Source organism: Tiliqua scincoides, chromosome 3, assembly GCF_035046505.1.
Source record: "Tiliqua scincoides isolate rTilSci1 chromosome 3, rTilSci1.hap2, whole genome shotgun sequence".
In the NCBI taxonomy this organism is placed as follows: Eukaryota; Metazoa; Chordata; class Lepidosauria; order Squamata; family Scincidae; genus Tiliqua; species Tiliqua scincoides.
Genome location: NC_089823.1, coordinates 177484239 through 177628417, shown reverse-complemented (window position 1 = coordinate 177628417; position 144179 = coordinate 177484239). Strand labels below are relative to the sequence as shown.

Genomic DNA, 144179 nt, shown 5'->3' with positions numbered 1-144179 from the left:
GGTAACATTCAAACATCATATCTCTCATCTGCGTTCTGAAATAACAATGGCCATGATGATATAAGACTGGCCAGCAGCCAGTAGGCTGCCCTTTCACAGATCAGTGCCACCCTGTATGGCTGTCTCAGTAAATCCCCTTGGCTTTGCCATCACTGAATACCATCATCCACCTCATTCTTACTTCCCAGGCACAGGCTACATAAAAACAAATGATGTTTCCTCATACTGAGTCAAACCATTGGTTCACTTCAGAATTGTCTAGTTCAGCATTGTCTCTACCAGTGGTTCCCAAACTGGTGGATCATGACCCACAGGGGAACCACAAAAGGATCATTCTCCTCAAAGGATTCCCTTAAGCAATTCCCTTTTAGGTGAATGGCTGAGAAATCAGTAGCCACGTGACTGGAACAATTGTGCTGCTGCTGGGGAAGGGAGGGTTTTTCCAATTTACCTGGGGGTTGCTAGACCTCTCCAGAGGGTCCGGGGAACCTGCAACCTCCCCTGAAGCCCTCTCTGAGGCTTCAAAGTCCTATAAAGAAGGGGGGAAAAAACACTTCCAGTTTTGCAATGAAAACAGTAAGTTTTTGTTCTTTTTTACAAGACTTTCAAGCTTCAGGGAGGGCTGCAGAGGGGGTTCCAGGCTGCCCTGACCCTCTGGAGAGCCATAGTGACCCCCAGGTAAGTTGGAAAAACCTTCCCCTCCCCAGCAGCAGCACAATCATCTAGATCGCTTTGCTACCTTCTGCGCCTCCCCCTTCCCTCCCCAGCAAATACCGAGTAGGACTTTGGGAACCACTGGTCTACACTGACTGGTGGCAGATTTCAAAGGTTGCAGACAGGGGTCGTTCTCTGCCCTACTTGGAAGTGCCAATGATTGGAACTGGTACCTTCTGTGTGCAAAGCAGAGTATCTGCCAATGGGGCCCCACTCTTACTGTCATAAAGCCAATTCAGAAGATTTCAGCTGAAAGTTCATTCAGGGGCAGAGACCTGTTTTATTTATTTACAGAACACTGAAATGTGTTTATGGCACATTTAAGGCAACAGTTGTCAGACTTTGATACATGGCTCCATGGGGATCACAGTGAACACAGTGAACATCTTACAGGTGGGATACTTGCCACCTGAGCCACTTGGCAGAGAGACCATGACGCAACATTGAAGATGGTGGAGCAAAGGCTGGGCTTGGTGGACAGAGCCTCATGAACAAGTTTTTCACTGCATGAAAACCCTAGCCACCTGCCCTGTGCCTCTTCCCACTGTTTTCAGGGTTGCTTCATGATCTCACAGCCCTGAAGTAGGTGGCAGTGATGTCATCATGTCCTTGTGTCCTGAGTCATCACCAATAACTTTCAGGTGACTGCAGGTGCCTCTGTCTGCAACACGGAGGCTGTCATGATGGCGGTAAGCGTGGGAACCACTGCTTCATGGTGTTTCAATACTAGTACTACTACTGATTATGATAATGTTGCATTATGGTATAAACACAAGACCTTATACATCAATCAGATGAAAGAGAATGGACAAATAACTTGCAATGTGGCCAGATTGAGTCAGTAAGGCTACAATACAAGAGTATGTATTTGGTAGCAAATGAAAGATTCTTGGTGTCTAATTTATTGGAAGCTAAAAGGATTCTTCCCTACAATACTTGAAGATTACTCATGTAATCCTGTTTGTACAGCTGAGTGAAACTGCAGCACATTTTCCTCATATTATGCTTTTGAATCTCCAAATGAAATTTGCTTTGACTGACATATCTTTGGGGCTTGCTTTGCTTCAGAATAGCAAAAAAAAAAAAAAAAAAAAAAGCGTTTTTCACTTATGCAAAATTATGGCTATCCCTATTTGTCTACACAGGTCAACCCATATCAAAGTCCAAATATTGTAGGTTTTGAATGTGCCCTGGACTATTTGAGTAAATGAGGGTGCGAGTTTCTCAGACTTTATTCTAGCAAGAATGTTTGCAGAGAAGAATATTTTTCATCCTCCTGTGTGACACAAATTCACTACAGACGGGTGCTCACATCAGGCCTAATTTGGGAGGCTCCTGGGACAGAACCAATGCACATGAATAACTGCCCAATCCTAATCCGTGCTGGAACAGGGAGGCTGGCTGGCCTTCCCCATATCCAACGTGGGGTTCGGGCTGCCTGTGGCTCAACTGGGGGCAAGGGGAATTCATTCCCCTTACCCCGGGTAACGCCGTAGCAACCTCAGTGAGACTGCTTGAATCTGCATCACCTAAAGAGGTGGCACAGATCTAAGAAGTCTGGGGCTGCTCTGAATTGCCCAGGATCGGGGTGAGGATCCGGCCTAAGTGCCAGCTCTTGGCCCCACCCCTGCTTGGCCATGGCCCACCCACAGGCCTGCCCATCACCCACCCTTCCCCTGCCCTTGAATGCCTCCTTCCCACTCTTCCCCCGCCCCCCCAAACCCCCGCACCGATCTGCCTTGGCTTGGTTCGGCCTTACCCTTCTGCTGGCTTGCGGCAACCTGCTGAGGCCAGTGCACATCTATGCGTCAGCCTCACTTGGTGGCGCAAACATGCCTTATAGCACATTTGTGACATCTTGGGGCCAGCGCAGGGGACATGCACAGACCTAACCCATGGTTAGAATTGTGCCGTAACTGATTCTGTGGAAGCCACATTCAACTGCTGTTCACCAAACTGCCTCCGTCCAGCTAGCTGTGTGCAGGTGAACATTGTGCAGATCTGAACATTGTGCAGATGTGAACATTGTGCAGATCCGAGGATGTCCTTTGTGTCACCACAAAGCAGTGGCTGTGGCATAAAGAATATTACTGGATTTGCTCAGTGAAGAGCTGAGTATGAACTGCTTGTTGCATAGAGGCAGCTGCCACAAGAAGTGACTTCAAGTCGTTTCCATGTGGTGGCTTGCGCAAACATCTCTTGGGCCTAAGGCTAGTGTTTATACTATCTGCTTTGCTTAATAGCAGGAAAAAATAAATATGTGTCTGCATCCATTTAAAGCAAGTGCATAGTGTGCTATTTTCCCCCACAAAAGGAAATTATGAAATGACTGAATCTGAGGCCCACCCTAATAAAACAAGATCCCCCAGGATGGTACATCTGGATGGGTCTAATTTCAAAAAATCAGGTGAGTTGTTTTAGCACCTCTCATCCCTGCAGCCCAGATGTCTGGAGTGTTTCCATCTACACTGCCCCTCCCCTTGACCGTCCACACAGAATTAGCTCTTGAGGGTATTTGATCACTCTACACCAGCACTGGCAACAGTTCAGAGTGGCAGCCATATTTGGTCTGATCTCAATTGCAGGAACTCCAGCCCAGTTCTCTCGGGCAGACCTGGGCAGTGAACCTTATTTTCTCTCCTTGAATTTCCTATGCTTGATGGGAGGAGATGGCAATAGGAAGGAGAGGTCAGGAGGAGGATACATGTGAAGAAATAAAAGATGTACTCCAGATTTGCCAGAGAGAAGATTTCCTTCTATCAACTGTTATGAAACATTTGGTTCTTGTGTGTGTCTATCAAAGGACTCAATAATTTGACGGCAGAAGTAAAGCAGCACATGGAACTTCAGAAATTAAACACTAGTGAGAAGGATCGTTCTTTTGATCAGTCTTATGGAAAAAATTTGGTTGGGGAAATCAGTTATCTAGGTTTGATCCCTGGTTTCTTCGCTGGGATTTAAACCTCAAGATTACCAGGAACATGACTCCCCTCTTGGACTTTGTTCCATAAAATCATTTTGGCAGTTGACATGCAAAATTCTTCTTCCATATGTTTCATTTTCCTTCATAGAAGCCCCACCCATGAGAATTCCGTGGACTCAAAACCAATCTGAAGCATGAATAAACAAACAAAAGCCAATATATATGACCATAATTGTATACAAAATCCTTTGAAGTTTCCTATGTCTTAGGCATGCAACATGTGTTTTTTTTCCCCAGCTCTTGTCTCCTTTTTTTTATACTCTTTATTCTGCAAAAAAAATTAATTCAAAGAGGGTAGCCAGGAGTAGAAAGCGTGAAAGCCTGTCTACAGAACTGACTTTTAATTGCAGTTTATTGTATGCAATGCCATGCCTAGCTTCTAGTTACAATGGATATCCATGCAGTCCTGACTGCATCATAGACCCACTGAAAGACCTCTGTGCTCCCTTTTGTATGGACCACTGAAACTTGAGAACCTGGAAAGAGTTCTAGTAGATCAAGTGTCCATCTGGTTCAGCAACTTGGGTCTAACAGTGGCCAGTCAGGGGCTTCTATGAAGTCCAAATGTAGTACATGGAGATAATTACCCTTTTCCATTGTTTTCCTTCCAGCAACGAAGAAATACTGCCCCAGATTTTTCAATTTTGCTGTCCTGGCTAACAGTCATCGAAAGACCTATGTTCCACGCATCTGTCTAACTAGCTATTAAACTAATCTAAACTAGTGGCTAGCAGCATATCTTGAGGCAGTGAATTCCACAAGTTAATTACATAGGAAAAAGTTGTTGGTCTCCAGAATGTAGCAACACGTCCTGTGTATTTAATCCTGGAACAAGTTGAACAATGACATGAAATTAATTATGTGTGGCCTCAAGCAAACAAAGCAAATAGTGTGTGTTAGCCTTGGAAACAAAGGGGGGGGGAAGGATCTTCGAAAGGAATATTGAGTTACACACATTTCATTGCAGATGTTCTTCATGTTCCAAAATCTAGGGGTTGTATCCAAAAGTGACCTTCTGTGTCTGGTGCTTGCCAGGATGCATTTCAGAGTTACCACAAGATGCTTGTGTGAGAAAGAAAGAAATGAAGAGCACGTTTATCAGTACATGGAATACCTTGCCCAAGACTTTGGCTGCACTCTTGGCTACACCCTTGAATACAAATGGTCCCTACATAATATTGTTACATAATCTCATTATCTCACAGGGGATTGCACAGTGGGAGGTACTGCAAATGCCACTCTGTTCTGTACTCTCTTCCTTCCACCAGCTCTTGTACTCTGCTAGTACTAGAACCCCAACCAGGAGTATAACTCTGCATACAGTTCATAGTAATCAATATGAACAGTGGTACCTTTGATATCCACAAGAGATCAATTCTCAGACACACGGACACACCCCAAGAATACTGAAAAGTGGTTAACCAAATCTGCCATTTCAGCACCTTTAAACCCTCCAAAGGCAACCAGAGCTATGCTCTGGTCACCTCCAGAGAGCTTTCTGAAGCCCCCAGATGCCACACTCATCCGCCTGCACAAACTGCAGGTTTCAGAATGAAACCTAGAGGAAAAAATGTGACTTCCAGTTTCCCTCAGGAAACCAAGTGACATTTTAATGTCTTTTAAGGCATTCTGAGAACCAGCGAGGGCTTCCTCAGGTCTTTCAGTTTACCCAGGGAAACCAGAAGTCACTTTTTTTTGCCTCTGGGCTTCATTCTGAAGCCCACAGTGGCTGCAGGAAGATGTGTGAGGCCTCTGTGGTCTTCGGAAAGCCCTCTGGAGGCAACTGGAGCACAGCTCGTCACCTTTGGAGGATTCCGATTGAGCCAGATCCACACATATATAAAATTTGTGGATAAATAGGCTCAACCTGTATTCAGAAATAGAAAGAGCTAGATAATAGCACTGCTGCAATGCCACTGTTATAACTGCAAATATAGCCTCTTCCAAGAGGTTTCTGGATGGAAATCTAAACATATTTTTTTCTGGCACAGACAATGCACTGTTAAATATTTTGCATTTACCAACAGGATCAAAACAAAACCCTTTCTATTGCCCTGGGTGCCTTTGGATTGCTATAGTAAAACCTTCCTGAGAAACCATTCAGTATCACCAAAACTTACCATTTGAACCGCTGCAAATACAAATTATAATGATTTATCCTTTGGAGCCTCAAATTCAAGCAGAACTAATTAGAATATGCCTGCTTTTAGAATGCAGTTTTGAAGCATGTTTTTGATAAATAGATCACACAGGATTATGTGGCTACAGATTTCTTTCATATGTTTCAGGCACAAAAATCACATATGTGGCTTCATATAAATCAATGAGGAAAGTCCCTTTACACACATGCTTAAGGCTTGATTCGTTTCTTGAAGAAGAAGAAGAAGAAGAAGAAGAAGAAGAAGAAAGCAGACACCTGGAGTTCGCATAGGGAAATGTAGTGTGAAAATTCATTAAAAAAACAATGACTTTAAATGAATGCTGTGGGTGTGATAGCTGGCTAGCTAGACTGTCCCTAATTTAGAGAGATGATAAAGAGTCAGTCCCATATGTGCAAATGAGAACTGCATGTGCAGTTCCTCTGCACAATAGTGGTACTGGAGCTGTGTAAACAGAACCTTTTTTGCAAATCAGGAGAAGAGTCGCGAGCAGGATTTAATTCCCCCTGCTCTCCCCACTCTGCTGAACCGGAGATGGCTGTAGCCGTCACTGTGTTTCTGACTATGGGTCTGTGTGCTTGGAACCTGCTGAATGTGCATGCCTAGATCAGGGATAGTGCATGAAGACATGTACATTCGCTGGAAACCCAGTGCAAATTCTCACCATATTGCAAAGGGAATATGCAGTACCCTGGCAAGCCAGGAGAATTGAACATAAGCTTGTGTTCTTATACCAACTGATGGCTCCTTTCTGTTAAGGAGATTAAGAGCCAGCTGGGACACAAACTGGGCTCATGAGATTGAAAATCTTGCTTGATGACTCTACACCACTTGTGCCCAGATGGTGAAATTACAGGTAAAGGATGAACTGAGATGCACCCAAGAAATACAAATACAAATAGATCATTGAGATATATGCCTAATAATAGTTGGCAACCTTCAGTCTCGAAAGACTATGGTATAAGTCTACAGCACCTGGTATTCCCAGGCAGTCTCCCATCCAAGTACTAACCAGGCCTGACCCTGCTTAGCTTCCAAGATAAGATGAGATCAGGCATATGCAGGGTAACAGGTTTGTTGTATGTATGTAGATTATTGAGAAATGGCAGCAACCTCGCCAAGAACTCAGATGTTTCTGTTACATGGTGAATAAGTACCAGATGAGTTGAAAGACACTCCCTTTCATTCATGTGAAACAAATTCAAAAATCAAATTACTTGATTGATGGAGACAGAATGTATAATATGCAATTCTTACAATCCTAAAAGGTGGAATTTAAAATTCAGTCATGATCAAGATGCATATTGGTATACTTTGACTTTTCACTTGCTATGGATGGCTATCATTGCCCTCTACTTTCAAACTCTGCCTACAGCATACTTGGAAAGGAGATTTGCATAAATTCCAATTAATAATTATCTTTGTGAGTGTGGCCAATAGCTGGTCAAATATGTTGTCCACTATGTTTTAGATTTCTCCCCTGTATATATCCCGAGGGATTTCCATTCAATTCTGAAATCCTGCCTAGAATTTCAAATGGGACTATATATGCAAAAGTCTATTTTCCTCTATTAGACAGGAAGTTGCTTTATTTGCTAATGCTGCTTAAAAAAATGATTAAAAATATGCAGCATTCCAGGATTTTCAGCTCTAGGTTGACTCATTTTATTATGTGGTATGAGATATATTTCTGCTGCATATATATAATTTGGTTTGGTATATTTTGGATTTTGCTTTGGTTGATTAGCAATAGATTGAACTGAGTTGAACCAAAGGAGCTGAGTTCTAGGCTAGAGGTAGCCTGTGCCCCCATGTCAACTGAAACCCCTCCTCATTTTGCCACCCCTGCTCTCACTTCCACATGCACACTCAATCGTTAGGAAGGAGGTCAGGTGGAGGAGTAAGCAGGCAGAGCGCCACTGTAACCCTAACCCCTATAGATAATGAGAGGGAGCAATGTATCCCCATTCCACTTTCCTTTACTTACTTGAGCTCAGCCTACCTCCCCCATACATGAGCAGCATGCACTGGGTTCCCATTTCAAGCCGAAATGGTCCAGAGGAGGAGGTGCTATGCGCCATTGCTATGTGTAATGTGCACATTGCTATGTGCAGCGGCAATGAAGAAGGCCAAATCTATGCTTGGGATCATTAGAAAAGGTATTGGGAACAAAATGGCTAATATTATAATGCTGTTGTACAAATCAATGGTAAGGCCACACTTGGAGTAATGTGTCCAGTTCTGGTCGCCATATCTCAAAAAGGACATAGTGGAAATGGGAAAGGTACAAAAGAGAGCAACTAAGATGATTACTGGGCTGGGGCACCTTCCTTATGAGGAAAGGCTATGGGGTTTGGGCCTCTTCAGCCTGGAAAAGAGGCACCTGAGGGGGGACATGATTGAGACATACAAAATTATGCATGGGAAGGATAGAATGGACAGAGTGATGCTCTTTAGACTCTCACATAACACCAGAACCAGGGGACATCCGGTAAAATTGAGTGTTGGGAGAGTTAGGACGACAAAAGAAAGTATGTCTTTACTCAGCATGTGGTTGGTCTGTGGAACTCTTTGTCACAGGATGTGGTTGGTCTGTGGAACTCTTTGCCAAAGGATGTGGCCTTTAAAAAGGGATTGGACAAATTTCTGGAGGAAAAATCCATTACCGGTTACAAGCCATGATGTGTATATGCAACCTCCTGGTTTTAGAAATGGGCTATGTCAGAATGCCAGATGCAAGGGAGGGCACCAGGATGCAGATCTCTTGTTATCTGGTGTGCTCCCTGGGGCATTTGGTGGGCTGCTGTGAGATACAGGAAGCTGGACTAGATGGGCCTATGGCCTGATCCAGCGGGGCTGTTCCTATGTTCCTAAGCACATGTTGGTGTCCTGTTCCTTTCAAACAGAAGCAGAATGGGAAGTACACTGCACATTCCTGGTAAATAATGGGCACAGAAGGAGGGAGGGCTCCAGAGTTCTTCTCCTTGCCTACCAGGTGCTTTGTAAACAACATATGGATAGGGATAAGCATTTGGAGCCACAGAAGATTCTCCTTTCCCCCACTCTCTCAGAAGGAGAAGGGGGCTACGGGTGCCATCATCCTCTTCTGACTTGCACTCAGAAAGTTGGAATTGGATCGGAGTCCCCAGTGAACCAGAAGCCTAGAGAGGGTGGCGGGGAGAGAGGAAGGGAACTCACCATTCGCTGCCCCTCCAAGGGTGCCACTCCATGTGACCATGACAGATCACTTTACAGGCCGGCCCTGTATAGGGGCTGACTAGATATTACAAAGAGCTTGTGGCTGCTCAATTAGCATCCCCCTAATAACATCTAGCAAACATACTATGTTAGATAATAAATATCATTCAATTTAGTGATTACCCATTGCCATTCCAGTTCATTTTCACCTGCTTGTAGGGGTAGGGAAATGCTGAAATATCATAATACTGCACAGTCCTTTCACTAGATCTCAGGGAAACAAGGGTGGGAGGACAGTCGTCAGCAACCATGCACTCCCGTAATGCCTATTTGGCTTTCAAACTCACTGAGACCCTGCTGCCTTAACACATGACACAACCAGCCCACCCCATGCACATAGGGAATCTCTCATCTGGTGCCACCCAGTTATAATTAATCTATTGGGGAAAGAAAAACAAATCTGCCTATTTAGAATATTCAAGTAGAATTATATTTCTTCTACAAAGGTCATGATGAGCCACCACTTTGATGGTTTGTGGAGCTGTAGCTCCTCGACTCACCCACACACCCTGTCACCTCAGTTGTACTGAGAATGTACAAAATCCCCATGACTGAATCAAATACATCTCCTTCATCAAGTGCTAAAAAAACTAGGAGTATGCTACCTCAATCTTGTGGAAATAACACCATTAAGGAATACAAATGGGATTCTCTACTTCAGTGTATTTTCTCTGTGAGTAAAAGGGATCGCTCATCCATCACACAATGGTGTGAGAAACTTATTAGATTCATGTAGGCAAGTAGCAGCATGTGATTAGCATTTGAGTGGAGATGCAGTTACGTACCAGGGGAGAATTTTTGTGCATGTTTGTGTATATGTGTGTTTCCTCTTTATTTTCATTACATAATATGTGTTGCACTTGATGAGGATATTTTAATGTCTCTTTCTGTTGCGGCTGTTCTTAAGATTAATATCTGTTTTCCACCACAGAAAACTGACAAGGATGGCTGAGTAGAATCTATTGGCAAAATGAATGAATGGATATGCCTTTGGCCATAACAAAAGAGCTAGTCCTATATTCCAGATATGTCTCGGTATCAGTACCTATGCCCTATATCACTCCGATGATGAGCTGATGTAACAGTGATGCCGGGCTGATGCCATGCCAATGTCAGGACACCACTCCATGGATAATGGTATTTCCATGGCCACTGGGGATGTTACTGGAATGGGCTGCATCAGTGTTGCTTTGCCAGAATAGTCCTGGCATATGGCCCTTGTTGCGTCGGTGTCAGTGTGGCATTGCCAGGACAGGCTTAGAATATAATGGGCATCGCATCAGTGTCCATGCATTGTTGGCATGGCTTCCAAACAGGATCGGGCCTTCTTCCCACTATGCGCATCCAGTAGCTGCAGGCATGGTTATGATATAAAGGACACACACCCATGCTGCTTCTATGTTTCTGGCTACAGCAATGTGTTTATTTAATTTATATCCTGCTCATAGTGATATACATAGAGTTCCCATCCGGAGCTAGACCTGCTTAGCTTCAGAAAGACAACTGCATTTATTTAGTTTGTACCCTGCTTTTCTCCCACATGGGCACCAAAAACAATGTATCAACTGTCCTCAGACTATGCCTTCCCTTAATGATGGTGCAGGGGTGCTCAATAGGTGGATTGCGATCTACCGGTAGATCGCGAGGCAAAATGAGTAGATCGCAGAGTGCCGACCCCCCCCCCCTTCAGGTGCCTCTGGGAGGAAACGCCGGGAGTAAGGCCCATTGTACTCAATGGGGCTTACTCCCAGGTAAGTGTGGCTAGGATTGCAGCCTCACAGCCGAATCCTAGGCATGTCTACTCAGGAGTAAGTCCTGTTATACTCAGTGGGGCTCAAGGTACACCAACATACATTGTACACATAAATGTTATATGTTATGATGGCGCGAACATTGTAAAAAAAACTCTGGTAGATCTCCGGGCCTTGCTGGGTTTCAAAGTAGCTCTCGAGCCAAAAAAGTGTGAGCACCCCTGTGATGGTGGTTTACGCCAGAAGTGCACACGCCTTGCATGTATAAACGTCCTCAAGACACACACTCTGTAGTCACTAACAGTCTGTAGCACAGTGCTTTTGGCACATTTGGCCCAATTGTGTAAACCGAGTTGTGTGTGGTGATGGGGGTGGTCCAACATTCAATTCCATAATTAAACAACCAGCTCTGTGATGTCATTATTTTAAGCACAACATCCACTCCAGTATATGCACACTCTTTGCCTAACATGGAGATAGCTCTGTAGTGATCCAATCAAATTAGCCAGCTATGTCTATGGGGTCTGGTAATATTTTTTTAAAAAACAACAAACCTTTAAAGTATAGCAGCAAGCCAAGGGGGAAAAGGCCCTTTTGTAAATCTTCTTGTTTGCTGTTCTTCACATATTCCTGTTGATTCTCAAATAGTGCAGAAAATGTCTCTAGTCATGGAGTCTGGAATAGGTGGAGCTGAGGGATACTTTCTTGACAGTCTTCCTTTCTGCCACCATCTGCAACCAGGATAAAAGTTCTGACTGTTGATGTTAGTTTGAAAGAAATACGTATCCTAAACATACGTGATATGACAGAAGGTATTTTCTCAAAGCCGGGAAACAGTTTCAGTTGCTGTTTTGGCTTCGTAGGTAGATACAACGACCACTCTGCCAAGAAGCAAGGGCTGTTGAGACTGAATCCAGCAATGTGTGAATGCCCGGGGTATTGGAAGCAGAATGCCAAAGAGTTCAAGCCCCACTGGAACAATATTTATGATACAGCAGAGAAGATGGAATAACATCAGAGAAGCGGTTGCACAACCTAAGGAGATCAATCCCATCGTTTGTCTTCACTCCAAGGACCTTGGCATAGTCAATGCCTTTTGCTGCTCTAATCGCTCATGTTATTGCAGTGAGTGTAAATACTTCCGGTAGCAGACCGGTGCCACGAGACCCTGAGCAAATAGGTATGTTCAAGAACTGCTTCAGGAGCCCATCTGCTGCTAGCTGATGGCTGTAGGTCGCTTCATTCCTTATTAGGCATTCTGGATATTCAGACAGGTGGTTTGGAAACTGAACTAATTACTAACTGTTATGAGATTTGAATGCTGGTGGAATGTGCATTCCACCAGAGCCAGCTGCTGAAAAGCAGCCCTAAAGTGCCTTCAGGCAGCGTGCTGAGTAACGGCTGCCAGGGCAATGGTGGGAAGGTTCAAGCCTTCTTGCACATGTTGTTGGAGTGCCAGCCACCCACTGAGGATGGTAAGGTGGCGGGGGAGGTGGGTGGAAGAGGCAGAATGGGGCAGAGAGGGGGCAAAACTGTGAGGGGGAGGAATGGGGGTAGGGAGGCTGTGAGAGGGGGTAGATCCCACAGCAATGGTGCACATCGGATCTTATCCTCTCCAGCAACAGTCTCCTCACCCCCTTTCTTTTGCACTAGCGAAATCACTAGTACAAGTCTGAGGAGGCCCATTGCAGGGTGGGAGGCTTACAGAGGGAAAAGGGTATTTAAATCCTTTCACATCTGAAGCCTCCCAATCTGCCCCACTCAGCTGGATACAGCCCACCTGTTTTTGTTGTGGCTACACCAGTGAGGGGGGGCAGGGCAGGGAAGGACAGCACTGGGCTGTAGGAACTCCAATGTACCCAACTACACTTATGAATTATGGCCCCCCTCCTGCCCAGTAAACACTTCTCCTACTTCTCCTTCCAAAATCATGGCCACTTGTCTGTATCCTTGTTTATTATTACTACACATGCACGCATAGTTAAATATTCACCCTATTCAGATAATTATATGAGTAAATACAGGTTGAGCCTCATTATTCTCATGGGTTCCGTTCCAAGCACTCAAAAAATGTGGCAAAAAACGCACTATAGCAAATCAATTTAAAAAACAAAGTTTCTTTGCTCCAGTGACTTAAAAACAGCCTTGCTGACCTTTGTGATGGTCATTAAGAGTCATTAAGAAGACAATTCATCAATCAGCCATCCTCCAAGAGCTTACAAAGGCGCTTCACTCAGCCCCCCCCCTTCACCAATGCAAAATGATCACCTTTCTTTCACGTGTTCAGGGGGAAAGAGGAGTCAGCTGGAGAGAGAAGGATTGATGGATTGTCAGCCAGCTGCCCCCACCTCTCTCATTAAGGAGGCTATTGTTAAAGGACTGTTCAGGTTTTTAAACTGATTTTAAAGGGGTGCATTTTCCCCTTCTCCAGGGATCAGCACATTCCTTCTCATTTGCAGGGGCCATTCGTGCTGAGTCAAATCCTTGTAAAAAAATCCGTGTATAAATAGGCTGAACCTGTATGCTATTTCCAGGTTCAGAGACATGTGCCTCTGAACACCAGTTGCTCTAAAGAAATGGGGGAGAGACATCTCGTTAGCAGATGCAGGAAGTAGAATGCTGGACTAAACGTATTCTTTCTCTGCTTCTTATTTTTTTTAAGTATGGAAACAGCCATGGAATAAAACAGTAGTTAGGCAATAATAACTGCGGTCAGTGCTGGGAACATCAAGCCAACAGAGCAATGGTGGATAGGAGCAGGGACAACAGGTATGGCACAGAACAGGGGGCAAGAGTGGTCTTGAGCTTTCCTGAGCCAGTTTCCAAAGATCCTGAGAAACTGAATACTGCTTACTTGTCCCATCCCAGTTAATCCACAGCTACTTCCCACCACCCCTTCAGTATGGCCTATAATGCTTGCAGAACCCTGTGATGGACAAGGCAATGTCCCTCTTGTCTGGATTGGTTAAACCAATCATCTTTCCACTCAGGGATAGAAGGTACAGGGCTGGCCAATCAGAGATGTGCAATAAATATTCAATATTTGCGTGTTGGAACAAGGGCAGACTAGAGATTGCTACCTTCTGTGCAGTTTTTTGGGCAGTGGCATTTCCTCCCCTCCAACCAATCCAAGCAGAGCTTGGATTTGGCCTGGGCCTGGGCCTGTTCAGGACAGTACAGGGTTGTTGGATTTCCTTCCTAGTTTGTTTCTGAGATGTTTGACCCTAGAGGACCCCGGAAGGGGCAGAGAAGCAATAGAGAAACAGAATGGAAGAAAGAGAGAAATGAAACAAACAGTGGTAACAACATCTGAAAATAAACAATTTGTTGATGCTCAAGTGTGACCTGCTGCATTCTTCTTATCACAAACAAGATATAATAAGAATTGATTAATTATTTCATGAGAAAATTCTCAATATTGTCAATATTTGTCAAAAACCGTTCATTAATTGCCCCTTTTGTCTCTGAGTATGTGTTACTCTCAGCTGTAAAACCATTCTTCACATTCTAGATTTTTAGCACTAAGCTTGTCTGCATCTTTTTAATATCTTGCCTCCCGCGAGCATTCAAAATTCTCATAGGAACTTTATCTACTACAAACACCTTATTGTCTCCAGTTTCATGCAATTCCTTGGGTAATAAATATTATTTTAGGTACTGATTTACCTGTGCGAATTCTGTGGTGTATGTTGTGTATATATGCTGCTAAGGTTATTTTCCTAACCAGCAATGAATTACTTGCCTTTTTACAAGATAAAGGATGATTCTTGGTGAAAGAGAAGATTGAATAGCCCAACCTTGTGCAAGGAACATCCAAAAAGATATACTCAGTATCAAGATTTTCCCTTCCATCATGTTCAGTAAAACCCCATACCCTGGTGTTATGAGACTGTGCATTTCTTTCTATTCACTCTACAGCAGGCCTCTCCAAACCCCAGCCCACAGGGCCGGATCTAACATTTGGAGATAGACCTCCCCTGTGTGAGCAGCACTTACCATTCTGCTTTGCTGCTGTTGCTCCTGGCACCCAATTTCATCACAAGGATGTTCTGAGCAGTAGTGTCTGCCCAGACATTCTATCATAAAGCCTGCTGGGGTTATGGTAATAGCCGTGATTGCCTAGAGCAGTGATGGCTAACCTATGGCACGCGTGCCAGACAGGGCACGCAGAGCCCTTTCTGTGGGCACGCACGCCGTTGCCCCAGCTGCCAGGTGCACTCGCAGCCCCTGGGAGGCACCAGCAGCTGTGTGTCTGCCCTGGAAGGCTGAGGAACCCAGGTACAGCCACAAAGCCAGCCTCCTCCTGCTTCAGCCAGGGCAAAGGAGAGAGGGGCAAGGCCAAGGGGGGGGGAAGGAACGGACAGTGGGGGAAGAGTGAGATCAGGTGGGGGGGCCCGATGCCAAAGACTCAGGCATGCTCCCAAGGCACCCCAGGCCACTCGGGGAGGAGGAAGGCTCTGTGAGGGGACTTTCTCACATCACCCACCCCTCTGCCCAGCAGCCCAATGGGAGCGCTTCCTCCCTTCCTTGTATGGGGTAAGGCAGGCGGCACACAGGAAGCTGCTGCTGCAGGCTTTGGGGCACCAGCCCTGCACGTGGTGCTGGTCCTGAAGTAAGTCTCATTAAAGTCATTGGGGCTTGCTCCCAGGAAAGTGAGGGTAGGACTGCAGCCTGAGGGCGCGGCGCGGACATTCCTGTGGCAGAGTTGGAGAGGAGCTAGGTTAGAGGGGAGCATAGCTCACAGCGTGGCATAGCTGGAGGGGAGTGGAGCTGGCGGGGAGCAGAGCGCTCGGGCCACAGCACGGGCTTTGCGGCACCAGCCTTGCACATGTTGCCCCCTGGAGGCTTATCTGTAAGAACCTCACACAAAACTATTTTTTATATGATCTTAAAGGTAAAGCACAGAATTGCTTCTCCAATCCTATTGGAAAAGAAGTGCATGCAGAATTTCACATAGCTGTGAGTGTTCATGAAATACAGCATGATGCAGCCATCCAACTAGGATACTGCTGGCTTAATTAAAAAAATAAATGCAATCTTGCACAGTATTACTATTACTGACAGCATTTATATGCTCCCTGTCCCTAAGGGGCTCACAATGTAAAAAGAAACAAAAGAACACCAGCAGACAGCCACCAGAAAAGACACTGCTGGGGTGCAGAGGACCAGTTACTCTCCCCCGATCAATAAAAGAGGAACACCCACTTACCCAGCATGTAATTGCCCAGTGTGTACACAGTGAGCACAATTACCCAGCATGTAATTAATCTTTGGAACTCCTTGCCACAGGAGTGGTGATATCTAACCTAGATGCCTTTAAGAGAGGATTGGACAAATTTCTGGAGGAAAAGTCCATCATGGGTTACTAGCCCTGATGGGTATGTGCTACCTCCTTATTATAGATGTGGGCCACTGTGAGAAACAGGAGCTGGACTAGATGGGCCATTGACCTGATCCAGCGGGCTCTTCTTATGTTCTTATGTTCCTATGTTCCAGCCGCTCATACAGCCAACCAGCCAGCACTCTACACTGCACAGCACAGGCTGAGGGAAGCAGCACAAAGATGTTAATGTCTGAGTTATTTTTTCTAAACAAAAACCTCAGTATTCAGGTTAAATGGCCGTGTTGGCACTTTGCAATAAATAAGTGGGTTTTGGGTTGTAGTTTGGGCACTCGGTCTCTAAGAGGTTTGCCATCACTGGCCTAGAGCATCCTTGTGATGAGATAGGGTGCCAGGAGCAGCAGCAGCACAGTGAAACTGTCAGCACTGGCTGTGACAGGGAGGGCTTTTCAGCTGCGCAGCGGTCTCCAGTTTGGAAACTAATCATGATTGGCTGTTGCTTACAGGATCAGGGACACACACAATGTGGTGACATCAGGATGATGAACAGCACAGTATGAAAGGGAGAGATGTTGACCTAGGGCATCCCATGTTTCTTAAAATGTGTAGTTCCAATATTATTTATTATTTTTGATGCATCATTAGATGCAATATGGGCCAACTCACATAATTGAAAATTGACCCTGCTCACATGGAACATCAATACATTATAGTGGAACGCAGTTACATGACTACTCTGTTATATGGTCATATTGATTTTTCAGTCCATAAAACACTGTGTGGACAAATTTACTTAACGCTTTGCAGGCTGGAAATCTATTTCCTAGCCACTATCAGGAAGAGAGTGTATTACTGCAACTAGGGATGCCACCAAAAGTTTATATCATTTGCTTCCAATGTAGGCCAAACACTGCACTCCAAAAATTATCTTTCCACTTTGGATTTTAATTTGATCTGGAGAAGAACATAAGAACATAAGAACAGCCCCACTGGATCAGGCCATAGGCCCCTCGTCCAGCTTCCTGTATCTCACAGCGGCCCACCAAATGCCCCAGGGAGCACACCAGATAACAAGAGACCTGACATAACCCATTCTGACATAACCCATTTCTAAAATCAGGAGGTTGCACATACACATCATGGTTTGTAACCCATAATGGATTTTTCTTCCAGAAACTTGTCCAATCCCCTTTAAAAGGCATCCAGGTCAGATGCTGTCACTACATCGTGCGGCAAGGAGTTCCACAGACCAACCACATGCTGAGTAAAGAAATATTTTCTTTTGTCTGTCCTAACCCTCCCAACACTCAATTTTAGTGGATGTCCCCTGGTTCTGGTGTTATGTGAGAGTGTAAAGAGCATCTCTCTATCCACTCTTTCCTTCCCATGCAAAATTTTGTATATCTCAATCATGTCCCCCCTCAGGCGCCTCCTTTGCAGGCTGAAGAGGCCCAAATGTCATAGCCTTTCCTCATAAGGAAGGTGCCCTAGCCCAGTAATCATCTTAGTCGCTCTCTTTTGTACCTTCTGCTCTCTTTTGTACCTTCTGATGCCTGCGTTTCAGCAATGACTGTGCCCTACAAGCAAGGAGAACTGTGATTTGTAGTTTTCCCAGCACTGCTGGCACACATATAATTGGACTTCCTCCAAAGTACAGTACATGCATAGGACTGCCACAATCAGTTCCATAAAAGCAAAAAGAGTTTAGTCACGGATTTTTAATCAACAGTGGATTGCAGAAAAAGCTGAATGAAAATGGGTCTTATAGAGTCTGAAATGACCCCAAAAGCCTTTTTACCACAAATGTACACGTTTTCTACATTCAAGCTCTAAATTTAAGTTTTTGAACACAGGATAGGTTTATTTTATTTTAATGCCCGTAATTTTGTCTTTACTGTATATCTATCTTGAACATGAATACAGTTTGCAAACCAAAAATATAAATTTAAGTTTCCTTCTGTCTCCAGAAGGACAATAACCTTAAGTTATAACCTCTCCAAGTTTCCCCTTTCAATTTCTGCCCAATTTTTCTTAAGTTGTTTTTTGTCCTATAATCTCTGCCTAGACCTATTAAAGAAGTCTTTAGAACTAAATTGTTAAAGCAACTTTTAAAAAACTTATCTAAATGAATTCCATTTTGGTGGCTAATTTAATTTTAGGGAAATGCCTATGTAGCGTATGTTACAAGAATTTCTATAAGATATGTTTTATCCCAACAGTGAGGATTATCTGACTTTTCGAAGCTAATCCTCTTGAGTGGTATGTCTCAGTCCTGTGAGAAGACATGTAAGATTTTTAACATTACAAGTGTTTTAATTTTATCTTTATTAATTCACATGGTGGCACTTTTAAAACGCACACCCCCTTTTTAGCACAAAGATGGACAATATTTCTAATGCCACATTTGGAGACTTTGACAATCATGTGGTAATATCTTATGGTAGCATTTTACACTTAGCAGTTTTTTTTCCATTACTTTCCACCACACTCTACCCAGTTAGCTTTTCATACTTTACCAAGCATAAGCGACTCACCTTTTGTTTGATTCTTTTGTTGACACAAGTAAAAATCAGGAGAGACATGGACACCTTTATATTTATATTGGATATATACATGTGTTTATATTGGATATGCACTTACATGTATTCTCGTAGGGTTGGCGCCAAGTTATGGGAGTACGCAATGGCCAATGAAGTCCTTGGCCATCACTCTACTATCCTACTGATTGGCAGGGCCTTGTTTCCTGTCCACTAGCTTGCCAGGTCCACAAATGGTAAGAAATTAACAGTTCAATCCTAACCTGCCCTGGAACAGGCATTCCAACTGGCCTGCGCTGTATCCAGAGCAGGGTTGGTGTTGGCTATGGCACAACTCGGGGCAATGGAAGTAATTCCCCTACCCCGAGTAATGCGACAGTGGGCCAAATGGGGCTACTTGGATCTGTGCTACCTAATAAGTGGCACATATCCAAGCAGCCCAGGGTTAGGCCAGGATGCCCAGGAGGGAGGTTAGGATCTAACCTAAGTGCCAGATCCTGACACCATCCCCCTTCTAGGCCAGTCTGCCCACTGTCCCACTGCCCACCCTCCCCCTGCCCTAGAACATTCCTGTTCCACCTTCCCCCTGCCCTTCCCAAACCCCCATACTGGCCTGAATTGGCCAGCACGTACTTACCTGCTGCCAGTGCAGCAGAGACCAAATTTGGCCTCCGGAGGTTGGCACCAGAATGTAGCACATTCTGGTGCCAGCCTCCCAATTGGTACAAAAGTGCCTTACAACACTTTTGCAACACACCCAGGTCAGCTTAAGATTTGTGGCAGCCCAAAAGTGCTTCTGAATTGCACACTAAGTGATATACGTGCACGACTTTTTAGTTTGATTCCCTTTCCCCCCTGCTTTATTAGAAGCCATTTTGGGGAGCTATTCACGCCAAAAATATTCAGGCAGGAGATGGGGTCTGGAGGTTGAGCCTGAAAAAGCCAAGCCTGAAAAAGCTAAGCAGGATCAGTTACTTGGATCGGAGACCAAGAGGCTGCTGGCATATCTGTGCAGAGGAGCCAAGTGTGGAAGACTAAGAGCCCAATCCTATGCATGTCTACTCAGAAGTAAGTTCCATTAGAGTCAATGGGGCTTACTCCCAGGGAAATTTGAATAGGATTGGGCTGTAAGCTGCCCCCCCCCCCAAAAGGATAACGTCTTTGAGGAACCAGTCTGAAGCTGCCTAGGAGACCTAGAAAAATACAAGCGCCAGCAGCTGGTTGGTGACAACTGCACGATGAATGGAAGCACCTGGAGAAATGGAGGTTCTATGAAATTGTCTCATGGAATAATTGTTGTAAATATCCTATTGAAAAATGGATTTACGTTCAGCCTGCTGATGTAAACTGCCTTCAGTCTATTGAGAAAGGTGGTATATAAATATTGAAATAAATGAATAAATAATAGCTATATAAAAATAAATTTGTTGATTCTTTTGAGATAATGCTGGTTGATATGAAAGTTGTGTTTGTGATGTTAGGTCTCTGACGGCTCATTCACACATGCAAGTCATCATGACACTGCAAAATTATCAAGTGATAGACATGAACACATGGGCAGGGCTACAGCCTCTACCTACTTACCTACGTATCACCGCACAGGATGGTAGTCAACTCCTGATCACAAAACCTATTGATTCATCTGCAGTTCACAAATGTTGATAGTGACTTTCAAACCATTGATTTGACTTCGGCCTGAAAATCAATGGTATGCATCAGCCATTGGGTTTGTACTTTGGGTTAGTTTTATCATAGAAGCTCACAATTCTAAAGAACATAAGGAACTTCTTATTTTTAACACCTCCAGCTCCAAGTAATTTAACTGTGCAGACACAGAGACTCCCTAGGACTCTTTCCTTTGGAAATGTGGAACTGGCAACTTGAGAGCTGCTTGTCTAAGTCTTGCTGATTCTGAACTTTTGAAAACAGTCACTCCATCAAAACATGCTGCCACATTCTGTGCAAATACATTGAAAAAATGTGTTGCATCTTATCTGGCTATGCAAAACGACAGTATGTCAGAGTACCACATGACATGTAAACCTATGTAATGCAACACGCATTGGAGATAAATTCCTTTTTTCATCGTGGCTAGGACTAAATTACAGATAGGAGCTTACCAAAATGAACCACAAACTGGCGGGACAATTGGATTTCTGTCTGACCAAATTATTATCAACTATTCCCAAGTTCAACAGTTTAAAAAAAAGTTAAAAAGACAACTGTGGTGGTTTATGGTCTTAAGTTTCAAATCCTATGCAGACTAAATAGTAGATCCACCATGGAAGAAAGGCAGAACATAAATGTAATAAATACATTTGAGAGCTGTTGTCCAAAGAGCTGAACCATTCCAAATGGTCCTTTCCCAGCATCTCCTCTTGCTCATATTTCCCTTGTGATGAATTGGTTTGGGATCAATCACAGTTTCTCTGTGGAAGAGAAGCTAGAAGATTGAGACCAAGTGAAACTTTTCCTTAACTGTTTTAAGCCAAAGTTTTTAGTGGTCAGGATATTTGTGCATTTTCAGGATTTAAGTTTAAATTATGGTTAAAAAAATAGTGACACATTATTATTATTTATTGTTATTGTTGTTATTTATTACAGATTGGGCATCCCTTATCCGGAATTCTGACATATGGAGTATTCCAAACTTTTTTGAGCACCATCATGACTTTTTTTTTTTTACTTTTTTGCCTAAAGAAATAAAATCACAAACTGTATTTCATGCACAGACCTTGTTCCATGCACACAATTACCAAAAATATTGTATAAAATAACCTTCAGGCTATATGCATAAGGGGTATATGACACATAAATTAATTTTGGGCACAATCCTAACCCCTTGTGTCAGTGCTTTTCAGCACTGACATAGCGGTGCCAGTGGGACATGTGCTGCACCTTGCCGTTGGGTGTCACTCACGGAGGCCTCCTCAAAGTAAGGGAATGCTTGTTCCCTTCCCTCAGAGCTGCATTGCCCTTATGCCAGTGCTGAAAAGTGCTGACGTAAGGGGTTAGGATTGCACCCTTTGTGTTTAGACTTGGGCCCCATCCCCAAGATCTCTCATTATGTATATGCAAGTATTCCAAAATACAGAAAAATTCTATATTCAAAATGTTTCTGTCCCCAAGCACTTCAGATAAGGGATGCCCAACCTATATTACATTATTTATTACATTTTTGGTGATCCATGGGGGTGATACCATGCACTACCATGCCAGGTAACACTATCCCTAGTGACACCTCTGGCAAATGGGCAGCTTCATTTTGCACTAGCTGGAGCTTCCAAACTTCAAGAGCAGTCCCCACACACAGCACATTACATCTTTCAAGGCAAGAGGCAATTAAAGTGTAGGTGATAGTGTATATTTCTCTATCTTGCAGGTAGGGGTGCAGCAACATAATCACAGGTATATAATCACAGCAAATAGCAAATAGCAAATTAGCATGTCTGACAAATGCAGTGGACCAAGCTACAGTTTCTTTGAAAAGAATGAAACATATTCCTCCTCGTCCTTCAATCTCGGGGTTTTTTTTTCCTCAGTAAAAAGTTGGGATTATTGCTGTCTCTTAACAAGAAAATGTCCATGAATTATGAGCAGCAGCTGCCTACAATGTGTGCCTCCTACCAATGAAGTCACTTGCCCATTTATTATCTCAGGAGTTTAAAGAGGGGCACAAATCTGAAATGTTGTTGCCATTTAACAAGATCAGAAGTATCAATCAGTTCTTTTTTGCTTTAGATCTCCAGTTATTTAGGAACTAGGATTTCACAATGGTTTGTGTGTGGCTTATTTGAAGATATTCCACATATAATGTTACTGCCCGGATCACCTATCTGCTTTATGGCAGGCCACATGCTTAAGTGCATTGCAACATTTGTGGGTCTTTCATTAGAGAGTTTGACTGAGGCTGTGGTTTGTTGGGGAGAGCCAAGGAAACTGTCCTTACAGACTTCCCTCTCTGTGAGTTTGTTTTTTGTGTGTGTGTTTTTTTTAATGAAGAGTTGCACCTCAGGTCCCAGAAGAAAAGCAGGACTTCAGCAACTTTTGCACAATGTTACTGATAACTTCTGATACTGATAACTGGTTCCCTTACCCCATGTTACCCCTATGGGTCTAATTGGATCTGTGCCAGCTATTGAGACCCTTGTAGGGCTCTGAGGCCCAGGAAGGGGGATAGAATGTGCTATCCCACCTCTATCCTAGGCATGAACCACCATTTCTGGTCCATCCTCCCCCACATAGAAATGCCCCCTCCCCACTTTCCCACCAGCTTCCCCATGCCCCAAAGGCCTCCCACCACTTGGCAGGGAACGTACTGTCACAGGGGCCTGGCAGTCATCTGACTGACATGGAGGCCCAGCACTAACATGTGTCGTCCTCCTTGCCAGTGCCTTTCCTGTCCCAGTCACCACACCATGCCCTACAGCACTTTTTTGATGGCCATTGCCAGGACAGCATGTGGGAGACTGGTGCTGCCAGGTAATAGGACTGGGCTGTTAGGCTGCAACCCTAAATTCTCTTACTAGGAAGAAGGTCTGCAATCCCATACACACTTATGTAGGAATAAGTCCCACTGAGTTGTATAGAGTGTACTTCCAGGAACATACTATCCAAGTAGACATGCATAGGATTGTTCTGCATGGCTAGCATAGAGATGCCAGCATTTGAAGCCAGTCACCAGTGAAATTGTGTTCCATGAGAATCAGCTCAATACTGGCCAAGATTAGGCAGCAGCTCGCCTATCTAAGGCAGGATTGACCACGGATCCCAAACCTCTGTAGGTATGAGAAGTCCACTGGTTTTTACAGGTCATGTAGGGCCCCCAGTTATCCATATGCAAGTCACAACCATAGAGAGCTACACTAGATATATTGCAGCATATTCTTAGAAATGTGTTCTTCCCTATTCCCACAAGAGAGTTACCTTGGAGAGTTCTTTAAATAAAGATTAATGTACATTGTCCCCACTGTTCCTTCATTCTGTTGTGAGAGGTAATTTAATTATTGTGTAAATAATTAAATAGCATAATTAATTATATAGCTTGAGGAAGCTTTTAAGCATGCTTATTCTTGTGATGGCTTGTCAGACCGGCATTACTTTAGTTGACTGATGGAACCTTCTAATATACACTTCTCACCTACATTAGCTGAATCTTGTGGAAGCTCACCTCAATGTCATTCATCAGGAACCTTTTCTTTTTTGGGGAGGGGGGTAAAACTATCCTGAGTTTTCAGATACTTGATCACCACAATGCAGGGCAGCCCACTTGAACCAGTTTTTCTGATGCACATAGACACAGCAATCGGAAATGAAGAGTAGGAGAGTACTTGAATATGGAAGAGATGGAAGAGAAGTGACTGTTGTTATATTGCACTTCAGCATAATCGTTTTCCAGGCTCCAGTGGTAATTGCTTAAGGACATAATAGTGAAAACATAGGCACATTCCCTACTTGTTGTATTTGACAATGATTCCTGAAAGCATAACAGTTGTGATTAGGAGTCACTATGGCGATTGGTTAACCAAGTAACCCTACAACCTCAAGCCTATAATATTTATATGATTCTACTACATTCTGGAAATACAGTCTCTATAGTATAGATGCCCTATAGCAGTTTACAGCTATCAGCTTTGCACTGAATCCTGCTTGCCCACCTACATGTATTTTAAATGGCATATTTGCAAGCTCTTATTGGTCGACTAAACCAGCAGAGGATGAAATGATGAAACTGTATCTGGACTGTACCATTTCAGATCTCAGTGGGTGATAGTGATGATGGATGCTTAAACGCTTGCCTACACACATAAACTGGCAAATCTGAAGACTAGGTTTGAATCCTTCTCCCTGGCATTCAATTTTCCATGTGCAGCAAGGTTTTCATATGGGTGGTATCAGTCGTGCCTGCCGCACACATACACCTGTCATCTTTATGCCAATAAAGGTCTTACTGAACCCCAAAAGAACCCACCTGTCATCAAAGTGTGGGAGCCCAGGTACATTTAGCACATTGTCTACCATTTGTTTAGACCTGACCACAGTTAGATGTTGAGCCTTCAGTTTCCCTCCTCTTTTGCTACACCCAGATTTGCAACTCTATAGAGTCCTTGGGACTTACTCCCAAGTAAGTGTGGATAGGTTAGCAGCTCAAGGCTACAATCCTATCCACACTTTCCTGGGAGTAAGCCCCATTGACTATAATGGGACTTACTTCTGAGTAGAAATGCATAGATTGGGCTGTAAGCCATTTCTACCCAATGTTGCATATATGAAATAGGGATCAAATGTGTACACCTGTGGGCTGGGGAAAAATGGGTTAAGAAACAAAAAGAAAAACAATTTGTAACTTACTCTTTTAGTGTACTTACTCAGTGTTTTAACAATTGCTATGAACATTCCACCACTGTTTATCACCTTTGCCACCAAAATAAGTATGTGGAGAGCAAAGACTTATTGCATTAAAAGATCATTTGAATTGACTGTTTAGTTTTTGTAATATAATTTGACATCTAAACATAAGCTGAGCAGGATCTCACACAGAAAACATTGATAATATGATTCACTGTCAAGTGTTTGTTTTGTCTATCTGGTACTCATTAATTAATTCTTTTTAATATAGCTTGGATTTACTGATTTGGAAAAAGAGAATTATTCTTATTGACGTTGCTCAAATATCCAGGTGGTTTGAATTCCATCAACGAGATGCTCTAATCTAGCACATTTGTGTAGCCCTAATCAAATCTCTGCTAACAGATGTGAGGCACCCAGAAGTGGAGCAAATGTTTGTGTCTCTATAATAATGAAATTACATCCATAAAAGGGAGAAATAAGCAGTGATGGCTATAGTTTTTTTAAACCCAGGTTATCATGGTTAAGCAGATCCTTTATTAAATCCCCTTCCTTTTTTCCCCTAATAAGCAGGCAATCTTCACATTTCAAAAGCAAATACTTATGCCAAGGTACTTTTTTAGTACCTATGAGGTTTTGTGTTTGTTAGCCTTTGAAGATACTAATATGCACCTGCCTGTAAATATCACCAATTTGCTCCATAATCATATTTTTTTTAAAAAAAACTGGTTTTGCATTCAATAATCTTATTCCTAAGTGAACCCCGCCCCCCTTCAAGTAGTTATGAGTAGACAGTCTGGACTATCCTCACCTTGGTTTAGCTGCTGGTATGTGCAACTACTCACCAGTGATTAGAGCTGAATTGGACCAGAGACTCTCAGTAATTTTGCTCTGCATTTTTGAATTTCCTTCACCCCTCACTCACCCATCATTGTTATGAGATGGCATTTCCCTTTGCAGTGTAATATCTATAACTCTTGAATCCAAAATTGTAAGGAAAAGGTGAAGCTTTCAGCTAGTATTGGCCATTGAATTGAGGAAAAAATAGGCCAGAGACCCACACTGAAATCCAAAAGCCCCACTTCGGACTCAACTGTTCTGAGTAGTAGTAAGAAAGGAGAAAGAAAAGGGAAAGAGGAGCACTAACCGCAAAATCCTATGCAAGTCCACTCAGAGTTAAGTCTCATTGAATTCAACAGGAAGTATAACCAGGTAAGTGTGAATATGATTGCGGTCGGGCAGCCCAATCCTATCTCCCACTATTCTGCAGCACTGCCAGTAGAGCATGGGGGGAAGCAACAACAAGACTGTCTGGGAGAGGTTGGCAAAAATCTTTTATTCTTACCTTTCCATAGACCACCTGGCCATCAATGAATCTCCTCAGTCCCACACATGGACAAGTAGGTTGCTGCTGAGATCCACCCCTTCCCACCCCCAGTTCTTCCCTGGAATCTTCCCGATCCTCCCTTAAACAGCCCACAACCTGCCCCAGCTCAGGGCCCTTGAGAGGGGGTAAAGGGAGTAATTTGTACCTGGGCCCAGTATAATAAAGGAGGCCCAGGAGCCAAAGCAGGGACCCCAGAAATTTCCTGGGAATTTACATTTTTTCAATCTCACCCAGACTTGCGCCAGCACAGGATGCTGGGGATGTTACACCATGTGGGCAGGTAGACATGGGCTCTGCATTGGGAAGTCCAATAGATCTGGGCTCTATTAGATCTATCTCCAATAGATCTATCGAATAGATCCAGTAGATCTATCTCCAATAGATCTGGATAGGAAGATGCTCTTTACACTCTCACATAACACCAGAACCAGGGGATATCCACTAAAATTGAGTGCTGGGAGAGTTAGAACAGACAAAAGAAAATATTTCTTTACTCAGTGTGTGGTTGGTCTGTGGAACTCCTTGCCACAGGATGTGGTGATGGCGTCGGGGCTGGACGCCTTTAAAAGGGGATTGGACAAGTTTCTGGAGGAAAAACCCATTACGGGGTACAAGCCATGATGTGTATGGGCAACCTCCTGATTTTAGAAATGGGCTATATCAGATGCAAGGGAGGGCACCAGGATGCAGGTCTCTTGTCATCTGGTGTGCTCCCTGGGGCATTTGGTGGGCCACTGTGAGATGCAGGAAGCTGGACTAGATGGGCCTATGGCCTGATCCAGTGGGGCTGTTCTTATGTTTTTATGGGCTCCAAAGACTATTCTGGCTATCACCACCCCCTGCCCTGTTTTGGTCTGCCCACCCCTGTTGCCACCCATCCCCACTCTGTTGTCCCCCAACCCTCCTGCTTTGGGAAGGAGCCCAATATAAACTTTGTATCCCCTGATAAAATTCCTCTCACAGACCCTGCTCCAGCTACTTGCTCCAGTGCAACTTGGGTGGGCCACTGGCAGGCAAACAGACTCTCTGGCTGTTTGCACCAGTGACTCCAGAATGCCTGACTGTGGCAGGCTTTTCATGCCATCATATGACTTATGGCAATGAAGTGCAAGATCTCCTGGCAGGCCCAGGATAGGATAAGCCGTATGCCTCCCTCCTGTTTATCAGTAATATGAGTACTATCTGTCATGGAGATATGCTTGAGGGGAACATCACCTGTTAGATTTCTGTCTGCCATGCCCATTGTTAAAGCCAAACAGAAATTCTGTCTGTAATCATTTGTACTTAGGGGGCAATTCAACCTAGTGTACAGTTATGCCAGAGAAGTGCATTTCCAGGGCAGCTTTTCAATAGCACCTAGAACTATTTGGTGTGTTTTTGAATGAGCTGTTAGCCACGGACCAAGTTGTCCTGCAGCAGGCCAAACTGCAGCTGGAGCTGAGCTTACATTAAGCCATGTTTTTGCTCCAAACACAGGAACAATCCTCTCTCTGTGCACTTTACTCTATGCTCTGACCTTGCTGGAGGCTAAGTAATGTCACCAGCTGCATGTGTAATGTGGTCACTGGTGATGAAAAGTGAACCGGCGCAATTCGCCTTGGGAAGCAACCCCTCTTAACATATCTAACATTCTTGCAGGTGTGGTGGCTTTATTTGTGTGTTTTACTTTGTTTGTTTATTTGTCTGACTAATCAAGCCAAGTCCTTCATACTCATCTTCCGATTTACCCCTCTGAAAATATTGGGTATTTAGTGTCTAGATTGTTTCCAGTCTTTAGATGTAACTGATACCAATGAAAAGACAGCAGGATACGGGTGCCAAGAAGTTAACAGCTGGATTAGTTTTTCAGGCAATGGGAATGTGGCTGTAGCCACACGTTTCTTTAAAAAAGAAATCATTGAGCTAATGAGAAAGTCTCCAAATGTTCTAATATCTCCTGCTAGAATGATGACATTGGAACCAATACGCACAAAAAGCACCATGGCTTCACACAAAGTTCTCTCATCAAATGAAGACAGCTGATTTGATAAATGTATAATTTGGACTTAGATTCACATAGCATTTTAGTTAACTGAGTATTTTTGAGGAATTTTTCCTTGCTGGAACAGAGAAACTCATGTCTTCTCCTGCATTACATTTAAAAGAAAACTGTATAAGCCTTTGTATAATATACATATTCTTATTAGAATGTTCTGGATATTTCTATCACATTCCTTGTATATGTGGGTAGCCGACTGCATGGAGAAAGCAGAAACAGGCTGTATGTATAAGGAACCAGTCACTGTGGTTGCACTTTCCCCCTGTGCTAGAATTCCAGAGGCCCTTACCTTTTGTGCTGGTTCCTTAGCTACTGTTTATAAAAATCAACAAGGGGCCATGATTTGAGAGAAATGGGAAAGGGAGAGGCAGGGGATAGAGCTTATGGATTTCATTAAGAGCTCCCTTACTTTTTCTCCCCAGACCTGCTTTTTCCAATTATTTCTTTATTTTGTTTTGTCTCATCAATACGTTTGACTTTACTCCTGCATTTGTGAAAAGAAACCATTCACTGTGCAGTCCTACACACTTTTATTCAATGAGGCTTTGCCCTAAGTAGGCATGTTCCAGACAGCAGCCTCAGAAAACAGAGTTACAATACGTTGAACAAAAAGGACCTTCTGTCTCCTGCGTGATGCTTGCAACAACACAATCTTGTGAGACTGTCTGCCTTGCAGCTTTGTCTTTGCGCCTTCTGCACTGTGCAAGGGATGTGCCTTGCCACCTCCCTTCTTGTTAATCACATCTCCTAAAGTTACACAAGGGTGGGTTTTCTTTAAAGTGGAAACAGTCCCAAGTTTGTAAATAGGCTGTGGTTGAAAAAGAGTTAAAAATACAGTCAAAGGGATTTGCTCGCCTCACTTCTTCCTGTGAATTGTGACCTTTGCTTTTTTCAACTTCCTCAATTTCGTTTCAGTAAATTGTCCTAGAATGGCACAACACCTGCTTTGGGTACTTGAGAAATTGACTTTTCCTGCAAATTACCCTGATCAGTGACCTTGTCTGGCTACTAAAGGGGTTTCGAAGAGCGGCATAGCTTTATGTGTGGCCATCTTCTATCCTCCCCTTGCTATTTGGCCTTTTGAAGTCTGCTTATCTCTCTAATGTACAGCTTCGAGTGTGAAAAAAAATGCCACAAAACACTTGTCATCTAGACATCCAAAAATGCCCAGAGTAAAACATGTTGGAGGCATCTCAAAAGATGTGTCAAGGTTTTCTTAAGTTAAAACCTTCCAGTAATTACACTTGAAAGAGGAATTCTCTAATACTGTATTTCTCAGGGCAAAATCCTAACCAGGTCTACTCAGAAGTAAGTCCTATTTTGTTCAATGGAGCTTATTCTCAGGAAGTGTGGTTAGGATTGCAGCCTCAAGTTTTCCAATGGGACACAAAATAGTAATATTTACTACAAAGATGCAACAAAGTCATGCCATTAAAAAAAGAGTTACTATCTGAAGAAAATGAAAAGATTTATTCTTATACATTGTACATAATTTTTGGCATCTGAGGAAAACTATATTTTGATTTTGTAAGGGCACTATTTCTGATAGCATAAGGTGTGTCGTCCCGTCCCGTGTCCCCCCAGCTAACAGGTGTTAATCCTCAAGAACTGTCCCAAGGGCATCCTGTCTGAATATAAAGCAATTCCCAGCATCTTTAAGTTCCTACAAATTGTTCCGGGGAAAAAGTTCTGAAGCAACTTTAAGGTCAGATGACATGAGAACCTTGTCAAATATCAAAGGAAAACCTGTTGTAAATGTAAACATATATTGAGCATTCCACTTCATTCTGACAGGACTTTAAGAACCGGTGGCAGATTTGAGTCAAGAAAGGATAATTAGCCCAGAAATGACAATGGAGGAAAAAGCTGATAAAATTTTGCATGCCCAGTCCCTGTTTTACAGGCACTCTCTTTAGAACTGTTTGGTCTGCTTTAATAAATCTGTATGTGATTACCATTTGCAATTTCACCTTTTCTAGGGTGGTGTGGCAGGGGGAGGAATAACCAAGGGCTCTGTTCAAATGGTTTTCTTTGCTGCTCCCTTTTGACTGCTACAACAAAAAAAAAAAAATTCAAAAACTTCAGATGTTTGCTGAAATTCAGATAATTACCTCAGATTCAAACTGGATCTGGCCAAAAGGTGCTGTGCTGATTAACCCACCCCCCCTCAATATCCAGCATCTTGGCTCTTGCCTCCATTTCACATGTAAGAGTGGATTCACAACTGCTTGGACAATCCAGGAGATGACTGATTTCACAAGACCTGTTTTCTTTTTTTAAAATTACAAAGATTATGGTAAACAGAGGAGTGTAGGATCATTTTGTTCAATTTGGCAAGCAGAGAATTTCATGGTACACTGACAAGGCACTAAAATTGTCAAGGCACATCATCCGTTCTGTGACCATTTACAAGGCACACTGCACTGTCAGTAGGGGGTTCACATTCCCTAATGGCCTTACTAATAAATGACTCTCCCCCAAACCCCTGTGGCACACCTGTAGACCATTCATGGTACACAAGTGCGCCATGGCACCCTCGTTGTAAATTGTTGGTCTGCACTGAATACCATAAAGCTCTGCAGGATTTCAGACAGGAATCTTTCCCAGCCCTACCTAGGAGTACAAGGGATTGCACCTGGAACCATCTACATGCAACCTTCTATGTAGCGCATTGTCTACCATCAAGTTATGGTCCTTCCCCAAGCAGTACAAATCCCTGCATGTGCATAGCAGATATGGAGAACTTTGTGAATTTGACTTTCAATGAGGCCTTTGAACAAGGTTGCCAACTTTTTCAGAAAGCCCATGTGGTTTAGAGTTATTGTCAAGATCAAGGTTCAAATCTTCAGTCAACCATGTAGTTCAGTGGGCGACTCCGGGCAAGGCTTGTTAGGAGGAGGCAGGACAACATATGCTGTCCCAAGCCCCATGGAGTTATGTCATGCTTCATTCACAAGGTAACAAACAAAGAATTCCAAAAGTAGCAGAGACCTCAACAGAAGAGGTGAAGGAATGCTGGAGAATAGCCGGGGTGGAACTACAGTAAAATCCGTAAAATAGGAAGATTCAGAGTTGAAATGGAAAGGTTATGGGAAGAGCCTGGCAGAATCTGGAATACACTGAATTGTCAGTATGGGTTACTTTATGAAACATTGTTTTAGTTATTGGACTAGCAAAATCCTAGCTGCTTGGCAACCCAAGATATGAGAGAACAGGAAAAGCAAGGAGGGTTACTGGGGTTCATCATCTTCTGCCACTGTTCAGAGGCTCACACCATGGTCTCACTGCTGGGAAGCAGATGGCCCACAATGCCCTGGCAAATGCCTTGTGATGCCCCAGGGTGTCACAACACACAGATTTGGAACAGGGCCTCAGAAAGGAATTTTATCAAAAAGAGTTTTTTTTATCAAAAACTCAAAAGAAATTTGAGTTTCTTTTGGGTCTCTTTGCAAGGGGTGAAACAGAGCAGGGGGAGGGTGGTGATGGGCAAGCAGAATGGGGCAGGGAGTTCAAAACAGAGTGGGGGGAGGGTGAAGATAGCAGGAAAAGTCTTTAGAGCCCAGGTTACCCACCCGTGTGGCATCAACAGCTAGATACAGTAAGACAGAAAACCAAAAACACTCCTAAATCTTTTAAATATAGAAAATCATGCAGAAAATTAGCATCATCAGATTTAGACTCACACTAGAATGGAAAGTGTCCTGTGCATTCCAAAACTTGCTTCTGCAGCAGCTGTAGTCTGGCAGCTGTATATCCCTGAGCTCCTATGTACTCCTTCATGGTAAGCAGATCCACAAGTTAAAGATCTACTGTAGTAGGCCGGTTTCCTCCCAGATTTGACCCCGTGTTAAGGAGTGTCATGTGTGCATTCCTCCATCCAGCATATATTGCTTTTAAGTAGCTGCAGCAGCTGCAGTTGCATGTTCGTGGTAGTATCCCCAACATCCTGTGCAAGCAACAAGTCTATGTAGATAGGAAAATGTAAGATCCCAGGAAATTTCTGGGCCCCCTCCTTTGGCTCTTGAGCCCCCTTTTGGGTCTAGGTACAAATTACCCCCCTTACCCCTCCCTCCTAGGCCCTGATTGGGAACCACTGAGATAGTTGGCAACCTTCAGTCTCCTGGAACAGCGTCTAGTGTGGCTGAAAAGGCCAATTCGGGAGTGACAATCCCTTCCACACTGGGAGCAAGTGCAGTCTGTCCCTGGTCTGTCTCCCTGGCTATGGGCCTTCCTTCTTTGCCTCTTTGCCTCAGTCTGTTGGCCAAGTATCTCTTCAAACTGGGAAAGGCCATGCTGCACAGCCTGCCTCCAAGCGGGCTGCTCAGAGGCCAAGGTTTCCCACCTGTTGAGGTCCACTCCTAAGGCCTTCAGATCCCTCTTGCAGATGTCCTTTGAATCACAAACATTACGTCCATACATTGCACAAAGGTGCTAAGATTATCAAACGGCCCACTTATTTTTTCCTCATACATCTGCTCAAATAAACTACAGATTGCCATAATCAAGGCAAGGGATAACCAAGTGTTTAGCAGCAGATGCTGTTCAAAAAGGATAGGTATGGAGTCTGTCGTTTGGCCACATGGCAGGTGTGGCACAAAATATCCTTCCATCACTTATACCTCCAGCTGGTATTCGTAGTATTTTCCACCAGAGAAATGGGTTGGTCTAATGCAGTCTCATATTGTTTTAAACCATGTATAATTTGATTGAAGCTCTAATGTGCTTGCTGTAAAAATTAGCACCCAGTGCCTCATTTTATTATACGTTCAATCAATTAAAACGCACATCACATCTTGAATCTGTTAACTTTCAGATAAGTGCCATTAGACCAAAAATATGCTTTAAGTAGTGTTTACACATTTATTTACAAAAGACAATTATTTAAACAAAGGAACATTCCCAGCTAATTGATATGAAGATATGAGAAAAATGCAATTAATCATCATTAGTGCATGCAGCCTTTTATTCATTTATGGTATGCAGCTGTGGGAATAACAGACTGTGACACCACTTCAGGCTGTTGCAGACAGAAGCCTCTACTCTTTCTAAAAATGAAAATATCTGTTCAACACACCAACACTGTGTGGTTTTAAAGGTTTGCAGTTTGTTGTTATCCAAGGGTAGGGCGTAACAACAAATCTGCATAATCCATAGATGATGATACAGCTTTTCAGATACTCAATTTGATAGGAAGATGCATGTTATTTAGTAGGGTCACCAGGCTGGATGCATCCTGAACCCTTAGATGTCTGCAGGTAAAGGTGTGGTAAAGTCACAAACTGCCAACCCTTAAAACATGGAGAGAGAAAAATCTGGTACTGGAACAAGGTCTGGTGGAAAAGGAACAGGTCCTGGGAGTAAAAGAGAGGAGTCCACAGTGGCCTCACACTAGTCTCAGATTAAAGTGGCTGGTGGAATGCCTGCCAGTGGCTGGTGGAATGCCTGCCATTGCAATCTTGGTCCCAGATCTGTATGTTCAGCCTGACCAAACTGAATGTCAGAATGGCTCCTTGCTCCTTGAGGAATGGAAAAAGGGAATAGCTATCGCTCCCATCAACATACCAAAAGAACAGCAGTGTATGTGACACAGAGCAATTGTAATGGATGGGTGTAATGTCTACTCTAGAAGTTCTGCTTCCATATTTTGTGGTGGTTTCAAAGTTCCAGAATCTGGAGTAATTCCAGCAGTTGTATCAGCTATTGCTCAGTCTCTATCAATTGGCAGAGCCTGGTCAAGAAAACATGGGAGATCCGGTTGTCAGTTACAGCCTACATTTTCAATTTGTATTGAATCCATCTGGTCAAAACCTATGTGTTTGCATCACCTGCTATGGCCCGGTACCCACAAACAATTGAAGAGGTGTAAAGCCACTCTGGCTTGTACTGGTGGAAAGTCTTGATTTGTATTGAGGCAGGGGACCCTGGGCTCTAGGCCTCCTGGTCACAACCTGCATCCATACCCTGGCAACAGTAGCCAGTCAGATGTTCTTGGGAAGCAGGGCATGAAGGCAACTGCACCCTCCCCAACTCCCCCTCGGCACCTATTATTCAGAGGCATATTGCTTCTGATTACTGTGGTTCCATAGAGCTATCATGGTTAATAGCTGATAATGGACTGATCCTCCACAAACCTAATTCTTTTCTTAAAGCTAGTGGCAAACATTGTATTTTGTTTGCAGTGTATTCAACTAGTTAACTAGGCAATATGTAAAGAAGTACTTCCTTTTGCCTGTCCCTGATTAGTCATTCATTTGTAGCTCAGCCACATGGTTTCTCCAAGGAATTACGGCTGATGTGCCTCTCACTACACCTTTGTTGCAACAGAAGGCCAGTTCAGAGATGCCTAGGCTCCTACAGAAGGTCAAGAGACATATTATACAAGGACGAGGTGCTCTTATTACGAGTAAAAAAAGGTTTAGAAGGGACTGTGGCTTGAGAACCCAACTGCTCAAATGCCAGCTTGTAAAAGGTGCTGAAAAAGGCAGTTTAAATTATCAGGAACCTGCTGCCTCAACACATAGCAATGATCGGCTTAGATAGATTTAAAATGGGATTGAGACACATTCATGGAGTATAGGTCTAACAGCAGCCACAATATGTCTCTGAATCTCAGCTTCTGTCCAGGGGCAATCCAAGACTTCCTGGCATGTGGTATGCCAAATGCTTCCTTCCTGCTTAATGTGATGACACATCAGCCCCTCCTCCACTCCTCTTCCTGAATTCCAAAAGGAAGAGAGGAATAGGCTGGAGGAGGAAGTGTGCAGGAGAAAAGAGTGGTAGGCTAGAGTGGAGAACCTCCAACTCGCCAGTCTTCTCCACACTTCTGTTCCATTCCCTTCTTTATGAATTGGGGAGGGGAGAGCAGAGGTGGGGAGGGTAGACCAAAGCAGGTGTCTCCTGCCAACCTTCTGCCTGAAGTGAGTGCTTCAGTCAGCCCCATGGGGAGGTTGGTCCTGCTGCTGCCCAGAAGGCAAATACTGAGGAAAGGCATTTGCCTTTAGGCTGGTTTTGATGGACTTTCTAGAAAAAAATGTCTAGCTGTTGGAAGCTGCAAGATGCTACTAGATTGACTTTTACTCTTATCCAACAGTCTTATACAAAAAAATTACTCTTATCTTTTTGTATTCTTACCCAACTTGTTCTGGTTAAATAAAAAAGTCAAGGCTATGTATAGATAGGTTCAGGCAAGCGTTTGAAAAATAGGTACAGCTGAAAGCTCCATTTTTGTTTGTGAAGTTATCCAAGAATATCTAGTTAATTTTCTTAAATACTGTTTTTCAGTTTAACATGATTAAACAAACAATGTACAAGAATATCTACAATGCTTCATGGAAAACTGCTGCTTCACAGAGAACACTGTAACTTACAGTGTAGAAATGCAAGAATATATATCACAAGACATTCACATTTGTCTCCTTTCTTAAATAAATACATCTATAACTTGTATCCTACCCCCACTCTATAGATCTGGCCTTTAGCCTCTTACTTCGCAACACACAATATCATCTTACAGCACATCTCATTTCCACAGCACGCCTTAGCATGTGTTATTGCATACATAGTAGAGTAAGGAATGAGCTGTAATTCACACTTTGGACACCAAAGGTATACAGATGTGTATAGCAGGTAATTTTTCTTTAGGGTAATACTTCAGCAGAACCAACAGCAACCAATTCCTGACCAGTTTGCAGGATCGGCTTATGCAGGCCACTCAAATGATGAACAAAAGTGCTATGCCCATTAGCAAAGTAAATGCATCACTGTGAAGCACATCACAGAAGATGTGCTTCTTCTGTGCATGTTCCATTAAAATGAACAGTGATAATCTAAGAGTAGATCTTAGTAACTATGAGCCCAATCCAACCCCCCCTTCCCCCACACTGGTTTAGCAATGCCAAAAATTGGTGTGCTGTACCCAGCAGGGAGGCTTCAGCAGAGAAATGAAGCCTTACCCCTGCACTGTGGCGTCACTGGACTTGCTGTCACCCCCATGGCCCTGCCCCCATAGCCCTTGCCCCAACCTCTTCTTCTTGCAAGAAAGGGACCAGCTTTCCAGAGCAGGCCTCCCAGAGTATCTCCAGATTACCTGGAACCAGACGAGTTACTCATTGCAGTGCTCTTAGGCCAACCACCAGCCACAGTACCTCTGATGTCATCCCCTCCGGAGGTGTCACCTAGTGTGGTCAGTACCCCCCACATCTGGCTAGTGACATCACAGCCCCTGTGCGAGCCTCCCAATCTGCAATGGGTCTCCTTAGATGTGTACTAGCATTTTTGCTAGTGCAAGTCCAAGGAAATGAAAGGGACAGGGAGACTGCTATCAGAGTGCCTGTTGCGACTGGTGCTGACTGCTTTATGGTAGTCTGCACCAGTGCAGGAGGTGTGCCACCACTGGGCAATATGCATAGGATCGGGCTGTTAGAGTGCTAGCCTAGGCATGTTTCCTCTGAAGTAAGCACCATGATGTTCTACAGGACATACTTCCAAATAAATTTGCATAAGACTGTAGCCTTAATGTATCCTGAATTACATACTCATGACTACATTCTCATACATAGGCTCTGTCAGCCTACAGAAACATCAATTCAAGATCCCTAGACAAATTTCTCAGTTTATCTCCTGGTCAGCCTGCTGAGCTTCTTCTTGCCTAATGTCCTTTGAAAAAAGCTTCAAAGGCAGCATCTGTGTCCTGCTGAGGAGATCGCTGCTCCTGCTATAGAGAAGCCCCAGTGCCCCACTCTCCTTCAGCTACACCACTGGTTGCAGATGGGTTCAGGCTAATATATAAAAGTACTTTACTAAGAAGTTGTTCTATACATACTGCAGATACTCGCCTATAGTATGTGAAATTTTTGCCAAGTAATCAAGCTCCAATTCTCACTTCGCCTTATCTCCGAGTTAATCAGAGGGCAAAGCCTTCCAACTCTGAAAAGTTTCATTTCTCAAGTGGCAGACAGGCACCAAGTTTCTCAAGCAGCAGGCAGGCACAGCTCCTTAGAAGCAATTGGTTAACCTTTAATTCTCCTTCCTTCTGCTGCAGCCTGGTTCTGCTTTGCAAATGCTTGCAAAGCAGCTCTGTTTTTGGAAACACCAGGATGGGAATCCTCCTTTCCATTTGAAGCAGGCTACAATTCAATGCACCCTTACTAAATAATAACATGCATGGAAAGCAGTGGGTCTACTTCTGAGTAAAAAGGGTTGCAAATATATGCAGCTGCATCTCTCTGCTGTGAATTGAATTGCACACTCCCAGTTATGTGTTATGGGTTGTATGTTGTACGTAGAGCTTCTGGCTTAACACATCAGACACCTTAAAGGTGGATTTGATTCATGGTTATCCTGCAGTGGTTCCCAACCTTTTTCACTTGCATATCCTTTGGCAGCCCATTTCCATAAATTGCACCCTTCATATTAGTAAAATGTTTGTAATTAATAATACAAGCCCTCATCTCCTCTATATGAAAGCCCAGACTTCATGTATTTATCACAGTGTTTTCTCTTTTTATCTGTTTGAAGAACAGAAGACTCTGCCTTTGCACTGTTTTTCACCAGAAGTGTGCTGAGAAATGCTGGGTGATTGATCATTTTCCATATTATGTTTCAGCTTTTTTAGTGTGCTGTTTTTCAATCACTGGTTCATACATGAATTGATGACAAAAACTAGCTATTGGTGGGGCTTTCACAGCCAACTAGCTGCCTCCCTTCCTGGTCCTTGCAAGGCATTCCTGTCTTGCAAGGCATTCTGGAGCATGACCTGCCTTTTTCTACTACCCCTAAAGGTCCTGTTGAGTGTCCCTGGGAGTACATGAATACCAGGTTGGGAACCACTGTTTTACTGGTTTGTTGTTTACAGTGCACTTATTCTGATAGTGCTTACAAAAAGGTGATGAAGACCAGAATTTAAAAAGAATAAAAATATATCCTATGATCTTTTACTATGTTTTTAATAAATTAGAGACTACAGTTCTTAGGTAACAATTAGTGGTGGGTTATTTTTCAGTAAATCCTTGAGTAAAATCAGACAAAACTATAGTCAGACACCTCCCTAAATTTAATCCCGGATTTATCCGAGGGCCATAGAAAATTCCGTGATTGTTGGCTCAAAACCTGCCCTCAACTTATCTGTGGGATCGACTTATGCTCCTCTTAATTATTTGGCATACAGTACTTGTGATATGTTAATTACTTTTGTGGAGTCTCTTCCCCTGAAATGTACTTGTAATAGACTGAGAGGCTCTCTGGAAATAAAGTTCATTTGCACCTTTGCAAGTTTCCTAATGTTGTTTTCTCACTAGGATTTGGTGCAGCTCCCTGTCTTTGGGGTAGCTTCTAGAATTTCACACGCATCCAGGCCCCAGTTCAGTTAAAGCTGAGTGACAACATTTGAGCCTTGAAACATTTTGAAAGCAATGGGAGTTTGGTTGCTTGCTACTCGCTGAATGCTAGAACTGTTAAATGTTTTGTTGGTTTCAGAATGGAAAGTAGGGCCAAATTATGTGCAGTGTGGGATTTATTTATTATCTGTGATTAGATCTCCCAGGGTCTTGTTCTACCATTACAAAAAACTGCAGCAGTGCCTGTGGGTGTGTGATTTGGATCAGTGCTACAGGGTTGGGGGAGGCTTAAACTCTTTCACCCTTCACTGAAGCTCTGATCCAAATTTTCCCTCCAAAGCTGCTGCCAGCTGAGGAGGTGGAGGAGGACTGGTACATTGAATTTATGCATTTTTTCCCTCTATTAGCAGCTTCAGAGAAGTGATTTTAGTCAGAGAAATGGTCTCTCTCTCTCTCTCTCTCTCTCTCTCACACACACACACACACACACACACACACACAGGGGGAGAGAGAGAGAGGGAGAAAACTGATGTGACAGAGTTAGGAAGAACCTGAGCCGCAGAGTAAGACTCGCCTGGTTCCAATCTCACCTCTACCATGAATTCTCACTAGGTGGGCAAGCCACCCCTCCTCAGACTCGGCTCCTACGCTGCAATATTGGGGGTGATAATATTTACTTACCAGACAGGTTTGCTGTAAGGAAAGCATCAAGACAGGCCTAAGGAAAGGGGGCAGGGAGCAAAATCCCTGGGGCCCAGGCTTCCAGGGGCCCACACCATGTCAAAATATATTATACAGTATAAAACAAATTTGGAAAGGGGGAGACCCAATCAGACATTTTGCCCCTGCTCTCAGAGTCCCTGCATCAAGATGATACATGGGAGGTGCTCTGAACACTATGAAAGCACTATGATATAAATGCTGAGTGTTGCTACCACCCTCTTCCAAATGTGGAATGCCATCCCAATTGCTTTCAATGAAAGAAAATGACAGTAGATGACCTGCATGTGGTTTCCCACTGCAAGGTGGGGCTTGGCCTGAGGCCTGATCAGAACCCTATATCTTAATGCCAAACACCCTCCCACATCCACTCTATAAAGTAGTGGTTCCCAACTTGGGGGGGTTACACACACCCCAGCAGGTGTGCAACATTTTTGGTGGGGTCACTACCTCCTCTTAAGGAGGGTAACAGCCTGACCAGGAGCCTATAGTGCCATTAGTACAGTACTTCCAAGTTTCAGCGCTGCTGAACATGGTTACTTTCTTGCATTCGGCAGTGGCCGTGAGACCCGGAAGTGCCATACTAACAGCAGGTCCTCGTTGGGTTGCCACCTTCCTTAAGGGGGAGCATCCCAGCAAAGATTGAGAACCATTGGCTGAAAAGTGGGTAAATGAAAAAAAACAACAAATGAATGTTGTTTTCTTTTGTTAAGGAAGAATGCAAGGCTAGATTAGCACATACCCTCATCATGGGAAAAAACAGAAACAGCCCTATCAATAACCTTATAAATACAGGTGCATGTGTTTATTTTAAAGACTCCTATACACATTTATATTATTTAAAACGCTGCTGCTGTACATTTATATACAGATTTTCAATTTTAAAGAATCCAAAATGAGGCTCACTATCTAAAAACAGACAAAAGGGAGACAAAAGCAAACAGCCCATAGGAAAGTCACTAGACCAGGGTGAGTGGGTAGTTGCTTCTACCTGCTAAATATGACAGGCACCATTTTAAGAAATGCCTTGCTACTCAGTTAGCCTCTCTACTCTCCTCCTTGCCCAGTTCAATATGGGGCATCTCATCAAAAGTTTAGTCTGAGATGTAATAATGCCACATAATGTGGCAAGCACATTCACTACGCTACAGTATATAGCCACCAATGTCTTCAGTGGTAAGGAGAGATGCTGCACATCTGAAAATAGCCAGAAGCGCATTGTGGTGGAGAAGTATAGGCCAATGTGTCTAGCACACATCCCTCACTGATGCACATCTCATCTTCACACTTTGTGTGGTGTTCAGTCCTGAACATGTATACATTCTGCTCACATTTGCCATGTGCCTTTGGGTTCACTATGTACTTTGTTGCTAGGATAGACTTTCATTTTTCCGTTTCCATAGCTAAAACACAACAACATAATCATCCCTGTGCCCTGGTAAGTGATTCACCATGGGGAAAACATGAAATTCATGGCCTTTATTATCAGAATATCACATTTTGGGGGTCAGTAGCGAGATTCAAATATGACATTTAAAAAATGAATAGCCATCATTACAGGACAAAGAATTAGACTGCATGTGAAAGGATTCTATACAACTTTCATTCTTGTTCATTTCTGTGCTGTGATTTCTGTGTAGGGGAACTTCAGCATTTTCCTTGTATGATATTTATAGAATAGTGGGTGTGTGTGAGGGGGGGCGGAATCATAAAAATCAGTTTTTTCTGAACACATTCATATTGCAACATATCCCTGTGTCATAACACATTTCAGCTCCCCCTTCCCCATGTGTATTTTGTTGAACTAAAACTTTGTTTCATCCAACATGCAAATATTTGTAAAGACAAGATCCTATGGCCCCAGGGGCAATAGAAGTTACTGAGATTCAACACCTGTTTTTTTCTTCTTCTTTGTATAGGTTTATGTTGAAATGCAGGTATTCCCCAGGCAAGAGATCCATGGTAACCAGCTCGAAAACTTGTTGCACTGTTTGCTTCTATGAAGCTACAAGCTCGATACAGATTGAGAAGTCTGCGTGACACATTTCCTTCCTTCTCCCCCCACTTTTTTCAATATTGCCTTGTGAAATATTCCTCATTATCATTTTTAATGTGACACAGAAGACAGCTCTTCATTTAAGTTGCCTGTTAGTCTGATTAATCACTTATTTTTATTTTGCATTTTTCCTGTCTTTTTACGCTGCCTGTGAGGCAAATTTTAATCAGTGCATTTCGACAAGAAGGAACACAATTCACTGAACCCTGTTTATGCCCCAAGATCAGAGGCAGAAGTTGAGATTTATTATACCCAAGGACAGCAGCTTTTTAACAAAGCACATAAAGAGAAGGATGTTCAATTAGGTTTTGTTGATATCTGCACTTTGTCTGCAAATATAACCCATTTGACTGTGCTTGCCAATTTTATCTGAGAAACCAATTCGATTTTAAATGTGTAAGGCACTAAAATAGAGTTCCCTGCCAATGAACTAGATAGGGCTGCCACCCAGTTAAAGAAATCTTACAGTCCCATACATGTTTACTCAGAACTGAGTTCCACTCTGTTCAATGGAATTTATTCCCCAGTAAACGTGTTTAGGAGTGTCATATTAGTTAATCAACAGCACAACCTGGGCATGTCTATGCAAAAGTTATTCCCATTAAATTCAATGGGACTGACTGCCAGAATTGTATCCCAGTTAAGACTTACAGCCCAATCCTTTGCATATCTACTCAGAAGTAAGTTCCATCAGAGTCAATGTGGCTTACTTCCAGGAAAGTGTGGATAGGATTGGGTTGTTAATTATGGCTAAGGATGTTTGTCATAACTAAATTTCATTAATTTCCCTGGAACTTAGTCATGACAAATTAAACTTATAGCCCCAGCACACTAACTCGTCACGTGGTGTGGTGCTATACTAACTCTAACATGGTGCCATAGTCTCCTGTAGTGGAGTTTCTGCATCTGGGAGGCCTGCTCAAGATAAAAGAACATTTGTTCCCTTGTTCTAGGATAAACCCATGCTGGGCTGCCAAGTCTACTCAGACCTGCACCAGCTCTACAGCTGGCGCAAATTCCTGTAGACTCGTGTTGGGGGACTGAAACCAGAAAGCGGGTTAGGATTTGGGGGTGGCACCACTGCCACAACTGCCCCCTCCTTGGTTCCACTCCACCCTCCTCCCCAACCCTATCACCATCCTGTTGCGTCCATCCCTGCTTTCTCCTAAGCATACTTACTAGGGTCATCAGCATCTCTTGTCTACTGGCTCACAGCTGACTGGTCACTGCTTACATGCTCTCCGGTGTTGACTTCTGTGGTAGTCAGAAAGCACCAAATGCTGCTGGAATGCTCTTTCTGGTGGCATTATACATCTGCAGAATTCAGCTATTAGATTACATCCCTTGGATTTTAGGTAACATGCACACATGATGTAAAACACTATAGGAGGCATCCCTTCCTGTATGGAAGAGAAGGGATAATCCCTCTCCTAAGATGATGTCAACCATTCATGATTTTAAATATTTTAAAAGTTATTTATAATAAAAGCACTTATAAAGAAGTGCTTTTATTATAAATAATTTTTAAAATATTTAAAATCAGCAATTCACTTCATCAGCAGCAACTTTCTAATTGATCAGAAGTTTTTTCACCACTTAACCTTAAAAAAAAAATCATGTGACTAAATGCTGTTGACCTAAAATGCAATCTAATAGGTGAGTATGAAAACATAGACAGTTTGTTTTCTGAGCTTTATAAAATAATGTGTTTCCCTTCCCCAGCAAAAAAGGAAAGAGCAAAAGTGCCTACTATAGAAAACTTAAATGTCCTCTGTTTAAGAAGCATCTTCTCACATGTGCAACTTCTTGTCTCATTTTGATGTGGTTGGTATCTCTTATCATTTCCCGTTACCGTGTACAATTGCTAGCTAGGGCATGATTCCACTGAAAGCCACTACTATTGAAACTTCGCAGCACTTTCGATATGACAGGATCATTTTCCCATCTGGGGCTTAACTCTGATTCTACATCGTTCATCTCTTTCAATATTGCTAACTCTCAAGATGTTGGCTGGTTTTTCAGAGCTACACCAAATAGCTTTTTCTTTATTTTCCTCCCAGATTAAAAACAAACAAACAAAAAAAAAAAAAACACCATTTCCATTTTCAAAACATCTGTTGAATCTTTTGGGTTCAGATTTGGTTTCCTTGAAAACTGCTTCTTGATTTACAGTTCACACATCCCTATGGCTGTTGGCTTATGATTTCCTATCTGGCTGAGGTTTTTTCATCAGTCAGGTCTGAAGTGTTTGTTACAGATCAATTATATGAGCCCCCTATCATTGGGTACATGCCCATAGCTTAGTATGTGACTCTTCAAACCACTATAGGATTGTTTTAACTTTCCAGAGGCCCACATGGGTTGTGCTCATGAGAAAGGTTCTGTTGAATGTGCTCTTGGATTTTAAAAAAAACAAAAACCCTAAAGCAAATGATGCAAAAAACAAAACCCAAAACAAAATACTGTAACTTAATAATTCAGCAATGTACAACACAGTCTAATAATGAAGATAAAGAAATTTCAAAATAAAAGAAAAACAGCTTAAAGTGTTTTCTTATATGCCCATCAATTGTTTGTAGTAACTTCTAGTTGCAATTTTTTGCAATATCTACTGCAGTGGTTCTTAAACTTTTTAGCACCGGGACCCACTTTTTAGAATGACAATCTCTCCTGGATCCACTGGAAGTGATGTCATGGCCAGAAGTGACATCATCAAGCAGGAAGTGCAGTCACTGTGTTGTCAGGGCCGGCTGCTTTCCTGAGAATGCAGCAATAAGTTATTTCTCAGCCATTTTCCAATAGCAAAGTGAATCAGAGAGAAAAAAAACTTATCTACAACCTTGACACAAACAAAATAACCACACAGCCCTTGCCCTTTCCAGCATCCCAACTTCCCATATTTTCAATGGGAGGTGCGCTAGGTGCTACGTGACCCATCTGGAGGGAGCAAAGATCTGAGGCAATGGAAGAAAGAGGTGCTGCAGCAGTTAGGGTGCTGCTGACTCAGGGCCCAATCCTACCCAATTTTCCAGTGCTGGTGCAGCCATGCCAATGGGGTGTGTGCTGCACCCTTTGGTGGAGAAGCAGTCACAGAGGCCTCAAGGCAATGGAACATCTGTTCCCTCACTTCAGGGCTGCATTGTGGCTGCACCAGTGCTGGAAAGATGGATAGGATTGGGTCCTTAGGCTGCAATCCTATGCACACTTACCTGAAAGTAAGCCCCATTGAACACAATGGAACATACATCTGAGTAGACATGCATAGTATTAGGCTGCCAGTAGAACAACAGCCCCCTCCAGGGAACTAATTTTTACTACCCCTTAGTTGCACCATGCAACCTGGTTCACTGAAAGTCCAGTTTGGTCAGAACCAATCAGATAAGGAGTCATCAGGACAGTAATTTATGAGGGTGGGACAGGGCGTAGGAGAGGGGGATAAAGGGTTAAAAAGGGCGCCTGGGAGCCAAAGGAGGGGGCTCAGAAATTTGCTGGGATCTTACATTTTCCTTTCTACTCAGACTTGTTGCCCGCATGGGATGCTGGGGACACTACCACAAGCATGCGGCTGCAGCTACTGCAGCTATTGGCAAGCCATATACTCGTATGTTGGGCCAAGGAATGCATACATGACACTCCTCAACACTCCTTAACACAGTGTCAAATCTGGGAGGACACTGCCCTGCTACAGTAGCTTTTTGGCTTGTGGATCTGCTTACTATGAAGGAGTGCATAGGAGCTCAGGGACACTGCTACAAGACTACAGCTGCTGCAGAAGCAAGTTTTGGGACAATGATAACTTTCTGCATGATTTTCTATATTTAAAAGATTTTAGAGAGTCTTAGGAGTGTGTTTTGCTTTCCGTCTTACCTAGCTGTTGTGGGTAGACCTGGGCTCCAAAGACTTTTCCAGCTGTCTTCACTCATCCCCACCCTATTTTGTCCCTTCCTGCCCCCATTCTACTCACCCGTCCCTCGCTGTGTTTCACCCCTCCCCCTTTGCAATGGGGCCCAAAATAAATTTTGTACCCCTGATAAAATTCCCTCAGAGGCCCTGTGGGATTGTATACCTCAGAGCCCAATCCTATCCTTCCCCTCTTGCTGATTCAGTTGTGCCAAATGGAGCATACTGTATCCAGCAGGAAGGGGCAGATCAAGAGGATTTGGAGGGGAAAAGGAGATTTAAATTCCCTTACCCCTCTGTAAGCCTCACACTCTGTAATGGGTCTCCTCTGAACTGTGCCAGCTCTTTAGTCATTGCTGCTGGATCCACCCCTCCCTCAGCCTCCCCACTGCATTCCTCCCTGCTCCCCACCCAATTTTACCCCTTCCCTCCTCCACCATTGCCTTACCTGATCTGGTGTCTGCAGAGGGGTCCAGCAAAGCCCCCAGCTACCCCAGAGACAGGGAGCACTACTGCCTCTTACAGCTGTGGACCCAAAGCGCCCACCAACAGAGCAGAGCATAAAATTGGGCTCTCAGTGGAAGAATGCATGCTTTGCATGCAGTAGGTCCCAGGTTCAGTCTCAGACATTTCCTGGTAAGACTGGGAAAAACCTCAGTCTGATAGTATAGAAAGCCATTGCTGGTCAATATAGACAAAACTGAGCCAGGTGGATCAACAGTTTGCTTCAAATATAATTAGAATGGAATAACGGAGGCATCTGTCCTCAGCACAACCTGGATTCAGACCCAATGTGAATGTATTTGTTTAACTTGCAGAGAGTTTTCTATTTAATGGGTTTAAATCACTTTTTATCCTGCCTTTCTATGTCAAACTTCTAAAGTGGCTGACAACGAAAATTATTAACAATAAATAAAAATTCAATTAACAACAATCCTTAGCTATGAGAAGGGGAAAAATGCAATAAAAGAACAATAAATCATCATCGACAAAAGTAAAAACAGAAGGATGTCATCCATTAAACAGCTCAGAAGACAAAAATGGTCTTCAACTTGCACCCCAAACTTGACAAAGTACAGTGCAATCCAATGTATGTTTAGTCAGAAGTATGTCCCACTGTATTCAATGGAACTTACTCGCTGGTAAGAATGCATAGGATTGCAGTCCTAGGGCCCCTGAGAAGAGTATTCCATAACTGGCTCCCCACCACAGAAGTGGCTTTAGTCACAGAAGTCGTTAGTCCTTGTAAGATGGTGTGAAGCCATGGATAGTCTCATATCACAACAGTGTGAGCCCAAGACTACCCAGTGCCTGAGGCAGCATTATCCTGTGTTGTGTCAATCCCCCCCCCAACACTACCTCTGCCTGTGCATATACCCCATGGATATGGGTGACAGCACATGCATGCAAAGCCTCCATCCATTTACTTACTAGGAGTGCAATCTGCAGTCTGCCTCGTCCACACTGCGCCTGCTTGAAATAGAAGAGGTGCAGTCTCTGCACTGCTTCCCAGCCTGCACTGCTTCTGCTCATATCAAACAGAAGAGGCATGGCAGGCTGCATTGAGCTCCTGGTGAGTAAGCTAAAGGGAAGGAGACTGAGGACTAAATTGCCTGTCCCTGACTACTTGGTGCTTTGTAAGCATCAAGTAGGTGAGGAGAGGTGATCCAGAGCATGGCACTCTCCCCTGTCCCTTCTTCTTCTATTCATGCTGGATGGAGTAATGAGAAAAATTGTTCCTTACTGTGCTCTATCACCACACAGAGTTTAAAGTAGGGGTCTCCAAACTTTTTGGCCAGGGGGTCGCATGAAATATCTGGTGCAGTGCTGAGGAAAAAAATTTTAAATATTAAATTTAAATAAATTAGAGATGGAACTTAGGTAAATGAATAAATGAATGAGTGGGCTCATTTACTCAGCCTCTTCAGCCCTCAGAACACCCTCCAGATGCAATCAGAGCATAGCTCTGGTCATGTTCAGTCGAGCGAGCCAGAGGCTTTCAGGGGACAAGAGGCTGGTCGCAGGCCAGATAGAGGCTTGCTGCGGGCCACATCTGGCCCCCGGGCCAGGGTTTGGAGACCCCTGGTTTAAAGGGACACATCCCTTCAAACTTTAAACACTAAACAAATATGAAGCAAGGGGAGGGAGAAGTGAAGCACTCCTTTCTCACACAGGATTTAAAGTTTAAAAGGATGTGTTTCCTTTAAACTTTAAAACCCATGCAAGGATGGAGCATGGGGAATGGAAGGGGCTGATCCGATTCCCGTTTGTGTTTAGTGATTGAGGAGCACATCAATGTGGCTTGCATTTGCGGCAGGCTGGAGGAAGGTGATAGTAGACTTGGGGTGAAGGGCACAGTGGATCTGCCACTCCTTCCTTGATCAGCACTGATGCAAGCTGCAGCACATGGCTTCATGGTTGGGCCAGTCACATTGTGAGCATAGGAGAAAGTCCCGGCCCCGAAGCCATCATGCCTATAGTTTCCACATCCCAAATCTTGTAGACATTCTCTCTAAAGGGAGAATATATGCCTCTTCAGATAAATGCTCTCTCTGTGAAGAGTGGGACTGGGCGGAACTATGAGCATGTTGGCGGTGGGAGGCAAGGCTTGATGGAGCATCTGAAAAATTGTGAAACTGTGGAGACTCTCTGTGGTTTCCTAACATCTGAAGAAGGTTTCTGATTGTCTATGGAAGGTGAAAGCACCCTGAGTGGAGCCTGAGAAAAAGAAGTGGATTAGTTTATATGGGAACAGGCAGTCCTTCTGAAAATGGACACCAAAGATCATGCAATTTACTGGCAGTTACTGAAATAGCATCACATTAAGTCATTTTTTCCAATGTGAATAATTAAGCAGGTATGAAATGAAAAGCCAGTTAACAGCTTGATAAAACAGCCAGCGATGCAGAATGGCACCAGTGTGGTTCCTCATCGCTCCTCCTATGCCCGCTGCCTAAGGGCAACAAAGCACATTCAGCTGTTGAATGGTGCAGGTGGGGAAGGAGAACTGGCTTTTCCACAGAACAGCTGCTAAGCAGGAGGGGTTTTTACGGGTGATGAGAACTTGACATGCCAGCAGCCTTTCTCACTCACCCTCTGCTGGTTCTGGGTGTATATGCGTAGAGGTTGGAAGCTGTCACAGGCATAGAAGTGTTTTTGCTTTGGCTCCGGGGTGGGGGGTGGGGAGTTACAGACCTGATACAAATGGTGCTTCAACTTCCCATAGCTTTATCAGAAGAACATAAGATCAGCCATGCTTGATTAGGCAACATGTTCACCTGGTCCAGCATCCTGGTCCCCAAAGAGGTCAATCAGATGCCTCTGGGATGCCCTTTAAACATGAAGGCAAACACCATCTCCCACTGTGGTCCCCCAGCAATTGGAGCTCAGTGACATACTGTCTCTGTACAAGGAGTGGCCATATAGCTGCCATGATGAATAGCCATTGATAGACTGATCCAGGCAGTCCCAGACTTATTCTGGTCACCCCCAGAAGCATCTAGGTTGGCCAGGTGGGGCCCAGACTCCACACCCATTCAAGGGCCTGCTTGGCTAACCTCTGATGCCCTGGTACTCAGCCACGGGGCAAGAGGACTGGGCTTTGCCCCAGGGGTTACAGCAACCTGGCACTGTTATGTATCCAGAGTTTAAATTTTTTTAAATAATGCTGTAATGTGAGCTAGAAGTGAAAAGCTGAGTTAGGGATAATTGTTAGGAACAAGCAAAGACTCATTTAGGAAACCACAGTCAGCCTGCTCCAGATTTGGACGGAGATGCATCGCTTTCATTTCAGCGTGTTGTAGCTCCCTCTGCAAGGCTGAAGTCCCAAGAGAATTGCTTTTAGTCTTGGTTTGTTGATAAAACACGTTTTTTGTTCATATGTCTAATTGAGTGTAGTGGTCTTATACCTTGCAAGAAAATATGTGTTGCATTGGAGAAAAAGTCCTCCCAATTACTTTGGCTGGAAAGCTTTTGAAATGGGGTGAACAGAAATGGTTGTTAATCACCATCTAGTGGCTTTCAGGGAAACTGCATACAATTGTTCAGAAAGGAATCAATTTAAATTGGATTAGTGTTAGAGAAGATTCCTATAATGTATATATGTTTGTAATCTAATAGGCCATCAGAGCTTCAGTTGGGCATATAAAACAGGAGGGGCATATATTGGCAGAAGCAGACTGGGAAGTTAGCAGTTATGGACAAACAGGTAGTAGGTACTAAAGATGCAGATCTTTTGTTGATGGTGAGGATAAACCCAGGGCATCTTCTATGGCTTTGTATCCACAGAAGAAGTGTCCATAAATTCTGTTCCAGTAGAAGAAATCAGGGGGATATGAGGCTTTCATATTGCCTAGAGAATAGTTTCTGATTTGGCCTTTTTGTTTTTCCATGCAATACTATCGACAACATTGTTATCTGAAACTCCAAATTCTTGGAATTCACACAGCTCGTGTCAGTGTAATCCTAAAATAATCTGCCTAACCTATGCAATCTCTACCCTTACTGCCATGCCCAATTTGTCTAAAGCCACATTCCCATCCAGATTAAGCGGCATTTAATAGGTTGGCAACCATGATGATTAATTCATTGGTTAATAAGGGAAAAAAAAAATACACAAGGAGCCTGAGTGTCTGCAACAGTGGTGGGAAGCAGAAAGGGGAGGGCAAAATGTAGTTTGTTTTCCAAACAGAAACAGCTCTTGCAGGAAGCTAATTAAACTGTATGGCAAATACAGAAAGGCCTTATTCATTAAAGTTATATAAAGGCCCCAACCCTACACTCTTTCTACTGGAACCAAACATTCCCTAAAACAAAGCAACACTCTGAAGGCCCAGTCAAGTGAACTGATGAACAGTCTTGGTGACTTCATAGCAGCTGGTTTCAGGACCTCCTAGAGAGTTTATAGGCATTCAGGATAATATGCAATAATAGAGAAAATAGATTGGCACTGGTAAGTCCCTTGAAGCATTGTGGGAAATGTGCATCCTGCGGCAGATTGTTTTTGATAGGCTTCCTATTCCAGGAAGACCTCTTCATTGTCCACACTGAACACTGTTTCACCTGTTCACAACTGTCCCACCATTAGCTGTTAGTCTATTGGGCACCTTCCACGGATGTGAGCAGCTTCAGCAGAACAAATATAATTGCTGTCTCTCCTTCTTGGCAGCAACATGCTGAACAATAGATTGGAGAAAAGGTGTGGTTGTTGTATCTGTGACTAAATGCCTGATTGGATCTCCTGAGATTTCTCTTTAAAAAGAAGAGAGAGAGAGAGAGAGAGAGAGAGGCTGCAGCAGGAAGAGGGGGCAATTAGGGGACGATTTTTAACTCTTTAGCTCTACACTGTTTATCAAATCTAAATATCCTTCAAGCTGCTGGTTGCCCCACTGGAGAAAACATATGAGTATCTGATGCGGGGGAGGATTGATATGGGGGAACGGTTGAAACTCCCCCCCCCCATTCATTTTGGGGGCCCTGTGGCTGTTTTAAGGAAACATCTGGAGATTGATAACAGAGCTGTAGTGACTTGTCTAGTTTCGCCCACATTTACTGAGGATCTTGTGGCAATATGTCAAGTTTAAGAAGAGCCAGATCCGCCCATTCCAGTATTCATAATAAACCTGTATTGCTCAATGCAGACAAAAGGATATTCAAAAATAAAACATCATTATTAATCCTACCAATAATAATGAGTGCAATTCATTTTTCTCTAGTGTGTTTACAGTGGACAGCTGTTTATATAATTTGATGGCAACACGTAACCTTCAGTTCTGTAGACTTGGGTCATGTTGGCCCCAGTCCTATTGAGGCTTTGCGCAATCAAGCAGTGGTGTGGTTCACACAGCAGTGGCTTGCATAGCCTCTGCTGGTGCTGGAAAGTAGGTGGCAGAGTTGTGTTGAGGATGGAAAGTCAGAAGCAGGGGTGTGTCGTTGGTGGAGAAGGGGGGCAGGGGGAGTTTGGGGACAGATGGGGGTGAATCTTGGTGGTACCAGAGTGTGCCAAGACCCTACCAGGCCATCAGGTCTCCCAGGCCTCCTGATTGCCCTCCCCCAACTGTAGCATGCAGTACATACCTTCTTGGTGTGGGGGAGAGAGGTAAGATTGGGCTGTAAATGAGTTTTACAGATTAATCACATGAGTGACAAAGTTGTACTGTTGTTCTCACAACACAGCATGCACATTGATTTTTCTCAAGAAAGGGCCAATTTAAATGATTGACTGCCGCTGCCATTGCATTGTTTAGGCTCATATCACATTTTCCAATCAGTATATATTGCTAATTTTGCCATTTGGGGTCATATCATTTGTCTGGTTAGCCATTTTGCATGGTACATTGTGCTTCAGAAGAAGTCTATGTGTGTCACTCCTGAAGGGCACAGAATCTGAGGGGACTTCAGGTTTGGGCATTTTTGAATCAGATAAATCTGATTAAAGCAACCACTACGGTCTGTATTTACTTTGCCAGTATGGCAGTGATTCCAGCATAGTGCAGGTTACATCCAAGAAAACAGAGTAGGGCACTTGAGCACTGAGATTATTGTTCTGTAAGAAAAGACCCAGACATAAGGTATAACCCAAACTGGGGCGGGGGTGTCAAGGACCTCTTCTAAAAGTGGAATGTGCCTATTTTGGGGGAGTGCCTGTTTGTGGAGACAGTGTCCAAAGGTAGAAGTGCCAGTTGGGATGCTACCTGTTAGTTTTAAGGTGCTGCAAAGCTTTTGTGTTGTGGAAGAGAAAATGTCACCTATTGAATTTTTGACTAATTCACATTGCCATGATTGTTATGTGAGAACTCTCATTATCAAGACAGCTCAGTGAAATGAAAATATAGTGAAATGAGTCTGCTGAGATTTCAAGGAATCCTCTCCACCCACCATTTTGACAAAACATTATCTTAAAACCTGGGGGTGGCAGGAAGATGGATGGATTTGTATTAGCTATCTATTGGGAGGCCAGTGGTGACACGTTTCACAAATACTTGCATTCAGTAGGGACTGAAGCTCTACAGGTGCCTTCCAGAATTAGGATAAGATCTGGAACCACTTCTAATGAACATGTTATGTGGCTTCTAACTCATGGAAACATGGCTAGCCCATTCATGAAGAAATGATGTGGCTTGTGTTAAGCAGCAGATATAGGGTGATATAAGCAGCAGATATAGCTGATATAAGCAGCATATATAGAGCAGCAAGCAGATATAGGGTGTCCTTCAACCTGTCCGCTGCCTTATCCCTCCAGCTTACTATGAATTGAGTCACTCCAATCCATTTCCTGTTCACTAAAAGTGAGTGGGGAAGCAGACCAGAAGGTCGCGATTCACTTCCTTATCCCAATACTTTATTCCTTCCTTGCAGTGCACTTTGTTTAGGGGACTGTGCGAGCAGAGTGAGGCAAAGGGTAGGGAAATATTGCTGCCACTGCTACTGCACCATATCTGCTTCAAAAAAAACTATGTGGAAAGTGTTGATCCAACCACCTACCTCTTCACCTCACTCTGTTTTCATGTGGGCCTTGTCAGTTAAACATAACCCCACACTTCCTCTTTTGTTAAAATGGCTTGTGTGAGGAAGGAGCGAGGTGAGAAGTTAGGAATGCATCACTATGTTCCATGCAGGTTTTGGGTAGTGTGGTGGAACTTTACATAAGGTCGTGGATCACCTTGGGCCAACCCTGCACAGAACAGTATATCTGTGGTGTCACTGCTTTCCATGTGCAAGCTCATTGGCTTAGGATTCATTATCAATAGTCCAATCCTTTGTGCTCCGGCTGTCATTGTGGACCTCTTCTGCTGGTGCTGACTGCTATAAACCAGCCATAAAAAGTGCTCTGGCAGGGCACTACTCCTAACACTGCCACAAATGCTAGTGGGGAGCCGTCTCACCTGTGCCAGGGATCAGGAGCCACCCAAAAATCCAGGTAAGATGGCAAGAGAGGCAGGATGGGATGGCAGAATGGGGGCAGGGGAAGGCAAAAAAAAAAGTTGGCGAAGGGGGTGGGGAAAGGTCAGGACAGGGCAGCAACAGGGTGGGGGATGAGTGGATTGGGTCTGGGATGGGGTGGGTTTGGTGGCAGCAACTGAGTCCTAACCCCCTTCCCGAATCAGATCCCGCAGCACTGGTCCATGCAGAGCTGCACTAGTTGTTTTGCCAGTGCAGGTCCATGAAGATGAGGAGGCTTACAATTGGGAACAACTGGTCTGTTACCCTGAGGAGACTTCTGCAACTGACCCCTCTATAGGCTACAGTGGTAGCCATTTAGGTACTGTTGTATTAGTAGGGGGAATGGGACTGGGGATAATAGGATTGGATTCCAAGCGCCCTCGTATTGTTTTATTTTTTAATTGTTCTGACTGGATTGTTTTATCTGCTGCTTTCCCCTCCTACCTGTAGTAATGGTTTTATGCTTGTTTGCATTGATATTTGTTGGAAGCCACCTTGAAAATTTTAATACAACGATAGGGAACACATTTTTAAAACCAAAACATATTGTTTGTATCTATCTAGTTGATCAGGGTGGTATGTATGTGGCAATTCTTTTTATCCTCACAAAAAGCCTACAAAGAGAAATTATGGTTGGTCCAAGATACACAAGAAGCTGTACGGCAGAATGGAGCTTTGAACCCCCATCTTTTTGGTCACTGCCCAACATTCTATCCATCACATCACGTCAACCTTTACAGTGTTCCTAGCAGGCTTTGGAACAAGCCTTGAAAATGATTTTTATGCTCTGTAAAATTGCACTGATCTAAGGCTGCACTCGCCTGCAGACTTACTTGGGAGAAAGGCCTAGTGACCTCAATTGGATTTACTTAGAATATGCACAGGATCATCCAGCACACAAAGCACAGGGCTTCTCATGTGTTGTGCATGGAAAGGGCAGTGGTGCGCATTTGCTCATGCAAACTTGTGGAAAGAAGGAAAAGGTGTCTGTTTTGTACATGGCTCTGAATCATTGCAATGGGTAGAATGACTACTCAGGGAGAGTTTTGTATTCCACACATCTGCCGCCATGAACCAGTTAGCCCTTCTTCCTGCCCTCCGTTGCAGTATTACTGGGAAGCTTGTAAGAAGAGATAAGAAACACAAGCACTGCTGCCGATTTGGGGGCCTCCAAATCAGGTCATTGGGCTTTCTGCCATCTATTCCCAGGGGGGCAAACCAGTTCTGGCCCTTTGGTAGCTGCACCTGCTTGTAGTGTGAACCTCCAGAGAAACATCAAGTGTTTCCAACAACAGTTTATGGAAGATATCTCTCTCTGTCTTTAATGGAAACAATAATCTTTCTTCGTTTGCTGGTTTCTTTTTTTTTCCCCCTAGCCTTAAACCTGGTAGTGGGGGAAAATAAATCTCAAGGAAAACAAAAAACAAACAAACAAAAAAGCCCCCAGAACTTCTTTCAGGGGGGGAAAAACCTTGTAGTAAAAAAATAAGCTTTAATTTTCTCATTTTGTCTTTAATTCCATGCAGTCTTGTGGTTAAAAAAAGAAGAAGAAAGAAAGAAAGAACACCTCTGAAAGGGGGACCTGAAATGGTATCTCTCCTCAGCTGCAAATCAGCTACTAATTAAAACTGCATTAACTTTAATGGAGTCGAACGAGGATCTAATTTAGGATCCCTCTGTTTATACAAGGCAGACCGGAATAACAAACTCAACCGGACCCCACTCCCTTGCTTTCTTACTCCGGCATCCATGATTTACTTGAGAGCAGCTTTGCAGGAAGAAGGGGGGAGGAAGGAAGGACGCTGTCCTCTTGCCTCGCTGCTATTGCTGCAGTTGAGATCAGCACTGCGAGTTGCTGAGCTTCAAAACACTTTTCATGTTGCATCCGGCAAACTCCAGCCTGAGCGGTGCTCGTGCTAATCAGTGTCACAGGTGCTTATAATAATTCACCTAATTACTTCATTATTTTTTGCCACTCCACAGACCAGTTTGTATTTACTGTACAGTATATAGTTATTACAGCCACTTATGGGGATGATTTCCAGCCATTCTGCAAATTCTCTCTTGGTTAAGGCAAGTATTGTCTTGTTTTCTTTTATTTCCCAGGTGGCTCAGTTCGAAGCATCAGTGTGGAATCTAATTAATGACAGTAGCTCCTCTAGCTTGAGTGATAACGGTTGTTTTGGAGAGGCAGTTTTTAAAAGCAGAGCTGTTTTGGCAGGGGCACTTAGGCACTAATAATACCCCCCCCCCTTCTAAGAAGGGACCATCACGGAGCTTTCCCTTGGACCATCCTCTTGTCACCTTAAACATCAGGGAGGCCTTGGGCTTGCCTTGTTCTGGGGGGGATGCTAAACTGTCTGTGCTGCCCCCTATGCCGCGCCCCCCTTGAGGTGTGTTGTTCTAATGAATGCCAGACCACAAATTAATGAAGCAGGTTTGAAAAAACATTGTGGATTTTTAGCCACTGGAGCATCAGCAAATCTGCAAGAAGTCAGGGCAGCTGTTCAGAGCTACTTAGAATGATGATTGCTTACAAAGAGATGTTTCCCTTGAAAAAGGGAACTACACATTAGTCCGTCATTGTCATACATTCTAGGAGGGGGGAAAGAGGCTCCTTTCATGAGTCATGAAAGGTGCTGAAGCACACAGTTCCTGAACAATGGCATTCTCACCCAGCTGTAACTTCCAACCTTTGATGATTTAGAAGTATTTAGGGACATAACAAGTAAGGCTGCTTAGCTTCGCTGTTATCATTTTTTGAAAAATGATTTATTGCAGCCCTATAGAGCACATTAGTCATCCAGGCCTCTGTGTGATATGCAAATAGATTTCCACATAGCCAGGGATTGCAGTGGTGGTGCCAGATCGTTGGTGGCAAAGCCCTACACGCACACCCCTGGCTTGTGAGAAACAGCAGCCGGCAGCATCTCCTCCCAGTCGGCAAACTGCAGTGGTGGAATCTGTGGCAGCTGAAATGAAGTCCTCAGGGGGTCACCTTGGCTGGGTGGACCCTCTTATGGGTGTGGCCCTCAGTCAGTGCCTGACCTGGCCAATATCTGAAGCCACCCTTGCCCAATTCTCGTCTCATTAAAGAATGCTGTATATCAGCATGTCTCAACTATGGGTCGTGACCCCACGTGCACTGGGTTGCGACTCAATGTGGGATGGGTCACAATGGATGCTTGCTTTGTCAAGCTGCAAAGCATTACCGGGAGCCACCGGAGGCTGCTTTCTGGTCACACAGGCCCGGATTCCACTCCACTGGCTTCCGCAGGCCCCAGAATGCCTTTCGGAAGTGACTTCTGGTTCTCTTCTGCGACTTCCTTGCAGTGTTGCTTCCACAAGATATTCTGAAGTCCATGGAGGCCAATGGAGTGGGTTGCAAGCTCAGCATGACCCGGAAGCGGCCTCTGGTGGCTCCCCATATTGAATTGCAGAGTGACAGAGAGCATCCGGTCATGTTCCAGGTGAAGGACAAGATGGGCCACAGTAGTTACAGATTTGAGAACTGCTGCTGTATATGTTCATTCATAGGAAAAATAGGAAGCTGCCTTATCAGTTATATTCTGAGTCATCTATGTTCTGCATCTTTTTGCTTCTCGGCCTTTTGAGACAGGGAACTATTTATTTATTTTGTTCTGTAAACTGGTTTGAGAACATTTTTGTTGAAAAGTAGCATATATGTGATAAATAAATAAGAAAAGAATTGTCCAGTATTGTATACATTGACTGGCAGTGGCTTCAGGCCTGGAGATGCCAGAAATTGACCTTCCACAAGCAAACTTCTTCCATATAATCCAGCTCGTCCTCACCGGTCATTGGAGGGGGTCCTTTTATAGTTGCTGCCGCTCATGAAAGTAGGAGGGGCAGCAGCAATGACTAGGGCCTTCTCCATTGTGGCACCTACTCTATGGAATTCCCTACCTCTCAGTTTAAGAACTGTTCCCTCCTTGGAGGCTTTCTAGCAGGGCCTAAAGACATTTCTTTTTACACTCGCCTTCTGAATTTGGGGCTTTTGATATGGATTTTAAAGATTTTATGCTGATTAGTTTTGCAGACTGTATCCTTTTTATTGTTTGCTGCTGGCTTTTAATGAGATTTTTAGGTCTGTATACTGCTTTTGGGTAATTTGATTGCTTATATTTTTATGATTGTTTGTATTAACTTGTTGTAAACTGCTTTGGATGCCCACTTGGGAGATAAAAATGGGATTTAAATAAATAAATAATGTTCTGTACCACAAAGCTATGGCTTCTCCAACACTGACTAAAATGGGACATCAAAAGTGTACTTTGGATCTGTGTGTTGCCACTAGAACCACATCATTCAGATAAAAAGCTACTTCTTATTTCATTACAGAACTTGCTCTTTGCTTCAGACTCCACTGCCACTCCGACACATCCCTTATCTCTGAAGTTTTGAACTGAACTAAAGCTAACTGAAAGGGGATACAATTATTGGGGGTACATCTGTCAGTATTACTGAAGCCTACCTTCGGGTGATTTTTGCCTGTGGGGAAATGAACAAAAGTGTTGGCCTTCTCAGGAAGTATTGCCTTGAGTAGGCTTAATTGTTCTGACCTCCCTGGTCAGTAAGGCTCACCCATTTGACTGGTGCAAAAAACACCGGTTACATTTGGACTCAGTGATTTCTGACCAGCTATATAGCATCTTGATACCATCATGTTCACAATGTGATGCCTGATTGACTGGGTTCAAGGAGTGAAGAAAGAAGCCCTAAGTAATGGGGGGGAAAAATCCACTAAAGCAGCAGCTGCTGCTGCGGCAGTTTACAAAACTGATTATGAACAGGTGTCCAATAAAGGGAGAACTACTTAGAAGTAGTGTATTGGAGGAAATATCTTTCAAACTCCTTAAAAGCACTATTTTTCAACCTAGTCTGAACTGCCATTTTGAAAATACAGTCCTATAGCACAAAGAAGAGTTCCTATTTGCACACTGAGTCTTGTAGAAGCCACCATTTCTCACCAGGCCATCCTAACTCTCTGGGTGTACCAGTCAAGTGACTGATTGCCAGCAACACAGGCTCTATTTGTCATGGATCACCTTTTCACATTTGATTGCAACCACTCAAATCTGCAGTTGGCACTGAGATCCAAAAGCCAATCTCGGCTAGGTTTGGTGGAGTCTTCTCAGTCAGCACATGATCATGTTTTGGAATGTCTCTATGGACTGATGCTAAAATCCATGGGTGCCACCGTTTTAAAAGATGTGCATAGGGCTTTATTCTTCCTTCTCCCCAACTGTGTACTGCACTGTGAACTCCCAAATCATTGCAGTATTTTGTATCGATAGGTTTTTTTTCATGACATGCTTTTAAAAATTATTTAGAAGTGAATAGAATGACGTTTTCAAATATTAATGGTGTTCTGGCTCCCAACCCCTTCTTAAGTTCTTGAAATCTCAGAAATGCATTTAAAAAATTGGTAGAAACACATTTTCCTGTCATAGCGGTTTTTTCTCTTAAACCCAAACCACACTCTGTGCTCAGACAGAAAGCCCGTAGCCCATGTCTGAAGCACTAGGCTGCTTCCTGTATCTTAGTCTTCCTGCTTTGGGGAATGAACTCTAATTTGTTTGCATTGACCCATAACTTCACTCGCAGAATTTAAGGTTACCATAACGGACCTCAACCACATAAGAAGCATACAGGTTTCTTTCTAACTCATCTATACGTTCTTTCTAGGTTTTTTTTTTTTTTTTTTTTAGCCTCAGTGCCAGTGCCAGGAAGAAAAGAGTACAAAAGGAAGTGAGCCTTCAACTTGCTCCAGCAGGAGTTGTGCTAGTGTTGACCCTGTGCCAGGGTACCTTCTGCTTTCCTGCTCAAGGCCCTCCCGTGTGCCCTTTCATTTTTCTCAAAGCCCCTTCCTTGTTGCAAAAAACCACTCCCTTGCCTTGCAAGCCATGATTTAGTGCTTGTTTCAATAACAGGATTTCGGACTCAGTGGATGGGCACCGTAAATCAAGCTGTGATCCATCAGCAATAAAGTGCTAATTTCCTGGCTGCAAGTGAATGCATTGCATAATATCCTTTTGCCATTCTGACCTCGGGCTATCAGTCCTGCTGCTCTGCCAGCTGGATACTCCTCTGTACAAGAGATAAGATGCTGCAAGATTCTGCCTGGTTCATGGAACCCCCTCTGCCACTCAGGGGCTGCCTGCTGTCTACTTTCCCCATTTCCTCCTCAATCACTTTTGGCCTGGAGCTCCCCTCCCCTGCTCATTCCCTCCCGAATCCAGTCTTTCACAAGAGGGGAAAAGAAGGAATTAAGAGCATGAGCACATTGTGAACTCCCAATTCACTCTTCACAAGAACATAAGAACCCCGTTAGATCAAATTCAGGCTCCATCTAGTCCAGCATCACATTGTTTAAAAATCAAATACAAGAATTTTAAAATAAAAATAAAAAATAAAAACAGGGTTTGTGGCTCCATAGTAATTCTTACTTACCCCTTACACAGTGCTTTGCATTTGCAAAGTAATGAAGAAAAATTAGCTAACTAATTAGGCCAAAGATGATAAGCTTCCTTCATTGATGCTCAACATTTAAAAACAAACTGTGTTTCTTTGTTCAAAAATTTCACAAGGTAGGGACACTTTTCTGACTACACTCAGGCATGGAGATGTCCCTACACTCTTTGCCTGCAGGGGTTTCCTATCAGAAACGGAACATTCCAAAGGATGACAAATGGGGCCTCTGATTCCTGGTTTTTAGTTAGTTTTAAGTTAGGTTCTAGGGATATGTAGAAAGTTAGAGCCGTGACCCTAACTGACACTTCTCACCTTTAATTACCAGTGAGTCTTTTAATAATATAGTCTGTAGCAGGGATGAAACTGTTAACTAGAGATTGTAACAGTCACTTGAGAAAATGTTTCTTGAGAATGGCATTTTTACCTGTAAATTACAGAGAGGGTGGCCAGACTGGAGATGAACAAAAGGCACTCATTTGTACTCTGGATGCAGAAGTGTCACAACAGGCAACGGCACCCGGGATTGTGATATTGTGATGTCACTTCTGGGTTCTCCAGAAGAGGCTCTTGTTGAGCCTCCAAAGGCAAAGGAACAAGGGTGGCAGCAAAATCACAAAGCTGCAGAAATATGAGAAGGCTGAAGAAGAGAAGACCGTACATTTCTGCAAACACAGCTGGTACTGCTGCTGCTTCTCCTGCCACTGCCATCTTGGCTGGGCCCTTACACACCACCTCCTTCCGCACCTGGCACCTGGAGCAGACCACCCCTGCCCCCCCACTTGCTAAGCCACTGTCTGGATGGGCTCACTTTTGCATTTTTTCTGAGACTACTCCAAAAGTTGAAAGAGATCCCAGCTAGTAAAAAAAAAAAAAAAAAATTCAAGGAAAGAAAAAAAATAATTGCAAGGGAATTGCACCAGAAACCCTGTTCCCTGGGGAGTTATGGGGGCCTCACCACCCACAACTGCCATGAGAGCCAACACCCTTTCCCTTTTTCTTTAAGCAGAAACAATTGAGGATATAAGGAGAAGGCTATTCCATTAGACCATAAAACCTTACCAACAAGAAGTTGTTGTTGTTGTTGTTGTTGTTGTTGTTGTTGTTATTATTAACAGTATTTATATACCGCTTTTCAACTAAAAGTTCACAAAGCGGTTTACAGAGAAAAATCAAATAACTAAATGGTTCCATGTCCCAAAAGGGCTCACAATCTAAAAAGATGCAAATGAATACCAGCAGACAGCCACTAGAACAGACAGTGCTGAGGTGAGGTGGGCCAGTTACTCTCCCCCTGCTAAAAAAAAGAGCACCCACTTGAAAAAGTGCCTCTAACCCAATTAGCCCAAAGTTCCCATTTCAAAGCTCTCTGGGAATTGTAGTTTGCCAGTGCTTCTGCATCCTTGCTATGTGCCCCAAATCCCCTTTGGAGTGGAGAGCTTGCAGATGGAAAAAAAATAGAGAACTTTAGATTTTGCTGCATTTCACACTTCTAAAAGAAAAATAATTCTACTGATTTTTTTAAGAACTGTAAACTATTGTGGATTTCCACTTTTGTGTGTCAATTTCAACATTACATCTACAGAGCTTTTCAGACATGGATGGGGTGGGGAAAGTGTCACTTAAGAGTGCACTGATACCTTTCAAGATTTATAGGAAAAGCGATCTTGAATTATACAAAATCAGGTTGTGCTCCCATGGTAGTATCTAACAACAACAACAACAACAACAACAACAACAAAAAACAGTCTTCACTGTTCAGATCTGGACATTTTGGAATGATCTCCAAGCCACTATGACTATGTGATATTGGGATATTTCTGTATGATTAATGGCCCTGCAATCTACCTGGAGTTTGAGGCATAGCAATGTGTATATCAATAAATGCATGTATGTTCCAACTTAACATTTTCAAGAGATTACTTAGAATAAAAGAGAGGAAGCAACATCTTTTGACTTCTTCTAAAACATTGACTGATGTTACAGGGTGAAATATTCAGTGTGTTTGCTAGATAGCCTCTGGGCATCCAAACCACTTGAGTATGCCTTAAGGGAAAGGAGGAGTTAATTAAATTATCTTATATTTAGCATTAATCTTCTTGCAGGCTTGTCAGGTAGTAGACAACAAGCCTAGGCTTGACTCTGAGCATCAGCTCCAAGCTAGCCTTATCCGATGGTAGCATTAATGTATTATTAATTGAGTTGACATCTCTGTTGAGATCAGTTACAAATGCAGTGCCAATGTTATTTCAACAGTCGGCAGTTGGTGCAATAAAAATAAAGAGGGAGGCACTTATTCCAACTGCATTGAGCGGAAATGTCCTGGAACCAGTGTTTATGCTGCATGCGTCACAGGACCCATTAAGGAAGATCTGCTGGGACTCCTGATGCAAGAGTTCCCCTTGCAGTGAGGGCCTTCCCAGATCATTTTTGAAAATGCACTTTTCCATTAGCGCTGTCTTTGCATCTGAGTGACCAATGCTCTATATTCTGTACCCATGTGATGGAGAACAATTGAGGGGTAGGTGGAGAGACATCAGGAGCCTTGCTGCAAAAGACAGCCATGCACCTGTTCTGTGCTTTTATTCATGCTTCAAAACTGGAAATGGGGAATGCATAGATTGCCTTCTAATAACTAAGGGAAAAAAAAGTGTCATGGAGTGGTGAGAGAGGAGTAAGTCGCCATACTAGTTTTCTCTACTATTTTTTAAAGATGATTAAGAAATAGGGCCTTCTCGGTGGTGGCACCCCACCTGTGGAATTCTCTTCCTCTGAAATTGAGTACAGTTCCCTCTTTCAGCGGGGTCTTAGGACCTTTTTATTTAGAGACGCCTTTGAATGCTGACAGCAGGAAGGCTGGTACTTTTTTAATGAAACATAATTTTAATCATGATCCCTCTGAGTTTATTGTTTTAATTGTTTTAATTGTATTATATTAATGTTTTGATATTGTTTTATTTGTAAGCCGCCTTGAGTGCCCTTTGCAGGATAGATAGATAGATAGATAGATAGATAGATAGATAGATAGATAGATAGAACGAACAGTCGTGTGGCACTGTGATACAACTCAGCTACCCATCTGCTCACTCCCAAAGAGGTTCTCCTTACAACTGAGGAGGTTCTCCTTACACCCACTTTCTCGGGTGTAAGGAGAGCCTCCCCGAGTGTAAGTGGGTGGGGCAGCTGTGGTGTTTTTCCATGGGCAACGATGGGGCAGTTCTGCCTCATCTGCCATCCCCACACTGCACGTCCCTCCTCTGAAGGGGAGGGGGGCCATTTGCATGTTGTGATGAGGCTCCATGCAACACATAGTGCTTTGCAAGCGAGTTGAGGCTCCCTGCAAAACTTAGTGCTTTGCTACATAGCAAAGCATAGAATGTAGTTCTAGCTACATTACTGGTGCACTCCATAATTACTTGGGAGGAGGGACCTCATTGAATGACTGGTGCAAATGGGACTACTTCTGAGTAGCACTGCAAAGGATTGGGTCATTCCGGTAAGCCTCGCAGCTGCTGCCATGACCCTCCTCCCTCTTGCTGCTTCTGTCCCCACTCTCACATAGTCCATCCCACCCCTTTCTGCCTTGTTTACAGATGGGATGGGGACATCAGGGGCGTATTAAGGAGAACTCACACACACACACACACACACACACACACACACACACACACTTTTTTCCCATGGCTGGATTTTTAAAGGGAAAGACTTTAAAAGACTTGAGCCTTTTCAGGTCACAAATATGGTCTGGGAAACTCAGAATGTGCCCGTGTTATGACTCATTTTTGGGTCGAGGAGTCGCAGGGGGTGGAGATTCATGACTTATGTTCTTATGACTTGACTCTAGTCAAGCCGTGCTGGACTTGCCCTTCCCTGCTTACCAGTGCTTTATTTAGGAGCAGCACCCACTGGAGCAGGTAGACTCACATGGACCAGCACAGGGGCTTGGAGAGGGTGGCAAGGAGGGGCATTTCTGGATGAAGGGAAGGAGGAGGGGGCCCCAGGAATGGGGTGGGAAGGAGGCAGGATTGGCGGAGGAAGCATCCTAATCCCGTGATCCTATACCCTAATCCTCTTCCTGGCCCTCCTAGCATGAGCTTCTTGGATTTGCACCAACTAAATAGCTGTTGTGGATTCGAGAAGCCCCAACAGACAGGCTGGGGCTTGACATGGAGTAAGGGGACAAAAATCTCAAGGAGACCTCTAGCTGCTTCCAGGCCATGCAACCTGGCTGTGCCGGTGCAGGATAGGATTGGGTTGCCCACCTTATAGATGGATTTCCTTAGAAGCAGACATTTTTGTAAAGCTTTCTGAGTCATGGTTTTGCACATGGGAATGACTTTATGGAGACATCATACCTTCCATGATTTTGACCCTGCTGCTTATCTGGAGCAGGAAAAGGGAACAGACACAAGCAAGTATCATTGTTGGAACCCTAATTCTAGCCACTAGACATAGGTTATCATTCGGACAAAAGTCAAGCAGTAGTATCCAAGAGAGTATAATGGCCAAGAAAGTTCTAGCATTGACTATTTATTCATTCATTCTCATTCCTATCCTATTCCATGTATTTATTTTCATTTCCGTTCTCATGTCTAGAGTTCAGGGTATGTAAGAACACTTTAAAATAAATAGAATAAAACCAAAGTTCAGATCCTTCCTTTTAAAATATAAATAAAGCAAGAAGCTTAAGGGGGAAAGAGGAATTTTATTTTATTTAGTTTATTTGATTTCTATCTCATCTTTTGATTTAGAAGGCTCTGAAAGGCTACTTACATGATATAAGTAAAAGTATATAAGTAAAAGTACATTGGGGTTGCTTCTGTTCTTTTTGATGTATAGCATTGCTTTGCAACATTCCTTCTCTCTCTCCACTAAACAAATCCAATTCTCATTATTAAATAATGTGAATAATGAGAAAATAATAGTTATTAAATAATTATACTCTAAAAGTCACAGAGCACATTTTGAGTTGTTAAAACACTTCACATTCCTTATCTGATAGCCTGATCCTAACTAGGATTGGAACAGTGTGTGGAGGCATTTACAACAATGAAACAGTGTTCTGCTGTTGTCAATGGCTGTTGATGGCACAGACAGTGCAAAAAGTACTGCACAAAAGGCTCCCTCACAAAAGGAGGTGGTCCCCACTGCCAGAGCCCACTGCACTTGCAGGAGCTGGTAAACCACCAGTGGAAATGCAGTGGATGGAACAGGTTGGGGTGGGTGAATTGGGGGTGGGAGCAGGGCCATGTGAGTGTGTGTCATGGGCAGGTATCAGTGGAACCTTATCCTCCAATAACCTGACCACCGTTTGGCCCCGGAAATGCCCCCTTGGGTCTTCTTGAACTTGCACCAGCAAAATAGCTGGCACAGATCCTAGTAGACCCATTGTAGGCCATGAAGGTACAGCATAAGGTAAGTAAAAGATTTTCTAACTTACCACTCTGTCCTCCCTCCCCTGGGCTCCACCTGATTGCACGATGCAGCTGAGCCTGTGTTGACGCAACTGTTCCTTGCAGGCAGTGTTTAGTTAGGATTGGGCCCTCAGTAAACTTCACAAACTGCCAAGTCGTTTTCATCCCCAATACTGCAGATTAGAGGCTAAGCTGCAATAAATAGTGAAATCATGTGGGGATAGCATCAGGAGATAGCCAGGTTGGGAAGAGTGGAGAGTCCATGCTCCTTAGAGCACCAGCCTGGCCAGGCCTCCAGTACTGCTCAGCTGGTGCAGATTTCCATTACCCCCTGCCCAATGGAAGGGAGGGCAGAGCTGCTGCTGCCATGGTCTATTGCCCACCACCAGTAAGTTGAGGGGAGGCCCACCACTGAGCTCTGCCTCATTTACTGAGCAACTTGGTACTAGCCCAGAATTCATGGTAGGGGCGAGATCTGAATTGCGCATTTCCTAGTTCACAGTTCACAGCCTCTTAGCTGCTATACTAGTGTTCCATAGAAATAAACTCCTTGTGTACCATCATCTTATGACTTGTTCCAGATCTTTGCCTTTCGGATCAAATCCACAGTAACAACTCCAGTGGCATCCCGTGCCATGTGTATCAATAGGATCATCCAAAATGTCAAAAGGAATTACTCAACTGAGGTATCATAGGGGAAAGCCTGCAACTTCTTTGGATTCGATACAGCCATTTAACCTCAGACGTAGTCATAGTAACTGCTTGTTCAGTGCTGAACAAGTGTTAAAAAGAAGGCCCCTGACAAGCTTTTGAAGTTACATCTTCCGTCAACTCCAGGGAAGGGAAGGGGAGGGGGGAAAGAAAGAAAACAACCCTCAGAAGAAGCACCACAGGCTAAGTCACCGAAATAGGTTTAGACATGGCGTTCTCTACGTCATCTCGACAATTGGCTGGTTCGCACAGAAGACTCAGAGCAGTGTCTCCAAAGAGCCCTTGAACAAATCAAGACACTGCATTCCTGGCCCCAGGAGTTTGGGAAGCCCAGCCTCCACAAGCAGAGAGCAGCTGGCAGGGGCAGGAGGGGAAAAAATGCCCTTGTGAGTAAATCAAACTGTCAAACTGCAACAGCGGATGTTTCAGCAAGCAGGCCTGCCTGTAAGTAAATAATTGTAGGCGAACACCTGGTTTCCCCACTGCCTAACGTGCCTGCCATGGGCACTTTAGACACAGAGCCTCATGTTATAAAGCAGAGCAAATATTTGTTTTAAAAACATTACCAAAAATATGGATTTTCTCCCCCCCACCCCCGCCCCACCGCTCAAGGGGCTGGGAAGCCCAAATGCTTATTTTACCAACATCAAATACGCTGCCACAGGAGAGAATGAAAGAGAGGCAGGTAGTCCCATAAGGCAAGAATCCACAAAGCCTCATTTTGGATAATTAGTTGGAGACTGAATTATAATGATGGCTTAGAGTCCCTCATCAGCTCTCCCTGGCATGGGGCGGGTGTGTATGAAAGATGCACACCTGCACCCTGGTAGTCCTTAGGAAATCCTTCCCAGTGCTAAGGAAAGAGGAGTGTTCCTACAGTCTAGTCATTTCCTTTGGACAAATTATGGCAAATCCTTATTGAGTAGTAAGGAGATGAAAAGGAAGAATGTGGAGACTTTGCTGAGAATTGAAGAGTTGAATGAGCGCATCCCATTCTGGGGGAAAAGCACCTTCATGAAGCATCTCAATTGCTGTTCACTTTAGCACATTGAGGGGGAAGAGGCAAAACAGTGGTAGACTGTATGCCCAGGGGCTCCCTACATGCTTGCATTAAATGATATAGGAAGTCTGTTCCCCCTACCCCGCTTTCTCCAGACATGTTTATTTAAGGGCCTTATCCTATGCATTCTTCTCTCCTTCTGAAGCAGATGTAACGTAACAGCTTGCACCTGCTCCTGTTGCTGCCCTGTTCCACCGTTCCACCCCATCCTGTCTGTCCCGCTGACTTATCTTAATCAGTGATTCTGAACAGAGCCCATTGGCTCTCTGGCAGCACACACCTCTATGCGCTATCAGAGTGCACTTTGTGAAACACTTGTTCCACCAGCATTAGAGCTCCGTAGGGTTAGGCTGTTAGTCCTCTTTTGCATCAGAAGCAGGCTGGAACTGCAAGACTTGGGAGATGGCAGGGATGGCAAAAGACTGGCAATGATGTCATTGCCAGTTACATTCGGATTGAGAGCCCAGCTGCAACCCAATAAACACTGGTTAGATGCTCAAAGCGAACAGGAGGGCTTCATGAGTGTGCAAATGCCAATGCTGGAGAACTGCCCCCTGAACAGAGCCTCCTATTGCTGCTTGTCCCATTGCATTACTTGTCTCCTGCCCAGTGGAGGAGGTCTGTGGGTCCCGCAAGTACTGCTGAACACCACCTCAAGTACTATCAGTGGTACAAGTACCACTGGTTGAGAAATACTTCCCTAGAGGAACATCACATTCTTCAGTACTCATATTGCTGCACCAAATTTTTGAGACATGTTTTCAATAAATAAGTTATCTGTGAGAAGTAGGAGATGAGGAATTCACAAAAAAAAGCCCAAACTACACCTCCATGCATGTTTTTCGACTGTCAAATCTGAACAAATAGTCAAATCTGATTCTTTATTGTACTGCTGATTTGGCATCATTTTTTAACCTTGAAGGGCTTCTTTAATATGTGTTTCCATCCATCCACATATCATATAATGAACATGGCATCCCACAACCAATCGGATTTGACTTTATGATGATGTCATGTGAGGCAGTCTACTGGAGATGAACATTTGTAGGTGCACCCAAATATGAAACCTACTGATATTAATGCTGTGTCGATGGATGACAACTACATTCAGACGTACACATGAATTTTGACTTAGCAATAACTCAACCAAGTGTTCCAGGGGAAAGTGTTCTTGAGCGCCACATCAGCTGCTATTGTGATTGCCATGCTGGATGTGATTGCTAAAACTTGATGGTCATGGTCTTCTTCATAGTTCCTGTGACACCACCAATGATGGATGACACAGCTTGTTTCTCCCCTGTGCCTGCACCATTCACCATTGATAATGTCCTATCATCTTCCCCTCTCCCTTCACTTCCATGACTACTGTGCACTTTCATTCTCCAATGGAGCAGGACATGGAGGGAGCTCAGGGAAGACCTTCTGGAGATAACTACAGGACACAAGCAAGTTGTTGTGTTGCTTCACTTAGGCAGGTTCCAAGCCATGCAAGGCTTTTAACAACCCAATCCTGAACTGCCCAGAGCATGGGGTTGCTACGATGCCAAAATAGCAGCTGTGGCATCTAACACGTCCCAGACAGCCACCGCCACCTCCTTGGGAAAAGGGGACTTTTGTCACCTTCCCCCAAGGGAAGTAGCCCTGCAATGGAGCTACTCAATTCTGCAGCAGCTCTCAAGCCAGCGCAGAATCAAAGAGTCCTGTGTCAGACCTCGTGGTCCAAGATGGGGCTCTGGATTCGGTGGAGCCAAGCTACACTGGTCCTCTCTCCCTCCCACCTCTGTCCCTCTTCCCACCATGCCTCCTCCCTTCCATCTGCCTGCCTCCCCCTACCCCAGAACACCTCCTCCCCCCATATCCCTGCTCATGTCTCACAGGTAAAAAATATATATATATAGGTTAAAAATTTTTTTTATTTTTGGTGATTTTTTTTCAAATAGCATTTCATGGGACTCAGAAACATCTCTGTTCTATTTCAGAAAGTTATATCTGTGATTCTATTTTGACTGACTTGCATAATTAGACGGGGAAGATGTACTGTTAATCCATTTAAAGGTGTAAAGAAGTTCATTTAATGAATATTATAGTCCTATTAGACTTAGAAACATCGAACTCTTTTATTGAATAAAAAGTTCAATGAGATTAACTTCTCTTAGTTGGTTTTAAAGAATAATCAAACATGTCCTACTCTGATAGTGTACTACTATTTCTTACTGCATGAATTCTGCATACAAATGTCTTCAATGTAGGAGTGCCAGAATGAAACTGGGTGACATTATATTTCAGTTAAATAATTACAAATTAAAGAGGATCACTTCTACATTCTATACTTACTATAGTATGATAAGATGCTGAACTCCTTGAACTTGTAATTATATAACAGAAATGTTAATCTTCTGGTTTGGTATTCCATTTGACTGCATTAACCATATTCTTACAATTATCAAGTTTACTCCCTAACATACAAGTACTTCTATTGGGAGACCTATTATTTGATCATATCAGATTTTGACCATAAATACAGTAATGGAATTCTGTTGTCAAATCTCACCCTGACACAAAACAGCTAATGGAGTTTGCCTAATATTCTGCGTTTGTTAATGAAGAACTGAAAAAAAAAATGGTGCAAATTACTGATTTTTCACTTTGCAAAGCCAAATAAGGTTCTTATGATTTCTAAACAGCTTTGCAAAATTCCCCCCCCCCAAAAAAAAAAAAAACTTAGAATTGTCAATTGTCAATGTTTGACTAAGTTTCTGAGATGTAATTTTGAATAGCTATGTTTTAGGGCAGTTTCTGCTTTGAGAAATGCTGAAGCTACTACTATAACATTTTCAGAATGTTATAATGTACGTATATTCTTGGCATCAGTAGATCAGAAACAGGTTACATCAGGGCTGGCCTTAGGGTAATGTGGACTATGTTGTGACATTAGGCCCTGCTTTCTGGGGAGGGGGCTTACTGAGGCAGTGGGCAGATCTTCCACTGCTGCAGCCAGCATCTGGCAGCCTGGAAGGGTAACATGGCAATCGGAGTGTCAGCTTACACACCGTCTCCTGGAACTGTCTGACCTGAAATGGGCCTTCTGGATGTAGCTGGTGGTGATGTTATGTCACCGCCAACTATTTCTTGGTGCCAGTGTTTTGTATGCAGCCCCACAAGTATCTGACTTGCCACAGCTACAGTTGCCACAGCTGCCTGGTGAGTAGGGGGGCCTGCACAAGCACGCCGCATTTGACTCCTCAAGTCCTAGGGCTGGCCCTAGGTTACATATTATTTAAATAGATGTAGTTGTTCCCAAATGTTGATTGAGCATCACTGAAATTAACGAGACAAGTTATCACAAGTTACAAACTGACTTGGACTGCAATCGTATGCATGCTTTCCTGGGAGTAGGTCCTGTTGAACTCCATGGGACTTACTTCTGAGTAGATATGCCTAGGCTTGCACTGTAACTTAAGTCCCTTTAATTTCAATGGAACTTAATCATGACTTTCTTTGAATACAATCCATAGGGTTTTTGTTTTGTTTTAATGTGTGAGTCTACATCTCTGATTGGGCTAAGTGAAAAGGGCATTCTAAAGAGCATGTTTGGTTCTCATATGCAGCCCAATCCTAAGTGTATTTATTCAGCAGTAAGTTCCAGGGATGGGAACTCAAGTCAAGTGACTCAAGTCTGAGTCACAAAATCAGCATTCTTTGTTGGCTCATGGATATTTGAGTCACATGTGTGAAAGACTCAGTAAAACACTCGAGTCAAGGGCCCCTTGATTCAGCACTCATCCCCACACACACAGACTCGATTCTGTATGTGTCTGGATGTGCTTGCTTTTTGCAGTGTGAAAGACCTCATGGGGCTATCATTCAGACCAGCCAAGCAGCAGGGAAGTTTCAGCCAGGAGGCAGGGTTAATGTTTTGCTTTTGCAACGAATAGGAAGTAAGAGGCGGGAGCAGGCTCTCTTGCCCATCTCTGAAAACACCGATGATCATTGGATGAAGGATGGGTGGACTGATATTTTCTTTGGCTGAGATAAGGCATAAGGAGGAGCCCAAGAGGATTCTAGCCTTAGGATTGGCTGGAGAAGCCCAGGGAGGGGGAGGAGGTGGTTTGTAGTGATCACGCTTTCCAAACACATGTCTCCATTGTTAGTTCTGCTGCTTGGCATGTATGAATTGCCATTTCCAAGATCTTTCCCTTAAGAAATACTCATGTACTTTTTCACTACTTCATCTCACAACAACTTGCTCTTTAAGAAAAGAGATTCCGTTAAAGCTCTGAATTCACAGGACGGAATTTTTAATTTTAAATCTATAACAAACTCATTCACTGTTTCTCATTCTGAATATACGAGGGTCGCCCAGAAAGTAATGCACCACATTTTTTTTCTTCAACAATTATTTATTGAACACAATGAAACTTACACACAAGAAAGAATGTTTCTTCTACACTCCCTATTTTTCCACGTAATCTCCATCCAGTTCTATGGCCTTCCTCCAGCGAGACACAAGGGCATGTATGCCCTGTCGGTACCACTCCTTGTTCTGGTCACGAAGCCATTTCTGCACTGTGCGAATCACCTCTTCATCATCCTCAAAATGTCTTCTGCAAATGGCATCCTTTAATGGCCCAAACAAGTGGAAGTCTGAGGGAGCTAGGTCAGGGCTGTAGGGTGGATGGGGTAACACAGTCCAACCCTGTTTAGTGATGTGTTCCGAAGTCCTCAAACTTGTGTGAGGCCGAGCATTATCATGTTGAATCAAACATTCACCTGGGTTGTTATGGTGCCGAAGTCGCTGGAAGCACTTCTTGAGTTTGGTTAATGTCTTCACATAAGCTTCAGAATTAATGGTGCTGCCTCTTGGCATCACATCAATGAGTATGACGCCCTCACAGTCCCAAAACACAGTGATCATGACCTTACCAGCGGAAGCAGTTGCTTTGAATTTTTTCTTCTGTGGAGATTGAGGATGACGCCATTCCATCGACTGTCATTTTGTTTCGGGTTCAAAATGGTGAACCCAGGTTTCATCACCTGTCACAATCCTGGACAAGAACGCTTCCCCCTCATCTTCAAAACGTTTCAGCAACTCAGAAGAAATGTTTTTTCTGAGAGATTTGTGGTCCACCATAAGACAGCGCGGAACCCATCGTGCACACACTTTTGAGTAATCAAGAGCACGGATGATTGCATCCACACTTCCTTTGCTGATTGACAGCTTCAGCGCCAACTGCCTAGTCATGCGTTGGTCCTCGCGAATGAGCACATCAGCAAGCTGCGTCTTGTCAGGTGTGACAGCCGTGGATGGCCACCCCAAATGCTGCAAATCTTGGAGCTCTGCCGAACCGCCTTCTAATGGCCTCACCCTCTGTGCCCAGCGACTAACCGTACTTCTGTCGACTGCAGATTCTCCATAAACTGTACACAAACGTTTGTGAATGTTCCCAACAGTTTCTTTCTCCGCAGTGAGAAATTCAATGACGACACACTGCTTGTAACGTACATCACTTACAGGCACCATTTCGAAACACTGCTGCAGCTACGCTATCTGTCTGAAGAAACCAAAAATTTGTGTGCGCAGTCCTGAAAATTCAAATAATGTATATCTAAAGTTTCGCATTCGTACCATTACTGTAAGCTGAGAAAAAAAATGTGGTGCATTACTTTCTGGGCGACCCTCGTATACCTTCCATAATATATTTATTTGGGGATTACTTTGCTCCTCAAATATAATAAATATCTACATCGTTAACAATAATAAATATATAATTCAACTGTTACTTATACCTTTTCCATGATTTGTGCCATGTTGCTGCCCAGTCTAAATGCTGGAAAGAGGTGCACTTGCTGCTCTATAGGTTGTGAAGGCCCAATCCTATCCAACTTTCCAGAGCCAATGCATCCACAATGCAGCCCTGAGATAAGGTAACAAACATTCCCTTACCTTGTGGAGGTCTCTGTGACTGCCCCCTCCCACTGCAGGATGCAGCACACACCCCGTTGGCATGGTGGCATCAGCACTAGAAAGCTGGATAGAATTGGGCACTGAAGCAGCCATTTTGAGTCCCCTGGAGCTACCACATCTGGTACCATGTGTTGTCTTCTTGAAAGGAGGCAGACAAATGTGAATTTTTGAAAAGCAGCTTTATTAACTTTTCAAATATTGAAACGTGAGCTTGCAGTCCTAAGAAGGCTCTATGTCCAGTATGCACCTAATTGGTCTTTTTTCCACCCGGTGTCATTCCCTCTTCCAGCCTTGCCCTGTCAGTTCCAACCCACTGGGAATGTGTCACCAATGATACTATAAAAATTAGTGGAATTGACCATATTAGTGGAATTAACCAATACTTTTTTGCCATGTCCAATTGCAAAGCAAGCTGAGAGATGGTCAACTAACATTACTTTCCATATGCTGGGGTAGGTGGGTGGGGAGGATGGTTATTCTCACACCGCCTACTACCCAATCTACATGATTAGTGAATCTTCTAATGAGTAAATGCACTACATATGGTTTCTGCCATTGTGGAAACTTGGATCGGGCCCTGATCTGCCTTGCTTCTTCTCTGTCCAATTATATGTTCTCCACTTCCATCTAGGCCAGTGGTTCCTAAACTTTTTTGAATGGTGGCTCCCTTGACTTACTGGGTCATTGGCTGTAGCTCTCCATTAGAGCTATATGGAGGATCTTTCACAAGGATTATGCGGCTCCCCTGGCTGGTTTCCATGGCTCCTCAGGAAGCCACGGTTCACAGTTTGGGAAACACTGATCTAGTAACTCAGCTCAGTACCAACCCTGCTATCTATTTCTATGGGCGACCCAATTCTAACATGCACGGGAACAGGCAGGCCAGCAGACCTGTGCTGTATCCAGCACAAATTTGGGTGTATGAGGCTCAGCCTGTGGCAAGGGGAAACATTTCCCCTTACCCTGGGAAGAGCCGCAGCAACCCAATGGGTATACTTGGATCTGCGCCACCTGACGAGGTGGTGCAAATCTGGGCAGCCCAGGATTGCACCCTCAATCTCCTCTAGTCATGCTACCTTCTCTTTTTGCCGCTAGGAACGTCTAGCATGCATTCCTTCAATTGCCTTTCTGTTTCAGTGCTCTTCAGATTCCCAGTACATGAATCTAACAAATTACTAGCTGACTGGGCCAAAAGCAGAACTTGAACCATCACTTGGAGGGGCAACAGTGGCTAAAGTGATGAGCCACTGAATATTGGATATCTCAAGACTAATGTTTGGAACTAGGGTTCTCTCAGTTCAGCATGAATGAATCAGCCCTCTACGAATGACACAAAACCAACAGACCCCATAGTGGAATGACTTTTACCATATGCCACCACCTTTGAAAGAATTTTGTTATTTATGATCTATATTGAACATAGGAATCTGCCTTATGTAGAGTCAGGCAATTGGTCTGTCTAGGTCAGTATTGTCTGACTATTTGCAGTTTTTCTTGGTTTCACAGTGCAATCTTATACACTTACACAGTAGTAAGTCCCATTATGTTCCATGGGACTTATTCCCAGGTAAGCATTTACAGTATATGATTTCAGCCTTTGATGGGAGTCTTTCCCAGACCTCCGTGGGGCACCCAAAATTAAACATGAAACCTTCTGATTTTAAAGTATGTGCTCTACACTAAGCTATAATCCCTCATATCCTAAAATGGTATGATTATTGCAATATACATCTATTCATCTAACTATTTTGAGATACAGTATAGCAAAAGAAAGTTGATAATCCAGCATTATCATGTGTAAAACTATATATTATCCTTTGTACTGGCTGAGAGGGCCAGGTCTGGTTAATTTGGATTATGAGGGACCTGAATATAATAATGGTGTTGGGACCTTAGGTTTCTAGTCCTCATCCAGGTACAGCCTAAATAATCAAAGGAGAAATGGAAAGAATCACATATTCCTAATTCATTACCTTGAAGAGGGACAAAAGGCTCAGCTGATAAATCCAAGCGTTCATAAAAAAAAAAAATGCACAGAATGAGTCTATTTAAAAGCAATGTTCATCTCATCTTGGCTATCTTGTTTCTTGTGGAAAATAAATAAATAAATCTTGACGTGCTCCTTAAGTTTGTTGGGAGCACTTGAAAATCAATATATCTTGATTTGGTTTATGGAGCTTGCTTAGATACAGTATCATAAGAGAGCAGATTGGGAAAGGCTGCTTCTTAACCATTTAAGAGATAAAGCTGTGGGGGAACAGGCTTAAACTCTGCCAGTAGAATATACAGCGGTAAGATTAGGGGAAGATAAATTCTTATTGCTTAGGAACGTACACTGCTCCAGTGCTTCTGGAGGAGGAGGGGAAAAGTTATTAGATATGAAATGAATTCTGAGTGCCAGAAATTTCACTATCATCATCTAGGCTAAACTAAACACTTCATCCTTACCCCCTAACATATTTATCCACCTACTAATTCTTTACCTAATTAGAGAGAAATTTGGAGCGGTGCTGTCAGGAAGGTAAGGATTAGGGTTAAGAAAACACTTGTATTTGAAACCCACTGCCTCCCCTGGTCAGTGTGAAAGATCCTTTAAGAAACTCCCACCCTAGCTAATCCATGACCCACAGCAGGGAGGAGTGTTAACAACTTAGCTTAAAACTCACACTCCCAGACAAATGCATCAAAAAACAGCTTTTCTTCTTTGATTTATAGGTATTAGTTGTTTTTCCAAGGCCCATTAAGGACTCTTCATCATGTACTTGCAAGGGACATTAAGCACAAAAAGTAGTTCCCAGCTCTGTATTATTCAAAGGCAATTTACACTAATTATTGGAGTCCGTGGTGTTACCCATATTAGCAGAATGATCCATCCCAGCAGGCTAAAAGTACTTTTAAAATGCTAATTTATTTTGGAGGTACAAAAATGGGCTTGCACTAAAGTGTGATTTTTCCCCCGTTAAATCCCAGATGTTTGTCATCTTGAAATAAGACACACTTGTTTTAAGAGAGCATCACGTTGATGGATGTTATATATTGTGCCATCTTTTTAAAAGAGTTAGTAGAAATATTATATTGTGATGGCCTTAGAAAAACACTGTTCATACAAAGATATACACATAATCCTCAATCCATAGTTCTGAACACACAGAAACATGTATAGAGCTTGCATCCCCCAGCAAGACTGCCAACTAGTTAAAAGATGAAAGGAGAGGGATGCATGGTTGGTCTTTGCTTTGCTTCCCATTTCCAAACAGCAGAAAGAAAGGGGAGACCCATATGCATATCATGGTCCTCCAGTTCGCTGCTACATGTGCATATGGGTCTCCCCTTTCTTTTTGCCAGAATTGCAGCTCTATCTGCATAGATAAATATTACTGCTGGCCACAGAGGATTATGTATGTGATATGGTGGAAATTATGTATGTGTTACGGTGCAAATGAACATTTCCTAGAATGGAACCTATGTCTGTTCTGTCTGCTTTATTCCAGAAATATCAACACAATGTGCTAGTCTACGTTCAATCTAAGAGGAAAAACAACAGTGTCAACTCTTTATGGCATTTGTCTTTGACCTGGAAACCTATTCTCAGATAACAATAATAAATAAAAATAACTATCAACTACTACTACTACTACTACTACTACTACTACCATTGCACCTTTTTTTGTACTTGTGATCCTTTACAAATCACAACGAGATCCAATTGACATGCCAGGCACTTGCATAGTATAACACCATATATAGGTAATTTAGGCCCAATCCTAAATAGTGCATGCTGGCTTTTCCGCCGGCGCAGACTGTCGCAAATGTGCCGTAAAGCACATTTGCGGGCCCTCAGCACTGGTTCAGCGCCAACCAGCGCTGGGTTAGCATTGACAGAATGCAGGTGCTCTGCCACTCAGTGGTCACCCAAACCGCAGGGCAGCGGAGATGTAGGTGATGGCATGGGGGAGGTGGGGAGGAAGTGTTCCAGAGTGTTCTCTTGTTTATCATGTGTTTCTCAATGCTCGGCTTTAGCACTGTGAATAAGTGCTGAGACCTGACTCAGGCTGCACCTTGTAAATACGTAAGCAGGAATATTGTAACTTTTGCGTCCATGTCAGTTGATTCAGTGAGAAAAGAGGGAGGAAGGTATGAGAAAAGTCTGTTTCCAAACCTCTGTGTATATGTGTATTGCATGTATGTTACTGAATCCACCTTGTTAAATCTATCATATATATTTAGAAGTAAAACAACTGTACACCACTGAATTTATCAATGAAAGCATATAGCACCAAACAGTGTGTGACAGCAACACCAAGGATATATGCATTTATCCTTCCTGTGGAGGGGAGGTGGGGAGGAAAGAACTCTCAGAATATTGCTCGGCTGCCATTGAGATCACATGGCAGCTGTGCATTATGTATGCAATGCTATTGGCACCAGGCAGCCCTTGTTCTAATTAATACAAGTCAGACTTAATCAGTGGGAGGAGGAAGAACACTCTCCCCTTAAAAAAAACAAACCCAAAAGAAAAAAAAGAGAGATCTTCCCACAATTGTCTATGGCAATGCACAGAGCCAGCTCATCTGCATAATATTAGAGGTACCAAATATGCAAACAGATGTTTCTCTCATTAAATGGTATATGCAAATAATATGGGTAGGAGTGGTAATGTTGTTTTAGGGTTGAGAGGTCACGGAGGGTAATTAAAGGTTAATCCAGTTTTCAGTTCACAGACTGTAAGACATGAGTGGCTGTAAAGAGAAATTGTCACTTAACCTTCAATTCATTACCAACAGGCCCATGGATTTTCCACTGAAATAACATAAACATATATGCATTTATCCATTATCTCCTGTCGAGGCAGGGTGGCGATAGCTCGAAATGATTTGTTGTTATGAATCTAGTTAAGTAGGTGCTGGAATGCATTAATTAGGCAAACTGGAATTTGATCAGAAATTCTCAGACCCCAATCTAATGTTGTAATCTCATTAAACATATTTCAATTGCTTTGAAATCTTGTCAAACGTTAATAGAAAATGTCTGGAGTGCTTGTGGAACCATCCCCTTTCCTGAAGATAATTAAAATTCTACCATTTCAGGTGTTGGGCTGTGGCAACCGGCTGGAAGTTGGAGGCAAACGTGAGTCAGCAGGCTGCCAATCAGCACTTTTGCTCCCAGTGCCCTGCCAGGCAGATTGAAAGCAGTAAACATTTTAGCACTTAGAGCCGGGTTCAGCTCACCAGGTGAAGTTTTTCCCACTTGTTCTTAGGAGAAAATAAAGTGATAAGTGTTCTGCACGGCAGTCTACCCAAGTTCTGCCTTGGTGCAGGTGGGAGGGAAAAGGTGGAAGCCAGAAGAGTGTAAACACCATCAGCCGTGGGCAGGAAGAGTTTCCACAAAATATGAGGAAAGGGTTTATGACTTCCCTGGAACACAGAAATTCAAGAGAAATAAGTGTCACCTCTTTCAAGCAGACCAAATGGTGTTAAGGAGGTATCTGGTAGGAAGCATATAGCTACATATATAGCTCTGTTTTCTTAGTAGTATGGTCATCAACCACAGAAAGTGGTAAAAACACTCTACATTTTCTATGCTTTAAGGCTCCTGTCATTTATTATATTTATTTTTCTCCTTTCCTTGCTTTACCTTTACTGTCTCAATATGGACACCATTGCTGGTGAGGTGCAGGCTGCGCCAGCTGTTCCTGGTATGTTCTGGGACATTTCACAGGGAAAACAGCTGGTATATAAACACATCTCCAAGGTGGTTTTTTTTTTTATTTTTAAAGCCTTACCTGACTTTTATAGGTATGGGGAAAGGTCTAATTCCCAAAGTTATTAACACGCATGTTAATATAATTCACATACTTAAAAAAAAAAAACATATCCTTAATCTTGTTGGTTACTTGGAAGGTAACCAACTTCCAGTCTGAGCTTTCAGACTGAAGCCATTCATACTAGCATGTGCAAGGAGAATAGAACAGGTATTAAAATAAGACCTGGAGTTTTTTTTACATCTAATTGCTGCAATTTATTAGGGAAACAAAACAGAGATCTTTCCTGGCTTCAGCCATTTCCGAGGGGATTAATTTGTCACTCTTCAAAAACAATTCATTGGAGGAATACCCTCTTTGATTCTTTATTCTCACATTAATTAGGAGTAATAAGAACGCTAGATACACTTGGTGTTTAAAAATTAGGAGCAATAAATCTGCCATACATCTCAAGAGAGGGGGGAAAAAAGATGCAAATAAAGAAAGATGATGTATCAAAATGAAGTTGACAGTCCTCTAGGATGAATGCTGTTGTCTTTAAAAGTTGCCATGCTTGTGGGTCTAGGGAAGGTTCTAGACTGAACAACTCTGGTGACAGTAGCAATGAGTGAATTGGCTTCGAAGGACAGCAACTTAACACTTTAGTGCCAAATTAATGATAATCCTGACTCCAGCAGACACAAAACAGGTTTACAAATTTTATGGCACCCATGTTGAGTGCCATAATGAAGATGTTATTTTCATTGGTCTACACATGGGGTTGTAACATATGAAACAGCGGATCATTGTGTCAACAAACTATTGTTGCTAATAGTGTAGTACACGTGAGTGAGATTCTTCAGCCACCTAGCCATCTGCACAAGTAACTGAGGGTCCATCCTATATTCCTCTCCTCCTCTGATACAGCCAAGCCAAAAAACAAGCACATTGTATCCAGCAGGTGAGGGGCAACTAAGAAGGCTCAGACCTTTGCCAGCACTGTAGCCATCACTCAGTGCTCTGTGGTGGCACAAGTTCAAGGAGAAGAAGGGAGCAGGAAGGCTGCAAAATGAGTGGATAGGATCTGATGTGCACCATTACCACTGCAGGTAATGTCCACCCCTCCTGCAGCCTCCCTGTCCCTTCCTCCCCCTTCCCTACCCAGTTTTGTCCTTCTCTCCTCCCACTGTTGCCTTAACTGTTTTGGTAGGTGCAGTAGGAACCAGCAATGGCTGGGGAACACTACCTCTTGTAGCAGGGCTCCCAAAATGGCCACTGATTGAGTACTCTGCACACTGTGGGCACTATTTTGTGTCCATAGTTTTGTTTCCATAGTTCATGCTTATTGTGGCTGTACTTTTTGATTATGGCACCCATGTTAATGTTTTACATTGACACGTTTTCAGCCATAACCAGATAACTTCAATACTTCCTCTGAACAAAGTAATATATCTTTGACAGTGGTACAGCTATTTTGAACACGAAAACATTCAAGTTCACTAGAATAGCACTATACTAACTTAATGATGGCATTATACTACCCATGTCCTCTGTCCCCAGTGTAGGACAAGACTTTTATTGGCACATACTACAAAGTCAGAGTTGAAGCGAGTTTCTTTCTAATGAACCAACATGAGCTACCTACAATTTAATATATACCATGGTTGTTTTTCTCCTCCCTTACCCTCCAGAAAGTCACTACTATTCAAAGACTTGACCATTGGTGATTTTGCAAAAGGAATTCTTTTCTGGCTTGGTGCTGCCTTCAGGTCTTGGTACCCCAATGTAGATTAGAGCATTCTAGACAACACAATAAGAGACAGGCTGCCATGCCAGCAGAATGCCCATGTTGTGTGTCTTTGGTTGGAGAAAGGACTTCCCCATGGAAGATATTGGCATGATGAGAGCTCCCCCTTGTGCGTGAAAGCAGAACACTGCATGACAACAGTTTCAGCCTGCCACAAGCAAAAAAACACAGAGCCTCATGATAAGGTCAAGGGAGCTGTAGCAAATGATTCTCAGTGTGAGGCTTCCTAAAGAGCTATTAGATGTGATGATGTCAAGATTTTGTCTCAGATCGCACCCCCAACCCAGAGTTTGTGCCCCAAGACAGAATGCAGCCTAGCAGCCTTCCCCTCTTAATCAAAGCAATATGTGTAGCCTTAATGCCTCGAGTCAAATGGGTTAATCCTCACAGATTGTGCAAATTTTCTTTCCCTATAGCCTCATTTGTCCAATGGCTTACAGTAACAGACTGGGACACATGACCACGATAAATGTAGCGATGGTCATAGCTTCCAAGTGTTTCCGTTCAATGAGTTCACAGCATATTTTTTTCAGACCTCATTTACACATGTGTGCTCAGCACTTAATCTTTAATATGATGTGGAGGTTTGCATGTGTGAAGGCTATCATGGATATCAGCCCACCCCCTACCCTCCTCTTGTTCATATCACCTCAAATGCACTCAAGGACAATTTTGTTTTTAGCCCTCAAGTGAATGGTGGTCAACTGTAGTGGGACCAATCACTATTATGTATGCACAACATGTATACATATCCTGGACCTAACTTGCTAGCTAGTGTTCTGGCAGCACAAGGTCCTTTACAGCTGGGCCACTGGCAAGCACTGCTGGGCCGTTGCCACAAAGAGAGTTGCAATGCAGCTGCTCTAGGAGGTTCTGCAGGCACCGAGAAGTTGGCAGCAGGAGAAAAGGGGGAGGTTCAGGGGCATTCCAAGGTGGGAAGGAAAGAAGGCAGGGATAGGAAGTGGGGTCAGAGAGGGAGGGGCTTGGTGGCAAATGTGCGCACCATATCTTATCCCTCATTTTTTTGGCCCACCCAACCTCTCTTTCTCTCTTTAGACTTTCTTTCTTTAGACTTATGCCAGCTATATAGTTGGTGTGGGTCCAAGGAGACTCATAGGCCATCAGGGAATCTACGTAAATGTAAGTTAAAAAAATATTTTTGCTTACCTCTGGCAGGTGTTCCAATCCCACCCCCCACCATTAGATGCAGCACACAATTCATCAGCACTGCATTGGCACCAGTGGTGGGGGAATGGGACTGGGCAGTTTTTGAGTTCAGTAATTCTCTCATCTTGAGGTACTGAATCTCACAATTCAGCATTTGAATAAACATGGTGTTCAATAACAATAAATATTTCAGCTGAAAATGTGCTTTCTGGAATGCAGGGAGGAAAAAAAAAACATTTTCCACAACTGATCTTTTGAGCCCTGGATGGGACATTCTGTTGCAAGACAGGCTATTTCCACAATAAAGGCCACAGAAAGTTGCCACAGAGTCTAGCTCCATCTGCAGATGGCAGATGGTTTCCTCCATCACCTTGACAATGGGGAGGTCTGAGCCAAGGAGTGCCCAAGGAAGGGGGGGGGATCGAACTTGCAGTGACTGCCTGGAAGGCTTTAAAAGGCCAATGTGAGAGGCCTATGCTAAGAAGAGAAGCCAGGCAGAGTGCTCCAGGAGAAACCTCTGAACTAAGGAAGCCTAAACAGCCTACCTGCCTGCAAGGGGGGGAAGGAGAATAGGTGAAGGCTGAACCTCGGAAGCCCCCTCCCCCCGAAGAGCATGGAAACTCTGAGGCCAAACTGAAGGGCAAACGCTGGCCCTACTCCTCAAGTGGGCAAAAAGAAGGAACTAGCATTAGACAGATAGCTTGGGTTGTGTAGTGGCATCCACCATGAGTGCATGGAATGAATGAATGAATGAATGAATGAATGAATGAATGAATGAATAAATAAACCTTTATTAGGCATAGATAGAGAAATCATAAAAGCAAACATAATTAGTCCTAGTCCCGTTTATCAAAAATGGAGTTAAGATACTAAATTACTAATAAAACATTTACAGTTCAACATAAAATATCAACATTTTTGACAAATTACGTTAAGAAGGCTTAGAAATCACCAAAAGTAAAAATTTAGAAATTCCCTCTAGCACATCTGGTGAGCAGTCATTTAGGAGACACTTCAGTTTTGCCTCATCCGAAAGCCCATTCATTTTGCTGAAAAGTGGAGTCATGTAAGAGTGGCGGGATCTAGTGTGCCGAGGACAATAAAAAAGAATGTGTATGATTGATTCAACATTTCCCAAATTACAAGGGCAGAGGTGTTCTTTATATGGTATTTGCCTATATCTGCCTTCTGTGACCTTGGATGGAAACACATTGAATCTTGCCAAAGAGATTGCACGACGTTCAGAGGGGTTGATCAGAATACTCAGATAAGGAGCCATTTGCCCATACTTTAGCGGAATAGAGAAATTAAGAGGGGAGCAAATTCTAGAAGCAAGTTCAAAGAGGTTTTGTGCCTCAATGTCTAGCATTCTTTGCTTTACCCTTTGATAAACTTCAGGGAATGGATAGAAACTTAAAAAATCCAATGAAAAACCAATTGATTCAATTTTTGATTTAATTTGGCTATACCATTTAGAAGAACCAGACTCAGATAGCATTCTGGATAGGAGACTGCCTGGTTTCACGTTATAATGTAATTGGAGCCAATAGCGTATGGTTAAAAGCCATGCTCTTGATACTAAGAGCGATTGTCCGGTCTCCAAACATAATGCAGAGTATGGTACAGATTTAGGTAAACCCAGGATAGCCCTCAAAAATTTTGCTTGGATTCTCTCAAGGGTGTGATTTATAGAGCTAATCCAGATAGGGCACCCGTACAGGAGCTGTGCCGATACCTTGACATTAAATACCTTGAGAGCAGCTGGTATATAACGATTGCCCTGACTAAAAAAGAATCGATTGGTGCTCTGCAAAGTGACATGGGCCAAGTTGGTAACCAATTTTTGATGAGTACCCCAGCAAAGATTGTAATGGAAGTGAATTCCAAGGTATTTAAAGCTTTTGACCTGTTCCAGTTTCTCCCCTCCGATAGATCAAGTACCTGGGCACCATGATTTTGAAAAGACCTTAACTTTGGTTTTCTGAGAGTTCAGTTCAAGTTTGTTACATTTCAGATAGTCAGAAGTTCTATTTAAAAGTCACTTAAGTCCAATAGGTGTACAGGATACTAGCACTGCATCATCTGCATAAAGCAATGCTGGAATATGCATTGAACCTAGTTTGGAAAAATGTCCATCTATCTGAAGCAAAAAGGGGGTAAAATCGTGCAGAAAAGATTAAAAAGACTGGGTGCTAAAATGCACCCCTGTTTCACTCCCCTTTCGACCTGAATTTTGGGGGTCAATTTCCCCGAAGATGTAAATTTAATTTGGCAGGTGGTGCCTGTATAAAGTTTCTGAATAAGAGTTAGAAGTCTAGGGTCTATATTAACTAGTTTGTCCCATAGCAGCGATCTATTAACGGAGTCAAAGGCTCCTTTAAGATCCAGAAAAGCAACATATAATTTTTGATTTTTTAGCCTTGTGTACTTGTCAATCAGATGAGCTAAAACAGCACAGTGATCAATTGGTGAAGATCCTTTTCGAAATCCTATCTGATCCCACCCTGGAAGGCCCAGATCTTGGGTTGCTGGCTGCCCTCATCCTGCACAAACTTACCTTCTCCTGGTGGAGATCTGGCACACAGAGGCCAGTGTGCACCCTTGTGCTGGCCTCCCCAACTCCGGAGTAGTCACAAAGTGCTTTATGGCACATTCACAACAATCACAGTTTGGATTGCACTCTAATGCATCCAAAATCACTGAGTACTCGAAGAAGAGTGGAACGTAGCTAGCCTGGACTGTGGTAGCATGGAATTCTGAGGCATCCCTTGCCACATTTCTCAAGCTCTGAAACCACTTTCCTTCTCCTTTATGGCCTGGTTGTTTAAGGTAATTGCAAGGTATATTTCCACCCTGCTGGCACTGCTGAAGCAGAAAGGAAGTGGAGAAAAAAAATCCGTCACTCTATGTATAATTTTTTATTTATGTTCAAAGGAAGACTGGAAGGTACAGCTTATGGCAAAATAAACCTAACTTGCCAATCTATTAAGTTATGGAAGATGAGATAAAACAAAACAAGACAAATAAAAAAAGTGGAGCCTGAATCTCCCTGTTTTATAAACAGGTCTTTATTTGCATACAGTTGTGTGGTTCCTTCCCCCATTTAAAGTCAAATACTGTTTTGTTTCTTCAGTTATGAAAAAGAAAAGCAGTGGTTGCTAATGTAAAAAGAAATTCTGTACTAATTAAATCTATGCTGCCTAGAGAGATATGTCAAAATCCATGCCACTGGGTTTCAAAGGGAAATGAAGTTGATCTGATTAGCAAACCACTGAACATGTAAACATAGGGCTTTAAGTTCTACAGCCTGTAGCTGATACTTCAGAATTGTGGGGAACAACAACTTTGGTTTCTGTCTTCCAACATTAGGGGCAGAAAATTCTAGAAAGGTATGTGTGTGTGCAAAAATGTGCATTTTCGAGGTTTTCAGACTAATAATTCTGGGACAGGTTTTCTCTTTCCCAGAAAGACACTTCATGTAAATAATATGGAAATACCCAATTCAACAACTACCTAGAAGTTGATTCAAGACATGTTGCTGTTCTCTTTCCCTCTCCTTCTCATAAAGGACTGCATCCAATTTGTATGTTATTCTGATGAAATGGTTTAAGCAAGAGAAAATGAGGAGTTTGAAAAATAAAGGAACGTTCCACAGAAGAAATGAAGTGCTATCACCAAAATCTTTATTTATGTGCAAAGAAAGGGCTAAAACATTACCTCAGAATTCAAGATTACAACATCAGTGGGACATAATGTAAATCCATTCTAGTGGCAAAACATCAGAAGCCATAATCCTTTTTCAAAGACCTTTTGTTATTTTAATGTCTGACAAATTATGCTTTTTTTTTTAAAGAGAGAGTGAGAGAGAGAAAGAAGAAAAACACTTACATTTAAGAGGTTTCTTTTACTTCAGCAAAAGTAGTTTCCCCATTTACAAAGTTTTAATTTTCTACAACCAATAGTATCTACTGGGCTGGCTAAGTAGTAGCACAAGAGCGGGGTTATTTAGTTTCAATAGGTTTCAGTACAAAGTTACCACCAAAGATTTTTGTATCAAGTTGTTATGGCAACTCCACTTCTTAAAAAGCACTTACATTTAGCAAAAGCCTTTTGTTTTGTTAATGATAATTTGGTAACTGGTCCTTCAGATTTAAGTTGCAGTTATAATAAACTGCCACATGCATACCATGTAGGCATTTACATAAGACTTCACTCATGAGTCAGCCCTAAATGCAATAAGGAATAACAAGTCCCTCCCACAATTTGCAAAAATTAGTTCTTATTAGTAACTTCCTCATTAAATAGGGAGCAACTGTGGTTGATGAGAGTGAAGTGCACTGTCCCCATGCAGGCAAAATCAAGGGGAGATGGCATTATCCAATTTTCTATGAATTCTTCACCAGCCATCTATCAGAAAAGTAATCTTCCAAAGACTGTGGACTAATCGGAGTTATTGTTAAGTGCTCCCTATTTCCTTAAGCGGAGAGAAGTCTTAAGGGCAGTTCTTAAGGGACGTGATTTCCTTTAGATGAGAGTGCACTAGAGGCTTAGACTGTTGTTGGAATATCTGTTTTATTTATCCATATACAAGCAGTTCATAATGGAGGGAGTTGGATTGTTACAGCAGGTGGCACAACCACTAATCCTGCATCAGAATTCTAGACAGCAATAGCATACAAGCCCCCAGCCTCTTTCTGAGAACTCCAGTTAAAAACTCCCAGCTTTTTCTGCCTTTGTCGTGGAGCAGGAGCCTCCTGGTCCCTGCCTGGTGGAAACAATTGCACCTTCCAGTCTGAACCCTCCTAAGGTGAAAGAGAGATTCTCTGTGATTCTCCAATGCATGTCTACTTGGAAGTCCTATTATAGTCAACTGGGCTTGCTCCCAGGTAAGTGTGGATATAACTGCAGCCCCAGTGGGCAAATGCAGATGATGCTTTTACTGTCCAAACAGCCCTAGGCAATAAGGGACTTGCATATTCATGATGTGTGCACATCCCAGCCTCTGCTCTCCATCCTGGGAGTGGTTAGTCATGTGTTGAAACCAACCCTCTATACAGGTCAGTCTTCTTTATCCATGTATCCGGAACCTGGGGATTTGACTAACAACAGGTTCCAAACCATAGATGTAGGACCAAACTGACCTTCAGCATGCAGTGGCAACTGCTGCTGAAAGCCATACATACCAGGCCCTGGAATGCATCTATGACCCTCCCTAATAGCAAATCTGGGAGGAACCTGACCTGCTATAGTAGCTCTTTGGTGGGTAGATCTGCTTGCCGTATAGAAACTCAGGGGCACAGCTGTGGGGCTAAAGCTGCTGAAGTTCATTTTGGTGCACACAGCGCACTCTCCATTCTAGTGTGAACCCAAATACGAAGATGCTAAATTTTTTTGCAATTTTCTATATTTCAAAGATTTTAGAGAGACTTAAGGAGTGTGTTTGGTTTTCCATATTACTTTATCTAGCTGCCAATGCTTCATGATCAGGTAGACCTGGGCTCTGCAACAAGAAGCCTGGCAGACCTGGGCTCTAAAGACTATTGTGGCTGTCAACACCCTCCCCCTGCCTTATTTTGCCCCCCATTCGGCCTGTCCCCATTATCCCCCTCCCCCTTTGGAAAGGGGCCCAGAAGTGGGCATGGCAAGTTCTGGTGACAGTCAGAGAGTGCTGCTGCCTCTTGTGGCAACACTTCCAAAATGGCAGCTGGCAGAGCGCTCTGCCTGCTGTTGGAAGCCATTTTGTGATAGCAGAAATATGTTCTGGTCACAACATACTGTGGCCAGCAACCCAATCTTGGGTAGGATTGGCCTGCCAAAGCCCAATCTTATCCCCTGCCATCCTATAGCATGCAGCCATGCCAAAAAGGTGCAACATGCTATTGTGTGGTGGTGGTGGTGGTGGTGGGGGCAACCTGAGGGCAATTGTGAGATAAGTTCAAAGCATTTTTGTTTACCTTTGTGCAAGCCTACAGGCTATGGATCTCCTTAGACATATGTTACCTCTTTTGATGGCATATCTGTGAAAAGGGGAAAGAGGTTTTGGAAAGAGATCTGGCATACCCTTTTGCCACAGAATTCACATAACCCTTCGGGCCACCTATGGGTCTCCTCAGATGTATGTCTGCTATGTAACCGATATAATTCTAATGGGAGAAAAGGAGAGGGATAAGGCAAAGGAGAAGGGAAAGGATTCCAGCTCATTCCAGTGTCACTGGGATCTACCCCCTCCCGCCTATGATCCACTGCTTCTGTTGCTTTGTAGTGGTGGCTTAGATTGGCCCTGGCAGTGGTGTGATCTTCACTTCACTGTCACAAAAAAGCCATAAGATTGGTACGTGTGTCTTTTTCACCACAGCATGGTGTCTTTTCCAGTAGCTGTTGCTGGTGTTTCTTCTGCAACTTTTTATAAATTGTGAGTCGGGGGGGGGGGGGCGGGAATGGTGGAAGGGAACCATTTATTGATTCATTTCAATATGTAAATTGCTATGTGAATTGCTTTTTGTTGAAATGCAGTACAGATATCTGCCATTTCTGCAAGGGAAATGTTCCAGCCGGAGCTCTACCTCCACAGCACCCTGGAGCACCCCTGCACCCATAAATGTCGTTTAGCTGCTTACTGCTGCCAAAATGTTTCTTTCTATTACCGGAAGCTATAAGCATGCAAGCTTATAATGCAAGATGCAGGCAGGTTGCATGCAGGCAGCCTGAATGCTTGAAGACTAAATTGAATGGTAACAAGAAGCGGGAAGCTAACTGCTCCCTGTTGACATTCGTCATGCACTCTCACTGCAGATAATTTTTTCCCCAGTTACCAGGCAACAGCTGGGTCCAAAGAGGCCCAAAGATCACCAAAGGGAGGCAGACTTTTCAAATTTAAATCAGTGCTAGAACCCGGAAGATCAGGGGCAATGTGATTGCATCATTACATCACTCCCAAACTTCTGGAACACCAAGCTCCAGGTAAACGCCACCACCTTGGGTGCAATCCGTGGTGGGGATGTCTCTGCACTAACTTCCAGAAGTGCCTGTTTGATATATCAAACATCTTCCTTGCAAAAAGTGGACTGTACTGTTCTGCTCTGGTGTTTTGTAGGTGTGGTGTTTTGCCTTCCATGATGGAAAAGGCAAAATACTCAATATAAACATTGAAAGAAAAGAAATTGCCAACTACCTCTCACCCAAGCTACATGGATCTAGAGCAGGGGTGCCCAAATCCCGGCCCTGGGGCCACTTGCGGCCCTCAAGGACTCCCAAATGCAGCCCTCAGGGAGCCCCATCGCCAATGAGCCTTTGGCCCTCTGGAGATTTTTTGGAGCCCACACTGGCCCAACGTAACTGCTCTCAGTGTGAGGGTGACTGTTTGACCTCTCGAATGTGCTGTGGGATGAGGGCTCCCTCCACTGCTTGTTGTTTCACGTCTGTGATGCAGTAGCAGCAGCAAGGGAAAGGTCAGTCTTACTTCGTGCAAGGCCTTTTATAGGCCTTGAGCTATTGCAAGACCTTCATTCATTCATATAAGTTCATTTTTAATATATTCATTTATGTAAATTAATTCTTTTTTTCCCCTGGCCCCCAACACAGTGTCAGAGAGACGATGTGGCCCTCCTGCCAAAAACTTTGGACACCCCTGATCTGGAGTATATTCTCATTTATCCAAATCAGGTTAGTTTTTGGATAATCAAACTTTCAGCTAAAAATGAGGGCTCCTTGACTTAAATAACCAAAAAGCTTGACCAATGGGATTCTATGTTGGTTGAGAATCACAATAGATCTATGGAATGAAAACATTTTGACATATATTGTGAGCAGAGCAGGCTTACTTCATGGAGTGTTATTTTCATTGCTCTGGGGGCTGAAGATAATTTCCCTGGTATCCAACTTAAATATGCCCGTATGGTACAATAAAGGAGGGGCAGCCAATATGAGTAGCTCTCTTTCTTGCATGTAATTTATTGCCTAATGCTCAGCAGCCTGAGATTTAGAAGACACTCCAGAACTGTCTACTTGTTTCCCCTTGTGGCAGATAATAGATAACTGCTAATAGACTTGCGTATAAAGTTTATTTAAAGGGAGAACTTAACTGTATTATTTTTTTTCATGGAGGTGTGAACATAGCTAAGCTCCTTAAGTCTCTGTGTATAAGTATTATCAGATGGGTTCCTTAGGATGCTAATGTGCATTAATATGAAACTCAGAAACCAGCTTGCACTGCTATTACGGAGATAGGACTATTCTGTAAATAATGCAGTTGGGATTTTTTGGAATGTGTTATTCTTTCCAAGTAAAATCATACTCATGTCAAGTACATTCTCCTTGTCCTTCATGAAACTGACAGTTCCATCTTCCATCTTCTCTGTTGCTGTTGAAGAACAGCCATAAAATCTCTTCTCAAGTAAACATGTTTTTGGGGTCATTCAATAATCCACATGGTTTTAACTGAAAATCAGTGTAAAGCCATACCCTATGATTGTTGTTTTTCTCTCAATGGCAAAAGACAAAAGAGTTGTGTTTTTATAGTGTAATCCAAATCACAGAGGCCTTCTTAGCTGCAATTTCCAGTGAGTGCAAAGAGTAGAGAATACATTTCACAGCAATTGCATGTTATTATTCTCGTAACTTCATTTGCTGAAGGAAAGCAAGACCTGAAAGAAGAAGGCATACCACCATCACAAGTTGGGTCAGACAATACACCAAATCAACTCAAACATGGACAGGCTGGAACAAAATGTGGACATGAAATTCTGCTCCCCCATGTATTTGAGAGGGAGGTTCACAGTATCATTTGAACCAGCAGTACAATGTACATTGCAATCTTAAAATCTTCTTCCATGCAACAAGGTTATGCAGGTAATCTTTCTTGGTGCCAGAAGACTAGCTGGCTTCTGTCAAACCCCCTTTCTATTAGGAAGACCTTTGGCTGGTCAGGAGGTTATAATTGAAGTGGCTAGTGCCAGGTATGGATCAGGAAGACCTAGGGTCCTCCCTAGCAGCAATCTCAGCCTAATCTATCTCAAAAAGCTCTTGCAAGAATAGCATATCCCTACTGGTATCATCCTGTTACCTTAAAGAAAGGGTGAAGTTGAATGATTTTGTTTTATTGTTATAGTTAGGATTATCATGTTTTCTTTGGTCTTCCTCTACTGGGATATCCTCTCTGTTTTTAAATTATAAGACCGCTTGATTGGGACAGGGCCAGAGCATGGAAGGTATGGCTAGAAACCCAAATAAGAATCAAAAGGGATTTCTGAAGCTTCATGAAACATGGAAGCAACTCCAGAAGAAAGACTCCAGGTTAATGGTAAAACGTAAGAAAAGTGCTCCATTTAGGGTGTTAAGAAAATACCTTTCCATAGAATACTTGGAGGAAGTGTTTCCTGCTTTGTTCTTCTCTCTCTTTGTGTTCCAAAAACACTACATTATTAAAGTAATCAGCACACTAGAATATATGATTTTCTTGGTGACTGTTTTGAAGCAAGCACTTTTAAACAAAGTAAGACTCATCTAATAGAGCTAATCTAGCATTAATTAAAGGACCATGAATAAGCTTAGTGGAATCACTGTGTGGGGGATGACAAATGAATTCAGATATAACAGTCCTGGCTGTTAATTTTCACATTTGGGAGGAGAAGCAGGCTGCCTCTGCTTCGTTTCAGATGGGGCAAGCAGGGGTTAAGTCGAATGTTTCATCAGGAGTCTGGCTTCAGAGGGAATGCAAACAGAAGTGATTGGCAACACACACACACACCCCACATCATAAATGTCAACTACCAAGGTACTGACAAATCAAAAGAATATTCAGTTTTACAGTGTTTTTTGAGTCTGCAGAGCACTTCACCTGCCTGATCCTTACAACAGCCGCACTTCCCATATTGGAGGTGGAGGTTAAGAGGCTTACCTCTTCACAGCAAAGGTGACACTCAAACCCAAGAAGTCCTGATTCCCAGTTCATTTTCTTAGCCACTGCACCTTACTAGAAATCTTCAACAGGTGGATCAGGACCTCAGGTGGCTTGTGGCAGAATTGTTGCTGCTAATGAGGCTCAGATGGATCCCAGCCCTTGACAAGTTGAAAACCATGGACCCAATCTACTCTATCTACTCTATAGGGAAGATGGCACCCTATCTTCCACAAATCAAAACCCTTCATCTTTGTATTCATCACAATTCAAATGGAAGCGTTCCAGTACCCATCATAGTACCATACACTTTGTTTTCCCCAAAGAAGGGGCCACCTACCCACTAGCCTCTCATGGAGCAACTCATAGATCAGATGTCAAGTTCCTTGACTATAAAGGCAAAATACACAACTATTCAAAAAGGAAGGGATAATTTTTAAAAAATAATTTAAAAAAAAGTCCATGAAATGGTGGCATTGGTGTAAAAGAGAATGCCGGTACTTGCCACATTTTTTTCCCCACTGGGAATGAGCACTCTAATATTATGAACTGCTTCGATTCAGCAGTATGACCGCTGTTTATATTTTTAAAAAGGGGGGAGCAGTCATTGTCATTTCTTTGTCCGAAATTTGCTTTGCATTTATCATGGCCAAATTAAAGGCTGCAATCCTGTGCATACTTACCTGGGAATACCTGCATCAAACAAACTGAGATTTACTTCTGAGCAAACATGCCTAGGTTTATTGTGTTATAGCACACATCTATGCATGACTACTCAGAAGTAAGTCCCATTGTGTTCAATGGATCTTACTCCCAGGAAAGTGAGTACTGTATAGGATTGCAACCTTAATCTACATAATATCTCCTGAATGCCACCTTATCAAACTTGTTCCAAATGGTCAATCTTTAGAGCTTTTCCATGATGCCTAGACTTTTCTTTCTACCATCTCACCTTTTTTTCTGGTGTTATGTTTAAGCCATTTCTGCCCAATGTTGCATATATGCAACAGGGATAAAATGCGGACACCTGTGGGCTGGGCAGAAATGGTTTAACATCCAGCTTGAACATTTCCAAAGCACTTGGAAACTTGTTGGCTATTTTATGACATTTTGGCTGGTCCCAATAAAAATGGCTGCCCCTGCGGCGTATTTTGTATTTCTTTTGAACATAGCTACTTACAATTTATGGTGAATGGATTATATCCTACTCTGTTCAGGCTGCAAAACTTGCTTAGATTCCACAGTGGAAGGGGCAGAGGGATGGGTGGAGAATAAAGGCAAAGGCAGAAGCAAGAGGCTCAGAGTATCTCATCCCAACTTCACAGCAGCCCTTTTAGCAATCCCTTGATTGCTGAGATGATAGTTCCTTGTCATAGCCATAATGATAGCCATACTCACCGTGAACCAAATTTCAATTGGAACCCAGTTCTCCAATATAGATGGCCATCTATCATGACATTATTGCCAATCCCTTTGTTTTTCTGAGTACATTTTTGGTGACACAGTGGATCTGACACTGAATATACAATTCCCTTACTTTCCAGATGAATGCCTTACTGTTTGGACCCCTTCCTTGAGCTCACTATCATAAAATGCCACTGAAGTGTGGCCCTTGAGTGACATTTCCGTGCTCTTCTGCTCTTCGATCAGCGATAAATGAACCAAACACAATATCCAGCCTGTTATCTGAAAGGCCTCAGGTAAACGTATCATGGCACAATCACAGTTATTTGAAAATTCCGTTTCTTCAGACTAAAAAGACTTTACCAGGATTCTTGGATTGCACACAGAGGAAGTCCAGAGTCTTGGGGGAGGGGGGAAACAGTCACAGAATGTTTGAACATTCATACAGAATTAATTACTTTGTTGTGTTTTACTTTTAATTTTCAGTGATTGTACTTCTCATGGAAGTGAAGGATGAAAGGCTCTGATATGAGTCAGATTAAGCATAAACGTGTATCAAGCCAGCATCCAGACACTAAGGAATTTAAAATCATAGAATCTTAGGTGTGGCAAAATCTGAAAGACATCCAGCCCAATTGCTTAATGCAAAAAATAAAAGGAATCTTAGTTCAGGAAGGAAAGCATGGTACATATCTAGGGTCTTGAGAAATACAAAATCATCTTAAGAAAATCTGAGCACATGCAGATGCTGAATCTCACCCCAAACCTGTGCCAGGTTGCTTGGCCCCACATGGGTCCCCGCCCATCTACACCCTGATGGTGCATTAGAAGCTACTACTTTCACTAGTATTGAGGGTTCAGGAGTCTGCACAGCCACAAAAGGCCACTGATGGGTGAGGGCTTTAAGCAATACATGCCCACAACACATTATGGGTGCTATTGTGAGAACACTGATAAGACACACCCAATCCAGACTCTGAGGATCAGACTTTTCGGTTTGGAAAACATGTATACAGACCTCTTTGCATATCAATTTTCTCCATTTATTTGATCCAAACTGATTAATGAAAGCAACTCAAATCACTCAGGTAAGGAAGCAAAACCACACACTACCAAGGCAAAAAAAGCACCAAGTAAGGCACACATGCTCTCCAGTTCATTTTAGGCATAGAGAAAATTCCTTCCCAACATCTGAGAAAGTCAGGGGAGGACAAAGTGGAGGGTCATCTTTCAAGCCTTCTGAAGATTTTAAAAAAGAGAAAAGGCTTTGCCCCAGCTTGTGGGCCCTGGCTTCTGCCCCCTTAAGGGGCAGAGGCAGGGAGGAGGCAGCGGTGCAATCCCCAGGATTGCACTGCTCAGGGTGCTGCCGGCGAGCCCGGCGCGACCTTCTGCAGGGCTTCCCGCAGCTGATCGCAGTGCACGATCCCTCCACTTTCACAGCTGCGGGGAGCCCTGCAGAAGGTCACGCCAGGCTCCCTACACCCCGGAGGGGCTTCAGGAGGCTTGGGTAACTGCACCCAAGCCCCTGCAGCCCCCTGAGTGGCGCAATCCTGGGGATTGCGCTGCTGCCTCCCCCCCCGCCGCCTCCCCCCCGCCCCTGCTAGAACTTACAGTGGCTCAAACTCTCCATGAGAGTTTGAAAACCACTGCCATACTGAGAAGATGGGCCATGACTAAGGAGCCAAATAAAATTAATCATGCACCTCCAGGGACAGCATTGGCAGCATCCTGACTGATTAACCTGTCAACTCAGCAAGGAACAAATGCTTTGCCAGACAACCTGGAAAAGGGAACCTGCATATCCAGAAAGGAAAGGACAAATAAGCCATGGATCCAGGCCTGGGCAGTATCATGGTTGCCATGCCAGTGGTGTTGCCCTGCCAGGTGAGCTGTAGACTCAACCTGCTGTGCACTATTTAACAAGCAGATGCAGGAAGGGCCAAAAGCAACTTATGGCTGTAATCCTCTCTCTTGCTTGTTCTGAGGTGATAAGGGTATTGACAATGGAGCAACTATACCAGGGCTTGTCAGTGACAGCATATTATTCTTTATTTCATGTAGTTCAGTTATGAAACTCATGAGATTTCTGGAATTAGTGCAAACCAGGTACAGCAGATACAATTTTATTTTCATTTTATTTATCTTACACCTGTCCTTGAATGAAATGAATATTATAATTATGAAGACACCACATGATTTACGGTATTGTGTTATGTATCTCTTGCACTTCTTAGTAAGATAAAATGGTGGATTTAAATTCTTAAATGGTGAATTATGAAGTGATCCCCTACAGCAGTGGTACTCAAACTTTTCCAGCCAGTGGCTCCCTTGACCCCCTGTGGCTGTTGGCCATGACTCCCTATCATATTCCTGAGGGCTGGAAGTGACATTAAACAGGAAGTGGCCAGAAATATTAACTATATTAAATATAATATTATAATATTATATTTATTATAATATAATATCAAATATATATTAACTATATTAATATTAATTATATTGATCATATCATTAGACAATTGCAATAGACAACTGCAGGAGAAATGCAGGGAACAACGACAGCCACTCTTTATAGCCTTCATAGATCTCACAAAGGCTTTTGACCTGGTCAGCAGGGCCGACCTCTTCAAGATTCTCCCCAAGATCGGATGTCCACCCAGGCTCCTCAGCATCATCAGATCTTTCCACAAGAACATGAAGGGCACTGTTGTCTTTGATGGCTCCACATCAGACCCCTTTGACATCCAAAGCGGAGTGAAGCAGGGCTGTGTTCTTGCGCCAACCTTGTTTGGGATTTTCTTCACTGTCCTGCTGAAGCATGCCTTTGGAACTGCAACAGAAAGCATCTATCTCCGGACCAGATCAGACAGAAAGCTCTTCAACCTCTCCAGACTGAGAGCAAAGTCCAAAGTCCAGCTGAAATATCTGCGTGACTTCCTCTTTGCCAATGATGCAGCTGTCACTACCCACTCTGCCAAAGATCTCCAGCAGCTCATGGATCGTTTTAGCAAGGCCTGCCAAGACGATCAGGCTTAAGAAAACACAGGTCATGGTTCAGGATGTGAACTCACCTCCCTGCTTTACAATCTCTGCACATGAACTGGAGGTTGTCCATGACTTTGTGTACCTTGGCTCAACGATCTCCAACGCTCTTTCTCTCGATACCGAGCTAAACAAGTGCATCGGTAAAGCAGCTACCAGGTTTTCCAGACTCACAAAGAGAGTCTGGTCCAAAAAGAAGCTGACGGAACATACCAAGATCCAGGTCTACAGAGCTTGCGTCCTGAGTACACTTCTGTACTGCAGTGAGTCATGGACTCTTCGCTCACAACAGGAGAGGAAACTGAACGCTTTCCACATGCGCTGCCTCCGACGCATCCTTGGCATCACCTGGCAGGACAAAGTTCCAAACAACACAGTCCTGGAACAAGCTAGAATCCCTAGCATGTATGCACTGCTGAAACAGAGATGCCTGCACTGGCTCAGTTATGTCGTGAGAATGGATGATGGCCGGATCCCAAAGGATCTCCTCTATGGAGAACTCGTGCAAGGAAAGTATCCTACAGGTAGACCACAGCTGCGATACAAGGACATCTGCAAGAGGGATCTGAAGGCCTTAGGAGTGGACCTCAACAGGTGGGAAACCCTGGCCTCTGAGCGGCCCGCTTGGAGGCAGGCTGTGCAGCATGGCCTCTCCCAGTTTGAAGAGACACTTGGCCAACAGATTGAGGCAAAGAAGGAAGGCCCATAGCCGGGGAGACAGACCAGGGACAGACTGCACTTGCTCCCGGTGTGGAAGGGATTGTCACTCCCAAATCGGCCTTTTCAGCCACACTAGACGCTGTTCCAGAACCACCATTCAGAGCACGATACCATAGTCTTTCGAGACTGAAGGTTGCCAACTAGTAATATCATTAATTAAATGCAGATCTTAAAAATATATTATTAATACACAGCAACATACATGCTTTATAAATGATCAGCTGCTGATCACTGTTGGAGACAGGATGCTGGAGTAGGTAGATTTTGTCTGGTCCAGGACTCATTTTTTTAAACTTTGTTAGCATACCAATTGAATTGTTTTATCAAATGAACTTTGTGAACAACCAGTCTGACCAACATTACACACACACACCCCTGTGGAACCCAATCCAACTAGTCATTTCTCCCATTCTCCTTGGATAGGATTGAACCCTTTATTAATTTAATGAAATTAAATTTTTCCAGCAGCTGGTGGGGAAAAAATAGACCATGAAAATATATCAGAGCTGTTAAGGGTTTGGTTAGGAAGCTGATTTGTCTCCTATACTAGGAAATGCACAGCTCAAGCCTATGCATGTCTACTCAGAAGTAAGTCCCATTAGAGTCAATGGGGCTTACTCCTAGGAAAGTGTGGCTAGGATTGGGCTGGCAATCACTTCATCAATGGCTGATAAGTATTCCCTTCAAATAGCAAGATTCATCATTTTAAAAATACAGCCTTTCCTCTTCAGTCAAACAACAAGATTAATAAATCACTTTAAAAATGGTACCCTTTTTCTGCTCCTTGCCAAGTAAAGTGCGTGCTTGTCTCTCCCCGCCCCCCTTTGCCAACTGCATGGAAACAACTTTAACACCTTTACCGGTGACTGGTAAAATAGGAAGCATTTTATTTGGGGAGGGGAAGGAAAGCGGGAAGGTTTGGAGATTGAAAAGGGGGGAGTGAAAGAGGAAGGGGGTTGAAATGAGAGATTTCACTTTGATGAGAAGCAATCCCAGGCTGGGAACTAGGAACCAACCAGACAAGGATCAGCGAGGGTTAAGGACTGCAAGCTGAGCATACTCAGTACTTGCCAGATGGGGGTTGGAGTTCAAGAGCTTTGGAAACAGCAAGCAGGGAACACCGAAGGCAGGCGGCAGCCTCGGAGTTGAGGGAGAAGAGGGCGGGGCGGCAGCAACCACTCTCGCAGCTGAACAACTCCCGTTTCTTCTGCTTTAAAAAAAGCGCAGACGAAGAGCAGAAGATGGGCTCGTATTCTGCCCAGGGGTGTGACTGTATCGCTGCGAGAGGACATCCTGCGCCTTCCCTTTGAGTTCCAGGCGCCGCCCTAAAGAGCCTTGCCTCACAGTTTGAATAACACTGCCCTACCGTAAAACTGAAATTTCCAAATTGCTTTATATTTCCAAAGCAATTATTTGGAGTGTTACAGAAATCTTCAGAATTTGTAGACAAGACTACATGATGATGTTATGTTCAGGATAACTGAATCCTCTTTGAAGACCAGCACACACTTTGGCTTTGTAACTAATCAAACTGAATGGAGAAGTCTGTTGACACACTTATACGTATTGTCACATGGAGCTGTACTTTGGGCAAAGGAGATATTTCTAGATCAACCTCTCTCTAGGTACCACACTAAATACATTTGAGTGCATCACTAGTAATCTGCGATCAGAAACTGTGATTTCTCCTCTCTAAAAAGGGCATCTAGAAGTCACCATTATAAGAAATGAGTCAAAGGTTCATCGGCTTTGATGGATGAATGAAGAGAAAGGGATGGAGGCTTTCAGTCCTTTTTCAATCCATCTTCCCAAGTAGACAAGCTAGCTGGCATTTGCTGCATTTGCTGTAACAGGAATAGTTTTACTGAGGAATGGAATAAAAAAGAGAAGTGTTCTTTGACAATCAATAAGCTTATTACCAAGAGTGGAATAAGGGATACAACCAGATTTTCAAAACTTGACCATATTCACAGTTACCAGAAAAGGATGAAAGTTTTCAGGACCCAAGGAAGGATAGAATGTATTGCCAGCTACAAGCTGCATTTCAAATAGGGAAAGGTTGGTAAATATATTATGCCACAGCCCCAAAGATGTCTTCAGAAGAGAGAGGTGTGATATTGTTTCCTTTCTCCCATTGTTCCTAGCAGTGGTGTCTGAGCATGGGCTATAAGGTTTTGCTCATGTCATAAGTGCTATTGTGCAAAAACTGAGCAATTTATTTTTCATGTAGGAATGAATGACAACCACTCACTTATACAGGAGGAAATTCAGGCTGCAATCCTATACACTTTCCTGAGAGTAAGCCCTATTGAGAACAATGAAACCTGCTTTTGAGTAGACAAGCATAGGCTTGCGCTCTAAGAGGCACATTTTAAACATCACAGGGATGAAGGGTTAACTTGGGCCCTATTCCTAGTAATCCCAGCCACTGAGATTCAACCTTACTCCTAATTGCATACCCCATTTTGGTTGGTTTGGTTGTCTTCTGCTACTAGTTTTGAACTGAGAGAGTGAGACAGGAAGTTGGGAACCAGCTTTTATACAGAGATATATTGTACATGGTTCCCCACAGTATTTAATATAAACAATAGTGACCACAGCCTATAATTTGCATCTCAGTCATCTTTAGGCATGATGAGTTTAGCATGCAAATGATACATTGGAAGGTTAAGGAAAAGAATGCTGGACCTTTGTAATACAATTTCCTAACTTAGTAGTGAAGTGTTCAGCACAGCCCTTGCCTATTATTTGAATGCAACAAGACTTTTGACAACATTGAGCACTCTGAAAAATCCCACTAGAAAAGGACATGTTACCATTTCAAACTGGTGCGAGTGCAGCTGCATATAATTATTCTATTCCTGATTTACATACATTTGCCTTTATTCAATGGCTTTCAAATGTCCTTTTACTAATTGGTCTGGGTGCCAAAAGGTAACTTTACCACTCAAGTAAATAATGAGCAGCAGACCCTGGTGTTTCCAACAAAGCCTCCAGTTCAAGCTTTACAAATACCCAAGACTGGCATGTTTTTAATGGCTTCCTTCTTACTGTATAAAGCAGGCTCAGGCAATCCATCAAATGACAAATCAACATGTTAAACAGTGTGAGGTCATTGGTCTCATTAACTGTTGACCATTTGAAGTCACTGCAAAGCAATTCATCAAGAACAGATCAAAATGTATAGAAAGTTGGTTGAAAGGGCAGAATTATATGAAATGCAAAGAATGGTACTGATAAACATACACTTAGGTTTCAAAGTGCGATCACGGCCAGCACTAGGCTGCTGGGGATCCCAGGATAAAGCCTTGCATTGGGCTTCCCATGGCAACCCTCTTGATCACCTGATGGTGCATTGGGCACTACCACCAGAACTTAGGATTCTGGTAGAAGCCCAGTCAGTTGGGGACTCCGATGGGCATGGGCCCCAGCCAGGTGAGAACCTGGCTGACACCTGATACCACCACCGATAATAATCTGCCACACAAAACCCATCTGCGCTGATTCACTTGAGCAAATTCTCAGAAATATGACCATCACTGCCACACAATACAGCAAAACAAAAAACCCTTCATTTTAAAAAAGTAGGTTGAAAAGGTAGAATCTCTGCTGTATCTGAAGCTCTCATAATTCCTTAAATTGAACTATTGCTTTCTTCTGAGTTTTTCTTTTCATTACCAGTCACATAAGAAGGAAAAAGAGCATTGGAAAACACTTCAATGATATTTCTAAAGTCATGGAAGAAGAAAAACAACAACTTCAAACCAAAGAATTCAGATATGACTTCCAATCATCACACAAGCAGAATGCTTGGGTTGTGCTTTCTTTGATGGTCACTGCTGTCTATTACTGCCACAGCACAAAATTCTACTGATTATACATTCTTATTGTCAGTACAGAATGATAATGAGTACATTTCTTCCTAAAGCTACCAGAATAATAATTTCTATAAAATTGGCTTGTCCTAATAACACTATAACAGTGATTTTCATACACTGTGCCGCGGCACCTCAATGTGCTGTGGATGGTCTGCAGGAGTGCCATGGGAATTTGGGAGGTACATTTATTGATAAGGCCATTGGGGATATGAGCCCCCTGTCAGCAACACCCTGTACCTTGTCAATTGTCAAAAACCTGATGGTGTGCCTTGACAATTTTAGCACCTTGTCAGTGTGCTTGTCAGATGAAAAAAGGTTGAAAAATCACTTTTTGGGGGATATCTTAACAGCGTTCCACATTTTCTACCACAAATTGCATGCAATTTTCAGATACACTCTGACCCCTCCCCCAAGAAGGTAAATTGGTTAGAACATCACCAAAATGTGAGAAGCAATCACTATAGAAACTTCTGAAATTGACTAAATCTCCAAGGTCATTTCTGTTTATCCTAGAGTCCAGTGCCTTACAAGTTAGACCAATCACTGTCAGCTTCATCTACCTCACAGAGTTGTTGCAAGGATAAAATGTTGGGGGATCTTCTGGGTTTCAGAGTGATCGTGGGAAGGACACATACAGCTGGCCTTGCCCTTGTGGTTCTGGTATTCATATTCATACTGATCCATCCTGAGATCAGCTACTAAGGGTGTTCTGCATGTCCTACCACTGCCAGAGGTATGGTTGGCCTTTTCTGCAATGGCACTAATGAAGTGGAACTCCCTACCTCAAGATATCTGGTTGTCTCCTTCCTTGTTTCTGTTATGCAGTTTATTAAAACACTTTCCTTTTGTACCAGACCTTTGGAGTTCACCTCCTCTGCTGTCCCCACCCCCTTTTTGAGTGGTCCAGATTCTTCTGAAGGAGTTTTGGCTCTTTTGGAGGGTCTCTTATGATGTTTTATTGTGTACTGCATTTTATTAAGCATTTTATTTTGGAACCATATGCTTACATGGGGTCTCCAGTTGAAAGAAGAAGGAGTGGAGTAGAAATATTTCTAAATAAAATAAATCAATACCACAGGATGATGGAACCTCAATATGGCACCTCAACCACCAATTATGTGTATGAATAGGAACTAATTCTGTTCTTATATTATAAGGATACAGACACATGGGAACCAAATGTCTGTTGACTGGAAACAATGCTCTCAAAGTCATTCCTTTTTAGGCATTCAAAAAAAGGAATAGCTTTTGACTTGAGCAACAGGATATTAACAATCCACGTGGGAACCGTTTCAGTGATTCACTTGACAGACTGTATGGTGAGCAAATGAGTGGAACAACTTTAGTGGCTTGTCTTGCAGTGAATATTTGTGATTTGCACATGAGGTACAGCAATATATTTGACCATTTAAGTTAAACAACTTTTGCTACAAGCATCCCTCTAAAATATTATATGTTGTCAAAATATTGATTGATTATAATTGAAGTCAAGGCTTCTAAAATTACTTCCTATAATCAGCATAAAGTGTTGGGAAAGTGTTGCAGAGGAGAGAAAACTGACAATTTAGAATGCTGTTTTGCCTGTTTAACCACAACCACTACAGAAATAATTGTCAAGAATGTAGAACGCCTATGACTCATACCCACCCATTTGGGAAGTTTTTCTGTAAAAGGTTCAATTACCTGTTAAGACAGACATTGGGTCAAGTTTTACTATATGGCCAAAGTTGTTACAACATTATACATTCAGACAAATGAAAATAAACACAATCAAGGACATAGATCACAAACCACTGATACAAATAGTGTGGACCAGCTAACTATACCAGTTCATCACTCTTGCAGTTTATTAAGTCTAAGCTTTCTTGCTTAATCTTGACATCTTTCCTAGCAAATTGCAACACAGAGGGTCCAATCCTATCCAACCTTGCAGCACCAATGCAGCCACAATGCAGCCCCAACATAAGGGAACAAATGTTCCCTTGCTTTAAGGTCTCTGTGACTGCCCTGCTGGCACGGCTGCATCAGAGCTGGAAAGCTGGATAGGATTGGGCTCTGAGAGTAACATTTCTAGCATTATTATTCAATGAAGAAGTCAGCATTTGAGGATATGCCCAATTCAGTGTGAAATCAAAGATGGGTTCTAAAATGTCCCTTCCACGGTCTTATATGATATAGAACATAACATGGTAGGTTCTTCTTTTGTTCCAATGCTGTGTGAATTTAGAACACTACTTAAGATTACTATAATCTCCATCAGTTAGACGTAGAGTGGAAATTTGCTTGCTCTAAATTTAGGGAATTAAGGTCCAATCCTAAACTGGGCCAGTGCTGGGAGTTGCAAATGTGCCACCGCCCAGAGTCAGGTAGTGGTGATGGTGAGGACAAAGGGTAGGGAGGCATTTCAGGGTGGGGGAGGAACTGGAGCAGCAGGGGGTGGGATCGGCAGAGCTCTGCTCCGCCAGATCCTGAACTCAATGTTGGACTGGAAGTCCCAACACGGAGTCTCTCAAGTCTACATCAGCAAAATAGCCAACAAAGACTTGAGATGCCCCATTGCAGACCTCAGGGCTTTCCCTGGGGGAAGGGGTTACTGCTGGATGCTGCAATAACCGTTTTGGCGCTGCTGCACATGGCAGAGTCACCACCTTCAGGATTGGGCTGTTAACTTTCAACTATCTCATAAGAACATAAGAACAGCCCCATTGGATCAGGCCATAGGCTCATCTAGTCCAGCTTCCTGTATCTCACAGCTGCCCACCAAATGCCCCAGGGAGCACACCAGATAACAAGAGACCTCATCCTGGTGCCCTCCCCTGCATCTGGCATTCTGACATAACCCATTTCTAAAATCAGGAGGTTGCGCATACACATCATGGCTTGTACCCCGTAATGGATTTTTCCTCCAGAAACTTGTCCAATCCCCTTTTAAAGGCATCTAGGGTAGACGCCAGCACCACATCCTGTGGCAAGGAGTTCCACAGACCGACCACACGCTGAGTAAAGAAATATTTTCTTTTGTCTGTCCTAACCCGCCCAACACTCAATTTTAGTGGATGTCCCCTGGTTCTGGTATTATGTGAGAGTGTAAAGAGCATCTCCCTATCCACTCTGTCCATCCCCTGCATAATTTTGTATGTCTCAATCATGTCCCCCCTCAGGCGTCTCTTTTCTAGGCTGAAGAGGCCCAAACGCCGTAGCCTTTCCTCATAAGGAAGGTGCCCCAGCCCCGTAATCATCTTAGTCGCTCTCTTTTGCACCTTTTCCATTTCCACTATGTCTTTTTTGAGATGTGGCGACCAGAACTGGACACAATACTCCAGGTGTGGCCTTACTATAGATTTGTACAACGGCATTATAATACTAGCCGTTTTATTCTCAATACCCTTCCTAATGATCCCAAGCATAGAATTGGCCTTCTTCACTGCCGCCGCACATTGGGTCGACACTTTCATCGACCTGTCCACCACCACCCCAAGATCTCTCTCCTGATCTGTCACAGACAGCTCAGAACCCATCAGCCTATATCTAAAGTTTTGATTTTTTGCCCCAATGTGCATGACTTTACACTTACTGACACTGAAGCGCATCTGCCATTTTGCTGCCCATTCTGCCAGTCTGGAGAGATCCTTCTGGAGCTCCTCACAATCACTTCTGGTCTTCACCACTCGGAAAAGTTTGGTGTTGTCTGCAAACTTAGCCACTTCACTGCTCAACCCTGTCTCCAGGTCATTTATGAAGAGGTTGAAAAGCACCGGTCCCAGGACAGATCCTTGGGGCACACCGCTTTTCACCTCTCTCCATTGTGAAAATTGCCCATTGACACCCACTCTCTGCTTCCTGGCCTCCAACCAGTTCTCAATCCATGAGAGGACCTGTCCTCTAATTCTCTGACTGTGGAGTTTTTTCAGTAGCCTTTGGTGAGGGACCGTGTCAAACGCCTTCTGAAAGTCCAGATATATAATGTCCACGGGTTCTCCCAAATCCACATGCCTATTGACCCTTTCAAAGAATTCTATAAGGTTCGTGAGGCAAGACTTACCCTTACAGAAGCCATGCTGACTCTCCCTCAGCAAGGCCTGTTCATCTATGTGTTTTGAGATCCTATCTTTGATGAGGCATTCCACCATCTTACCCGGTATGGATGTTAGGCTGACCGGCCTATAGTTTCCCGGGTCCCCCCTCTTTCCCTCTTTTAAATCTCCTTGCTTCAAGGACTGCATCAAGGGGAAAAAAACTAAGGAGAAACCCCAGAAGTTTAATGATGCTAGATCCTCTAAAAAAATCAATATATGTCAAATTTTAAACAAGCCTTTCTCCAAAATGGCCTTGCTCTGAAAGGAACCCTCTAAGAATCCAGAACTCTTTATTAGTTTGTGAATATGAGCCACCAAGAAGTATTATAAGAGGGTCATGCAAGGCAAATTCCTTTAAACATAATTTGGGGAGCCGAGAATTGTCCATGAATTACAATTTCAGTCAATGATTTAACATAATAAACCCTATTCTGGCTGACAGAACATGTATCAGTTTCCAATTGGAGTAGAAATGCATGACTGTTGGCTGGGAATAACGTGATGTAAGGAATGTATTTTGAATGTATTTTGAAGTGTCTCAATCCCTGACAAATTATACCTGCCATAAACATGAACACCATATGACAACTGGGTCAACACATGTGTTTCAAAAATCCTTAGAGCAGTATAGGTCAAATTTCCTCCTTTATTTCTAGAAATGCAGCTTTTGCCTTAGAGCTGGTGACAAGTTTAATTGGTGGAAAAACAAATGCCTAAATATTGGAATGAGTCAACCTGATCAACTGACCATCCAGCATTAAAGGGAGGTTTATGTTCCCAAACATAATATTCATATTTCAATATTCAACTAATGACCAAATAGTAAGTGCTAAATTTTTGCTTTTTGCAAACTTTGTAACCTGAACATCAGCATATAAAGTCTGTTGTAAAATTTTCACTCTATTTTAATGCTCTAAAAAGCATGCACGTTATTTTAAAAAATACAAATGAAACTCCTAGCAATAACGTTATTCCATGCCATACAGAAATCAATTAGTGTTCTAAAAATTCCAATATGCTTTAAAGATCTAAATAATGGAACAAATATTATAACATATTTCAAAACATTATTTCCCCAAGTTAAATATGTTCACCATATAGAGAGTAACATAACAAATAAGAGCTTGATATTATTCAGCATTAAATGTATTTAATCTGGTTCAAAATGTCTACACAATCCTATGCAGGTCTACTCAGAAATAGTCCATTGTGTTCAAGAAGGGCTTTCTTTCAGGAAAGTGTGTACAGTATAGGACAGAAAATGGGATAATATCCATCATCTGGTAACTCATGAGTATGTTCACTTTGGATGTTCTTATGTCTCCTTCAAATATGCCCAGGTTTCTACCATAAGGGAATGTCATCCTTCAGTTGCTATCTAAACTGAGTCCAGAAGTTTAAATTTCATTTAACTGATCTGCTGCTTCCCCCCCCCCACCACCACCACCTTTTTTGGGGCTGCTGGCTGTTTTGTTATCCTCTTGCTGGTAACAACTGTGCTCCCAGCTGCTGCTTCATGTTCTCTTCCCCTCCCCCCCACAAGACCCCAAAGTATGGGCAGGAAGTAATGCCTTCACTCTGATTTGGTTTCAAATGTCATCACCACGAAATCAAATAAGAGTGTCTTCTCTATGTTCAGTGCAAAAAGATTTCAGAAGCTCTTGCCACACAGGGAGGGGGAACCAATTTTTGCTTGTAAGCAGCTCTTCCTAGTCTTACAGTGCAACCTTATTCTTGTGCTTTGCTGGGGCAGTGGAGAAATATATCGCCTTACCCCAAGGAGACCTCCAGCTGCCTCCTAACCTGTGCTGAATACAGGTTAGGATCGGGCTGTTAAGGGGATAATCCCAGTTTTCCTGTTGCTACCTGCTTACAACAGCACTAACTACCCCCACAACCACTGCATTTGGTCTTTGAATTGCCAATTATTCTACAGACATATCTGTACCCTGCCCAATCTTACGCTGCCCAGTGCTGGAGCTGTGCTTGGAGCATTAGTGCTAGGTGTCACAAAATTGCTATAAGGTACTTTCCCGCCCAGCAGGAAAGACCCAGCACCAGTGGAGAAGCAAGCGACGGGAGGGCTTTTCTGGGCAAGGGGATGGTGTGGGGGGAGGGTGGAACTGGGCAGAGGGAGAATGGGCTGGCAAGCAGATCGGGCCCAGGAGGGAGGCTGGGATGGCGGCAGAGGCTGCCGCTGGATCCTATCCCCTCTCTGAAGTCAAGGAGCCTAACATGGGTCTTTTTGGTTCTGTACCAGCTCCAGGGCTGGTACAGATCAGAGTAGATCCATCGGGGCCAGTTATGCTCAACATGGGTTAAAGGAACCAATGTTCCCTTACCGCAAGGAGACCTCCATCAAGCAACTTCCCTGGCTGAACCGGATACAGGGGCGGCCATTTGGGTGGCATACCGCTGGGTGCCAGAAAACCTTAGGATTGGGCTGTTAGTTATGACAACATAATTCCTAGCATCCAAATTCCTGCTCTGTATACAGATAAGTGTGCTCAGCATCTTTTAAGACTGCACCTTGAACTACTAGGATGACAAAGGGGAAGGGCATGGAGTGTTGAAAGAGCAAGCTTTTTTGGCTGGCAATTAGCTGCCTTAAGTGTTTCTGGAAACGTGGGGTGTACATTTCCATAGAAATAAATACAGTAGAAAATTCATAATTGTTGTTGGTTTTTTAACAGTGGTTAGGTACACACTGTGAACATATGGTTTTTAACTGAAACCCCAACATTTTATATTTGTAGAGTTTAGAGAAGGAACATGAAATCCTTCACAAACTACATCATTTATATTAAAGACTATATCGACATTGGTTTACGTGGAATAACAGGAACATATAGTTTGTTATCAAAACAAGATGGACCTATTTGTAAAGAAATTGAGACAAGACAAAACCTCTTTCCACTACACAAAAACTTCTTTCCAAAACAGCCTATGAATTTAGAATAAAGACTTAGGAGATTTATGGTGCTCAGTGGTAAAAACCTGTTTGGCCAGTGATTTACAGACTTCCCTGTGTATGTAACTGTCAATATAACTAATTACAGTTGACTTCAGATTACTGTATTGCAAACTCTCAGCTTTGAGAAATACAGTGTTCCACAGGATGCAACCTCCCCCCCCCCCCCCCCCACACACACACAAAAGCACCCTTCAGGCTAGCAAACAAGAATGAACAATTTCAAGTTAGGTTGAAATACTTAGGACTTGTCATAAACCCTGAAACTCCTATGCCTTAGTCCAATGTTTTAGCTCCAAATACTAAAAAACAGTAAATCACCATTAAGTTAACCATTTCTTGTGCCTGAAATATTTCATGTTAATAATAAGTGGGATTTACTTTCTCACAAGTTGTACATGACGGTGACAAACATTTGCAGCTGCTTCAGGGAAAAGATTATTGCTAACTTACTTGTTCCATGTTTGATTTTAAGGAAGTATCACCGTTACCTGTTCTCATTATTTAAAGATCCAGATATTCCAAAAATTATATTTTGTTTTAAACCAAAATTGCTTGTGATACTAATAAATAATTGAATACATTAACATACAGTTATTTCAAGATTATATTTTTCCTAGTTCCACAAATACAAGAGATTTTAAATCTTGCAGATATATGAATGGGAATAAACCAGAAACATTTCTAGGACTGAAGATAGAATATTTGAAACATGCCAGAGATGTGGAATGGAAATCTGAACTACTCCATAGTGATTTCCCCAGCTGCATAAATAATACTAATAAAAATCAATGAAAAATATAATTTAAGTGTCCTCAAAATTAACAAACCTTCTCCCTCAATGCAATGCTTTTTTTTCTTTCCAAAGAATGACTAACTACATGTATCCCATGTTGCTTTTTGTTTCCCATCTTTTCTTGGCTTCAAATCTGAAAAGAAACATAAAAATATGTCAGTGTCTACTAAAGTGCACTTTGGGGAGTTTTCAATTAAATTTCATTTAGCAGCAACAACTAAATTGGAACAGAATTTTTAATACTCAGCAATCATTAAAAGGAAAATATAAACATTTGAATACTGTATCAGTTGTAGTAAAGACTTTATTTTAAACAGATGCACCACTCAAGGAAAAACCCAAGGTCAAATCAAATAAACAAGATTAGTACAAGCCAATTTGAAGAAAAATATTTAAGTGTCAGCCCAATCCTAAAATGCACTGCTACAGTGGGACTACATGGCCTATGCTGCATCCAGAGCAGCTCAGGAGGCAACTGGAGGTCTCCTCAATCTAAGGCTGTGGTATTCAAACTGGGGCATCACGACACCCCAGCCTGTGGGTCCTGGTCTCTGCCCCCTTAAGGGGCGGGGGCAGCCAGGAGACAGGGGGAAGGCAGCAGCGCTGCAGGGGCTTGGGTCTCCTGGGGGTGCGGGGAGCCCCGCGCAACCTTTGGCAGGGCTCCCCAGGTCAGGAAAAGTGAAAGTGGAGCGATTGCGCCCCACTCCGCAAAACCGGAAGCGGAGCATGATCGCTCCGCTTTACCTTCTGACGGGGCTGCAGGGACTGGGATGCATCCTCCAGCAGCCATCCCCGTGTGTGGGGAGCCCTATGCGAGCACCTGCAGGGCTCCCCAGGTCAGGGAAAGGGAGAGTGGGGCGATTGTGCTCCGCTTCCGCTTTTGCGGAGAAAGAGCACATCGCTCCACTCTCCCTTTCCCTGACCTGGGGCGCCCTGCAGGCACTCGCGCAGGGCTCCCCGCACACTGGGACGGCTGCTGCAGGGACTGGTGAGTGCATCGCAGCCCCGAGCGACACAATCCTGGGGATCGCATTGCTGCCTTCCCCCTGTCCCTGCTGCCTCCCCCCTGCCCCCGCCAAGACTTACTGGGGTTTCAAACTCCCGGAAAGTTTGAAAACCACAGATCTAAGGGGATATACTTCCCCTTACCCTGAGTAAAGCCCCAGTTGTTCCTATGATTCACATTAGCTATTTAGCCGATACAAATCAGGGAAGCCTGGTGTAATAACACTTGGCAGGCCAGGAGGAGAATTAGGGTACGGCAGAGGCCTGTTTCACCGGTCCCGCCCCTTCCTGGGCCTGATCTGCCCTTCAATCCACCCTCTCCCTGCCCAGAAGAGGGCCACCTGGCGCAACTTTACTGATTGTTGGGATTCAGAATCGGCAGGGTAGCACAGGTTGCTTAGCCAGCGCTGCTGAAGTGTCATGAACATACTTTATGGTATGTTTGTGACACCTTTGGCAGGTGCAGCGGTCACTTCATGTTAAGATTCTGCCATCAGAATCCCTATTAGTGTTAAATGCAGAAAACCAACAACGTACCCCCATGCAAGCTTCTTTTTCTTTTGGGATTCTTGAGAAGCCTCTGCCTCTTGTTTTGCTTTCACAAAATTTCGGCAAGCAACAGCACTGGCAATTTTCACACCAAGCTAAGGGTAGAAAACAATCAAAGGAAGAAATTAACAACAAAATGTGTGTGTGTGTATCTTGCATCAGTCATATGGGAACATTTCTACATATATTCATTAGACAGGTGAAAGGATTATAAAGGCTGCAACCCTGTACACGGGAATAAGCAGCAAAGGCAGAATGCAAGTAAGGTAAGATCAAACTAAAGGTTCTTCTAGTGGAGTATGATGTTTCTCAGAATGGCTAACTCTAAGGAAGCGCACGAGGCCACAGTCCTTGCTTGCTGTTGGACTCCAGCAAATGATATTCAGTGGCTTGAATATGACTAACTCTGTAGGTGGAGGTTCCACTTCGTAGTCATAGCTAATAGCCACTCATAAAAGTATGTTCTATGAAGGAGCTCTAAAGGGAATATAAAACCAAGAAAGCACTGGCCCACATTTGGAAGCTCCTGGGTACAAACGTGGGTTCTTGAGATTTCAGACAATTAAGATGGCTTTCAATGTTTTTAAGAGCAAATTTCAGGAGGGCAAATGAGGATACAATCCATCACCAGTTCCCTCCTATTAAATGGAACAGGCACAAGACTGATTTTGACATTTGTTACAACATTTGATACCCAATGGACTATGACCCGACTACTGAAAAATGATTTTTGATTCTTCATTGATGCAAATATCCACCAGACATCATTCTGCTATCTACAGACAACGAAAAATTACACAGATTACTGTAAATGTTTTTTTTATTAAGATTGCACAATCATGACCAGAAAAATGCTTTTAAAATAAAAGCAGAGAAATCATGTTTCTCTATAAAAAGGAAATCTCCTAAAACTGTGGAGATAATATTGTTCCCTTTCGCAATGTTCTTAAACACAAGCTGAGAGTTTGTATCAAGGGTTGCCAAAAACTAATGATTTACACTTCCCTGAAGGCACTTCCTCCCAGTTCCAGTACTGATGGTGGCAGCACTACCAGACTATCATGGCAGGGATCACAGTAAGAGAGCCACATGTGGCGGAAGGAACAAAATGGGACAGGAGAAACATAGTGGAAGAGACTGCCTGACACCTGCATATATGCATACATTTTAGTGTATACACATGTATATGTGCACAGACAAACCAGGGTCCAATTTCTAGTGCGTACACACGTATATGCGCACATGCATATGAGAGTCCTACTTCCCAGGTCTACCCTCCTCACCAACCATGAGAATCCTCATCTATCATCTATTTTAGGGATGAGGAAAAAAACACATGCTGATTATAAATGATATGATATGACAGCCAGTGCCCACTTTTCAAAATATAAATGTGCTATGTTTATCTTAGAACCCCATTACCCATACGTCACCTTAACCTTCTCGTTAGAAAAAAAGGAAAGCTCACACCAAATACTCTACAGTAGTGTTTTCAAACTTACTGGAGCCGTGACCCACTATGACCTCAAGTGCTGCTACCGCAACCCTCCACAGGACTCCAAAATGCCTTTGGATGCAACTGAAAGTAGTGTTCCCAAAACTGGAAGTGACCCAGGAGTCACTTCCTGAGGCTTTTCAAGGCCCATGAAAGTGGTTTCGAGTGGCCTCCAGAGGTGGGTTGTGACCCAGAAATGGACTCTGGTTGCATCCATTTGGCTTCAATCCGGAGCCAAATTTGGAGCCAAACAGAGGAAAGGACATGTGGGCCCAACTCTCAACCCACCTGTCCTTGAGCAGTGAACCATCAAGTGAGTCACAACCCACATCCCTTAGTGCTGCTCTAAGGGATGTACTACTTTGCTCCTTGTAGTTCCACTATTCAGATGAAAGCATTCTGATCTTTGGGCAATGCTTTATTATAAGCATACCATTAATTAAAAGAGGAATGAACAAGTAGTTAATGTACTTTACTGCAGAAGATTAATAGGACTGACAGCTACTTCCATTCTATACAACTGTAAATTGGAAGCTGATTCATGTCAGCTGGGAAAGATAATATTGGTTCTACTACATCAAATGCTTTGTAATCATAGACCACAGAAACTGACACTTTTACTACACGCTTACTACACGCATTTGATGGACCAAGTGGCTCAAGATATACTTTAGCCTCAATCCAGGAGCTCTGGCACGTGGAAGGGTTTCCAATGTACACAGAGTTCTAGGTACATACAGGTTTGCCCATTGTCTTAAATATCACATGTATAGAAGTGATTCATTCTTTCAAAATATAGACAAAATGGACTTTTTTGCTGCACATTTGAGATACTCAGCTGCTGCTGCACCAATGGAGCACAGGATTACGCTGTGAGATACTACATTTAAAAAGCAACAGAAAACAACTACTTACTACATGACTAAATTGTCAGAGTCCTGCCATGCAGGGTTGGTGCTCAAACAGACAGTGTCCCACTACACTCCAACCACAAATTATACCCTATAGCAGTGGTTCTTAAACTTTTCCGGCTCGCGCCTCCCCAGATCCTTGTAGCCATTGGCCACGACTCCCCATTACAACACCTCACCTCAGTTACCCGCAAAACGGGGATGAAGGTGTTATAATTGTACACTAGAAACAAAAAAACAGCTGCCAGCACTCTGAGGCTGCAATCCTAACCACACTTACCTGAGAGTAACCCCCATTGAACAAAATAGGACTTACTTCTGAGTAGACCTGCTTAGGACTGTGCCCTGAGCAACACTCCTGGAGGGTTTGGGGAACGGGGGGGGGGGCGTGAAGTGATGAATTTGCTGGGGGAGGGGAAGACTTTGTTTTGTGTGTATCTGCTAATTGCAAACTGAGACCTAGAGACTGTTTGGCTGGAATCGTAACCCCACTTTCCTGGGAGTAAGTCCCATTGAACACAATAGGACTTACTTCTGAGTAGACCTAGCTAGGATTGTGCCTTTTGTCTTACAATAGCAGCCAACCCATAAGGAGGCAGGAGGAAAAAGGGGAATGGCTAAAAAGGAATGGGGATTTTTATTTTTAATCAATTTTTGGAGACAAAGCCATCAAGAGTGGCTTTTTTTCTTTTTTGAAGAGGGAGGAAAAAGAGAAAGGTGAGGTTAAGCTGACACAGATTCCAAGCCTATGTAGGTCTACTCAGAAGTAAATCCCATTTGAGTCAATGGAGCTTACTCCCTGGAAAGTGTGGAAAGGATTGCAGCCGCAGAGCAAGATTACAACTCACCCCAAAGTAGATGGGGGCTGCTCACACACATACACCCAACATGAAGATGACACCCCTGTTCCCCCCAGGGAAGACGGAGGAATGCAGGCTGGGGCATTTGGACATCCCCCCACTAAGAGCACGCTGGCTCCCTCCTTCGCTGAGCTTACTCTTCCCTCCCAGTTTGAAGCCTGTCAGGAGCGCACCCTGTGCTGATGAGATGCAGCACCTCTGCACTCTTCTCCTCTCTTCCAGCCTTGACCAATCCCAGGACACCCAGGGCGAGGGGCACACTGGGAAATGTAGTCCCTGGGGCGAGGCTGCACATGGAGAGAGCTCCATGATGAGATGCGGCACCTCTGCTGATGCCCAGCCAGCCTTCTCTCCCTAGGGAGGCAGGACACACAGATTGAATACCTCAGCCCTATAGGCTCACTTCTCTTACCTATTTAGCCAAGGCCCTTTGTGGTGCAGTCCAATCAGACAGCTTTAATTCTGTTGAGTCATGATCTGCCCCTCTGTTGCTACCCCACATAAATTTCTAATCCTTGCAACTCCCCTGCCCCTCCCCTCATCAAATTCCAAGCCACCTGGTGGGTTACTCCCTTTTGGTTCCCAGAGCAATAACTCTCCACATAGACATCTAAATTGTCATTTTTATTCCTCTGGTTGGGCAGTCCTCCGACTTCTCCATCTACTTCAAACAATTTCACACTTCCCTCCAATCTGGATCAAACAGAAAGGACATTTCCACTTTAATACAATCCCGATCTTACAGAAGGGGCACCTCCCTTCAAAGCAGTACATTCCCAAAATTCTTCTTACCACATTTCCCCACTCACTCCTCTGAAAGGATGTAACAGAAGGGAGGGGGAAATCCCACTTCCATGACAGGTACAGAATAGAAACCTGACAACAGAATCAACTATATTTTAATTATGAACTAAGTAATTAGTGACAGGGCTTTATACTTGTACCAATCAATCACTAAATAATCAGGAATGTGTGTGAACTATCAATTTAAAGCACAGGAAATTGTTGGTTTTTCTGTTAAAAGTGGGAATTAATTTGTTTCTTTAGAGACAACACCTTTTGTATTCTGAAATACCTATATATTAATTTCTGCAATTTTAAACATTATTCATTACATCCAAGTACTTATAAAAACAACAAGCCTCTAGCCCTGATCTGATCATTGCGAATACAGTTGTGGCTTACCCTCTATTAGCTATGGAGAAGCTTGCTTTCTGTAAGACAACAATGGGGCCTAGCTAAGTTCATAGGTTCTTGAGGAGTAAAATGACTCTTCCTGCCTCAGCAAATCATAGCTCTAGAATGGGTTAAAATGATCCATGCTATTGTGGAGGGAGGGAAGAGAGAAACATTTTGCAAGGTTAATGTTATAGTGTAAAGGATGCATAGAGTGCAATCATGCAACATTATAAAAAATGTGTTGTTTGAACCATGCCTGATACAGCCCAAGCATTTTGCCCTCCCACCCACACCCCAAAATACAGTCTCACGTCTCTTCCTAATAAGAGCCGCAGAAATCTTGGTCAATAGCTTTTACATTAAAAAAAATGTTTCAGGTCATCAGATAAGACAGCAAAATACAGTGTTGTAAGAAGCAATAGAACATGAATAAAAATACATACAACAATTTCTTGTGTAGTCAAAGTATCAGCATTTTCCATATAGAACATCCAATATTTTGCTGCATTTTAATTAAGGTGTCTAAACATTATCACAAAGAACTGCAAATTGGTCAGAGCATGCAGTAAGGAAAATTAAGCTCTAAAGGCTTTTTATCACCACATTTCAGGAACCAAGGGTGTAAAATGTTCTAATTTGGGATATATTAAAAGCCATAAAAGGTCTTTCAAAAAGATTAATGGTACTTTGCTTGGATTTAAGATAAGGGCTTTAGCTGGTTGGAAAAGCAGGGCCCTGGCTAGACCCTTGAGGCATTCATCTTTACAGCCACTTGGAAGATTTGTAAAAGCGTCTGCATAACCTCAAGCAAACGCACTGCGACATTTTTTTTTAATTCCTTTCAATTTTATAGGTTTAAAGTGTGTAAATCATATTGGGAAGTAATGTAGATATAATGGCTCATCCTTGTAACATAGTACAGATTTTTAAAAGACAAACTTTTTAAATCAAGTTAGTTTTCTGGGAGGCAAAAAGCAGTCTTACTGAAGTTCAGAGATAATCATTCCAAATATCTTGCTCTTACAACTTAATACAGCATAACGGCAAACTTGTTATTCATTATCGTTCACAAAAAAATAAAAAAACAAGATAGATGTGCAGCTATCAAGAATACCTGGTTACAAATTTCTGAATCTTCATCTCTTTCCAAACAGTATGAACGCACTTATGATAATTGGTATTTTTTAAACATTTAAACTTTTTGGGGTAGAATTACAGGTTTCTATGAAAAATATTTATGCTATTCGCTTTTGTTCTTTAATTAAATGAAAACAGATGTTTTCTGAAGTAAAGCGGAACCATTACTGAAGTACTTAAAGTGCTAAGGTCTTTAATTTTTATATCAGTTCCGTCTACAATTCCTGATTGTCTTTACTCAAGCTCAACATTAATGTCAAGCAAGTTACCTAGGAGACGACAGAGATCAAAGAGACAAAACCCCCTCAAATGTCTGATTAATCAAGCCTGCAAACAGCTTATTTCTTTTAGCCTGCATGCAAGTATGAAAATGAGATTCAGGGAGCCGTACATTGTGCAGATTTGTTCATTCTTATCAGAACAAAGCCAGCGGCAGCTTATTTCATGGATCATTGGCACTGTCATCAGTGCTACACAGAACGGGTGACAGCTCCTCATTTTGAGGCTTGAACAAAATTAGCAAAAAGTCGGCACAAATTAGCCTCTCATCTTTTTAGTAATATGACATTATTCATTTACTTTTTATCCAATTTTTAATTTTTTCCTTGTCAGCTATCCCTTTCTAGTGTTTCTTGCACAGCATCATAAAACCTTTTTTATAAAAAGAAAAAAGAAAAAAAAAAACCAGTTGAAATTGAAATAGTAAACAAAGTTGAAGCAGTGAGAAAAATAAATATTTTTTGCTCAACTGCAAAAGATATTTGCGGTAACTTTCAGAAAACATTATAGAAGATCTTGAGTTATTTGATTAAAATGTTACATAGGGGAACTATGACCTGCCATGGCCTTGAAATCTACTGGGTATGCTTTCTTGGAAGTGCCATTCACATGCCAAGTTAAGACACAGGGCATGTGAGCAAGCTATCTCTGTATAACTCCCAGACCATGAAACTCACTTACTTTGGAGGTTTCTTTGAGTTCAAGCCTGGATTACTTCCAGGGGCAATGCAAAGTTATTTTGCACAGGCTGGCCTTTAGTGGTCCAATGACTGATGCTTCTGTTCTGAGCTTGTATTTGTTTTCACATTTTGTATTATGGTATCTTATGCTTGGGTGTATAAATAATTGTATTTTACCTTTAGGGCACTACCTTGAGACTCTCTGTGAGTTGGCGGTATAAAATTCCAAAAAGATAAACATTTATTTCAAACACCTATTGTAAAATAATACTCTCTAGGATATGAATAATGCGACAAAACATTCAAGGCAAGATTCAGAAATGTCATATGTAGGTATATTCTGTAAAAGGCTAAACCCAAAGGGGTTCTAACAGAACATCTCTATTCTAACAGGTCCTGAAGCATCCTGCAGTCTATCAGAGAAACCAAACAGCCTTTTAATACTATATTACAGTTTCTCATCAAATATGAATCTAGTTATTTCAGGTTCTGCCTGTAGCAATGGTTTTCCCCTTTTATGTTATGGAATGTTATCCATTGCTGATGTATATTAAATATATAAAGCAAACAAGAATATTGAGTGGATTTTGAAGTAAGAATGATCTTCTGTCAGTGATTTGTTCAACTTCTGGTGCAACATACTTTCTAATACCTTCATTGGGTTCTAATGCTGGGTATCAGACTGTTGAATTATGTGTGGACAACCCCATTAAAAGCACAGACAGAAAATTATTATTATTTTAAGCTTTGTTTTAGATTTTAATATTTATGTGCAAGTAACTTCTTCCATTCATAAAAAAGCATTAAAAATTAACCATAAGCTGTTAGATGTTTTACACAGTCCCCTTGTAAGAAAGGCTGTTAAAAAAAAAAAAGAACTGTAGTACTGTTTTCAGCAATTTCTTTATCTCTGTTCTTCTAAGTAAGAAAGCTTATTAACAAGCTTTGAACTTAAAATCACATTTACAATAATGTGCCATCAACAGTTTTATAAGCTAATTAGAAAAAAAGATTAATTAATGACTGGCTGCTAATAAAATGGCAATCATGAAGAAAGAAACCAAGGGTGCTAAGCTTCAACTACCACCAATTAAGAGCTAATTACAAACAAATTATATATGTGTTTTGCTGTGGGCTTTAATTTACTAAAATGGTTTTAATTAAAAGAGAAAACATGCTGATTAATTGAACTGCAGAAAAAAATCTACAGTATAAACTGTGCTTTGTCTCTTTAATTAGACTTGTAACATCTGAAATCTTTTTTTAAGGTTTGTTAAAAAGAAGATATACATAATTAAGAGAGCATATGAATATAATCCTAGGTGATAACCTTTACTATATGACAGGGGTTAAGAGAAAACAACCTCAATGAAGAGAAACTGAGAAACACCTTCACTAAGGAGAGAAAAATTAGCAAGAAAATAAATTACATTAGTCTCTACTTTTCCCCCAGAACCTAAAAATGTAAAAGAATGATGAAGTTATATATAGTTCATCAATATTATTTATATTTATTTCAAATCCTTTGGGCACCTAAATTATTACTGTAAATTTTGTATGTAATTTGGGGGATTAACTTTATTAATGTTTTAATGGTGATGCAACAATCAGTGCCTTCTATGTAAATTAGTTGACTGTGCCTGTGTTAAATATCTGCCAGAAACTTCCCCTGGACAAATGTAACTGAAATGAATACAAGTTGTGTAAGACTCCCATTCATTTTCAGTGGGACTTGCATGGTTGAACTCTCAGAATGTGCTCCATGTGTTAATTCACATACAGCATCTCTGCAGGATCTGATAACTGTTAATTCCTTGATAATGAGGATTTTTTTCTAATTCAAAAGAGATTTTTTTTTCCAAAGAATATTCAGATAAATAAACTTAAAATTCCATCTGGCCTTCATGACAAGAACCATCCTGTGACAGCTACATCTGAGGATGTATGACAGCACACTCCCTGTGGAATGGCTATTTTAACTTGGGCTTGCTTGCAGCAGCTTGAGGACACCAGAGAGCTAGAGAGAGTCTTTAACATAATGTTGTGGTCTGCACCCACCCACTGACCCACATCCCTCTTATCTGCTTCAGTAGCATGATTTTGTACTGAACCGTATAATCTTTTTTGCTAGCTGCTTTGACACTGGTCTCATAGAAAAGTAGGACAAAAAATTATTAAACAAACAACAGCCAAATGTACTGATGGTCCCTGCCATCAGAACTAATGACTGATAGTGGGATGCACTTTCCAGCACTGAAAAAGGCACTCCAGATGTGTGCAGAATCACACACTTCTAGACCACAATGGGGAGGCAACAGAGACCTAGTGCATGCTGTACAGACAGAGGAGACCCCTCCAGCGATAGTGAGTTGGCTGTGGGGGAGGAATGAGATGGGGGGAAGAGGGAGGAGGCAGCACCTGACACAGCAACTTTTTCCTTTCCCTTATCTGTGGGGAACAAAAGTAGGACTTACTGTGTGCCATCTGTGATCTATTTTCAGCTATCCGTGGGCATTTTGAAACTATCCACTGCCATTGTGAAGCTTCCTGCGCCATTCTGAAGTTTCCCATGTCCTTTTTGAACCTATTCACTGCATCTACAGCCACCCTGAAGCTATCAGCAGGGGCCATTCTGAAGCTATCTGCTGCTAGTAGGTTCCCTCTCTCCCTAACCCCACTGATCCCATAGGATCAATGACTCCATATCCGCTGATTCAGTACCCACTGGGTTTTCCACAGACCAAAACTCAGCAGATAACAAGAACTGACTGTATAAGCAGGATGGACAAGAGACAATCAATATAGAGTATGAATTCAGAATGATGGAAGCATGGATATACCTGTTTGGCTGTAATACAAGGATGATTGGGTGGCACCCAGTATGGCTTACTCTAGATCAGGGGTGCTCAAACTTTCAACTTTAGAGATGCTGGACCTTTAACAAGTGTATAGAAGAGAGAATTTCAGCAGGTGCAGCTTGTCATCTGTGGGATGACAAGTTGCACCTGCTGAAATTCTCTCTTCTATACACTTATTAAAGGTCCAACATCCCTAAAGTTGAAAGTTTGAGCACCCCTGCTCTAGATCAAGGAGCCTTTGCTCTACAGTAAGAGGAACTGTGCCTTGAATGCCTTAGATCAGGGGTGTCCAAAGTTTTTGGCAGGAGGGCCACATTGTCTCTCAGACACTGTGTCGGGGGCCGGGGAAAAAAAGAATTAATTTACATTTAAAATTTGAATAAATTTACATAAGTTTACATAAATGAATATATTAAAGATGAAATATGAATGATTGAAGGTCTTGCAATACCTCAAGGCCTATAAAAGGCTGGCCTGTCCTTTGCTGCCGCTACTGCATCAGACGTGAAACAACAAGCAGTGGAGGGAGCCCTCATCCCACAGCTCACGCGAGAGGTCAAACAGTCTCCCTCAAGCTGAGAACAATTGCCTCGGGCCAGTGTGGGCTCCAACAAATCTCCGGAGGGCCAGAGGCTCATTGGAGTCTGGGGGCTTCCTGAGGGCCGCATTGAGAGACCTTGAGGGCCGCAAGTGGCCCCAGGGCCGGGGTTTGGGCACTCCTGCCTTAGATCAGCGGTCTGCAAACTTGCTACCACTGCCTGACAAAAATGGGGTTCCCATTAAGACCAGAGTTTACTGTTCCACCTCTGCGCTGCATGCATTACCTGTAGATCTGGGCACCGGGACGCTCTGGGAAGTCACATCTGTAGCCTAGCAACCTAGAAGACTGTGTAACTAGATGTCCAGGCAGACCGGACTGCCCTGAGTGTCTTGGTGCTCAGATCTACTGGAAATACATGCAGCGTTGAGGCGGAACAGTAAGCTGTGCTCATGGAGGGCTTTCCCCAAACCCTGGATCCAGCCCCAGGCCAGGGTTTGAAAAGCCTTGCCTTAAATTTATATTTTGTATAATTGAAAAAAAACTAATTAACTGATATAATTATCATGGATCTTTTTACATGTTTAAGAACATTACATTTATTGTGTGGGGGATTTCACAAATTGCAGTTTTACAGAGTCCATGAAATCTCTAATACTGCACTATCAGAAACCACTAGGCTAAAGTGTTAGAAGTTTTGACAGCACTATTCCCAAGTGCTAAGAGTTGTTCCAGAGGTGCTCTGTGTTATCTAGCAGGAACCATGGGAAATGTGGTCCTATAAGGATTCAACGCCATCATCACCTTGATAGCTTTCAGTGACAAAAGCCCACTTTTCTCAAATTTACCCTGTTGAGGGTGACAGAACTAGAGATGGACAGACTTCAAATTAATTAATCTGTGGAATTCCAAACCACAAGATGTGGTGATGGCACCTGGTTTAGATGCCTTTAAAAGAGGATTGGACAATTTTATGGTGGAAAATTCCATCACAGGTTACAAGCCATGATGGGTCTATCACCTGATTCTAGAAGTAGGCTATCTCTGAATGCCAGCTACAAGGGAGAGGCAACAGCATGCAGGTATCATGTTGCTTTGTGTGCTCCATGAGGCATCTGGTGGGCCGCTGTGAGATACAGGAAGCTGGACTAGATGAGCCTTTGGTCTGATCTAGCAGGGCTTTTCTTATGTTTTTATGTTCCTAGCAGCATAAGCCTCAACCTATGATCTGGATGCTCTTTCACTACTGTCAGGAAGAATAAAATTTTTAGTTCCCAGTAAGGTAAACTACATTTCCCATACTTCTGTATACCAATGGACCCTGCAAAGCAAGGCAATTTGACCCTTCCACACCCCACTGAGGAATGCTAGGAAGCCTCTAGGTCTTGCTGTGTTTGTGGTAAGATCAATGAGAAAATGATAGCGCCTTATTTCAAATCCCTAAATTCTTATGCAGTGATACAGGGGCACAAGCATGGCTTTTGCTGCATTTTGCTCAATTGGTGGCACAAGTCTGTGTTGGCCCAGGAAGGTGGATCAGGCCCAGGAAAGGATTTGTGACTTGGTGTGTGCCACTGCTCCTGTCCCCTCCTGGGCCTGATCTGCTGCCTCCTCCCCATCCCTGTCACTGTCTCATTCTGTCCACCTGCGCTCATCTGAAGTTGGCCCGCTGTGCTCATCAGAGGAGGTTGCTTTACAACAGCCATAAAGCAATCTCTGAGAGCACAATTGTAGTTACACTGGTGGGGGAGGAGGTTAGGATTGAAGCATAGGTCTTCTGCAACATAATTCACATTATAACCAGACATTGATGAAGTAATCTTCTATCCTGGTACCTAAGCAAGTCCACTAGTCTATCAAACCCCTGTGAACACAGAGAAATAGGAACTAATGAATCAATTCAGAATTGCATTAGAGGCCAGAGAAAAGCATCCAGATTGTCTATGTTTTTAAGTACTTCTCAGATTCTAAGACAATCTGAGTTCATAAAAATAGGTTCTCCCCGTAACATAATGAAAGCAGATTGACAGCCCTGTTTTGACATTCCCTAGCTTTTCAGTACATTTTTTATACCTTCTTCTTAACCATCACTTCATTTTTTTTTCCTTTCTCCCCCCCCCCCCATACCGATGCTGTTCTATCAATTTCATAGGCTTATAAATGTTATACATCAAAAATTAGTTTCACTTATTAAGGGAGAAAACAGCTTTAAGAACTCTGGGATTTGTGCCTCAAAGCAAAGGCTTTATCAGCAGGTTCCAGTTACTGCTTCTTGAAAAGGAAATACTACCGATTAAAAACCTATACACCTGATTTAAAAAAACACACACAACCAAATGAACACATTCTGTCAGGGCTCTTAAACAGCTACACTCACAAATACATCTCAGCTCATTTTAACAAAAATATAAATGAGTGATAACTTAGTGATAAGCTATCTTTGACATGGCTTCTAGGTTGGCATCGGGTCAGTATTTATTTCTATGCTGGCTTTAAACTGTGCTAAATAAAAAGAAAGCTGTATGTTTGTAACAAGTCTCACCTAGTATTAAGGGCAGTTGGCCATATTCCTGAAGATCAGGAACACTGCTGTAGGGGGAAGGAGGGGTAGGAAACCTACAATCCAGTTTCAAACTGAAACATCAAGTGTCATAACCTGACAGGTATTACTAAAGTCAGGAGCTCCCTCTAGGAAAGGAAGTTTGCTCCATGAATAGGAGGAGCAAACTACCATTCTCAGATGCAAAAATTCCAACTGGGTCATTATTCCCAAGGAACAGCTTTAGGAGGAAGGGGCTTAGAACATCTAAGGGCCTTCATAATGAAATATCAGCTCCTTCACTAGTCATCTAACCCAAAACAAGCATTAAGCCAGTTACAACTCTATTTTTATGGCTTTTGTTGTTTCTTGGTTAAATATGAGTCACCCTATACCAGGGGTGCTCATACTTTTTTGGCTCGAGAGCTACTTTGAAACCCAGCAAGGCCCGGAGAGCTACCAGAGTTTTTTTTACAATGTTCGCGCCATCATAACATATAACATTTATGTGTACAATGTATGTTGGTGTACCTTGAGCCCCACTGAGTATAACAGGACTTACTCCTGAGTAGATATGCCTAGGATTAGGCTGTGAGGCTGCAATCCTAGCCACACTTACCTGGGAGTAAGCCCCATTGAGTACAATGGGCCTTACTCCCAGCGTTTCCTCCCAGAAGCACCTGAAGGGGGGGGGGTCGGCACTCCGCGATCTACTCATTTTGCCTCGCGATCTACTGGTAGATTGCGATCCACCTATTGAGCACCCCTATACCATATAATTAGAAACGAAGGATAGAAATGTACTGAATCAACAAACCATTAGTGTTCAGTCTTGTCCGTCCACCAGATACACCTTAAATAGCCATCTTTAGCTACCTTCTGTTGCCACATTATACATTCTGCTGCCCTTATAAGGAGGTCCTGCTGAATTGTCCAAGTTCTTTGTCCTGACATCACATCAGAAAGTTGAACATATCCTTAAAAAACTAATGGTGTGGCTTGAGAATTTTAACGCCATCAGTGTGCTGTGAGATGAAAAGGGTTGAAAATCACTGATCTGTGTATGAGTATGAGTTCTTCATACCTGCAGATCAGTGATTTTCAATCCTTTTCATCTCACAACACACTGACAAGACGTTAAAATTCTCAAGGCACACCATTAGTTATTTAAGGATATATTTTATCATTTAAAAATGAATATCAAGATAGAGAAACAACAAACAAAATGCATTAGCACAAGCTTATACAGAATAACACACCTGATCCAAACAATAGATTGACTGAAGAATGATACTGGTTCTGCCCTCCCTCAAACTCTGCAAATGGCCATTCAAATAAATTACTCTCATCCAAACTTCTACGGTACATCTGAGGGTCATTCGTGGCACACCAGTGTGCTGTGGCACAGTGGCTGAACATTGCTGGCATATTTCAAGGTGTTTGTTTCTGGTGACTAAGACAGGATTATAGCCTACAGCTTACTGAACGCAATGGGCTTACTTCTGAGTAAAGTTAATAACACCATTTTCAAATACCTCTACCCATAGTGCACTGCATACTGCTTTTTAAATTATCTTGGAGTGTCAAAAGCAACTTATCAAATGAATAAGGAGGCTGCAGTTAGAAAAAATCTTATGCAGAGATTTACTTTACATTACTTATGCAGTTCACCATGGTTGCTTTCTGGATCTCTGTTTTTATGGTGTGTTACTTCTGTTCCATCTGTAGCAACATTAGGACAGATCCATAACATTCCCCTCGCCAAATAAATCTAGTGAGTGGCATCCTAAATAATGTTCATGAAAACACACTCCCTGAAAGGAAGCTTCCTCTGAGAATGTTTAAAGTGCACTATTGTGAATGGAAGTATTACTTGGAATGCCACCAAATGTTACTAACTTTCTGCAGAGCCTCAGCTCTAGGCAGGAACATGCTGCCTATTTATTTCAAATTTCATTTCAGGGAAGTCATATAATGTTATTTAAATTGGTGGCTGGGAGGGAGAACTATAAGACGTTAAAAACGAGACAGAGCTTGTATCTCACTCATAGATTTTAAGAAGCACGCTCCCAATAAAAATAGCTAGAATTCTTGCACAATGTAACTTTCACAAGCAGATTGACACACAAACCATCAATTGTCAAAACTTATTTTGTCAAGCATTTTTCAGAGCTTCATTCCAAACTCAAACATCAGTGCTTCATACAATTCTCAAAAACAAATAAGACAAAAATATTTGAAGTATAGTCTTAAAAGTGAATTTTTAGAAAGACTTAAAAGAAAAGCTTAACTGAAGCAAAACCCCAATTTCTTAAATAGTTGATTAAAAGAGACAAAGTAATGTGGCTAATCAACCTAACCAAAACACTGCGTATGAAAAGCAAACTTCTACATCAAGTAAAATATAGGAGGAGATTATCCACAGATTAGATTTATTCTACGTACAAAGCAATTTCTAGTCTTGCCCATATTTATTTATTTATTTCCTATTTTTCCTGTAAAACTCTAAGTGTGCACAGGGTTATCAGGAGATCTCAGACTCAGACACTGACCACAGCAAGTATAGTACAATAGCTCAGGGACTGAGCTGTGAGACTTCATGGCAGAGATGAGAGTTTGAATCTCATCTCTGCCATAAACACACTTGGTCGTCTCAGCCCCAGCTCTCCAGCTGCAATATGGGGATAATACTACCTACTTATGTTACAAAGAAAATATATGCAAAGTGCTGTGCTCACTCAAAAAATATAACGCAAATAGTATTAAGGTCTTTGTCTGTAAGCACAAGATGCAACAAGTTTGCTGGCGTGACAATCCCTACTTGAAGGACACGAACTTGATGGGTATGAAGGATAGCCAATGAAGTGGCTTTTTGTAGTAGTTACTCCCATTTCTGGCAGTATTGATTTAGCACTGATGTTTGGCCTTAACCACACTATATGTTGTGTTGACTTGAGTATTTTTGATCGCGGAAGAAGGAAAGGAAAGGACTGAATGGCAAATGTAATGCGTCTACTGGTGTCATGGTGCCATATTTGGTGGGTAAGAATAGAAGGAGAGCAGTCTTTTCGGAATTTCTAGTCCTGGTCTACCAAAAAACAAAGGGCCTGCCACCATGCACAGCCCAAGACAGTTCTGAGCACACAACAAATTATGTGGACAGAAGATATGAAGAGGAACAACTAAATAAGGCTATGTCTCAACATAATCTACACATATACAGATAATTTATTCCTAGGCTTTGGGCTCGATTCAGCAGAACTGAGAAAGAACAAAAAAGAACGTCTATTCATGCAAGGTGTCCTGCTGATTTCTTCCAATTTCCATTCCAGCTGCCCACAGCCCATCCTATGGAATTTGAGCTCACCCAAAGAGCAGTTCTACAGGGGTCATAGGTACTGCATTTGGGAGAACAAAACTGATGGAGAAAAGGAAGTCCACAAGTGAATTTTGTTTTATTTGTTTTTTTCCTTCTTGGTGATTGGCAAGCGCTGTGTTACGAACAGAGCTTGTCTAGAGCCATCTTGAATCTATGTGAAAGCCACAAAAAATAGCTGTGGCCAAGACAGCAGTCAGCACAATCCTAGTTCAACTCCCCTCAGAATGTTCAATCACCAGAGATAGGTTGTGTGACCGGCACTAAGGCATTAAGGTCCAGTTTAATGAGACGGAGATGAATTGCTAGAACTTCCAAGTTGCCACTTCATAGAATTACAGTTTAACCATATCTAATCTAAAGTTCACCTTCACTTGGAGTTTATTTTGCTTGATACTATAGGTATAAGTTGTGAGCCACAAAAAAAAAAAATGCTGCCAGAAAGGATTTAGAAACTAAGAACATTAAATAACCATATTTATCAACCATATTGTAAAAGCCTATAAATAAGTATACAAAAAGCTCCACTTACCTCTCGAGTAGCCAATCTATCACTTAACTCCTCAGCCTGCACAATATCTCCTTCAGCCACAGCTCTGTCTATGCTGATTTCAAGGCCAGACTAAAAAATATCAACATAAAATAAATGTTCCCACTGGAATACCAATTCAACACCGTAAACATGTGCTTAAAGAAATGTATCATATCCAAAATGACATTCACTCACACAGCTATAATTTCCATGTATAACAAATCACATACAGAAATATATTTTAACAGACAATATCATTAAATAGTCACAGAACGGCTGTTTGAGAACAAATTGTTGTATTAGTTCCACCTTATGCGTTGGATAAATACTGCATTTTAAAAAATTACATGGACTAGTTTACGCCTGTCACAATAAACTTTATCTCCATATCTGACTTATCTATTCCATCCCTGGAGCTTCCCTGAATAAAATATGATGTGTATGTGTCAAATAATATGAAGAATGCCAATTACCACAATGTCTTTGCAATTCTTAGATCTTATCTTTATCCAAAAAGTGAGTTTTGGCATTCTGCCACTCCACTGAACCCAAGCCTGCAAATTGTCAAGTGTAAAAAAAGTGAAGGCTACATTTTTAATTTCTGAAAACAAGCAATAAAGAAAGAACCTTAATAACACAGGCAAATCCTAACTTGTCTTGACTTAACATTTACAAATGAAGGACCACTAATGAATGCAATAATAATAATGTAATAGATTTCTGCCCTGAAACTCTAGGTTCATCTTTACTGAACACTCTACTTGTAATATAACTGAACAGAAAAAATAGAATATTTATTACAAGTGGATACTGTGTCAAGACTTTACTAGCATAGTGGCATCTTCCAGTTAAAAAGGAATTATTCATTGAATTAAAAATTTGTTTACAGTTTTACATAATTCTACAGATCATTCCATCTCCTTTGTCACTGAATGTCAATGGAAAATATATAATTTGTTACTGACTATAAATAAATACTAATAGATTACTAATAGACTCTAGGGACTCATGTCAGTCAAGAAGGTAAACTAATGCAAGCCTTAGAAGCAAACATTGTTCAATAGCATGACAAAAACAAATCTGTTATCTCTACTCTCATCTTAAGAAGTAAAACATATGTAACTTTAAATGTGTGAATTGACCCTTCAGTTTTCCTCATTTTTTGTGAATAGCATGCGCTATTTATTAAGATTAATTATATACTACTTTTCACACTCAAAAAAAGTTCACAAAGATCAAAACCATGGGATGTGGTGATAATATTTGCCGCCACTGTGGTTCTGATTCTCACACTCACTGTTTACATTAGGATAGTTACAAAAGCTCTCCCCAAAAACTGCAGGTTCAACCAATGCATTTAAAATAATGTATTCATTGACCCTAAATGGATCACATCGAAGACAGCTCTGCTGAAATTCATAAACCTTTCTACATTTCAGAAACTTCAGTCCAATTCCTTGTGCAATTAGACAACCTTGAGCATCTCCCTAATGGAAGGGGAAAGCATGGGATATACATTTTTAAATACATAATAATAAATATTAAATAAATAAATCTAGTCTGAGTCCCAAAACTATGAAAGCAACAACAAAACATGTGATACACATCTGACCACATTTATGAAGCACCCTATCCTGTGGCCATCATATTTGATTATAGAAACCACAACCTGCCCAGACAATTTAGGATTGAGCTGGATAGCTAACAAGGCTTTCCAGGTCAGAGAATACAGCACTGAGGCACACTTCAGCTTCAGGACTTGTAAAATCAAGGTCTGAAACAAGCACCATAAGAAAGGTCATATGTTAAAACAAAGCAGTTTGTGATATCCTCTTGATACAGCTAGAAACAACAAAGGAAGTTTGCAAATGTGTATAGAGTGAGCAAAATGCTCTTCCAGAAATATTATTTCCAACTGAAGTATATAGTTGCTTATCATAAAGAGTTATGATTATGTTACAGTTATTTTTAAAAATAGTAGAGCATATTTAAATAAGAAATTTTATACAATAAGTCACCTTTGGCGGGGCTTCCTTGCTTGCAAGTGGTTTAAACCTATCATTGATTCCAAAATATTGTGTGAGTTCTTTTAATTGGCTTTCCTTTGTGGATTGTTGGCTACAAAGACAAAACACACAACACAACTGCATGAGATTCTTATTTCAAAACAGTGACATATTTAAAATGTATAGTAACGTATTCTTATTTATACCGTAATACCTTTGAATCTAGAAGAGAAGCCTATATCTAAACATGGTGCTCTTTCATTTGAAAACTGTTACTTGTTAAACTGAAATAAAAATTCACTTACTTTCAAACATATAAGGCCAACATGACCAGGACAAACATAATTAAGCCAAAGCCTACATATCTCTGTTTAGCAGTGCAAAAAAGTTTATTCAGTTTATGGTATGGTTTTGTTTGCAACTAAAATTATCTGTGGGGCCATATACAACTTCAATAGAATTGCAATACATTTTAAAATGCATTTTAAATCATTGTAAGAAGTTTTTATATACCTCTTGATTATTTCTTCATTGTCCTTGTTCAATTTAGCTGAAATTAAAAAAGAAGTCCCTTAATATTTGTTAGCAATCCTATACAAATAAATAAAAGGACTCGATCTAGTCAACTACAGGTGCTGTACCAAGCATGGAGGGATCCTCATATGGCATAAATGAGCACTGTGGTCCTTCTTCTTCCATGCCAGGCCATTAAGGGAATGGGAGCTATATGTGCACTTCCTATATCCCTGTAACAATACAGTGTGTTGTTTACATGTATCCTGGGGGAGTAGGAAAAGAGGGCTCCCTTATGCTCTAGGACAGGGGTGTCCAAACATTTTGATAGCAGGACCACATCATCTCTCCGACATTGTGTCGGGGTCTGGGGAAAAAAGAATTTACTATTTAAAATTTGAATAAATTTACATAAATGAATATTAGAGAAGGAATTTATATGAATGAATGAAGGTCTTCATTCATGAATGAATATATTAAAGATGGAATTTATATGAACGAAGGAAGGTCTTGCAATAGCTCAAGGCCTATAAAAGACCATGCACAAAGCAAGGCCAGCCTTCCCTTTGCTGCCACTGCTGCATCACAGACATGAAACAGCAAGTAGTGGGGGGAGCCCTCATCCCACAGCTCAGGTGAGAGGTTGAACAGTCGTCCACTTGCTGAGAGCAGTTGTGTTGGGCCAGCACGGGCTCCAGCAAGTCTCTGGAAGGGCTCCCCAAGGGCCGGATTGGGAGTCCCCGAGGGCCACAAGTGGCTCCCAGGCCAGGGTTTGGGCACCTCTGCTCTAGGAGAATCCCACCATGCATAGTGCTGCATCTGCTATGGAGCACACTGACTTTTTGCTATTCTAATTATACCTAAAATAACTAACATTAACAGAATGCTAAAATTATATCTTTATCTCCAGTTATATCTTTATCTCCAGTTCATACATCTATCACACAGAAGTCAGTCCATTTACTTCAGGAAAACATTCCTCAGCATAATGACCCTAATCTAGGAATCCTCTCATACAATAAACACTGTGCAATCCCACCCTCCACAGAACACACCTGAATGTATGATGGGGCAATTGTCTATGGGCAAAGACTGGTTTCCCAGCCCAGAATGCTTATGGCAGAGACACGTACACTTAGCAAGAAGGTTTTTGGTGGAGAGATTCAAAAAGCTAAATCATACAGGAATCTACAATAATCTAAACGTTAGTTCAAATGCCACCTTGAAAAGTCATTAATTATTTAAATCCTGAATTGCCTTGCAACCAAAACACACAGGAGAACCAATGAGGTTCAATTAGCAGTGTGTGAGGCCCAAACCTGAAATTAAATCCCAGCTCAGTCATGGACTCTGAGAATTTGTGGGCAAGTCACTATCTCACTTCAGTTCTCCAATAGAACTGGAATAAATGACCTATGTAATAAGGTCACTGAAGGAATAAATGACAAACACTGCAAAGCACATGGAATATTAAAGACAGTTTATAAGTGGGTCAAGAGCTATTTCAGGCATGCCCTCCAACTTTATATTTGAAGCATCTCCTTATTACAAACTGCTTTTAAAATTCATTTCCCACTCAGAGCAATTTGCCATGTGACATATGGACTGCTTGTTCAAGAAACACAAGTCCAGTCCCCTTAAGGCACCTGGAAAAAGCAGGCTAATGTTTGATATTATAAAAATAATTTAATTTTTTAATTAATTAACAGTATTTATATACCGCTTTTCAACTGAACGTTCACAAAGCGGTTTACAGAGAAAAATCAAATAACTAAATGGCTCCCTGTCCCAAAAGGGCTCACAATCTAAAAAGATGCCAAGGAATACCAGCAGACAGCCACTAGAACAGACAGTGCTGGGGTGAAGTGGGCCAGTTACTCTCCCCCTGCTAAAAAAAGGAGCACCCACTTGAAAAAGTGCCTCTTACCCAATTAGCAGGGGTGCATAAAAAATAAATAAAATAATAAATAATGTTAACTACATTTAACGCCCAATCCTATTCCCCCTAGCACCTGCACTGTGTGTCACAAAAGTGCCATAAGGTGCTTTGCTACTGGTGGGAAAGACACTGCACCCGGCGAAGAGGCTAGCACCAGTTGGCGCTTGGTCTCAGTGCTGGAAGGACGCCAAAGAAGAGCTCCCAATGGTTATTCTTTCCACCAAACAGTGGGTATGGGTGGAGAGGGGGCAGAGGAAGGTGGGGCGGAGATGGAACTGGGCAGAGGGAGGGCAGGCTGGAGGGCAGATTGGACCTGGAAGGGAGGCGGGAATGCGGCAGAAGCTGCCAACAAATCCTATGCCCCCACCAGAGCCATGGAGCCCTATATGGGCTTCTTTAGCTCTGAAAAGACCCACTAGAGCCAGCAATGTTATACATGGGATAAGGGAACGGATGTTCTCTTACCCCGAGGAGACTTTGGTGACTGGTCTGGCCCTGTGTGATATAGCAGTTGCTATTTCAGCACTGTTGCACTGTGCAGTGCCAGCAGTCCATAGGACTGATCTGTCCATATGCTTTAATCAAATTACAGAAAAGCATAAAGTTCAGTATGCCAAAGAACACACGTGTCACAGCAGCCACCAAAACTCTTTACTCATCATTTTGGAACTTGATTACCAAATGTTTTCAATCAGCCACTAACTAGCAGCATTTCCAGGACTTGAACTAAATTAAAACAAGACACCTTTTCTGGAACGCTTTCTCTTGTGTCTTCGGTCTCTTTGATTTGCTTGGACTTTCATTTCAATGTTTTTCTTTTGCAAGTTCTGAAATTTCTGAAAGAAATGGAACAATGCAAGCTGAGAAAAGAATAATTATTTTTTTTAATGTGTTTTTACATTAAAGTCAAGTACAAATAAACTGATTCAGGAAGCATTCAGCAGTTACCACATGAAATGTTCTTGTTGTGTGAAAGCTGCATTTACTGGTACTAAATTGCAAAAACTGCACACATATTGCAAAGATTACACACGCATATATATGCGTTGATCCAAAGCTCTGCAAACCCTCCAACGCACACACAGGGCCCCCAGTCCGCATGGGTTTTCCCATTTACTGCAAGATTGGCAACTGCTACTAAAGATATGCATGAGGTGTGTTCCTGAAACAGAACAGGAAAGCACATGAATGCACAAGCATCCTTGCGTGCACTAGCTGAGTGATCTGGGGCCTTTGGATTAAGTTGACAGACTACAATGATCTCTATCTGGTAATTTTCAATTCTTAAATCATTAATTATGCAGGAATAATCTTCAGACATCAATCTCAGACTACTATATAAGGGCTGGGACTCCAGGAGCTACGTTAGGCATGCCCGGTGAACATTTTCCCCCTTGAAAAACTGAACACTATGCCATATATCATAAATTTTGCTGCATGGCATGAGGGAGATCTCCAGCCTGCTTGTAAACAGCACTGAGGCTACCAGTTCGAAACAACCGGAAGTACCCGAGAACTGATGACAAGCTGATATACTGATGAGCTGACCCTCGGTGGCAGAGAGGAGTTGCCGTCAAGTGGAGCTTCGGAGGCGAAGGGACAGAGAGAGGCCAGACTGGGAAGGAACTCAGCTGGAACGAGGAGTTCTATGAAAGACTAGAACTATTCAATTGTAAAAATCCCTACGGGGGTTTAGAACAGCCTGCCTATGTAAACTGCCTTGGAGAAATCTGACAACCAAAGAAAGGTGGTATAGAAATACCTGTATAAATAAATAAATAAGATACAGTGGTGGGCATTTAGTGCCACTGCTCCTGTGGCGGATAGGACTGTGTCCTAAGTTTTACTGAGTTGAATCAGACTTACTCCCAAGTAGGTGCATATAGGATTGTAGCACAAGTACTCATAAATGGGCACATTAAAACTGCTTGGAATATACAGAGAGAGTCCTCGGTTTCTGTGGAGCAGCTGTTCCAGGACCCCCTGGAGATACTGAATTTCAAGGATAGTGAAATCCATGGGAAGGGGAGCTGCTGGCAAAGGCCTCAGAGGCCTCAGACACTTCTGAAAGGGACTTCCAGTTTTCTAGCAAACCAGAAGTGTCTTTCAGAAGGCTTCGGCAGGCCTTCTGAGGCATGGGGAGGCTGCACGCAACCTCCCCATGCCTCAGAAGACCTCACAGATGCAATTGGAAGGCACTTCCAATCATATCCAGGTCTCTGAGGTCCTCCAGCTGCAGGCTGGCATTCACAGTTCAATAGATTCATGAATCATGAGTCTTCAGATAAGGAGATCCCACTCTATTATATACACAGAGAATGAAAATATATTTCTGGAAATCTTTATAAAGTACAACAGCTACTACATAATTGCCTAACTTTGAGCCCAATCCTCTGTGCTGCCAAGCACTGTCACAGATGTGCCATAAGGCATGTTTGCAAGCCTCACTGCTGGGCTCCCACCCATGCTACCCAGCACCAGCCGGTGCTGGGCTAGCACAGGCTGGTCGCCCAGCTTCCGCAGCTCAGTGGTCTCCTGCGCCCTACACGAGTGCCTTTACCTTACCACCAACTTTTTGGTTGGCGGTAAAGCTAGTAGCCCCATTGCGGGGCTGCTTACCTTACCTGGGAGAAGGGGATGAAAGAGGTGCCTCCTACAGTAGCCCAGGGCCCGCTCAGGATTGGGCTGCCCATCGCTTTATCAAAATAAGCTCTCTAGATCTACCGTATTTATCGGCGTATAACACGCACAGGCGTATAACACGCATCTTCATTTTAAGAGGGAAATTTCAGGAAAAAAATAAGGGTAGCTCAGAACTTTTTTTTATTAATATTATTACCACATATAAGGTAAATAATGTAAAAGGACAGTAAAAGCAACTGTTTTAACAAAAGAAACTTGGATATTTTGATTTAACAAAAGTTTACTCAGAAATCACTATCTGGGAAACCAAGAAACTCTTCATCTTCACTGCTATCTTCAAAATCGCAATGAACACTGCTGCTTTCACTGCTACTATCTTCATAAATCAGCTCATCTTCTTCACCATCCAAAGCATTACTTATGCCACCTCACCTCAATCCCTCCCCCTCCCCTCCCCAAAGAAAGGGTCTCCACTTACCATATTCATCAGCTGCCAGCGGCTGTGATAATATGCGGCGGGCGCAGCGCTGACATCACGTCACGACGCTGCGCCGCCGCTAGGCACTATTGGGAACGGGATCCCTTAAAGAGGATTCCGTTCCCTGGACATCGGCGTATAACACGCATACATCATTTGCCCCCTATTTTCAGGGGGGAAAAGTGCGTGTTATACGCCGATAAATACGGTAGTTCCCTACATGAAAACAAATCTTGATGAAAATAAGATAATGCTTGTGAATTCTTTCTGAGAAATAAAACAAAATAATGAGTCCCTGCTCTCTAATCCTATTTTAAAACATCATCCTGTAAAACTAAATTAAAAGAAACAAAAAATCAGAAATATTTTTGTAGGTTAGTAGCTGAAAATGGCATTATCACATTTAAGTAAAATCAGTTTACGCCCTGTTTTGTCTAGTCCTCCCAGAACTATTACCTGCCTAACTATCAGCTAGAGAAGTGACAACATTATACTTCCGGTTCAGTCATGTATGGAGTTGTAATCAAACTTACATTCCATGTATCTAAAGAAACTCCGAAAGGGCATGCTTGGCATTCTTGTACTTCATCTGCTGCTACTGAAGAAGCAGGTTTGCATTCGATTATACTTTCATGTCTCTGTACATCAGAGTCAGAAGGTTGAATGACTTTAAAATGTTTATTTTTGCTTTTCGCCTTTAAGGTAGACACAGGACTATTTGGTGTTTCTTCATCACTGGAACTAATGTCAACGTCACTTTCATTCACCCCAGGAGGTAGCAGACCACTCCACATCTCTAGGTATAAAATTACAGATGAAATACACATTATCGTTATGGGAAATCTTTAACAAATTATGCAAGTGTCTCTAACTCTCTTCCTGCTTCTTCAGTGGTAATAAAACTAGGGTAAGAACTTCTCATGCATCTCACTCCTTAACTATTCACTCATCAATGTCAAAGTGAATTCAGATTTTCTAAGATCCAAGGAAACTGAATGTGAAAACAAATCCTTTGGACATACAAAGAGAATTAGAAAAATACATTATTATAAAATAATCATTTTTACATTTGAAGTTCTAAGTGGCGTACACAGGCTTATTAGAATTAATGCCCAGCATCTTACAATTTATCAAAGGGGCAGTTTACACAACTGTACTTTTCTCTTATGGATTTCAGTAACATTTCTGAACAGATAATAATAGTTTTGCTTTTTTGGTAGCAGTGTCTAGAAGCCATGAGTCAAAACCTTAGTGTACAGCCCATCAAAAAGGAAATGGCCTTGTGCAATATGTAAAGGGCACTATAGGGGAACTAGATTTCAAAATTACCTTTATGAAGGTAATTTCTTTATGAAGGTAATTTGTACAAACTAGTTGTAGAAGTTACCTTGATAAATATGTAAAATTGTCTCATATCCTGTGTTTAATTGATCAACGTGTGACGATTTTGAACACATGCTTTCCAGTACATTCACAGGCAAGCCACAGTTGTCAGCAACTCCCCTAGCATATACAAAGAACGAAAACCTTATGTATGTGTTGTATTCTAAGCTGCAGAACTCACATGACTTCCCACACTAAGAGCCAAATCCTAACCAACTTTCTAGTGCTGTTGCAGCTGTAATGCAGCTCTGAAGTAAGAGAGCAAACGTTCCCTTATCTTGAGGAGGCCTCCAGGACTGCCCCATCATCACAGAATGCAGTGTGTACTCTGTTGGCACAGGAAACTTGGTTAGAATTGGGTTGTGTTTTCCATGTAGTAATTCTGCAATGTGCAAAAGCGGGCCTTAGTACTGAATACATCTTATCGGCTTGTGTCTTGAGACAAAGCTGAACATTCATAATTTGTTAAGACACTTTTCATACCCTGATAAATAAAACATGTTTGCTGTTCACAAGAGAAAACCATACCCTAGTACGTAAAAAGGTCAGAAGGCAAGAGAGATGACATAATTTGCTCCTGAAAACCCTCCTGATGAAAAAGAAGAGCAGACAGCTAGAGTGATAGTGGTGAAAAACACAGGAATACAACTGAACATGGACTAGATTCCATTTTAGGAACTATTCTACGGCAGTGGTGACAACGAAGGAAGTACAGTGAAACTCCACTTACAATGAGTTCATTTTATAATGAAATAATCCTTAAAATACGTTTTAAAAAAAGGTTCACTATAAAATAAGACACTGTTTCCCAAACTGTAGGTCAGGACTCACCAGTGGGTCATAACCTGATTGTTGGTGGTCATGAAAGCTAAAACTGACAAACGGATTGCTAACAAAAAAAATGTATTGAGCCCTACAGAAAGTGAAACTGAGCAGCATGTGTGTTTACTCATGAGTAGGCAAGTTTTGCCTCAGTCCACTTCAAAGAGCAGGCTGAGGGGAACACATGCCACCAGAGCGGTTCTGATCCAACAAACTCAGGCTCCCAAAAAACACTAGAGAAGGAAATCACCCTCACCAAGCTGACAAGGAAAATTTATTGAGCCCTATGGAAAGCGAAACTGAGCCACATATGCACATTTACTCATGAGTAGGCAAGTGTACCTCGACTTCTTTTGAAGGCTAGGTGAAGAGGAATGCAAGGCCACCAGAGTGGTCCCAATCTAATGAACATGGAGCTCAACTAACTCTCCAGAAGGCACCCCCCCCCCCCAAATAGTAAAAAGGATAAAAACAGAGGCTTCAGCTGCTGGTAAAGCGAAGCTTTTTTTTTTTTCCTTTAAGTGTTATGAAGCTAGATTGGTCCCAATAGCAAAACATTTTTAAAAGCATGACCTGGTGCTCAATAGTTTGGGAACCATTGCAGAAAGATTCACTTTACAATGGGCTCATGACTACTGTCAATAGGACCTCATGGATGATAGATAAGCCAGTGAGTGATGTTTGGTAGCTTCTCAGCCAGTCGCAATGTTTTAAACACCTTGGCTGCATAGATGGAGCAAAGAATATAGCAGTGTAATTTTTTATAATTACAACACTGTGTGAACTGATAACCACAGCCCCTAAAGAGTGCAACAGGAGATCCTTTCAATCTCCTTTTAAAGAGGGAAATAGCTTAGTTCAGTGGCAGAAACCTCACCTTCTGAGGTCTTGAAACAAATGACCAAAAAACAATTACTACTGAGTTCACAATATTTTCACAGTACAATGGTGTCTCCCAAATAGATTACGATTGTGAAACGTGGGCCCATGGTATACTTCTCTGCCACCACTGCATCCACACAGAGTTGACCAGTGGAACTTTTTATTTTACACCTGGGTTGCCAGCAGGATGAGGCAAATTCCCTAGCCTGACCAATTTGAGAGACACCTTTTAAAGAAAAAGTTGATCACATCTGCTAAACTTAAATGACAATTCCTTTATTCTTGTTAAACAGAAACATGGCAACTGCTGAACCTGTAATTATTTTCAGCCTATTCAGCCTGAGGCTGTGGACAGGATTCTTGGGGTAAAAAAGTTGCCCATGTGCACCTTGACCCTTATCCAGCCTGGTTTATAAAAGTTGCTAGAGGGTGTGCTGTGAATGGTCTGCAGGTTTGCTGTGGGAGTTTGGGGGAGGGTCATTTATTAGTAGGATCATTGGGGGATGTGAGCCCCTCCCACTGGCAGTGTAGCATGCCTTGTCAACTGTTCCAAAAACTAATACTGCGCCTTGACAATTTTAGTGCCTGTCAATGTGCAAGGTGAAATGAAAAAGGTTGAAAAACACTGATCTAGACCCATTTCACTGGCTTCAGACTATCTGTGCCAGGAACTTCTACATAGGGGAAATACATTCCTGTGGGTTCTGTTGGACCTCTCAGAGGTTTTCAATACTACTAACCACGGTATCCTCTTACAGACCTAGAGAGAGTGGGATTCAGGAGTATGTTTTTACAGTGGCTCCAGTCTAGGCTGTAGTCTACTACACTTGACAGCAGACTAGGCTAGACAATGGAGGACAGACCTGATGGTGGTGCTGGAGGACTCCATTCAATACTTTAGTGGTTGTTCTGTGGTGGACAAGTTCCATCTTGTCCCCCACACTTTTTAACATCTACATTAAACCACCAGGATTGGCCAACTGGGGCCGAGTGTCACCAATGTGTGGATGACACCAAACTATCTTCTGTTTTCATCTTCAGCCAGGGAGACTGTGAGAGTTCTGAATCAATGTCTGTGATTGAGAAGGAGGGATGATGGCTAAGAAGCTGAAATTAAATCCAGACAATACTGAGGTGCTGTTAGTGAAGAAATCTGCAACCCAGGAATTATATGATCAACTTGTTCTGTACTTCCCTTGAAAGTTCTGCTCTGCAGTTTGAGGATGCTCTTGAACCTAGGTATCCAGGTAACAGTTGAAACCCCGAGTGTATTAAGTTTGCTTAGGCTAGTGCATCAGTTGCATCCTTTTCTGAATCAGTGTTTGAGTAAGCTGGACTACTGCAATGCACTCTACATTGTATTTTATATAAAGCCTGTTCAGAAACTTCAATTAGTACCAAATACTGCTGCCAGGTTATTAACTGGAGCCAACTGTCATGATCATATCAGTTCCCTATTGCATCATCTTCATCATCTACTGTTCATGTCTAGACACAATTCAAAGTGACAGCAATGACCTAGAAAGCCATACATGGTTTTAGACCTAAACACTTGGACCACCTATCCCCATACAAATCTGTCTGCCCCAGGAGATTATTTAAAGAGGGCTTATCACAAGTTCCACTACCCCTGACAGTGACTTGCAGCAGGTACCTCTCTGTCAAACGCAGGCCTACCTGAGAAAGGAGAACAGCCTCTTATTTTGTGGGACCTTAAAGACTAACAAGTATATGGTAGCATAAACATTTACTGGGTAACAGCCCACTTCATCAGATGAATTTGTGGCTGGCAGATATAGCAGGGTGACCAGACATCCCCTTTTTCCAGAATATGTCCTCTTTTTTAACCTCATGTCCTGGAAAATCACAACAGTTCTCCGTTTCCCTGTGAGCAGGCCCCTGCAGGCAGCACATAGCCTTCTTCTAATTAATAAGTTATATGCAATATAGTTTTAAGTTTAGTAATAAACAATATAGTGTTCAAATTAACTACATGAAATCAATATATGTGCTTTTAGCTTCTGTCATGTCCCCCATTTTATTGAATGTCCTACATTTTGGGGTGCTTTGTCCTTTTTTGCAGATACCTCTGGTCACCCTGAGATAGAGGTGTGTGTGTTGAAAATAAGAGGGAATATTCAAGCCTGTGATCTTTACCAGTAGTCTGAAGTGACAGTGACACACACACACACCTCTTGTTTCACTTTTCCTTTCAAAAGTTATATGCAAAGAAAGATGGGACAGTACTATACTTTTACACAGTCCTGGCAGAGAGAGAGTGGCAGCCAATCCTATGCTTGTCTACTCAGAGGGGCTTACTCCTAGGAAAACATGGATAGGAGTGCAGCCTGAGAGAGAGTATGTGGGTGGGTGGGTGGCTGTGTGTCCCTCAGATCAGATAAGTGGGACTCTCACCCACAGAAGCTTAGGCAGCCTGAGTGTGTGTGTGTTCCCAAGCATCAGACAAGTGGGACTCTCACCCACAGAAGCTTAGGCTACACTACACCAGCAGTCCTACACACACTTACCTGAGGCAGTGGGGGTGACTTCAGAGCAGGAATGCACACAATTGCACCCTTATTTGTGAGTCTCTTAGGTGCCCCCCAAGCCTCTTTTGTGGTTTGCTCTGTCCCAGCCCAACATGGTCATCCCTCTCTGGCACGACTGCTTCAGGACGTGGCCTTACCAATGGACCAGAACTGCAAAGAGAAAGAGGCACTGGGGGGTCGGGGGGGGGGGAGAAAGAGAAGGAGCCCACAGACTGCTTCACTAGGGAGCCCTCCTTCTGGCAACAGTGCTGAGCAGGGTACAGGCTGGCAGAGGGAGGGGGTCTGCCTGTGTCCAGGGAGCCTCCAGTAAGCACTGCAGAGGCCACTGACAGCCACCCTCCAGAACCAGGACACGCGGCCCCACACTCTCGCCTGACTCACCACCAGACGCTCTTGTTTACATCGCGGCCATCTTAAAGCACCTCTCACGTCCCGCCCTCGCCGCGTTGGCCACGCCCCTCAGCCGATGAGGAAGGCCGCTAGACTCGGCGGTCTCCATAGCAACCAGCCGCGGGGGGGGGAGAGGAGGAGTGCTTGCCTTCTTGCCTCCCTAGGGCTACGGTCTGGATGGTTCTCAACAGAACGTTCGGTTCCCAAGCGAAGCCGCTGTAGAGGCTTCCACGTGCAAGGGCAGGAGAGCTGCTGCAGCACACAGGCTGTGTTTTCGGATGCAGCCTGGCATCCACCAGTGCAAGAGCAGCAGCGATAGGAAAGGCTCCACCTGTTGAATTTGCACCTAGCAGCTAGATTTTAAAGGCACACCTCTCCCTTTCTCTCTCCCCCCCCTAGAAATTTAAGACTCTGAGGCCTCAATCCTGTCCACACTTTCCGGGGAGTAAGTCCCACTGACTACAATGGCACTTACTTCTGAGTAGACGTGCATAGGGCTTGGGCTCTCAGTCTTTTGAAAGCACAGGAAGTTTTAGGACACACAAAAGAAAAAATATTTCTTGACCTTAGCACAGGCAAAAGAAAAGAAGAAGAGAAAATATTTCTTTACCCAGCGTGTAGTGAGTCTGTGGAACTCCTTACCACTGGATGTGGTGATGGCATCTGGCCTGGATGCCTTTAAAAGGGGACTGGACCAATTTCTGGAGGAAAAGTCCATCACAGGTTACAAGCCATGATGGGTATGTGCAACCTCTTGGTTTTAGAAGTGGGTTACCTCAGTGCCGGATGCCAGGATGCGGCTCTCCTGTTGTCTTGTGTGCTCCCTGAGGCATCTGGGTGGCCGCTGTGAGATAACAGGATGCTGGACTAGATGGGGCTTTGGCCTGATCCTGCAGGGCTTTTCTTATATTCTTATGTTCTTATATTCAGTTGGTGCCTGGGAATGTACAGTATACAGAGGCATAACTAGGACAGAGCCTGTGGGACTCTGTGGGCCCTATCACAATTGCTATGCTAAAGACCTCCAGGCACTTGAAACACTGACACACTAGCCCTCCACTCATCACACTTTCTCATTGACTTTGTTCCCCTCTTCCTTTTTTATTGAAGGGATGGAGAGGAAGAGTAGTGGGCGCCAGCAGACTGAGGTGGGGCCATTTGCAGCCTGGGGCAACTCCCTGACAGCCCAACCCTATCCCCACTTACCTGGGAGTAAGCCCCTTTGATTCTAATGGGACTTACTTCTGAGTGGGCAAGCATAGGATTGGGCTGTTAGTTGACCTTATAGAGCAGCGATTTTCAACTTTTTCCATCTCATGGCACACTATCAAGGCACTAAAACTGTCAAGGCACACCATCAGGTTTTTGATAATTGCCAAGGCACACCATGCTGCCATTGGGGGACTAACATCCCCATTTGCCCTACTAATAAATGACTTGCCCCCAAATTCCTGTGGCACACCTGTGGACCGCTCGCAGCACACCAATGTGCCATGGCACAGTGGTTGAAAATGGCTGTTATAGATGGTCCATCCCTGCCACCACTTGCTTCATGCCACTCTTGCAACACACATGGAGAAGTCTAATCAGAACCAGATGTGATTCCTGAGTGGAACATCTGCTTTCTGAGATCTCATCATTGCTTGTAACTTGGCTGAAGGTGGAAGGCACAGTCAGTTCTCATTCTTCTCCTCCTGCCTATTTGAGTGGAATTGGGATTCTCATGTTATGAGCATGAGGGAGGGGGAAATGCATGTTCCCTCAGTGTGTAAAGCTTTGTATTTAAAAGTCGTGGCAAAGGAATTATTACCAATATCAATTGGTACATTCTTAGTGTTGGGGTGGTAGCAGAAGGTTACTATATATGTAAGTTGAATATAATCTATTTATCTTGTTATTCCAACAAAAGCAATAGAGTTCTCAGTCACTATCCTAGAAGACATTATATGAAAATGTTTTGAACAGATACAAAACAGTGTGTTGTACAGTATTGATCTGTGCACTTGCTTTTCAGTAGTAGGGTGAATTCTGCAAGCAAAACATAGGAGTGGAGTTGCCCACAGTTCTGTTGTAGTCAGATGCCTCTACCCCTCTTGCAGTTGCATGATGGAGCAGGGTAAACAAGTGCAGCTTTCTCCATCACTGTACCTTTAGGCCAAGGGCTGCAACACCTGTTGCTGCCTGCCATGAACTCTAAAGGCACAGAAGCCCTAGAAGAAGTGGAACACCATATGCATGGCATGAGGTAGGTAAGAATGGACGGAGCTTGCGAGGAATAATAGAAAGCTGATCATCTGCTTGTAGAGGGACAAGAAAGCCATGAGGTGTGTGAATGTGAGAACTGAAGGGCAGCAGCTGGTATAGACAATACCTCTGTCTGTACTCTACCTTCCTTCGAATGCTTCTTTAGGGGAAAAAATAGACTGATCCAACCCTGCCCTATAGGCAAGAGGGCAAGCATGTGTTTAACAAATGTTTGATAGCTCCAAATATCACATTTAGATCTCACACCTGTCCTTGTACGAAAATGTTTGCCTTTAAATCCAGGGCATGCATTCTCGTTCTGTTTCTTAGCCATGTTTGTTTCTCATACCAACAGTCTAATCCCTGTCTCTCAAATGCTCAACCTGTGATTTATTTCTTGAAGTCAATGGAGCTAACTTCCTTTCTCACTTAAATTCCTGCCCTGGAATCCTGCCAAAGAATGATTTATCTAAATGAAAGAGTCATGTCTGGGAGATTCTCCAGAACATAAAACAACTACAAAGATCAGTAATTAAACTGCAGCCTGTCGAATTGTTCAGGTTGTAGGTAGAAATGTTGATCTTGTGAACTACAGCAAGGTGTTGTACAAATCATGCATCTGTCTTCATTTTAGCTCAACCACCTGCACCATGGCAAAATATACTGAAACCCCATTAAGAAATCAGGTTTTGTTTCTAAAAGCAGAAAAGAGAAATAAGGAAGGTATGCTATGCCTAAATGTCCTTCAGAGCTAAGAACAGGCAAAACAAACAAAAACCAACTAATGAAAACATGGAACAAAACAATAATAAGATGACACACAAGTAAGTGAACGATGGCACAAAATCAGCTCTACCTTTTATCCCATCCTCTCAAACTATCAAATTTAAAATGCCACCCTGAAATGGAGTTTGGTTTATTTGTGGTTGCATCCCATTGGATCTTCATAAATACTTTCTGAGCAATCAGATCTCATTCTGGCCCTGTTTTCATCTGCTGAGTCTTTGGTAGATAATGATGTACTTGTTGATTTGCAAGCACATCACTTGGAAAGTACATTTTATTATGTGAATATCTCATGAGTAAAACAATTGGTGAATTTCTCATGCTCAACTTTTGATCCTTTGTAACTCCTACACACTTCTGCATTTGTATATTACACCTACTGTTGATCTGGTAAGCATGATGTCAGGGGAGAATCATTGTTTTAGCACTTTTACCATCATATGTATCACTAAAATTATACAAGAATTTTGACCTTGTTGCTTTTCTTTTTTCATTGCAAGATCTTCCTGTTTTTCATTCTGCAAACTATATTGGAAATAATTATGTTTTGGACAAAGTGTGTTCCAGTCTCAACATTTCTGGAAAGTCGCAAAGTACTTTACCACTGTCTTGATGTTGTGTAAGTGGGATGTGAAATAAAATCTAATGGCCTAATCCTGTGCCAGTTAGTGACAACAGAACAGGCATGAATACTGTTGTAAACAGGTCAAAAGACACATTACAGCAGCATGGAGGCCTGCAGCACTAGCAGCAAGGTCTGCACCAGCTGGAGCAAGTAGACTCTCTGCTGGGCTCAGGGGGGCGGGGAGGGCAGAATGGGTGGGCGGAGGGGATTGGTCAGGCTCAGGAGGGGGTGGGGATGGCAGCTGTGACTTCTGCCACATCCTAGCCCTCCTCCCAGGCCTGAAAGCCCAATATGGGGTTGCTCAGATTTACGCCAGCTATATCACTGGCGCAGGTCCAAGTACTTCCACAGAGGCTTTACCCGGGGTAAAGGGACG

At 42.8% G+C, this 144179-nt stretch overlaps 1 protein-coding gene across 4 annotated transcripts; it reads right to left on the bottom strand.

Moving 5' to 3' along the window:
* Positions 1-85484: 85484 nt before the first annotated feature.
* On the bottom strand, positions 85485-140211 carry FAM204A (family with sequence similarity 204 member A). Of its 4 annotated transcripts, XM_066621089.1 has the most exons (10): positions 140140-140211; positions 139738-139908; positions 134656-134918; positions 131747-131837; positions 129063-129099; positions 128562-128661; positions 126544-126633; positions 110148-110254; positions 108640-108738; positions 85485-90465 (listed from the first exon to the last, which is right to left on the bottom strand). In XM_066621089.1, the coding sequence occupies exons 3-9, from the start codon at positions 134914-134916 to the stop codon at positions 108687-108689; spliced, it is 738 nt and encodes a 245-aa protein (XP_066477186.1). In that variant the 5' UTR covers positions 134917-134918; positions 139738-139908; positions 140140-140211; the 3' UTR covers positions 85485-90465; positions 108640-108686. The 4 variants fall into 4 exon arrangements, with proteins under 4 accessions (XP_066477186.1, XP_066477185.1, XP_066477184.1 ...); XM_066621088.1 differs by lacking the exon at positions 85485-90465 and having other exon boundaries at positions 108404-108738; positions 139738-139927; XM_066621087.1 differs by lacking the exon at positions 85485-90465 and having other exon boundaries at positions 108404-108738.
* Between the last annotated feature and the right edge of the window lie 3968 nt (positions 140212-144179).

Coding starts and splice junctions, on each gene's coding strand:
- FAM204A (XM_066621089.1), bottom strand. CDS start 134,916: ATGTGGAGTGGTCTGCTACCTCCTGGGGTGAATGAAAGTGACGTTGAC. Junction 126,634..128,561: donor GCAAGGAAGCCCCGCCAAAG/GTGACTTATTGT, acceptor GATATTTTTTAG/TCTGGCCTTGAAATCAGCAT. Junction 108,739..110,147: donor AAAAAGAAGCTTGCATGGGG/GTACGTTGTTGG, acceptor GTTTCTTTTCAG/ATTTGAAGCCAAGAAAAGAT.